Source organism: Chiloscyllium punctatum, chromosome 19 (genome assembly GCF_047496795.1).
Source record: "Chiloscyllium punctatum isolate Juve2018m chromosome 19, sChiPun1.3, whole genome shotgun sequence".
NCBI classification, from domain to species: domain Eukaryota; kingdom Metazoa; phylum Chordata; class Chondrichthyes; order Orectolobiformes; family Hemiscylliidae; genus Chiloscyllium; species Chiloscyllium punctatum.
This window is the reverse complement of record NC_092757.1, coordinates 92902184-93044655: the sequence shown is the minus strand read 5'-3', so window position 1 is coordinate 93044655 and position 142472 is coordinate 92902184. Positions and strand designations below refer to the sequence as shown.

Sequence of the window (142472 nt, the reverse complement as noted above, 5' to 3'; positions counted from 1 at the left end):
CTAGTGGATCTAAAGAAAGGGAATTCATGGAATGCTTACAGGATGGCTTTTTGGAACAGCTAGTCATGGAGCCCACAAGAGAGCAGGCTATTCTGGACCTAGTGCTTTGCAATGAACCAGACTCTATAAAAGATCTTAAAGTAAGGGAACCCTTAGGAAGTAGCGACCATAATATGGTAGAGTTCAGTCTGGAGTTTGAAAGGGAGAAGGCAAAATCGGATGTAATGGTGTTACAGTTGAATAAAGGTAATTATGAGGGCATGAGAGAGGAACTGACTAAAATAGACTGGAAGCAGAGGCTAACCGGGAAGACACTAGAGCAAAAATGGCAGGAGTTTGTAGGTATAATTGAGGACACTGTACAGAGGTTCATTCCCAAGAAAAGAAAGATTAACCGGGGAGGGATTAGACAACCTTGGCTGACAAAGGAAGTCAGGAAATGTATTAAAGAAAAAGAGAGATCCTATAAAGTGGCTAAGAACAGTGGGAAATCAGAAGATTGGGAAGGATACAAAAGCAAACAGAGGATAACAAAGAGTGTAATAAGAAATGAGAGGATCAAATATGAAGGTAGGCTAGCCAGTAATATTAGAAATAATAGTAAAAGTTTCTTTCAGTACATAAGAAACAAACGACAGGCAAAAGTAGACATTGGGCCACTTCAAACTGATGCAGGGAGCCTAGTGATGGGAGATAAGGAAATAGCAGGAGAACTTAACAAGTACTTTGCGTCAGTTTTCACAGTGGAAGACAGGAGTAATATCCCAAAAATTAAAGGGTGTCACCGGGCTGAGTTGAGTATGGTTGCCATTACGAAAGAGATAGTGCTAGAAAAGTTAAAAAGTCTTAAAATTGATAAATCTCCTGGCCCCGATGGGATACACCCTAGAGTTCTGAGAGAGGTTGCTGAGGAAATAGCAGAGGCATTGGTTGAGATCTTTCAAGAGTCACTGGAGTCAGGAAAGGTCCCGGACGATTGGAAGATGGCTGTAGTAACCCCCTTGTTCAAGAAAGGATCAAGGCAAAAGATGGAAAATTATAGGCCAATCAGCTTAACCTCGGTTGTTGGTAAAATTCTAGAATCCATCATTAAGGATGAGGTTTCTAAATTCTTGGAAGAGCAGAGTCTGATTAGAACAAGTCAACATGGATTTAGTAAAGGGAGGTCATGCCTGACAAACCTGTTGGAATTTTTTGAAGAGGTAACAAGTAGGTTAGACCAGGGGAACCCAGTGGATGTGGTCTATCTGGACTTTCAAAAGGCCTTTGATAAGGTGCCACACGGGAGACTGCTGAGCAAGGTGAGGGCCCATGGTGTTCGAGGTGAGCTGCTGGGATGGATTGAGGATTGGCTATCTAACAGAAGGCAGAGAGTTGGGATAAAAGGTTCTTTTTCAGAATGGCAGCCGGTGACGAGCGGTGTCCCGCAGGGTTCGGTGCTGGGGCCACAGCTGTTCGCATTATATATTAATGATTTGGATGAGGGAACCGGGGGCATTCTAGCGAAGTTTGCCGATGATACAAAGTTAGGTAGACAGGCAGGTAGTACTGAGGAAGTGGGGAGACTACAGAAGGATCTAGACAGGTTGGGAGAGTGGTCCAGGAAATGGCTGATGGAATTTAACGTGAGCAAGTGCGAGGTCTTGCACTTCGGCAAAAAGAATATAGGAATGGACTACTTTCTAAATGGTGAGAAACTTAATAAAGCCAAAGCACAAAGGGATCTGGGAGTGCTAGTCGAGGATTCTCTAAAGGTAAACATGCAGGTTGAGTCTGTGATTAAGAAAGCGAATGCAATGTTGTCTCTTATCTCAAGAGGGTTGGAATATAAAAGCAGAGATGTACTACTAAGACTTTATAAAGCTCTGGTTAGGCCCCATTTGGAGTACTGTGTCCAGTTTTGGTCCCCACACCTCAGGAAGGACATACTGGCACTGGAACGTGTCCAGCGGAGATTCACACGGATGATCCCTGGAATGACAGGTCTAGCATATGAGGAACGGCTGAGGATACTGGGGTTGTATTCGTTGGAGTTTAGAAGATTAAGGGGAGATCTAATAGAGACGTACAAAATAATACATGGCTTTGAAAAGGTGGATGCTAGAAAATTGTTTCTGTTAGGCGAGGAGACTAGGACCCGTGGACACAGCCTTAGAATTAGAGGGGGTCATTTCAGAACGGAAATGCGGAGACATTTCTTCAGCCAGAGAGTGGTGGGCCTGTGGAATTCATTGCCACGGAGTGCAGTGGAAGCCGGGACGCTAAATGTCTTCAAGGCCGAGATTGATAGGTTCTTGTTGTCTAGAGGAATTAAGGGCTACGGGGAGAACGCTGGCAAGTGGAGCTGAAATGCGCATCAGCCATGATTGAATGGCGGAGTGGACTCGATGGGCCGAATGGCCTTACTTCCACTCCTATGTCTTATGGTCTTATGGTCTTATCAGGAATGTGGCTTGTGGGCCGGGGGCTGAGAGATAAAAGGGAGTGAGGTGGCATTCGACAGAGATTTTCCTGAACTTCCACAGACGTCATCTACAGTATCCATTGTTGTCTGTGGTCTCCTCTACATTGGGGAGACTGGACGCCTTCCCGCAGAACGTCTCAGAGAACATCTCTGGGACACCCGCACCAATCAACCCCACTGCCCTGTGGTCGAACACTTCAACTCCCCTCCCACTCTGCTGAGGACATGCAGGTCCTGGGCCTCCTCCATCGCCACACTGTTACTATCTGATGCCTGGAGGAAGAACGCCTCATCTTCTGCCGCAGGACCCTAAAACCACACAGGATTAATGTGGATTTCACCAGTTTCCTCATCTCCCCTCCCCCCCCACCTTATTCCAGATCCAACCCTCCAACTCGGCACCGCCCCCTTGACCTGTCCCACCTGTCCATCTTCCTACCCACCTATCTGCTCCACCCTCCTGTCTGACCTCTCACCTTTCCCCCAAACCTTCATCTCCCGATCGCATTCCCAGCTACCTTCCCCCTAACCCCTACCCCCTCCTACTTATCTCCCAGCACCCCCCCCCGGGCCGACAAGCCTCATTCCTGATGAAGGGCTTATACCTGAAACGTCGATTCTCCTGCTCCCCGGATGCTGCCTGACCTGCTGTGCTTTCCCAGCAACACACTCTGCGACTCACTCCATATCACATCAAAAAATTGTTAATGATTTGTGCTGCAGAACCTGCTTCTCCCCTAGCCACACTGTTCCAGTTTGGTTACAACACCGGTATCTGCCCAATAATATGGATAATTACCCAAGTGTGCACTGTATATAAAAAGCAGGACCAATCTAACCCAGCCCATTACTGCCCCATCAGTTTTCTCTCTATCATCAGTAAAGTGAGGGACGGTGTCAGTAACAGTGCTATCAAGCAGCACCTACTCAGTAATAACCTGCTCAGTGACGCCCAGTTTTGGTTCCATCAGAGTCACTCAGCTCCTGACCTCATTCCAGCCTTGGGTCAAACATGGACCAAAGAGCTGAAATCCAGAGGGGAGAGGGACAGCCCTTGACATTAAGGCTGCATTCGACCGAGTGTGGCATCACAGAGCCCTGGCAAAACTGGAATCAATGGGTATCGGGGCAAACTCTCTGCTGGGTAGGGTCATACCTGGCACAGAGGAAGATGGTTGTGGTTGTTGGCGGTCAGTCATCTCAGCTCCAGGACACCTCTGCTGGAGTCCCTCAGGGGAGTGTCCTAGGCCCAACCATCTTCAGCTGCTTCATCAATGACCTTCCCTCCATCACAAGGTCAGAGGTGGGGGATGGTCACTGAAGGTTGCACAATGTTCAGCACCATTCGCCACTCCTCAGGTAATGTTCAATCACATTGGTCCCACACAAATGCCAGCTAATGACCATCTCCAATAAGAAAGACCCTAACCATCACTCCGTTAACATTTTCAGTGGTATTACCATCCCTGAACCACTCAATGAGTGAGCTATTAGACTGCCCCCTACCTGCCAGGCCCAGCTCCTTGGTCAGATGATCCATGTCACTGGTGTCTGGGTCAATGCGAATGGCTCCCTGTAAGTGGCTGACCTCGTATTCATCTGTACTCCGGACATCCTGAAACAACACGGACACTGGGGTCTGTCTGTTTCTCCACAGGGAATACAGCAGCTCCCCCACCCTCCCCCACTTCTGCCTCCCCTTAGCTCCTCACTACCCACTCCCACCCCCCAGCTCCCCCACCCTAGCCCCTCACTCCAGGTTCAAGCATCCTCAATGCAGAGAAAGAAAACATCCGCTCTTGGGCAGTTCTGGAGGTGTTCGGAGTGAGGCTCCTGCAGTGGGTGAGGGTCTGGGGGCTGGGTGAGGGTCCGGGGGTGGGTGAGGATTTGGGGGCTGGGTGAGGGTCTTACAAGATGGACTCAAAATATTTTTCGGTACGATGGCTCAGTGGTTAACATTGCTGCCTCACAACACCAGGGTCCCAGGTTTGATTCCAGCCTCAGGCAATTGTGTGGAGTTTGCACGTTCTCCCCGTGTCTGCGTGGGTTTCCTCCGGATGCTCTGGTTTCCTCCCACAGTCCAAAGATGTGAAGGTCAGGGTGGATTGGCCATGCTAAACTGGTGCATTAGTCAGAATGAAATGGGTCTGGGTGGGTTACTCCTCGTGGGGTTGATGTGGGTTTGTTGGGCTGAAAGGCCTGTTTCCACAACGTAGGGAATCTAATCTAATTAACTCCTGCTTCTCTGCATGGCTGCCAGACAGACCTGCTGAGTTTCTCCAGCAATTTTTGTTTTTGAATTAGAGTAGGCCGGAAGCAGGGGGCTTTCCTGAATGAGCAGGCCAGGGGAATGGCTCACAGTGTGGGGGGAAGCAGTGAGCGTTCAACTAAGGCAGTGAGGGGAAATGGGGAACTGAGGGAGTGGAAGATGGGAATCCTTTAACCCTCCTACCCTGGCCTGGAATTTCCTGCAGGAATTCAGGCAGCTCCAACTTAATCTGGTTCAAACTATGACCTGATGGGAAAGCTGATAGATCCGCAGTGCGTTTATTCCTGCCTCACTAACAGCCCGTTCAAAGTTCCTGTGGTCACAATTACATTCCAGAATGTTCTCTAGGGTTGACGTTCCCCCCTCTCCTCCACCTTCCAGGTGCCCTTTACAAAGTCCTCCCTCAGGACAATCCCTCCCAGCATTCCCAAGGCGCTCCATTCCTTCCCCACCCTCCTCATGTCAAACACCCAGAGCAGAGACCCTCACACAGGGGGTAACAGGAGGTTCACACCACCGTCCACCCCACCACCACTGCCCTCTGTGATTCCCCCTGTAGTTGAATAGTTGCCCAGAGTGGCACTCTCAGCCAGGCCTCACTCACCAGCAGCAGCACCCCCTGCTGGTTCTCCTTCATCAGCTGCTCCAGCTGACCGGGACAGACATTCCCCACCGTGGGGAACCGGTGTCGGATCCACTCAGTCACCGGCTCCATCTCCCAGGCACTGGTTCGATACCCACCACCCTCTCACCCCGGGGACAGACTGGGAAACTCTGGGACAGGAGGGCAAACCTCCCCCCACAGCCTGTTACAGCCTGAGAGTCAGCACAGCCAATCCCTGCTGCCTGGTTAAACAGTAACGGCCTGGTTAACCAGTAACGGCCTGGTTAAACAGTAACAGCCTGGTTAACCAGTAACTGCCTGGTTAGTCATTAACTCGGAGCTCACTCCGTGTGGAGTCTCCCTACACCCATGGGCCCCTGGTCTGACCTGCTCACACTGACTGGGAATCTCAGGGACTCGCTCAGATCCAGTGAAATGGGAAACACTGGCTGGGGGAGGGGGGTCTCTGAGGGGGGGCTCCCATCATTAACACCCCCCCACCCCCCCCCCCGCTCCAACTGAGGGTCCAGGGGACACTGCGCACCAGGACAGGGCTCAGGTCAATAGGAGGCTCATCAGCTCCGAGAGTCTGAAAGAGCTGGGAGACCATGATGGGGAGGGGCTGAAATACAGGCGAGGCTGCAGAGAATCGGTGCACAGCAAGATCCCACCAATGGGTGAGGCACTGTTGGTCATGGAACCAATGACACACAGTGTAGCACTGAGGGAGTGCTGCACTGTCGGGGGTCAGTGCTGAGGGAGAGCTGCACTGTCAGAGGGTCAGTGCTGAGGGAGTGCCGCACTGTCAGAGGGTCATTGCTGAGGGAGTGCCGCACTGTCAGAGGGTCAGTGCTGAGGGAGTGCCGCACTGTCGGAGGGTCAGTGCTGAGGGAGTGCCGCACTGTCGGAGGGTCAGTGGTGAGGGAGTGCCGCACTGTCGGAGGGTTAGTGCTGAGGGAGTGCCGCACTGTTGGAGGGTCAGTGCTGAGGGAATGCCGCACTGTCAGAGGGTCAGTGCTGAGGGAGTGCCACACTGTCAGAGGGTCAGTGCTGAGGGAGTGCCACACTGTCGGAGGGTCAGTGCTGAGGGAGTGCCGCACTGTCGGAGGGTCAGTGCTGAGGGAGTGCCGCACTGTCAGAGGGTCAGTGCTGAGGGAGTGCCACACTGTCGGAGGGTCAGTGCTGAGGGAGTGCCGCACTGTCGGAGGGTCAGTACTGAGGGAGTGCCGCACTGTCGGAGGGTCAGTGCTGAGGGAGTGCCGCACTGTCAGAGGGTCAGTGCTGAGGGAGCGCCGCACTGTCGGAGGGTCAGTGCTGAGGGAGTGCCACACTGTCAGAGGATCACTGCTGAGGGAGTGCTGCACTGTCGGAGGGTCAGTACTGAGGGAGTGCCGTGCTGTCGGAGGGTCAGTGCTGAGGGAGTGCCGCACTGTCGGAGGGTCAGTGCTGAGGGAGTGCTGCACTGTCGGAGGGTCAGTACTGAGGGAGTGCGTGCTGTCGGAGGGTCAGTGCTGAGGGAGTGCCGTACTGTCAGAGGGTCAGTGCTGAGGGAGTGCTGCACTGTCGGAGGGTCAGTACTGAGGGAGTGCCGTGCTGTCGGAGGGTCAGTGCTGAGGGAGCGCTGCACTGTCGGAGGGTCAGTGCTGAGGGAGTACTGCACTGTCGGAGGGTCAGTGCTGTGGGAGTGCCACACTGTCAGAGGGTCAGTGCTGAGGGAGTGGGCACTGTCAGAGGGTCAGTGCTGAGGGAGTGCTGCATTGTCGGAGGGTCAGTACTGAGGGAGTGCTGCAATGTCAGAGAGTCAGTGCTGAGGGAGTGCCGCACTGTCGGAGGGTCAGTGCTGAGGGAGTGCTGCAATGTCAGAGGGTCAGTGCTGAGGGAGTGCCGCACTGTCGGAGGGTCAGTACTGAGGGAGTGCCACACTGTCAGAGGGTCAGTGCTGAGGGAGTGCTGCAATGTCAGAGGGTCAGTACTGAGGGAGTGCCACACTGTCAGAGGATCACTGCTGAGGGAGCGCCGCACTGTCGGAGGGTCAGTGCTGAGGGAGTGCCGCACTGTCGGAGGGTCAGTGCTGAGGGAGTGCCGCACTGTCGGAGGGTCAGTGCTGAGGGAGTGCCGCACTGTCGGAGGGTCAGTGCTGAGGGAGTGCCGCACTGTCGGAGGGTCAGTGCTGAGGGAGCGCTGCAATGTCAGAGGGTCAGTGCTGAGGGAGTGCCGCACTGTCGGAGGGTCAGTGCTGAGGGAGTGCCGCACTGTCGGAGGGTCAGTGCTGAGGGAGTGCCGCACTGTCAGAGGGTCAGTGCTGAGGGAGTGCAGCAATATCGGAGGGTCAGTGCTGAGGGAGTGCCACACTGTCAGAGGATCACTGCTGAGGGAGTGCTGCACTGTCGGAGGGTCAGTACTGAGGGAGTGCCGTGCTGTCGGAGGGTCAGTGCTGAGGGAGTGCCGCACTGTCGGAGGGTCAGTGCTGAGGGAGTGCTGCACTGTCGGAGGGTCAGTACTGAGGGAGTGCGTGCTGTCGGAGGGTCAGTGCTGAGGGAGTGCTGCACTGTCGGAGGGTCAGTACTGAGGGAGTGCCGTGCTGTCGGAGGGTCAGTGCTGAGGGAGCGCTGCACTGTCGGAGGGTCAGTGCTGAGGGAGTACTGCACTGTCGGAGGGTCAGTACTGAGGGAGTGCTGCAATGTCAGAGAGTCAGTGCTGAGGGAGTGCCGCACTGTCGGAGGGTCAGTGCTGAGGGAGTGCTGCAATGTCAGAGGGTCAGTGCTGAGGGAGTGCCGCACTGTCGGAGGGTCAGTACTGAGGGAGTGCCACACTGTCAGAGGGTCAGTGCTGAGGGAGTGCTGCAATGTCAGAGGGTCAGTACTGAGGGAGTGCCACACTGTCAGAGGATCACTGCTGAGGGAGCGCCGCACTGTCGGAGGGTCAGTGCTGAGGGAGTGCCGCACTGTCGGAGGGTCAGTACTGAGGGAGTGCCACACTGTCAGAGGATCACTGCTGAGGGAGCGCCGCACTGTCAGAGGGTCAGTGCTGAGGGAGCACCGTGCTGTCGGAGGGTCAGTGCTGAGGGAGTGCCGCACTGTCGGAGGGTCAGTGCTGAGCGAGTGCTGCACTGTCGGAGGGTCAGTACTGAGGGAGTGCCGTGCTGTCGGAGGGTCAGTGCTGAAGGAGCGTTGCACTGTCGGAGGGTCAGTGCTGAGGGAGCGCTGCACTGTCGGAGGGTCAGTGCTGAGGGAGCGCTGCACTGTCGGAGGGTCAGTGCTGAGGGAGTGCCGTGCTGTCGGAGGGTCAGTGCTGAGGGAGTGCTGCACTGTCGGAGGGTCAGTGCTTTGGGAGTGCCACACTGTCAGAGGGTCAGTGCTGAGGGAGTGGGCACTGTCAGAGGGTCAGTACTGAGGGAGTGCTGCATTGTCGGAGGGTCAGTACTGAGGGAGTGCTGCACTGTTGGAGGATCAGTGCTGAGGGAGTGCGGCACTGTCGAGGGTCAGTGCTGAGGGAGTGCCGCACTGTCGGAGGCTCAGTACTGAGGGAGTGCCGTGCTGTCGGAGGGTCAGTGCTGAGGGACTGCCGCACTGTCGGAGGGTCAGTGCTGAGGGAGTGCTGCACTGTCGGAGGGTCAGTACTGAGGGAGTGCCGTGCTGTCGGAGGGTCAGTGCTGAGGGAGTGCTGCACTGTCGGAGGGTCAGTACTGAGGGAGTGCCGTGCTGTCGGAGGGTCAGTGCTGAGGGAGCGCCGCACTGTCGGAGGGTCAGTGCTGAGGGAGTGCTGCACTGTCGGAGGGTCAGTACTGAGGGAGTGCCGTGCTGTCGGAGGGTCAGTGCTGAGGGAGTGCTGCACTGTCGGAGGGTCAGTACTGAGGGAGTGCCGTGCTGTCGGTGGGTCAGTGCTGAGGGAGCGCTGCACTGTCGGAGGGTCAGTGCTGAGGGAGTACTGCACTGTCGGAGGGTCAGTGCTGTGGGAGTGCCACACTGTCAGAGGGTCAGTACTGAGGGAGTGCCGCACGGTCAGAGGGTCAGTGCTGAGGGAGTGCTGCAATGTCAGAGGGTCAGTGCTGAGGGAGTGCAGCACTATCGGAGGGTCAGTGCTGAGGGAGTGCCACACTGTCAGAGGATCACTGCTGAGGGAGCGCCGCACTGTCAGAGGGTCAGTGCTGAGGGAGCACCGTGCTGTCGGAGGGTCAGTGCTGAGGGAGTGCCGCACTGTCGGAGGGTCAGTGCTGAGGGAGTGCTGCACTGTCGGAGGGTCAGTACTGAGGGAGTGCCGTGCTGTCGGAGGGTCAGTGCTGAGGGAGCGTTGCACTGTCGGAGGGTCAGTGCTGAGGGAGCGCTGCACTGTCGGAGGGTCAGTGCTGAGGGAGCGCTGCACTGTCGGAGGGTCACTGCTGAGGGAGTGCCGCACTGTCAGAGGATCAATGCTGAGGGAGTGCCGCACTTTCGGAGGGTCAGTGCTGAGGGAGTGAGCACTGTCGAAGGGTCAGTGCTGAGGGAGTGCTGCACTGTTGGAGGGTCAGTACTGAGGGAGTGCCGTGCTGTCGGAGGGTCAGTGCTGTCGGAGGGTCAGTGATGAGGGAGTGCCGCACTGTCAGAGGATCAATGCTGAGGGAGTGCCGCACTTTCGGAGGGTCAGTGCTGAGGGAGCACCGCACTGTCGGAGGGTCAGTGTTGAGGGAGAGGGCACTGTCAGAGGGTCAGTGCTGAGGGAGTGCTGCACTTTCGGATGGTCAGCGCTGAGGGAGTGCCGCACTGTCGGAGGGTCAGTGATGGGGGAGTGCCACACTGTCGGAGGATCAGTGCTGAGGGAGTGCCGCACTGTTGGTGGGTCTGTGCTGAGGGACTGCCACACTGTCATAGGGTCAGTGCTGAGGGAGCACCGCACTGTCATTGATTAAAAATCCATAGCTTGCATTTGAATCGATCTAATGACCCAGCCCACTGTGGTGAAGAAATCCACAGATTCACTCCCCTCTGAGAGAACAAATTCCTCCCTAATTCTGCCTAAAATGGGTGACCGTGTATTCCGAGATAATTCCCTGTGGTCCAAGACTCTCCCACAACGGGAAGCAGCGTCTCCAGGCCTCCCCTGTCAAGGTCCCCCTGAGAATCAACCAAGTCACTGCCATTCTACCAAACTCCAATAAGTCCAGGCCCAACCAATTCCTCCTAATCACAGTGTTCCAGGTGTGGTCTGACTCGTGCCTCGTGCAATCTTAGTGGAACCTCGTGAGATTAATGCTGCATTCCCTTCTGAAATACTGGTCCATTTGCCTTCCCTATGACCCGCTGAATTTAGATACTAGATTGTTGAGATTCATGGACAAGGATACCCAAGTTCCTCTGTTCTATTGCTTTTGCAGTATTTCACCACTTCAGTAATATTCAGCTCCTCTATTCTTCCAGCCAAAGTGCATAACCTTTCATTTCCCTACGTTCTATTCCATTTGTCATGTTTTGCTCACTCGGCCTGTCTGTCCATGTCCCTCTGCAGAGCCTTCACTGCTTTGGTTTCCATCTATTTTTGCTATTGACAAACTTGGTGCAGTGTACCCACATCCCTTACCCAGGTCACTCATATATTTTGTAAATACCTGGCCCCACCTCTGATCTCTATCATACTCAACTGGTTGCCATCAGAAAATGTCTCCTTATCCAACTCTCTGCCTTCTCCGAGTTAGCCAGTTCTCTATCTCTGCAAATATATTTTTGTTTTATAATCAATCCTGTGGAGTGAGTCTCACTGTTATTTATTTGCCCATCCCTAATTGCCCCAAGGGGGGTTAAGAGTCAGCCACATTGCTGTGGGTCTGGAGTCACATGGAGGCCAGACCAGGTAAGGAGGGCAGTTTCCTTCCCGAAGTGGGGTTAGTGAACCAGATGGGGTTTTCCCAACAATCAGAAATGGATTCATGGTCATCTCCTTAGACTCTTAATTCCAGATTTTTGATGAATCCAAATTGCAACACCCGCTGTGGCAGGATTTGAACCCAGGTCCCCAGAATATTACCTGGGTCTCCAGATTAACTGCCTAGTGTTAATACCACTCAGCCATTGCCTCCTCAGCTACCTCCAACACCACAGGCTCTTATTAAGTAGCCTAACATGTTATACCTTATCAAATGCTTTCTGAAAATCCAAATCTATTGCATCTACGTTTTCCCCTTTGTCTTTTTTTCCTGCGAGCTACTTCCTCAAAGAATTCTAGTAAATTTCTCAGGCATGCTTTCCCTTTATGAAGCCACATTGAGTCTGTTTGAATAGACTCTAACATATTCCCAATAACTGAAGCTAACAGGCCTATAGTGACCTGCTTTTTGTCTCCTCCCCTTTCTAACTGAGGGTGTTACTTTGGCAGTTTTCCAAACCTCTGGCTTTTCCAGAATCGAAGAAGATTACTGCCAATGTATGCACTAACTGTGCAGTGACTTCCTTTAATAGCCTTGGATGTATTCCTTCAGGTTCAATCTTGCGTCCCATTAATTTCCCTAGCATACTTTCTCTCATGATTGTTATTATATTTATTTCCTCTCCTCCTTTATCTCTTGAATATTAATCTTTTTTGGAATGCAATTAGTGTCTTCCTCTGTGAGGTTTGATGTAAAATATCTATTCAATTCCACTGCCAGTTCCTGGTTCCAGTTTGGAAGTGCAACTGGAGATACTGAGTGCAGGTCTGTCCCAGATATATCGGAGAGAGTCATAGAGTTACACAGCACGAAAACAGGCCCTTCGGCCCAACACATCCATGCCGACCAGTTATCCCAACCTCACCTAGTCCCATTTGACAGCATTTGGCCCATATCCCTCTAAACCCTTCCTATTCATATACTCATCCAGATGCCTTTTAAATGTTGTAATTGTACCAGCCTCCACCACTTCCTCTGGCAGCTCATTCCACACACGCACCACCCTCTGGGTGAAAACGTTGCCCCTCAGGGCCCTTTCAAATCTTTACCCTCTGACTTTAAACCTATGCCCCTCTAGTTCTCATCTCCCCGTTCCCAGGGAAAAGACTTTGTCTATTTATCCTATCCATGCCCCTCATGATTTTATAAACCTCTATAAGGTCACCCCTCAGCCCAGGGAAAACAGCCCCAGCCTATCCGTCCTCTCCTTATAATTCAAATCTTCCAGTCTCAGGAACATCCTTGTAAATTTTTTTTGCATTCTTTCTAGTTTTATAACATCCTTTTTATTATCAGGGTGACCATAATGGTGACCATTACTCCAAATGGGGCCTTGTCAATGTCTTCTACGCTATAACATGACCTCCCAACTCCTGTACTCAATGCTCTGACTGTTGACGCTAAACATGTCAAACACCTTCTTCACTGCCCTGTCTACCTGTGACAACACTTTCAAGGAACTGTGCACCCGAGCCCTATGTCTCTATTCAACAACACTCCGCACGGCTCTACCATGAACAATGGAAGACCTGCCTTGGTTCATCTTACCAAAATGCAACACCTTACATTTATCTGCATTAACCTTCATCTGCCATTCCTCGGCCCACTGGCCAATCGGATTGAGATCCTGTTTTACTTTTACATAACCTCATCCACTGCCCACCAAACCACCAATTATGGTCTCATCTGCAAACTTACTACATGTCTCCTATATTCTCATTCAAATCATTTATAAAAATGACAAACGACGGTGGACCCAGCACCGATCCTTGTGGCACACCTCTGGTCACAGACCTCCAGTCTGAAAAACAACCCTCTCCCACCACCCTGTGTCTCCTACTGTCAAACCAAATGTGTATCTAATTAGCTAGCTCTCTCTGGATCCCAGGTGATCTGGCCTTACGAACCCCAGTCTACGCTGATACTTTGTCTAAAGTCCATGTGGACAATGTCGATTTTGTCAATTTTTTGTCAACATCAAATTTATGAGATATGGTTTCCCCACACTCAAAGCCATGCTGACTAATCAGTCCTTGCCTTTTCCAAATGCACATAAATCCTGTCTCTCAGAATCCCCTCTAATACCTCTGGTCTCAGGCTCACCGGTCTACAGTTCCCTGGCTTTTCCTTGCAGACTTTAAAAAATATTGACACAATACTAGCCACCTTCCAGTCTTCCAACGTCTCACCTGTGGCTGTTGATGCTAGTGTCCGTAGCTTCCCACAATGTCCTGGTCTACATTTGATCAGGTCCCCAGGATTTATCTGCCTTTGTGCATATTAAGGCTGCCAGCCCCATTTCTTCTGTAATGTCAAGACATCACTATTTATTTCCCCGCGGCTCCCTAACTCCTGATATTTCTTCACAGTAAATACTGAAGAGAAATATTCATTTAGTATCTCACCTATCACCTGTGGTTCCACACATACATGGCCTTATTGATCCTTAAGGGACTTTATTCTGTCCCTAGTTACTCTCTCCCACTTAATATACTTGTAGTCTCTTTGGATTCTCCATAGCCTTATCTGTGAAAGATATCTCATGTTTTTTGCCCTCCTGTTAAGTACAGTCCTCTATACTCCTCAAGGGAGTCACTTCATCCTGGCTGCCTTTACCTGACATGTGCCTCCTTCTTTTTCTTGTCATCCATTGTTTCTTGTTCCGACCCATCTTGCCCTTCACACAAACAGGAACATACTGTCTCTGAACTCTCATGATCTTCCTTTTGAAAACCTCCCACTTGCCAGATGTCCCTTTACCTGTGAATAGCCTCCACAAATTAACTTTCAAAAGTCCCTGTCTAATACCATCAAAATTGGCCTCTGCCTAGTTTAAAACTTCAACTTATGGACCAGGTCTATCCTTTTCCATCACTATTTTAAAACTAATAGAATTATGGTCGCTGGCCCCAAAGTGCTCCCCCACTGACACCTCATTCACCTGCCCTGCCTTATTTCCCAAGAGAAGGTCAAGTTTTGCCCCTTCTCTAATCAGTACATATTGAGCATAGAACATTCCAGTGCAGTACAGAACCTTCAGCCCTCAATGTTGCGCCGACCTGTGAAACCAATCTGAAGCCCATCTAACCATACATTCCTCCCCATCCAAGCTCTTGGCACGATGGCAGTCCCAATCTACGTTTGGAAAATTAAACACTCCTACTATTACAACCCTACTATTCTTACAGCTATCTGCAATCTCCCTTCATATTTGGTCCTCAGTTTCCTGCTCACTATTAGGGACGGGGGCGATAGCACAATCCGATCAAGGTGACCACCCCATTCTTATTTCTCAGTTCCATCCATATAGCTTCATTGGACGATCTCCCAGGAAGATCCTTTATAAGTACAGCCGTGATGTTTTCCCTAATCAAAAATGCCACTCCTCCTCATCCCTTGCCTCCTCTTCTATTGTTCCTGTCTGCTGGAACATTGAGCGGCCAATCCTGTCCCTCCCTCAGCCAAGTTTCTATAATAGCTACGATGCCACATCATTCCTTCTCTTGTTGAAAACATTCGTCAGCAGGTGCTGGAATTTCCAAAGTCCATGATGCAGTCCACAACCCCAGAGAGAAACAGAACCTCAAGGTGAACAGATACAATGACAGTGGGCTCCTTTTACAAAGGCAATGGTTTGGTTACAGCCAAGACACATTATCAGGAGGGTAAAACGTAGAACAAACAAGTCCTGAGATTCCATCACGATGAAAAAGAGAAGATGAGCATGATCAAGCAGAAAAGGGTGACTAGGGTCAGAAAAGGGTCATTCTCAAGTTAAAATTAGGCTGAAAATTTAAAGTTCAGAGAAAAAATGAACAAAGTAGTAGAAGGCAAATCGAGAACATGAGAAGAAACTGTCAGCTCACATAAAAGGGAAACCTAAATTCTCTTATAAAAATTTAAACAGTAAAAATGTGGTAACTTGATGTTAGACTGATAATGGTGATTTACAGAGGGGATGGTAGATATTAATCAAATGTTTTGTGAATATCGTAACCAAACAAAAGATACTGCCACTGTCAAAGTGAAAGAGGAACTGGGTGAGGCACGGTCTGGCTATCAGTTGGTTTTGGGGGAGTGTTACAGACTGACCGGACAGAAAGCTCATCTGACACAGGACACGGAATCTGACAGCATTGAGAAATGTGAGGGGTAGATTGAAGAATTCCAAAGGCCAGAGACAAGCGAACTAATTTACTTTGATGTGGAGGTGCTGGTGTTGGCCTGGCGTGGACAAGGTCAGAAGTCAAATGACACCAAGTTATAGTCCAACAGGTTTACTTGAAAGTACAAGCTTAATCACCATAACCTAGTGTCCTGTGATTTCTGATTTATTTTGATAGGGGGAACACAAGAAATAATATCAAATAAAAAATATAGAGTATAGAAAAGTCCTAAAGGAGATATAGATATAGAGAGCCCTGGGTGTGAGTGTGTGGGGCGGGGGGGGGGGGGGATGTAGGTGGTGGTGGCAGGTACAAGATGCATCCTAGATGACAATATATTGCAAAAATGACAAATGAAGCTTTCAGAATTCTGGGTTTGATCAATAGTGAGATTCCGCTGATTATACAAAGGACACAGCTTTCAGGTTTGGCACTATTGTTTCAGGCAGCTCTGAGCAAAAACATCTTAACAGAATTATTTGCCCCAAAAGACTATGACTTCAATATTTCCGGTTTTACCATCCCATTGTCTGTCTCTCGCAATGTCAGGAACCTTTACCATCAGTGTCTTGCAATACAGCACAATTATTTCATCATACAGCTCTCAGATATCAACACCAAAAACTGCAAAGCTTGAGAAATGTGACACAGAGACACACATCTTACAGAGTGCATTCAGGAATATTATCACAGCTTCCCTTAAAAAACATCTCAATTCACATACTCGACAGCTGACTGCAGCTTATAAACAGAAGAGTTTCAGGCTAAGGGGGTTTAACTAATTTAATTTTAGTAAATATCCGCCAATGTAAGACATAGCTTTCTCCCACTCCTTTTCATATTTTGTCTTTTTCTTTTCTTCGTCTTCCTGGTGTCACGGGGAGGTCGGAGCAGAGTTGGTGGTGACGCCTGGCTAATATACTCAATGTGTGGACTCCAGAGAATGGTGACTGGGCATTGGTTGCCGTGATGGTGGAGCGGGAATTCCAGGCTGTGGGAGGCCCAGTGTGTGAACCTTTCAGGAATCCTGGAGCTGGTGATGACTGAGGGATAGGTAATAAATGCTGGCCAGGCAGCAACACCCACATCCCACAAATGAATTTTAAAAAGGGAACTTTGTTTTAGCAATTTCAATTTATTCCTTTGTACCTCAAGATGGTGCCAGATTGTGGCAACAGACACTTATCACTGTATCTCCCTAGATATATATATGACAATAAATCATTCATTCATTCATTTGTTCATTCTTTAATTTATTCATTTTTTTTCTCAGGATATGTGAAGTGGCATAAACACCTTGTCAGCTGTAAACTGGCATCTTCAAACTGGCATCGTGCTTAATAGCCAAGTCTCAAAGAGAATGGAGGACAAAAACGGGGTGGGGGGTGTTGCTTTTACTAAAACTATACAAGGCATCAATCAGACCACAGCTGGAATAGTGGCAACAGGTTTGGATTCCTATCTAAGGTAGTCCAGAGGAGCTTCACTCAGCTGATACCAGTAGTTGAGGGACTGCCTTATGAGGAGAGGTTGAGTAGATTGGCCTCTATGTACTGGAAACTAGAAGAGTGAGAGGAAACCTTGTTGAAATATACAAGATTCCTTGGTCGATGCAGAAGAGGAATAGGCAAAAAGGAAATGGGGATGGGGTAGCTTTGCTAATAAAGTATGGATTAGTCAGTGGTGAGCGGTGATATATAGGCAATAGATCAAGATGCAGAATCACATTGGGCAGAAATAAGGAATGGCAAGGGAAAGAAATCCCAAGTATCATTTATAGATCCCCAGAGAACCATCTCATTGTACAACAAAATCAGAAAATAATAGAGGCACATATAGAGGTCACGACAATCATCATGGGTGATTTTTTATTGTCTGGACAAATCAGATGGACAAGGGTGATATGGATGATGAATTTCGAGAGTTCATGAGGGGATGATTGCACCAAGGATGAATCCTAGTGCCTCAAATATTCATGAAAATGTAATCACTTTGGGGGGAGAGATTGGTGGCAGTAGTGCAGAGTGTACCGTGGGCTGCACAGTGGCTCAGTGGTTAGCACAGCTGCCTCACAGCACTGGGGTCCCAGGTTCAGTTCCAGCCTCAGGTGACTGTCCGTGTGGAGTTTGCACAATCTCCCCGGGGTTTCCTCCCACAGTCCAAAGGTGTGCAGGTCAGGTGAATTGGCCATGCTAAATTGCCCATAGTGTTAGGTGCTTTCGCCAGAGGGAAATGGGTCTGGGTGGGTTACTCTTCGGAGGGTCGGTGTGGACTGGTTGGGCCGAAGGGTCTGTTTCCACACTGTAAGGAATCAAATATAATCTAATCATATCATATTTGCCAATGATACAGAAATGGTTGTGATGGGGCCATAAGGAATCTGCAAAGGGACATATATATAGGTTGTGAGATTGTGTAAAACCCTTGTTAGATGGGGAAGTGTGAGGGCAAGCATTTTGGAATGAAGAATCAAAAGGCAGACTGTTACTTTACTGGAGAGACACTCCAAAACAGTGCAGCACAGTGGGGTGGGAGTGTTCCTGTGCATGAAACACAAACGGTTACCATACAGGTGCAGCAAGTACCATATACACTCGAGTAATTAGATGCTGTTGCATTGTTTTGGAAGAAATAAAAGTCAAAACAACAGCACTTTTAAAAGGGAGAGGATCAGATAATAGGCAGCACATGGTGAGGTCAGGGATGGAGACAGAGAAAATTAACAAAATGTAAAATTCATAACTGAGCTTGGAGGAACCTGTTTGGGAGAGGCCACAGCACAGAGATAGATAAGTGAATAGTTTTAAGTGTGGCCTTGGGGCCTTGCTGTAAGTCTGTAGTAGTGAGTAGAGTGAGTTCTTCCTTGATTATATATCTTATTGAGATATGTCTCTTTATTAAACTTAAAAATATAAGCCATAAGTATTAAGTTAGCCTGGAGCAGTGTTTTATAGAGGAATGAGACAGTGCTATTTTTGGGTCTGGAGATTGAAAGAAGCAAAAATGGCCTTTAGTAGAGTGATATGATCTTCTTGTCGAATGTGGAGGTTTAGGAAGAGTTTATGAGTTACTGAGGATTATGTCTGCAATAAATGCCGTTGGTTATGAATCCTATCAGATCAAATGGATCGGTTAGAGAGACAGTTCGAGGCAGTGAGGAATTTACAAGAGCAAGAGGGTGTGATGGAAGGCAGTTATAGAAAGGGAGAAAGGTCACAGGTACAGTCACATAGATGGGTTAACTCTAGGAAAGGTAAGAGAGATAGGCATTTCATCCAAGATTCTTTTGTGGCTAACCCCATTTCAAACAGGTATGCTGTTTTGGAAAATATAGGGGGTGATGGATTCTCAGGGTAATGTAGCACGAACAGCCAAGTTTCTGGTATTGAGACTGGCTCTAATGCAATGAGGGGTATATCAGGTTCCAAGAAATCAATTGTGTTAGAGGATTCTCTAGTTAGAGCACAGACAGATGTTTCTGTGGCCAGGAGCAACAAAGGGGAGAGGCTGAATAGGCTGGGACTGTTTTCCCTGGAGCATTGGAGGGGTGACTTTATAGAGGTTTATAAAATCATGAGGGGCATGAATAGGATAAATAGACAAAGTCTCTTCCCTGGGATGGAGGAGTCCAGAGCTAGAGGGGCATAGGTTTAGGGTGAGAGGGGAAAGATTTAAAAGGGACCTAAGGGGCAACATTTTCACGCAGAGGGTGGTACGGGTATGGAATGAGCTGCCAGAGGATGTGGTGGAGGCTGGTACAATTACAACATTTAAGAGGCATTTGGATGGGTACATGAATGGGAAGGGTTTGGAGGGATATAGGCTGGGTGCTGGCAGGTGGACTAGATTGAGTTGGGATATCTGGGTCAGCATGGACAGGTTGGACCGAAGGGTCTTTTTTACATCTCTATGACTTTCTTTTTGACTACTTTTTAAGGTTAAATTTATGGGGTCAACTATTACATGGATAATACTTTTGAGGGACTGAAATTTATACTACAGTCCAAACTACCATACCGTATCATTAACAGAAGCGTAACTGATGTCAAAATAAATGAAAAACCCAAAAAAAAGATGAATGATTGTAATTCTGAAAACCCGGAGTGGAATACAACAGCCAGCGGACTGGAAGACTGGGAGTGAAACGTGACGGCTGGCACATTGACTTATAAACAATGATCTATTATCTCTGGAGAACTAGGGTCGACCTTTACAATAACATATATGGAAAATTCCAGAGTATTTAGCCAAAAATAGCGGTTTTGCTTTTACATGAGATCGACTATTACTCGAGTAAATATGGTAATTAAGAAGGCAATTGGAATAATGGCTTTTATTGCGAAGGGTTTGGAGTTTACAAGCAGGGAAGCCTTAATACAAGTGTCTGGGGGTGTTGGTGATGCTGTACCGTGCAGCTTTGGTCTGCATATTTTTAAAACGAATAGGATAGCATTGGAGACTGTTCAAAAGAGATTCACTCAGCTGATTGCTGGGATGCAGGAGCTGATTTATCAAGAACTGCCAAACAGGTTCAACCTGTACTCACTGGAGTTTTAAAGAATGAGGGTGATGTTATTGAAACGTGTAAGATCCCAAGGGGGCCTGACAGGGGGAGATGTTGAGAAGGGTTTTCTACTAGAGGAGGAATCTCACCAAGATGTGAAGGAATTCCTTGTCCCAGAGAGTATTGAGTACATGGAATTCTCTATCTCAGAGAGTATGCTTCACCCTTTAAGACCAGTCAAAACCCCTGATTCCCCGCTGTGCAAACCTGCTCAATGACTTTTGTTCATGATTCCAATCATTCACAATATTAACCAAGGTGTTGCATTGAGAAGTAAGGAAAATGAATTTATAACTTCTAAACTTCATACTGATCAGCATGGAAACAGACCCTTCAGTCCAACTCGCACACGCTGACCAGATATCCTAAACTATTCTAGTCCCATTTGCCAGCATTTGGCAAATATCCCTCTAAATCCTTCCTATTCATATACCCATCCAGATGCCTTTTCAGTGTTATAATTGTACCAGCCTCCACCACATCCTCTGGCAGCTCATTCCATACACCTACCACCCTCTGTGTGAAAATGTTGCCCCTCAGGTACTTTTTAAATCTTTCCCCTCTCACCCTAAACCTATGCCCTCTAGTTCTGGACTCCCCAACCACAGAGAAAAGACTTTGTCTATTTGCCCTATCCATGCCCCTCATGATTTTATAAACCTCTATAAGGTCACCCCTCAGCCTCCAACACTCCAGGGAAAACAGCTCCAGTCTGTTCAGCCTCTCCCTGTAGCTCAAATCCTCCAACCCTGGCAACATCCTTGTAAATCTTTTCTGAACCCTTTCAAGTTTCACAACGTCTTTCTGATAGGAAGGAGACCAGAATTGCACACAATATTCCAACAGTGGCCTAACCAATGTCCTGTACAGCCGCAACATGACCTCCCAACTCCTGTACTCAATACTCTGACCAATAAAGGAAAGCATACCAAACACCTTCTTCACTATCCTATCTACCTGCAACTCCACTTTCAAGGAGCTATGAACCTGCACTCCAAGGTCTCTTTGTTCAGCAACACTCCCTAGGACCTTAACTTTAAGTGTAAAAGTCCTGCTAAGATTTGCTTTCCCAAAATGCAGCACCTCGCAATTATCTAAACTAAACTCCATCTGCCACTTCTCAGCCCATTGGCCCATCTGACCAAGATCCTGTTGTAATCTGAGGTAACCCTCTTCACTGTCCACTACACCTCCAATTTTGGTGTCATCTACAAACTTACTAACTATACCTCTTCTGTTCAAATCCAAATCATTAAGAGAGTTTAAGGGTTACTGCGGATTTTATCTGCCATAAATGCTGTTGGATGCGAATCTTATCAGATCAAGTGGATCGATTGGAGAGACAGATAGAAGCGATGAGGAATTTGCAACAGCAACAGTTTGTGATGGATGGCAGTTATAGGAAGGGTGGCAAGTCTCAGGTACAGTCACATAGATGGGTTAACTCCAGGAAGTGAGAGAGGTCAGCACCTAGGGCAGGAGTCTTTTGTGGATATACCCATTTCAAATAGGTATGCTGTTTTGGAAAATGTAGGGGGTCATGGATTCTCAGGGGAATGTAGCACGAACAGCCAAGTTTCTGGTATTAAGACTGGCTCTAATGCAACAAGGGGTACGTTGGCTTCCAAGAGATCAATTGTGTCAGGGGATTCTGTAGTCAGAGGTACAGACAGACGTTTCTGTGGCCAGCAGAGAAAAAGCAGAATGGTGTGTTGTTTCCCTGGTGCCAGGATCAAGGATGTCTGAGAGAGGGTGCAGAATGTTCTCACAGGGGAGAGGGGCCAGCAGGAGGTCATTGTCCACATTGGAACCAACGACATTGGAAGGGAAAAGGTTGAGATTCTGAAGGGAGATTACAGAGAGTTAGGCAGAAATTTAAAAAGGAGGTCCTCAAGGGTAGTAATATCTGGATTACTCCCAGTGCTACGAGCTAGTGAGGGCAGGAATAGGAGGATAGAGCAGATGAAGGCATGGCTGAGGAGCTGGTGTATGGCAGAAGGATTCACATTTTTGGATCATTGGAATCTCTTTTGGGGTAGAAGTGACCTGTACAAGAAGGATGGATTGCACCTAAATTGGAAGGGGACTAATATACTGGCAGGGAAATTTGCTAGAGCTGCTTGGGAAGATTTAAACTAGTAAGGTGGGGGGGTGGGGACCCAGGGAGATAGTGAGGAAAGAGATCGATCTGAGACGGGTGCAGCTGAGAACAGAAGTGAGTCAAACAGTCAGGGCAGGCAGGGACAAGGTAGGACTAATAAATTAAACTGCATTTATTTCAATGCAAGGGGCCTAACAGGGAAGGCAGATGAACTCAGGGCATGGTTAGGAACATGGGGCTGAGATATCATAGCAATTACAGAAACATGGCTCAGGGATGGGCAGGACTGGCAGCTTAATGTTCCAGGATACAAATGCTACAGGAAGGATAGAATGGGAGGCAAGAGAGGAGGGGGAGTGGCATTTTTGATAAGGGATAGCATTACAGCTGTGATGGGGGAGGGTATTCCCGAAAATACATCCAGGGAAGTTATTTGGGTGGAACTGAGAAATAAGAAAGGGATGATCACCTTATTGGGATTGTATTATAGACCCCCTAATAGTCAGAGGGAAATTGAAAAACAAATTTGTAAGATCTCAGCTATCTGTAAGAATAATAGGGTAGTAATGGTAGGGGATTTTAACTTTCCAAACATCGACTGGGACTGCCATAGTTTTAAAGGTTTAGATGGAGAAGAATTTGTTAAGTGTGTACAAGACAATTTTCTGATTCAGTGTGTGGGTGTACCTACTAGAGAAGGTGCAAAACTTGACCTACTCTTGGGAAATAAGGCAGGGCAGGTGACTGAGGTGTCAGTGGGAGAGCACTTTGGGGCCAGCCACCATAATTCTATTAGATTTAAAATAGTGATGGAAAAGGATAGACCAGATCTAAAAGTTGAAGTTCTAAATGGAGAAAGGCCAATTTTTACGATATTAGGCAAGAACTTTCAAAAGCTGATTGGAGGCAGATGTTCGCAGGTAAAGGGACAGCTGGAAAATGGGAAGCCTTCAGAAATGAGATAACAAGAATCCAGAGAAAGTATATTCCTGTCAGGGTGAAAGGGAAGGCTGGTAGGTATAGGGAATGCTGGATGACTAAGGAAATTGAGGGTTTGGTTAAGAAAAAGAAGGAAGCATATGTCAGGTATAGACAGGATAGATGAGTGAATCCTTAGAAGAGTATAAAGGAAGTAGGAGTATACTTAAGAGGGAAACCAGGGGGGCAAAACGGGGACATGAGATAGCTTTGGCAAATAGAATTAAGGAGAATCCAAAGGGTTTTTACAAATATATTAAGGACAAAAGGGTAATTCATTGCCGCAGAATGCAGTGGAGGCCGGGACGCTAAATGTCTTCAAGGCAGAGATTGATAGATTCTTGTTGTCTCGGGGAATTAAGGGCTACGGGGAGAATGCGGGTAAGTGGAGTTGAAGTGCCCAGCAGCCATGATCGAATGGCGGAGTGGACTCGATGGGCCGAATGGCCTTACTTCCACTCCTATGTCTTATGGTCTTATGGTCTTATGGTAACTAGGGAGAGAATAAGGGCCCCTCAAAGATCAGCAAGGCGGCCTTTGTGTGGAGCCACAGAAAATGGGGGAGATACTAAATGAATATTTTGCATCCGTATTTACTGTGGAAAAGGATATTGAAGATATAGACTGTAGGGAAATAGATGGTGACATCTTGCAAAATGTCCAGATTACAGAGAAGGAAGTGCTGGATGTCTTGAAACGGTTAAAGGTGGATAAATCCCCAGGACCTGGTCAGGTGTACCCGAGAACTCTGTGGGAAGCTAGAGAAGTGATTGCTGGGCCTCTTGCTGAGATATTTGTATCATCGATAGTCACAGGTGAGGTGCCAGAAGACTGGAGGTTGGCAAATGTGGTGCCACTGTTTAAGAAGGGCAGTAAAGATAAGCCAGGGAACTATAGACCAGTGAGCCTGACCTCGGTGGTGGGCAAGTTGTTGGAGGGAATCCTGAGGGACAGATGTACATGTATTTGGAAAAGCAAGGACTGATTAGGGATAGTCAACATGGCTTTGTGCATGGGAAATCATGTCTCACAAACTTGATTGAGTTTTTTGAAGAAGTAACAAAGAGGTTTGATGAGGGCAGAGCAGTCGATGTGATCTATATGGACTTCAGTAAGGTGTTCGACAAGGTTCCCCATGGGAGACTGATTAGCAAGGTTAGATCTCATGGAATACAGGGAGAACTAGCCATTTGGATACAGAACTGGCTCAAAGGTAGAAGACAGAGGGTGGTGGTGGAGGGTTGTTTTTCAGACTGGAGGCCTGTGACCAGTGGAGTGCCACAAGGATCGGTGCTGGGCCCTCTATTTTTGTCATTTACATAAATGATTTGGATGCGAGCATAGAGGTACAGTTAATAAGTTTGCAGATGACGCCAAAATTGGAGGTGTAGTGGACAGCGAAGAGGGTTACCTCAGATTACAACAGGATCTGGACCAGATGGGCCAATGGGCTGAGAAGTGGCAGATGTAGTTTAATTCAGATAAATGCGAGGTGCTGCATTTTGGGAAAGCAAATCTTAGCAGGACTTATACACTTAATAGTAAGGTCCTAGAGAGTGTAGCTGAACAAAGAGACCTTGGAGTGCAGGTTCATAGCTCCTTGAAAGTGGAGTCGCAGGTAGATAGGATAGTGAAGGCGGCGTTTGGTATGCTTTCCTTTATTGGTCAGAGTATTGAGTACAGGAGTTGGGAGGTCATGTTGCAGCTGTACAGGATATTGGTTAGGCCACTGTCGGAATATTGCGTGCAATTCTGGTCTCCTTCCTATCGGAAAGATGTTGTGAAACTTGAAAGGGTTCAGAAAAGATTTACAAGACGTTGCCAGGGTTGGAGGATCTGAGCTACAGGGAGAGGCTGAACAGGCTGGGGCTGTTTTCTCTGGAGCGTTGGAGACTGAGGGGTGACCTTATAGAGGTTTACAAAATTATGAGGGGCATGGATAGGATAAATAGACAAAGTCTTTTCCCTGGGTTCAGGGAGTCCAGAACTAGAGGGCATAGGTTTAGGGTGAGAGGGGAAAGATATAAAAGAGACCTTAGGGGCAACGTTTTCACGCAGAGGGTGGTATGTGTATGGAATGAGCTGCCAGAGGATGTGGTGGAGGCTGGTACAATTGCAACATTTTAGAGGGATTTGGATGGGTATATGAATAGGAAGGGTTTGGAGGGATATGGGTTGGGTGCTGGGAGGTAGGACTAGATTGAGTTGGGATATCTGGTCGGCATGGACGGGTTGGACTGAAGGGTCTGTTTCCATGATGTACATCTCTATGACTCTATATAAACGACGAAAAGCAGTTTGACCTAGCACCAATCCCTGTGGTATACATAAAGTTAAACCAATCGGTCACAAGAGAGACTGGAAATAAATTAGTAAATGAGTGATCTCGACAGTGTGGTCATGTGGAGATTACATCACTGGGTTAGATTAACCCTAACTTTATCACAGCAGTTGGGACTCCAGTGCTCCTGTCCCAGATGGTGTGCTGCTTCCTGGTGGTGGAATCATAGACTGAGGGGTTCAGCGCGACCTGCAGCCCCACACTCACATTCTCCTGCTCTCCAGATTCCAGTTTATGTCACGTCTCACCCTTCACAAAGGGAATCATCCTTCATTTGTTCAAGGACTGATTGCTGCCTGTGGGTCAGGGAGTTAAGGGTCCACTTGCAGAGGCAGACCAGAGTCCGAGACCTTGGAGTTTAGAGATCAGTTTGGTTGGAATTATAGAGCTGAAGGCAGAGCTAACGTTAATAAATAGGAGTCTGACATAGCTATCCTTGTTACCCAGATGTTCCAGGGATAAGTGTAGGGATATAGTATTTCCCGTGGATCTGTTGTGACGTTAAGGCAAATTGTGCTGATTGCAGGTGTGGTCACCATTGCCTTCCTGCAGGGGAGCTAGGGATGGGCAATAAATAACGCTGCAGCCAGAGATTCCCACCTCCCACACACAAAATACGAGGAGCCCAGTGCAGTTGGATAATTTGCCTTGGCTGTGTAACAGGATGGCAACTGGGAGCACTGTCATAAGGGCAGAAACTAACATGGGGTTAGTTGATGGGGCATTAACTCGGTTTACCCCCACTGGGGTATAGAGAATGCCAGGATTCGTTGCTCCCGATGTGGTCTCCTCTACACTGGGGAGACTGGGCGCCTCCTAGCAGAGCGCTTTAGGGAACATCTCCGAGACACCCGCACCAATCAACCAAACCGCCCCATGGCCCAACATTTCAACTCCCCCTCCCACTCTGCCGAGGACATGGAGGTCCTGGGCCTCCTTCACCGCCGCTCCCTCACCACCAGACGCCTGGAGGAAGAACGCCTCATCTTCCGCCTCGGAACACTTCAACCCCAGGGCATCAATGTGGACTTCAACAGCTTCCTCATTTCCCCTTCCCCCACCTCATCCTAGTTTCAAACTTCCAGCTCAGCACACTCTCCTTGACTTGTTCGGACTTGTCGAACCTGCCTATCTTCTTTTCCACCTATCCACTCCACCCTCTCCTCCCTGACCTATCACCTTCATCTCCTCCCCCACTCACCCATTGTACTCTATGCTACTTTCTCCCCACCCCCACCCTCCTCTAGCTTATCTCTCCACGCTTCAGGCTCACTGCCTTTATTCCTGATGAAGGGCTTTTGCCCGAAACGTTGATTTCGCTGCTCGTCGGATGCTGCCTGAACTGCTGTGCTCTTCCAGCACCACTAATCCTGAATCTGGTTTCCAGCATCTGCAGTCATTGTTTTTAACCTATAGAGAATGCCAGCCTATTGTAGCTGTCAGTCGCAGGAGCTCTCTGGACAGAAACACCTCTGTTTCCTGGAGGGTTTCCAACATACACCAGAATCTTCGGTCCATCTGAGAGTGCGTGTGTGTCCACGATGACTTCACCAAGTCTCTAGGGCAGTGCAGCATCAAATCCCAGCTCTCACAACTCCAGCTGCCCTCAGTAGGGTGTGCATTACAGGTACGGAAGATTGCAGGACGCCCCAGGCTGTGTGAGCTCTGATGAACTCTGCCTCGGGAAAAAGAGAGAACGGGAGGGGCCCCGTACAAACAGCTGCTCAGTCCGGCTGATCGTCAATATTCAAACACTTGCTCAAACAGCTCATTGAGGGGGATGCTGTTACACAGCAGTGCAGCAGCTGGAAATTTAGACATAGACCTCCTGGCCCAGGAGTAAGGACATTACCAGTGCACCACAAATTGTCCTGGCTGCCTGGGGTGAATGGGTGTAAAGGTCCATTGAGATAGCAGGTTCAGAACAGGCAGGAGACAATACCAGCATAAAATAAACAGCCCGTGTTACTGAGGGAAGGGGCAGAGGACAGACAGAGTCCGATTATAGCCAGATCTGACACCCCGCACCCCATCAAATCAGAGTCCCATCATCACCCCCACCATCACCCCCCCACCCAAACTGCTCAGGCCACTCTCACTTCTTGTAACACTGGGGATTTCTCTGTTGTGAAACAGTGAGCTGTCACCCAGTGGGGGGGAGGGGAGCTGTGTCATCTCCACGTTCCAGGGCACCCGAGTGTGTCTGTCCCCAGCCCCTGGGAGGGAGAACAGTGACAGGAGGGAGGGACAGGGGGTGGGGACTCCGGGTTTAATAAAACTCAGAGCAGCAGAACCTATTCAATCAGTGGGAGAGTCAGTCAGTGAGGGGGTGGGGGGGTGAGTGAGGAGAGAGGGAGGGAGAGAGGGAGGGGGAGGAAGGGAGAGAGGAGGGAGGGAGAGGAGAGAGGGAAGGAGAGGGAGGGAGAGAGAGGGAAGGAGGGAGAGAGAGGGAGAGGGAGGGAGAGAGGAGGGAGGGAGAGGGAGAGAGAGGGAGGGAGAGAGAGAGAGGAGAGAGGGAAGGAGAGAGGGAGGGAGGGAGAGAGGGAAGGAGAGAGGGAGAGAGAGGGAGGGAGAGGGAAGGAGGGAGGGAGAGAGAGGGAGAGAGAGGGAGGGAGGGAGAGAGAGGGAGAGGGAGGGAGAGAGAGGGAGAGGGAGGGAGAGAGAGGGAGAGAGGAGGGAGGGAGAGGAGAGAGGGAGGGAGAGGGAGAGAGAGGGAGGGAGGGAGAGAGAGAGGAGAGAGGGAAGGAGAGAGGGAGGGAGGGAGAGAGGGAAGGAGAGAGGGAGGGAGAGGGAAGGAGGGAGAGAGGGAAAGGGAGAGGGAGGAAGGGTCCCGGGGGGAGAGGGTCCCGGGGGGAGAGGGTCCGGGTAACGGGCGGGGGGGGGGGGGGGAAGATGCCCGCCGCCTGTAGCAGAGCCACCTTCCTCTGGGGCAGGAGTACGCTGCTTCTTGTGGGCCCCATCTGCCTCCTGCTGCCTTTAGCTATCGCCGGGCACAGCCCCGTAAGTTCCTGATCCCACCTGCGACCCACTGGATCCCAGCTCGATCCCCGCGGCGGGGGGAGGGGGGGGTTACTGGATCCCAGAGTGTTTCCGGAGCTGCGATTGGACAGGGGCAGGATCAGGGGGATCTCTGTCTGATCCCAGTGGATCTGGACAATAGTCACTTCCCGCAGCAGATCACTGGATCCCGAGATCTCTCCAAAACTCCACTGTTATCTGTCTTTTCCCAGGGATTCCCCCAGAACCTCCGTGATCTCTCCCAGTGATCACTCGCTCTCTCTGGGATCTCCCTCTCTGTGATCATTCCTCTTCCCGCGATCTCCCTCTCTCCGGGATCTCCCTCTTCCCACGATCTCCGAGATCTCCCTCTTCCCGCGATCTCCGAGATCTCCCTCTTCCCGCGATCTCCCTCTTCCCGGGATCTCCCTCTTCTTGGGATCTCCCTCTTTCCGGGATCTCCCTCTTCCCGGGATCTCCCTCTCTCTGGGATCTCCATCTTCCTGGGATCTCCCTCTCTCTGGGATCTCCCTCTTTCCAGGATCTCCCTCTCTCTGGGATCTCCATCTTCCCGGGTTCTCCCCTCTCCCCGGGATCTCCCTCTTCCCGGGACCTCCCTCTCTCTGGGATTTCCCTCTTTCCGGGATCTCCTTCTCTCCGGGATCTCCATCTTCCCGGAATCTCCCTCTCTCTGGGATCTCCCTCTCTCTGGGATCTCCATCTTCCCGGGATCTCCCTCTCTCTGGGATCTCCCTCTTTCCGGGATCTCCTTCTCTCCGGGATCTCCATCTTCCTGGAATCTCCCTCTTCCCGGGATCTCCCTCTCTCTGGGATCTCCCTCTCCCCGGGATCTCCCTCTCTCTGGGATCTCCCTCTTTCCGGGATCTCCCTCTCTCTGGGATCTCCCTCTCTCTGGGATCTCCCTCTTTCCGGGATCTCCCTCTCTCTGGGATCTCCATCTTCCCGGAATCTCCCTCTTCCCGGAACCTCCCTCCTGTTTGTGATCCCTTGGTCCCTTCAATCTTCCCGATTCCTGTGAAGTGATTCCCTCTGATTTTGATGGATCTGTCCCCCCCCCCAGTCTGGATTGGGTCGGTGTTTCAGGGAGAGATCGCTCTGAGGAACAGTTTCCTTCGCGATTCCCATCGATCCAGCCAGTGTGACTTGGATCTTTCAGAGAGCGATCTTTTGGGATCCTGGAGAGCTGAAGGGTGATCTCGGGGAATCCTGCGGAGAGGCTGGGTTTGGATCAGTTTCCTGGAGCTCTCCCCCAGGTCCACTCTGATCACCTGTGATTGGGAGTGATCACTGGGATTGGTCAACCACTGCCTGATCGTATTCTCCAGCTGGTCGCTCGGGGCTGATGGTCTGGGATCTTGCTGTGCACTTCCCATCTTCTCTCTAACCCTCCACAGATTCTCCTCCATATCCTGCTCTGTCTGTTCAGGCGCAGTGGCCATTCTGCCCTATGACCCCACTTGTGACTAGCCCCTGTCAAGGGAGCATTTGCTGCCCTCTCTGTTTGAGGGGTTGGGGGCTGATGCTGCTTTGGGACTGGAGTCACTTGGAGTCAGAGCACCAGCTGGTTGCTCTCTTTCTGAAGGGACATCCATGCCCCCCTCTACCACACCCACACCTCCCCACACTCCTCTCCCACTTACCCCCTCCATGACACCCCTCCCCCACTTACCCCCCTGCCTTGCACCCACACCTCCACTCCCACACCCCTTTGTCCAGACCCCTCCCCATTTCCCCTTCCCCCACACTTCCACTCACACACACCCCTCCCCACCTACACCCTCCCCACACCCACATCCCCTCCCCCACATCCCTCCACCATATCCACTCCCCCATTCCCCCTCCCTCACACTCCCGCCACCTACTTACACTTTCCCCACTGCCACTCCCCACACCCCCTCTCCGCCACCCCTCACACCTCTCCCCCATACAAACTCACCCCACACACCCACACTCCTGCCACCTTACACCTTCCCCCACATCACCACTCCCACACCCACTCCCCCACATCCCACACCCCATCCCCCATACCCCACAGTCCCTATCCCACACACCCTACCCCTCACCCCTCCCCCACACCCCACAGACCCTATCTCACACACCTTCCCCCTCACTCCTCCCCAACACCCCACAGTCCCTATCCCACATCCCTCCCTCACACCCTACAGTCCCTATCCCACACCCCTCCCCATACCCCACACCCCCTCCCCCATACCCCTCCCCCACACCCCTCCCCCCACACCCCACAGTCCCTCCCCATACCCCTCCCCCCACACCCCATCCCTCACACCCCCACACCCCCTCCCTCACACGCCCACCTCCACGCCCCACAGTCCCTCCCCCATACCCCTCCCCCCACACACCCACCCCCACCCCCCCACCTCCACACCCCACAGTCCCTCCCCCATACCCCTCCCCCCACACACCCACCCCACACCCCCTCCCTCACACCCCCTCCCTCACACCCCCACCTCCACGGTCCACAGTCCCTCCCCATACCCCTCCCCCCACACACCCACCCCCCACACCCCCTCCCTCACACTCCATACAACACACCCCACACTCCTCCCCCTTACCCATCCCCCCATCCCCATCCCCCACAGTCCCTCCCCCATACCCCTCCCCCCACACACCCACCCCCACACCCCCACCCTCACACCCCCACCTCCATGCTCCACAGTCCCTCCCCCATACCCGTCCCCCCACCCCCCACAGTCCCTCCCCCATATCCCTCCCCCCACACACCCACCCTCACACCCCCACCTCCACGATCCACAGTCCCTCCCCCATACCCACCCCCCCACCCCCCACAGTCCCTCCCCCATATCCCTACCCCCACCCTCACACCCCCACCTCCAGCCCCACAGTCCCTCCCCCATATCCCTCCCCCCACACACCCTCCCTCACACCCCCTCCCTCACACTCCATACAACACACCCACACTCCTCTCCCATACCCATCACCCCATCCCCACCCCCCACAGTCCCTCCCTCATACCCCTTCCCCCACACCCCCACCCTCACACCCCCACCTCCACACTCCACAGTCCCTCCCCCATATCCCTCCCCTCACACCCCCAGCTTTGAGTTTTCCCAATAGCTGTCATCGGGATCAGGACGCCATCCTTGTGTTTGAAGATTCCCTCCCAGTGGGTGTGTGCTGTGACTAATGGGATCTACACTGACAGTCTCTGACCTGCTCCAGGGGCAGAGGCAGCAAGTACCTGGACCCTGACAGTGACCTCCAACAGTCACACTGACTCTGATTGGCTCCAGCCCAGACTGTCACCCCTCCCCTCCCCTCCCCTATGCGGCAAGAGGGACTGGGGGGGGGGGGGGGTGCAATAGACCTACCTCGGATTTCTTCTCAATATCTCCTGATCTGATTTGGTGTCAGCCTTTATTGGATGAACGTGCCATGAAGCTCCATTCCATTGCAGTGAGAGGTGCTGTGTAATTGCAAGTTGTTGTTGTTCTCAGTACCGGGGGTGATGTGAATTTTCTTTCCCACTCTGACAGGAAGCCTATTGTGGATTTATCGTGATCTTGATGGCTGTATATTGGTGCACTGAAGTCATCCCATTGGCTGTCACTGCCCTCCTTCCCATCTTACTCTTCCCACTATTTGGAATCATGCCGTCGAAACAAGTAAGTGGCAGCATTCCCCCACCCTCACACCCCCCCCCACCCCCCCCCGACCCCACAGTCACCTCCCCTACATGGACAACCACCAGGTTACAAAAAGACGCACAAACAAACCAATCAGGGACAGGGAGAGTCAAGATTAGAGTGATGCTGGAAAAGCTTAAAAATGTGGTGCTGGAAAAACGCAGCAGGTCAGGCAGCATCCAAGGAGCAGGAGAATCCTTCAGCCCTAAAGAAGGGCTTATGCCCGAAACGTCGATTCTCCTGTTCCTTGGATGCTGCCTGACCTGCTGCGCTTTTCCAGCAACACATTTTCAGCTCTGATCTCCAGACTCTGCAGTCCTCACTTTCTCCTAATTGATGCTAGAAAAGCACAGCAAGTCAGGCAGCATCCGAGAAGCAGGAAAATCAACGTTCGGGCAAAAGCCTGTCATCAGGATTGAGGCCGGGAGCCTCCGGGGTGGAGAGATAAATGGGAGGGGAGATGGGGAGGGGGAGGGAAGTTAAGGTAGTTGAGAGAGCAATGGATGGATGGAGGTGGGGGTAAAGGTGATAGGTCAGAATGGAGGGTGGAGCAGATAGATGGGAAGGGAGATTGGCAGGTGGGCCAGGTCATGAGGATGGTGCTGAGCTGGAATTCTGGAGCTGGGGTAAGCTGGGGGAAGGGGAAATGAGGAAAATAAGGAAGTCCACATTAATGCTCTGGGGTTGAAAGTTCCTGAGGGCAGAAGATGAGGCGTTCTTCCTCCAGGCTTCGGGTGGTGAGGGAGCGGCGGTGAAGGAGGCCCAGGACCTCCATGTCCTCGGCAGAGTGGGAGGGGGAGTTGAAATGTTGGGCCACAGGGCGGTTTGGTTGATTGGTGCGGGTGTCTCGGAGATGTTCCCTAAAGCGCTCTGCTCGGAGGCGCCAGTCTCCCCAATGTAGAGGAGACCGCATCGGGAGCAACGGATACAATAAATGATATTAGTGGATGTGCAGGTAAAACTTTGATGGATGTGGAAGGCTCCTTTAGGGCCTTGGATAGAGGTGAGGGAGGAGGTGTGGGCACAGGTTTTACAGTTCCTGCGGTGGCAGGGGAAAGTACCAGGATGGGGAGGGTGGGTTGTCGGGGGGGGCGTGGACCTGACCAGGTAGTCACAGAGGGAACGGTCTTTGCGGAAGGCGGAAAGGGGTGGGGAGGGAAATATATCCCTGGTGGTGGGGTCTGTTTGGAGGTGGCGGAAATGTCGGTGGATGATTTGGTTTATGCGAAGGTTGGTAGGATGGAAGGTGAGGACCAGGGGGGTTCTGTCCTTGTTACGGTTGGAGGGGTGGGGTCTAAGGGCGGAGGTGCGGGATGTAGGCGAGATGCGTTGGAGGGCAACTTTAACCATGTAGGAAGAGGAAATTGCAGTCTCTAAAGAAGGAGGCCATCTGGTGTGTTCTATGATGGAACTGGTCCTCCTGGGAGCAGATATGGCGGAGGCGGAGGAATTGGGAATACGGGATGGCATTTTTACAGGAGGTAGGGTGGGAAGAGGTGTAATCCAGGTAGCTGTGGGAGTCGGTGGGTTTGTAAAAAATATTAGTGTGAGTTGGTCATCTTGGATGGAGATGGAGAGATCCAGGAAGGGGAGGGAGGTGTCAGAGATGGTCCAGGTAAATTTTAAGGTCAGGGTGGAATGTGTTGACAAAGTTGATGAATTGCTCAACCTCCTCTCGGGAGCACGAGGTGGCGCCAATGCAGTCATCAATGTAGTGGAGGAAGAGGTGGGGAGTGGTGCTGGTGTAATTACGGAAGATCAACTGTTCTACATAGCCATCAAAGAGACAGGCATAGCTGAGGCCCATACGGGTGCCCATGGCTACCCCTTTGGTCTGGAGGAAGTGGGAGGATTCAAAGGAGAAATTGTTAAGGGTGAGGACCAGTTCGGCCAAACAAGTGTTGGTGGAAGGATACTGTTGGGGATGTCGGGAGAGGAAGAAACAGAGGGCTTGGAGGGCCCTGGTCATGGCGGATGGAGGTGTAGAGGGATTGGATGTCCATGGTGAAGATGAGGCATTGGGGGCCGGGGAAAAAGACTAGAAGAGGCCATTCAGGCCCATCAAGACTGCTGTACTGTTCCGTGAGACTGTGGCTGATCTGACTGGGTTCTGAATTTCACTGCAAAGAGAGATGAGACAGCATCACTATTTAATTGCTATCCTTCCCTTGAATATTGGTGACCATGTGGTTGGCCTGTCTGATTGGTTAATTTCAAGCCCATTATCACCTTTAATACAAGACTGGACTGTCCAAGTCATCATCAGGAGCTGGGAATATTCCCAAATTCTCTGACACAGGGGTCACAGTCAATCGGCCGCATTACCCCAGGGGACTGCTGAACCACAATGTCCTCACAGCTGGAGCCTCCCAGACCCCAGTGTGAATGGACAGCACTGACCATGACCCCTGACCCCAGTGTGAATACACAGCACTGACCACGACCCCTGACCCCAGTGTGAATGGACAGCACTGACTGTGACCCCCTGACCCCAGTGTGAATGGACAGCACTGACCTTGATCCCCTGACCCCAGTGTGAATGGACAGCACTGACCATGACCCCTGACCCCAGTGTGATTGGATAGCACTGACTGTGACCCCCTGACCCCAATGTGAATGGACAGCACTGATCATGTCCCCTGTCCCCTGACCCCTGACCCCAGTGTGAATGGACAGCACTGACCATGACCTGTGACCCCAGTATGAATGGACAGCACTGACCATGACCCCTTGGCAACAGTGTGAATGGACAGCATTGACAATGACCCTCTGACCCCAGTGTGAATATACAGCACTGACTATGACCCCCGACCCCAGTGTGAATGGACTGTACTGCCCAGAACCCGTTGTGTTATCGTATTTGACAATGTGAACGGTCATTGCCCCTGTGTGACCTCACAGTAATGTTTTCTGTTCCAGGTGTGTATGCAGTACCTGCAGGATACCAGCGCCTTCTTCATTGGAGGGTTAATGGTGGCCATAGCGATTGAACACTGGCATCTTCACAAACGGATCGCCCTGAGAACCCTCATGCTTCTGGGTGTTAAACCAGCTCTGTAAGAGTTTCTCCACCATTGTCCTGTTGTGTTCAGTCCAGTACATGGTCAAGATCCATGCTTTATTTTAGAGAACAGGGTCAGTGGAGAGGAAGTGGGTCACTCTGCATGATATTCAAGTACAAGGTCTGGTCCAGTAAATGTCAAATATTTAAGGGTTGTGTCAGCTGGCGGGGGGGGGGGGGGGTGGGGGGGGTGAGGTGAGGGCGAGGGCGGGGGAGTGAGAGAAGGAGGGGTAAGTTTCAGTTTCAGATTAGCTTCAAGTGACTTCCAGTCTGCTTGGAGCCCAGGCCTACAGCCCAGCTGCCCACATGGTGAAGACTGTTCTGTGTGTTTGGAGAACATCCAAGAGAAACCCCTTTGGAGTGTTCCTGTCCAAGAAGAGGGTCTTCAATGGGTTCATATTGAGCAGGAGCAGCCTGATTGGCTGGATGTCATGTGACCGTTGCTAACTGGTTTGTTTTTTGTGTTGGTTCCAGGTTAATGTTGGGGTTCATGGCTGTGACATCATTCCTATCGATGTGGATCAGTAACACAGCCACAACAGCGATGATGATCCCCATCATAGAGGCAGTGCTGGAGCAGCTCAGCAGCACTGATGTGGAGGCAGAACAAACCACTTTGGAAAGTGGAGGGCCAAACAATGACTTGGAACTGGAGACAAAGAGCTCCAAAAATGAACTGGATTCTTCAGGTCTCTGATACATTCACTCTCCCAATGGGGTCTCTTTAGCCACATCTCAGAGGTTACTTGATTCCAGGCCCCAGGCCATGTTAGAGTTGTTCCTGAAGTGAACATGACCCCTCAGAGAGCCGTCCCCCACGGTTTCAGCCCCTGAAGATGGGGTGGGGTTAGTGGGTGTGGGCATCTGGCTGTTGTCCGTGGAGTTACTGGGCAGAGATACTGGCAGTTCCTCTCCACAGTTCCTGCCAGACTTGCAGAGTTTCTCCAGCAGTTTCTGTTTAAGTTTCAGATTTCCAGCACCCCGCAGTTCTGTGTTTCTGTGCACCTCTGAAGAGAAATGTATGTAACAAAGTGGTTGCTATCCCTTTCTGAAAATATAACAGAGTGACTATAATATGATAGAATGCTTCATTCAGGTGGAGAGTGACAGAATTAATTCTGAGGCTAAATGAAGGAAATTATGATGGAATGAGATACGAGCTGGCTATGATAAATTGGGGAATGTCACTTAAAAGGGATGACAGTGGTCAGGCAATGACAATGACAATGATAGAATGGAGGAACTGCAGCCATTGTTCATTCCTGTCTGACACAAAACTAAAACAGGAAAGGTGACGTGACCATGGCTAACCAGAGATATTCAGGACAATGTTAGGTCCACCGATTCAAGAGACCTGAGGACTGGGAGCAGTTCAGATTTCAACAAAAGAGGATGAAGAGATTGATTAAGAAAGGGAGAGAGTAAACTGGCAAAGAACAAATGTACCAATTACAAACACGTCTGTTGGTACATGAAGAGAAAAAGTTTAGTGAAGACAAATGTAGAGCCTTTCCAATCAAAAACAGATTATGTTATAATGGGGAACAAAGAGATGACAGATCAATTAAATACGTACTTCGGTTCTACCTTTACAAAGCAGGATATAAATAATGTTCCCAAAGTGAGGGGGAACACAGGGAGAGGCACTAAAGGAAATCAGTATTAGTAGGGAAATGGTGTTGAGAAAATTGATGAGATTGAAGACTAAAGAATCCCCAGCGTTTAATAATCTACATCCCAGAGTCATAGAGACATACAGCATAGAAAGAGACCCTTCGGCCCACCATATATATGCTGACCAACCAAGACTAAACTCAAATAACTGAGCAGTTGGAAAACAATGGCAGGATCAGACAGTCAGCATGGATTTACACAAAGGGTTGGCACTGGTTCCAACTTGGTGCTCAAGGGACAAGGCTATTAGGTTCACAAATTGATTTGGATTCTTTGAGGATTTACCTCTTGGAATTGATGAAAGGGAGCCAGTAGATGTGGTTTATTTGGACTTTCAACAAATCCCCACAGAAGAGATTAGCATGTAAAATTAAAGTGCATGGGGTTAGGGTGGTGTCGTGAGATGGATAATGAACTGGTTTGCAGATAGAGTGGGAATAAGTGGATCTTTTTCTGACTGACAGACATTGACGAGTGGATCAGCAAAGGGGTTCGTGCTAGAACACCAGTTATCCAGTATTTATATGGATGATTTGGATGAGGGACCTAAATGTAATATCTCCAAGTTTGCAGATGACACAAAGCTGGATGTGAGGGTGATCTGTGAGGAGGATGCAGAGATGTTTCAGTGTGATTTGGGCAAGTTGACAAATATGGGCAAATGCATGGCCAATGAGCCACAATGTGGATAAATGGGAGGCTATTTACTTGGGAAGCAAAAACAGGAAGGATGATTATCTGAATGGCAATAGGTTGGGAACAGGAGGCCGACTGTTGACATACACCAGTCACTGAGGGTCAGCATGCAGGGCAGCAGGTGGAGAAGGCAAATGATACATCAGCTTTCATAACGAGATGGTTCAGGTACAGGAGCACGGAGGGCTTGCTATGGATGTACAAGATCTTGGTGAGATCACCACTGGAGTATTGTGTGCAGTTTTGGTCTCCTGGTCTGAGGAAGGTGATAGGAGGCGTGCAACAAAGATTTATCAGACTGAGTTTTGATGTGGCAGGGTTGATGGATGAGGACAGATTGGATTGAATAGGACAATCTTCACTAGAATTCAATAGAATGAGAGGCTGATTCTCACAGAAACCAATGAACTTATAACAGAATGAGTCAGGTTAGATGTTGGAAGGATGTTTTAGATGGCAGGGAGTGCAGAATTTAAAGACATGATATAGGCTTCTCCAGGACTGAGAGAAGGGGAATTATTTCTACCCAGAGTGGGGAGCCTGTGGAACTCTCTTCCACAAAAAGCGAATGAGCTCAAAACATTGAATGCTTTCAAGAAAGAATGAGATTGAGTTCATTGTGTGAAAGGGATAAAAGAGTCTGGCAGGAACACGAGACTGATTTGAATGATCAGCGGTTACCATGCTGAATGGTGGAGCACCCTCAAAGGGTTAGATGGCCTCCTTGTGTTCCTATTTTTGATGTTTCTAAGAGAGCCTGTCCCACAGGCTGACAGGAATGTCCCTGTGATGTGTTTCTGCTTGTACCCTTCAGATCCGACGTTTTCATCGTTCAAGGAGGGAAATGATCCTGTTCGGAATGGAAATGTACCCACAATGTCCAGACATCCCAAGGTCAAGAGCGAGCAAATGAGTATATATAAAGCTCTGACGCTGTGTGTCTGCTATGCAGCCAGTATAGGGGGCACAGGCACTCTAACTGGCACCGCTGCCAACATGGTGCTGAAGGGACAGGTCAACCAGTGAGTCCATGTCTCATATTGATAATACATCTCAACAACTGTCTTAACCCAGAACCGGATATTATTGATTAAACTAATTTTTTTGGACTAGATTCCCGACAGTGTGGAAACAGGCCCTTCAATCCAACAGGTCCACACTGACCCTCCAAGGGGTAGCCCACCCAGACCCACTTCCCTTTGACTAATGTACCTAACAATACGGGCAATTTAGCATGGCCAATTCACCCGACCTGCACATCTTTGTGACTGTGGGAGGAAACCGGAGCACCCGAAGGAAACCCATGCAGACACGGGGAGAATGTACAAACTCCACACAGACAGTCACCCTGAGGCTGGAATCAAACCTGGGACCCTGGTGCTGTGAGGCAGCAGTGCTAACCACTGAACCACCCTGCCACCCTAATCCTTCAGCTCTTTCAGTCCAACCTCATGTTGGTCACCTCCAAATGAATTTTCCCAAAGGTATGGTTCAATGATTGTGAGGACGCTGGTCAGTGACAACTTCCTGTTTCCACACTGTAGGGAATCTAATCCTCATGGTTCAAAGTGGATTCAAACACCAAACAGTGACATGAACACACAATACAGCATTCCCTCAGCACTGACCCTCTGACAGTGCGGCACTGGCCTGAGGGAATGCTGCACGGCCAGAGGGTCAGTGATGAAGAAGCGCCACACTGTCAGAGGGTCGGTGCTGAGGGACTGCCGCACTGTCGGAGGATCAGTGCTGAGGGAGTGCCGCACGGTCAGAGGGTCGGTGCTGAGGGACTGCCGCACTGTCGGAGGATCAGTGCTGAGGGAGTGCCACACTGTCAGAGGGTCGGTGCTGAGGGAGTGCCACACTGTCAGAGGGTCGGTGCTGAGGGACTGCTGCACTGTCGGAGGATCAGTGATGAGGGAGTGCTGCACTGTCAGAGGGTCAGTGCTGAGGGCGTGCCGCACTGTCAGAGGGTCAGTGCTGAGGGAGTGTTGAACTGTCAGAGGGTCAGTGCTGAGGGAGTGCCGCACTGTCAGAGGGTCAGTGCTGAGGGAGTGCTGCACTGTCAGAGGGTCCGTGCTGAGGGAGCACCGCACTGTCGGAGGGTCAGTGCTGAGGGAGTGCCGCACTGTCGGAGGGTCAGTGCTGAGGGAGTGCGGCACTGTCGGAGGGTCAGTGCTGGGGGAGCGCCGCACTGTCGGAGGGTCAGTGCTGAGGGAGCGCCGCACTGTCGGAGGGTCAGTGATGAGGGAGTGCCGCACTGTCGGAGGGTCAGTGCTGAGGGAGTGCCGCACTGTCGGAGGGTCAGTGATGAGGGAGTGCCGCACTGTCAGAGGGTCAGTGCTGAGGGCGTGCCGCACTGTCGGAGGGTCAGTGGTGAGGGAGTGCCGCACTGTCAGAGGGTCAGTGCTGAGGGAGTGCCACACTGTCGGAGGGTCAGTACTGAGGGAGTGCCACACTGTCAGAGGGTCAGTGTTGAGGGAGAGCTGCACTGTCCAGGGGTCAGTGCTGAGGGAGAGCCGCACTGTCCAGGGGTCAGTGCTGAGGGAGTGCTGCACTGTCGGAGGGTCAGTGTTGAGGGAGAGCCGCACTGTCGGAGGGTCAGTGCTGAGGGAGTGCCGCACTGTCGGAGGGTCAGTGCTGAGGGAGAGCCGCACTGTCGGAGGGTCAGTGCTGAGGGAGAGCCGCACTGTCGGAGGGTCAGTGCTGAGGGAAAGCCGCACTGTCCAGGGGTCAGTGCTGAGGGAGTGCTGCACTATCTGGGGGTCAGTGCTGAGGGAGAGCCGCACTGTCGGAGGGTCAGTGCTGAGGGAGAGCCGCACTGTCCAGGGGTCAGTGCTGAGGGAGTGCTGCACTGTCCAGGGGTCAGTGCTGAGGGAGTGCTGCACTGTCGGAGGGTCAGTGTTGAGGGAGAGCCGCACTGTCGGAGGGTCAGTGCTGAGGGAGAGCCGCACTGTCCAGGGGTCAGTGCTGAGGGAGTGCTGCACTGTCGGAGGGTCAGTGTTGAGGGAGAGCCGCACTGTCGGAGGGTCAGTGCTGAGGGAGTGCCGCACTGTCGGAGGGTCAGTGCTGAGGGAGAGCCGCACTGTCGGAGGGTCAGTGCTGAGGGAGAGCCGCACTGTCGGAGGGTCAGTGCTGAGGGAAAGCCGCACTGTCCAGGGGTCAGTGCTGAGGGAGTGCTGCACTATCTGGGGGTCAGTGCTGAGGGAGAGCCGCACTGTCGGAGGGTCAGTGCTGAGGGAGAGCCGCACTGTCCAGGGGTCAGTGCTGAGGGAGTGCTGCACTGTCAGAGGGTCAGTGCTGAGGGAGTGCTGCACTGTCGGAGGGTCAGTGCTGAGGGAGTGCAGCACTGTCGGAGGGTCAGTGCTGAGGGAGAGCCGCACTGTCGGAGGGTCAGTGCTGAGGGAGTGCCGCACTGTCGGAGGGTCAGTGCTGAGGGAGAGCCGCACTGTCGGAGGGTCAGTGCTGAGGGAGAGCCGCACTGTCGGAGGGTCAGTGCTGAGGGAGAGCCGCACTGTCGGAGGGTCAGTGCTGAGGGAGAGCCGCACTGTCGGAGGGTCAGTGCTGAGGGAGAGCCGCACTGTCCAGGGGTCAGTGCTGAGGGAGTGCTGCACTGTCCAGGGGTCAGTGCTGAGGGAGTGCTGCACTGTCACAGGGTCAGTGCTGAGGGAGTGCTGCACTGTCAGTGGGTCAGTGCTGAGGGAGTGCCGCACTGTCGGAGGGTCAGTGCTGAGGGAGTGTCGCACTGTCGGAGGGTCAGTGCTGAGGGAGAGCCGCACTGTCCAGGGGTCAGTGCTGAGGGAGTGCTGCACTGTCACAGGGTCAGTGCTGAGGGAGTGCTGCACTGTCAGTGGGTCAGTGCTGAGGGAGTGCTGCACTGTCGGAGGGTCAGTGCTGAGGGAGTGCTGCACTGTCGGAGGGTCAGTGCTGAGGGAGTGCCGCACTGTCGGAGGGTCAGTGCTGAGGGAGTGCTGCACTGTCAGAGGGTCAGTGCTGAGGGAGTGCCGCACTGTCGGAGGGTCAGTGCTGAGGGAGTGCCGCACTGTCGGAGGGTCAGTGCTGAGGGAGTGCCGCACTGTCGGAGGGTCAGTGCTGAGGGAGTGCCGCACTGTCGGAGGGTCAGTGCTGTTAGTCATATCATGAATCATTGATGTAAAGCATTGCAGATGCTGGAAAACTGAAATAACAGCCCAAATTTTGAAGAGACTCAGCAGTTTGGCACCGTCTGTGTCGAGGGAAACAGAGTACATGTTTCGAATTTCGGTCATTCTTCCTCGGAACTGAAACTAAAACCTTGCCTTTTTGTTCTGTCGAAAGTTAACCCTTTGTGCCCAGACCCTGACCACTGTTCCTTCTCCTTGTAAAATAGGAGAAGTGAGGCTTTTGGTGGTTTCATTTTCCGTGACCTTCTTTTCCAGGAAGGCTGTGGTCTGTGTTACCCAAATCCTGTTTGTCATGAGACAGCCAACATTAATTCATCCAGTGGACTACACTCTGAAATGCTTTTGGGTGATGTGGAGGTGCTGGTGTGGGACTGGGGCGGACAAAGTTAAAACTTGCTCAACGCCAGGTTATAGTCCAACAGGTTTAATGGGAAACAATAGCTTTCAGAGCAACGCTCCTTTATCAGGCAGGTAGTGGGGCAGGATCTCTGTGTCCTCTGATCTACCAACCTGATGAGCTAGTGCTTCCAAATAAACCTGTTTGACTATAACCTGGTGTTGTGTGATTTTTAACTTTGGATAAAGATGATGTTTTGAAATGAAAAACAATATGCTGTCAATGGCCGTCTCTATCGAGGGGTAAATGAGATGTATCAGGAGGTGTTGAGGTGGACTATGTGGATACAGGAATGTCTCTCAGATACCCTCCCCCCCACATGCTGCCTGCTCGAGATCACAGGGCTATTCAGGGACCATCTCTGCAAAGTGCAGCTGGGAAGGTGGACAGGGGTCAACCATCCTCCACCCCAGACCCCATCATGGCTACAAATAGCTGCTGGGCTCACTGGGATTGGTCTTTCAAAGCCTCAGCAGGGAGTGTAGGGGAACAGCAGTGAGAAGGGGCTGAGACACTATTGAAATGTCAGACTGGACACCAGTGGCTCACATTGACGTGAGACGGGATAGGGACAGAGGACATAGTGTCAAAGAGTCATAGAGATGTACAGTATGGAAACAGACCCTTCAGTTCAACCTGTCCATGCCGACCAGATATCCCAACCCAATCTAGTCCCACCTGCCAGGACCCCAGCCCACAGCCCTCCAACCCCTTCCTATTCATATACCCATGCCTTTTAAATGCTATAATTGTACCAGCCTCCACCACTTCCTCTGGCAGCTCATTCCATACACGTACCAACCTCTGCATGAACATGTTGCCCCTTACGCCCCTTTTGTATCTTTCCCCTCTTACCCTAAACCTATGCCCTCTAGTTCTGCACTCCCCGACCCCAGGGAAAAGACTTTGTCTATTTACCCCATCCAAGCCCTCATGATTTTGTAAACCTCTATAAGGTCACCCCTCAGCCTCCAACGCTCCAGGGAAAACAGCCCCAGCCTGTTCAGCCTCTCCCTGTAGCTCAAATCCTCCAGCCCTGGCAACATTCTTGGAAATCTTTTCTGAACCCTTTCAAGTTTTATAACATCTTTCCGATAGTAAGGAGACCAGAATTGCACGCAATATTCCAACAGTGGCCTAACCAATGTCCTGTACAGCCGCAACATGACCTCCCAACTCCTGTACTCAATACTCTGACCAATAAAGGAAAGCATACCAAATGCCTTCTTCACTATCCTATCTACCTGCGATTCCACTTTCAAGGAGCTATGAACCTGCACTCCAAGGTCTCTTTGTTCAGCAACAATCTCTAGGACCTTACCATTAAGTGTAGAAGTCCTGCTAAGATTTCCTTTCCCAAAATGCAGTACCTCGCATTTATCTGAATTAAACTCCATCTGCCACTTCTCAGCCCATTGGCCCATCTGATCCAGATCCTGTTGTAATCTGAGGTAACCCTCTTCGCTGTCCACTACACCTCCAATTTTGGTCATTGCATACGAAAATGTTGGTGTGATTGAACAAAGTTATGGCTGCAAAGAAGGTAGATAAAGAGCAAGATCAACTTTAGAAAAGTCAGTCATATTGCTGTGAGTCTGGAGTCACATGTAGGCCAGACAGGTAAAGATGACTAATTGTCTTCCCTGAGTGAACCAGGTGGGTTTGTATTACTGGAGATACTAGTTTCAGAGTCACTATTAGTGATTTCAATTCCAGATTCTTATTAGCTGAAGTTAAATTCCACCAGTTGCTGTGGTGGGATTTGAACCCACATTCTGAGAGCATTGCCTGGCTCTCAGGATAACTAGCCAGTGATTTAATCCCAGTCACCCCCCACCACAGGGAGCAGAGGGACCAGGAAATGTGAAAGCGCCTGAGCTCCCTTCCAGGGGCGAAGCGCAGATATCCAATCAGGTCTGTCCCTTGCCTGGGATGGTGGGGATGGTGGGGATAGTGGAGGAGGGGGTGGAGATTTTAGTCCCTTGTGTTGCCAGAGCACCAGGAAATCCTTTGTTTGTGTTTTTTGGGGAAATTATGAGCTCACTGTACACTTCTGGTTATGAGTGAAGTTACAATTAGAGAAACCTTCCCACTGATCCTGCAGTGTCATCGGCAACTGAGAGATCCTCCCTCATCGTGATTCGACACCACCTCCCATTGAAAGGCAGTAATTACATCATAACGCAGCGCAGGGTAGAGAGCACACACAGCACTGTCAGAGCTGTCACCTTACCACTGTCAGCTCAGACCTGGAGTCTCCAACCGTCATGGCTGCCCTCAACCAAGACCACTGCTTCGAATGAGGGGTGAGGGGGAGCTCTCTCGTTTCCTGTGCATCCCTCATCCAGCGAAGAATGGCAGCCCGGGGTGTGTCTGGATATTCACAGAGCTGCTGCTCCTGGATCTTGGTCAATGGATGTGAAGCTGGAAAAGCACAGCAGGTCAGACAGCATCTGAGGCTCTGCTTTTCCAGCTTCATATCTACTGACTCTGACTTCCAGCATCTGCAGTCCTTACTAGCGCTTGAGATCTTGCTGTGCACCAGTCAGGCTGCCACGTTTCCCTGGGTTATCAACAGTGAAAGGTCACCCATGAGCGGTGAAGCCCCTCTGGAATGTCAGGTGGCTGTGAGAAGTGTTAGACAAACACACACAGGCTCTTCCCTCCAACCCTCGTTCCCTCCCCCTGCCCACTAGTGAGAGCAGAGCACTGGACATGATCTACATGGACTTCAGTAAGGCATTCGACAAGGTTCCCCATGGGAGACTGGTGAGCAAGATTATATCTCATGGAATACAGGGAGAACTAGCCATTTGGATACAGAACTGGCTCAAAGGTAGAAGACAGAGGGTGGTGGTGGAGGGTTGTTTTTCAGACTGGAGGTGTGTGACCAGTGGAGTGCCACAAGGATAGGTGCTGGATCCACTACTTTTTATCATTAATATAAATGGTTTGGATGCGAGCGTAAGAGGTACAGTTAGTAAGTTTGCAGAGGACACCAAAATTGGAGGTGTAGTGGACAGCGAAGAAGGTTACCTCAGATTACAACAGGATCTGGACCAGATGGGCCAATGGGCTGAGAAGTGGCAGATGGAGTTTAATTCAGATAAATGCGAGGTGCTGTATTTTGGGAAAGTAAATCTTGGTAGGATTTATACACTTAATGGTAAGGTCCTAGGGAGTGTTGCTGAACAAAGAGACCTTGGAGTGCAGGTTCATAGCTCCTTGAAAGCGGAGTCGCAGGTAGATAGGACAGTGAAGAAGGCATTTGGTATGCTTTCCTTTATTGGTCAGAGTATTGAGTACAGGAGTTGGGAGGTCATGTTGCGGCTGTACAGGACATTGCTTAGGCCACTGTTGGAATATTGCATGCAATTCTGGTCTCCTTCCTATCGGAAAGATGTTGTGAAACTTGAAAGAGGCTGAGGAGTGACCTTATAGAGGTTTACAAAATTATGAGGGGTATGGATAGGATAAATAGACAAGGTCTTTTCCCGGGGGTCGGGGAAGTCCAGAGGGGCTTCACCGCCATGAGTGTCCTTTCACTAGAGGTTTAGGGTGAGAGGGAAAGGATATAAAAGAGACCTAAGGGTAACTTTTTCACACAGAGTGTGGTATGTGTATGGAATGAGCTGCCAGAGGAAGTGGTGGAGGCTGGTACAATTACTGCATTTTAAAGGCATCTGGATGGGTATATGAATAGGAAGGGTTTGGAGGGATATGGGCTGGGTGTTGGCAAATTGGACTAGATTAAGCTGGGATATCTGGTCGGCATGGATGGGTTGGACCAAAGGGTTTGTTTCCGTGCTGTACATCTTTATGACTCTGATGTCCCCTATAATGGAGCTTCCAGCCAAACTGTCCATCCTCTGACACCATATAATCATCACCAATTTCTTTCCTTGTCAGAACCTCTGTCTTTCTCCCTCATTTCGTCTCACTTGTGCTCTCTCTGTCATTCACCCTCTCTTTTCTCTCTCTTTATTATTGCCACCTTGTCTATTTTCCATTACATTCTCTCTCTTGTCTGTCTCTCTCACTCTCTCTGGATTTCTCAACCTGATTCTTTCTCCCCAGGTGTATCCATGCCTTTCATGTGTAACTTTTGGGTGTTTGAGGTTTAGAATCGAGTCCAGAAATGTAGTCTGTCAGCCTGTAGGGTACCACGGTCTCTGACTGTGTCCCTGACCCTCAGTGAAAGCTTGATGGACTGGCAGTGGCTTGTTTCTCTTTTACAGTAATAGAGAGTGTCAGATTGCTTTGGGAGTGGGGTGGAGGGAGACATGGGCAGGTTTAAGAATAAAATATAGGGTCCGTGTCTCCCTCCCCTGTCAATCTCCTCTGCAGTAATTGGGACTGGTAATCTGTATTGTGAAACTATCCTCCACTCACTGTATATTACTGAAGGATTCAGCCTGCTATTACCAAGAGACTTTGGTGTATGTTTTATCATGGGTTTGGTTTTGATTTGATTTGATGTAAGGTTTATTGTCATGTGTACTCAAGTACAAAAGTACAAGTGTGTAATGTCACCACACACGGCACCATCTCAGGTATGAAGATACTGAGGTACAAAACGTAAAAACAACTGGTAACATTGAGAAACAAAGTTCAAAGTATTGTTGTTGTTTCTAGTACAGGCTGTTTCTTCCAGAACGTGATAGTTGCGTTCCTGTGTGACCCCACGCTGGACAAAAATCATACAATACAAACAGCACTTAAAGAGTTGGTGATATAATCGTGTTATAGCCAACACACACCTTAAACGTTCACGCTATCGAAACAGCCAATCATGTTACAGTCAATTCGTGTAAACGAAAGACGCGCTATAGCAGAACTGCCTGAATAAGGAGAGTAATAAAGAAATATTCTGTCGGCATTTTAAGCCGATTATCCTGACTAATGTCGTGGTGATCGGGAAAGTAGGCTGCTAGAACAGTGATGTAAATCTGGAGAGGTTTACCTCTTTCCCCTCTTTTCACAATTGCTGCACAGTTTCTGGCATGTTTGTTGGGTAAAGGTTATCGAAGATTTGGAACCAAGTGACTGAAATGAAAACACAGACTAACCACTGATGGCGGTGAGATAGGCTGACTGTTGTAATTCTGTTCCTCACTGTATCCTCATCTCCTCAGTATCAGGTTGCAATTGGGTGGGGGGGGGGGGGGGGGGGGAGATGTGGTGACAGGACACTGGTTATGTTCATAATCCAGAGGCCTATTCACATAACCAAGGGCCATAAATACAAATCCTACCACGAGAGTCTAGGAATTAAAGTTAAATTAATTCACTAAAATCCTGATTTTAAAGCTAGTCTCAGTCATAGAATCATAATGATGTTTAGCACAAAAACAGAGCATTCCTGAGCACTCTGTATACCCTTGCTTACTATAATCTACCTGTACTGCTCACAAACACATCTTTTCACTGTACTTTGGTACACGTGACCACAATAAATAAATCAAATCAAACCAAAATTCTAAATTAATCTTGCCCCACTGGACCCATATCTCTCTAAACTCTTCCTATTCAGGTGACTTGAGACATATAAGATAATCAGAGGGTTAGATCGGGTGGACAGGGAGAGCCTTTTCCCTCGGATGGTGATGGCTAGCACAAGGGAACATAGCTTTAAATTGAGGTGTGATAGATATAGGAGAGATATCAGAGGGTTTTTTTTTACTTAGAGAGTAGTGGGGTGTGGAATGCCCTGCCTGCAACAGTCATAGACTCACCAACGTTATGGGCATTTGAATGGTCATTGGATATGCATATGGACAAGAATGGAATAGTGTAGGAAAGATGGGCTTCAGATTGGTTCCACAGGTTGGTGCAACATCAAGGGCCAAAGGGCCTGTACTGTAATGTTCTCTGTTCTATGTCCTGTTCACATACCCAGGGCTGTGAAGCCTATTTGAGGAAGGGAAATCTGTCATCCTTACCCTGTCTGGCCTACCCATGACTCTGAGTCACAGCATCATAGTTGGCTGTTCACTGTGTTTGGAAATGGCTGAGGGGGTCACTCAATTGTGTCCAAGGAAGTAGCTCACCACCACCTCCCTGAGGGTAATTAGGGACGGGCACTTGAGAGGGAGCTTTCTGGGGACTCACTATCTTTTCAGGACAGAAACGTCTCCTCATCTCAATCTTAAATTACCTCCTCATCTCCTCAAGGGCAACTAGGGATGGGCAACAATTGGTGGTAACAAATGAGACACTCACACCCTGAGAGTCACTGGGGTAGCTGACAGCAACGGTGTTATATCAGACCATGTTTTAAGACTTCTTTGTGATTTTGTGGTTTTGAAGGATTTTCCCAGAAAGCGGAGAAGTGGTTACTTTCGCCTCGTGGTTTGCATTCTCGTTTCCCAACATGCTGATTATGTTCATTCTCTGCTGGATATGGCTGCAGGCGTTATTCCTGGGACTCAAGTAAGTGACTGCCTAGAAGCTCAGTGCCTGGTTCAGGGCTGCTGTGGGCTTTATGTCTTGGACACAGACAGTAGCAGCCAAAACCCAGTTAATCGCTTACTTATAATCGGAGAAATGTCTGAACAAATCAAAACGTACCCCTGGCTGCAACAATAACCTGCATTTATATAACACCTTTCACATTGGAAACCAGTCCAAGATGCATTAGGTGTGAGTATCAGTGAAAGTCTGGCACCCAATCACTCTCGGAGAAATGTTGGCACAGGTGACCCATAGCTTTGTCCAAGTTGTAGGATTTAAGGAGTTTCTGAAGGAGGATGGAGAGAAGGAAACAGAGGTTGAGGATGGAAATGCCAGGGCTGGGGCTGAACACAAGGCCAGTGGGACCCACTCTGCAGTGACTATGATCAGGGGATGTACAAGAGGCAGGAATCACGAGGGGCACAATGGTCCCTGTGGGCTGGACGGGAGGAGAAGGGCACAGAGATTTCTAGACAGTCCCGGGAGGGTGGGGCATGGTCATGGAACACACAGCTGCTGCCTTCTAAGTCAGGGTTCCATGCTGTCCATTTAACCTTGGTAACAGATCCACATTCTGACAGCAACAGGACCCTGGAAACCCACCCTGATGGAGATCTCCCATTGCTGCTGCAAAGACCCTGGATGTAGGTTCTGTCAGCGGATTCCCAGCTGGGCCGTTACACCATTGGGCTAAATGGTGATGACAAGCGAGTAACTCCAGAACAGCCTGAACTGAAGTTGATTGTGAGACCACTTTGATACCATAAGTTTAGAATGTTGAGGTAAATGATAGCAATGACCTGAGGTCCTGATACCCAGTGTAACCTGGCTGCTTACTGACCAGATGGGCAGGGAGCTCTGACACTTTCTCATTTTGGTCTTCAGCTCTTTTTCTCTTTCTTTTCACCCCCTCTATCTCACACTCTCTTTCACTGTCTCACTCACTCTCTTTCTCTATCTCACTCAGTCTCTCACATTCTCTCATCTCACACACTCTCACATTCTTTCTCTCATTCTCTTTTTCTCATACTTACTTTCACTCACTCTCTACCTCACTCATTCTATCTCACATTCTCTCTAACTCACAATCTATTTCACTCTCGCTCATTCAATCTCACAGTCTTTCTTTCACTCCATCTCACTTTGTTACTCTCTTTCACTCTCTGTCTCATTCTTTAACTCTATCTCACTCTCACACACAGTTTGTATCTCACTCTTTCTTTCAATTTCAGTCTCTCAATCTCTCTAATCTTACTTTTTCTCTATCTCATAATCTCTTCTCTCACTCACTCTCTGACTCTCTCTTTGTCTCACAGTCTCACAATCTCACTATCTTACTTATTCTTTGACATCCATCTCTCCAACTCACTCTCTCATACTGTCTCTTTTTCACTCTCAGTTCCTCTCTCTCTCTCTGTCTGTCAATCTCTCTAATTCATGCTTTCGGTATCTCACATTCTCTCTAACTCACTCTCTCCCTCACTGTCTCCCAATCCCCGTATCTCACTCACTCTCTTATTTTTCCAGTTTCTCATTTAATATGGGGGGTGGGGGAAAGGGGGAGGGGGTGGGGAGGTGTCCCTATTATCCAGATTCTTATCTGCTTATCCCTCCCATGTGCTCGGCCTAGTGTACATCAGCAATGTTAGTTCTGTGATTTTCTGTGTCCATTGTTGCTCTATTCCCTTTTTATACCAAGGCTGTAGATTGTGGTGCACCTCATCATTCACAAGGAACCTCTATATGAGCATCTCAAGCTGCTGCACTGATCCTTGTAGCTTTTACAAATTGACATAAACTCCGAGAGTCCCTCCATCTTGCTAACAATCTATACTCTACAATATTTATAAGATTTCTCATTCTATAATGGGACAGAGAAGGATCTCTGATAAACTTAAACATCAAAACCTTTCACTAATCTAATGATTTTATAAACTCCCCCAGTTATAGTCATAAAGTCATACCAGCATGAAAACAGACCCTTCAGCCCAACTAGTCCATGCTGACAATGTTCCCAAACTAAACTGGTCCCACCTACCTGTGTTTCACCCATATCCCTTCAAACGTTTCCTATCCATGTGTTGATCCAAATGTCTTTTAAACATTGTAACTGTACTTGCATGAACCACTTCCTCTGGCAGGTCATTCCACACACGAACCACTTTCTGCGTGAAAATGTTGCTCCTTGTGTCCATTTGAAGTCTTTCTCCTCTGACCTTAAAAATACACCCCCTAGTCTTAAACACCCCCACCCTAGGGAAAAAAAACTCTCGTCTCTCACCCTATCCATACCCCTCATGATTTTATGAACCTCTATAAGGTCACCCCTCAATCTTCTGCGTTCCAGTGAAAAATGTGCAGTGTCTCCAGCCTCTCCTTAGAATTCAAACCCTCCATTCCCGATAACATCCTGTAAATCATTTCTGAGCCCTCTCCTGTTTAATAATATCCTTACTGTAGCAGGGCGACCAGAACTGCACACAGTATTCCAGAAATGACCTCACCAACATCCTGTACAATCTCAAGCTGATGCCCCAACCCCCAAACCCAATAGTCTGAGCAATGAAGGCAGGCATGCTAAACGCTTTCTTAACCATCGTGAATAAGTGTGACGCAAATTTCAAAGCATTATCTACCTGAACCCTTAGGTCTCTCTGTTCTACAACATTACTCAGGGCCTTATCATTGTGTACGAGTCCTACTCTGACTTGTTTTACCAAAATGCAGCACCTCGCATTTATCCAAATTAAACTCCATCAGCCACTCCTCAGCCCATTGACCCAATTGATCAAGATCCTGTTGTAATCTGAGATAACCTTCTTCACTGTCCACTGTGCCATCAATTTTGGTGTTATCCACAAACTTACTAACCATGTCTCCTACATTCTGATCCAAATCGCTTACATAGATGACAATCAGCGCTGAGCCCTGTGGAACACTGCTGGTCACAGGCCTCATAGTTGTGCTGCCTAGATGACAAATTATTTTGATTTTATTATTTCTTTAGCTTTTCTAATTTGTTTTCCCAAAGAATTTGTATTTAAGAATCAGTACTTAAGTATCTTTGTCCTGAAGGTAAGGGGTGCCTTGTAAACTTTCCACATGAAAATAAAGCTAATTCTAATTCTAGTTCCGAAACATGGGGAGGTGAGGGCGATGAGGAATTGGTTAGAAACAGGAGCTGAGACCTGAGGGAGTCCACCATGTAATGGCAGGAAGAGCTCCAGACACCATACAGCCTATCTTCTTGCAGTTATATGTACCAGCAAACAGCGATACTTGTGAATTCACTGAATTACCCAAACTCAAGGCACAACCCTTCCCAACGTTAGGGAGATATCACAAAGTAGAATCATAGTATTAAACTGAGTCAAGGCAATTAAGGAAAGCAGCACGAACTTTATCAGTGATTGGTCTGAGGGCGAGGATGAAGCAACACCCTTACATTCCACAGATTGAGAACATGCTTTGGAAAACATAGCAGTCTTACCACGAGCAGAACAATAGGATTTGTGGCTTCTTAGACTTTGTTGAAAAATGTCCATATTACAAAGATATTTGTTGAAAAATGTCCATATTACAGAGGAGAAAGTGCTGGATGTCTTAAATACATAAAGGTGGATAAATCCCCAGGACCTGACCAGTACCCTAGAACTCTGTGGGAAGCTAGGGAAGTGATTGCTGGGCCTCTTACTGAGATACTTGTATCATCGATAGTCACAGGTGAGGTGCTGGAAGAGTGGAGGTTGGCTAACGTGGTACCACTGTTTAAGAAAGGTGGTAAGGACTAGCCAGGGAACTATAGACCAGTGAGGCTGACATTGGTGGTGGGCAAGTTTTTGGAGGGAATCCTGAGGGATACGATGGACATGTATTTGGAAAGGCAAGGACTGATTAGGGATAGTCAACATGGCTTTGTGTATGGGAAATCATGTCTCACAAACTTGATTGAGTTTTTTGAAGTAACAAAAAGGATTGATGAGGGCAGAGCGGTAGATGAGATCTATATGAACTTCAGTAAGGCATGTGACAAGATTCCCCATGGGAGACTGATTAGCAAGATTAGATCTCATGGAATACAGGGAGAACTAGCCATTTGGTACAGAACTGGCTCAAAGGTAGAAGACAGAGGGTGGTGGTGGAGGGTTGTTTTTCAGACTGGAGGCCTGTGACCAGTGGAGTGCCACAAGGATCGGTGCTAGGTCCGCTACTTTTCATCATTAATGTAAATGATTTGGATGCGAGCATGAGAGGTATAATTAGTACGTTTGCAGATGACACCAAAATTGGAGATGTAGTGGACAGCGAAGAGGGTTACCTCAGATTACAACAGGATCTTGATCAGATGGGCCAATGGACTAACGAGTGGCATAGAGTCATAAAGTAATAGAGATGTACAGCATGGAAACAGACTTCCATTTTCAATTTAGATAAATGTGAGGTGCTGCATTTTGGAAAGGCAAATCAGGGCAGGACTTATACACTTAATGGTAAGGTCCTAGGGAGTGTTGCTGAACAAAGTGGAGTTGCAGGTCGATAGGATAGTGAAGAAGGCGTTTGGTATGCTTTCCTTTATTGGTCAGAGTATTGAGTACAGGAGTTGGGAGGTTATCTTGCAGCTGTACAGGACATTGGTTAGGCCACTGTTGGAATATTGTGTGCAATTCTGGTCTCTTTCCTATCGGAAAGATGTTGTGAAACTTGAAAGGGTTCAGAAAAGATTTACAAGGATGTTGCCAGGGTTGGAGGATTTGAGCTACAGCGAGAGGCTGAACAGGCTGGGGCTGTTTTCCCTGGAGTGTCGGAGGCTGAGGGGTGACCTTATAGAGGTTTACAAAATCAAGAGGGGCATGGATAGGATAAATAGGCAAGATCTTTTCCCTGGCGTTGGGGAATCTAGAACTAGAGGGCATAGGCTTAGGGTGAGAGGGGAAAGATATAAAAGAGACCTAAGGGGCAAATGTTTCACGCAGAGAGAGTGGTGTGTGTATGGAATGAGCTGTCAGAGGATGTGGTGGAGGCTGGTACAATTATAGCATTTAAGAGGCATCTGGATGGGTATATGAATAGGAAGGGTTTGGAGGGATCTGGGCCGGGTGCTGGCAGGTGGGACTAGATTGGGTTGGGATATCTGGTTGTCACGGACAAGCTGGACAAGTTAGAAGGTCAGCTCTTTCAGTGTGTCTCAGAGGTGCCCAGCAACTTCAAATGATTTGGATGCAAATAATTTAGACACAAATCAGGCAACAGGTGGTAAGATTGTAAGAAATAGGAGTGAGGTCCATAAAACAACTCAGAATGTTGGACAGAAAACTACAGCTGAAGGTGGCATCAAGAAGTCATGAATTTAAAATATTCTCCTATGATTTGTTTGGGACTTGTCAGTGGTTCATACAATCTGACACCACCAGGGGATGGAGCCTGCTCTGACTTCATTGTGTTTTTCGCTAACTCGGAGCTGAACATTGATGTAGATCATTCCCAAACCAGGAAAAAGGCTAAAACCCATGAAACCTCCAAACATACAATGTAGTGTTAACACACAGCACCAATCCAAGAGTGTACTTTAGATCAAACCCCGTGCTGTCCCTGTCCTGGGAGTGATTCAGGGGGACAGTGTAGAGGGAGCTTTACTCTGTATCTAACCCCGTGCTGTCTCTGTCCTGGGAATGTTTCAGGGGGACAGTGTAGAGGGAGCTTTACTCTGTATCTAACCCCGTGCTGTCCCTGTCCTGGGAGTGTTTCAGGGGGACAGTGTAGAAGGAGCTTTACTCTGTATCTAACCCCGTGCTGACCCTGCCCTGGGAGTGTTTTGATGGAGAACAGTATAGAGGGAGCTTTACTCTGTATCTAACTCCGTGCTGACCCTGTCCTGGGAGTGTTTTGATGGAGAACAGTGTAGAGGGAGCTTTACTTTGTATCTAACTCCGTGCTGACCCTGTCCTGGGAGTGGTTGATGGAGGAGTGTAGAGAGAGCTTTACTTGTATTTGAAAAGAATATAAGGAGCTTTACGCTAGATGCTGGAGGCAGAAGCTCCAGGGGTTGAAGGTCTCTTTCTGCCTCCTTTCAGGGTAATTGCCCTGAGATCCCTAAAGGATCCCTTTGATCTCTCCCATATCCCATTCCGCTGTCCAGACAGATCCTCGTGAGGAGAGGCCTCTCCAACACAAAGCACATAATGAGATTGGCCGATCTAGAAGTGTTGGGGGATTCAGTCCTAAGAAAAGATCTATGAGGGAGAGGTGATCAGTTTCTCCAGATCGCTCACCGAGTCCTGATGGGGATCATCCCCCATAGGGTCTATTGCTTCTCAGTGCTGTGTCTGTGAAAATGCTTGCTCCAAGATATTTGTGACTAGGTCACCCCGGGTTTATGGAGCTGGGAAATGGCTGGAATATGTTCTTGTTTTTCCCAACAGTTTTCGGAAGCTGTGGGGCTGGCGAATCCCAGTTACCCCAAAGGAGAAGAGAGCTAATGATGTCATTGTGAGAGAGTACAAGAAGCTGGGGCCAATGTCCTTCGCAGAGAAAGCTGTACTCATCCTCTTCATCCTGGTGGTACTGCTCTGGTTCACACGGGAGCCTGGCTTCGTCCGAGGCTGGGGATACCTCTTCTTCAAGGGCAACGGCAAAGGGTGAGTATTGGAAACAAGGCAACACACCCCGACCCTGGGTTATTACCCGAGAGGTGGCAGCTACAACACTGACCCTCTGACAGTGCGGCACTCCCTCAGCACTGACCCTCCGACAGTGCCCACTCCCTCAGTACTGACCCTCCGACAGTGCAGCACTCCCTCAGCACTGACCCTCTGACAGGGCGGCGCTCCCTCAGCACTGACCCTCCGACAGTGCCCACTCCCTCAGCACTGACCCTTCGACAGTGTGACACTCCCTCAGCACTGACCCTGTGATAGTGCGGTGCTCCCTCAGCACTGACCCTCTGACAGTGCGGCTCTCCCTCAGCACTGACCCTCCAACAGTGCGACACTCCCTCAGCACTGACCCTCCGACAGTGCGACACTCCCTCAGCACTGACCCTGTGACAGTGAAGCACTCCCTCAGCACTGACCCTGTGACAGTGAAGCACTCCCTCAGCACTGACCCTGTGACAGTGCGGCACTCCCTCAGCCCTGACCCTCTGACAGTGCGGCGCTCCCTCAGCACTGACCCTCTAACAGTGCGGCACTCCCTCAGCACTGACCCTCTGACAGTGAGGCACTCCCTCAGCACTGACCCTCCGACAGTGCGGCGCTCCCTCAGCACTGACCCTCCGACAGTGCGGCGCTCCCTCAGCACTGACCCTATGACAGTGCGGCACTCCCTCAGCACTGACCCTCCGACAGTGCGGCACTCCCTCAGCACTGACCCTGTGACAGTGCGGCGCTCCCTCAGCACTGACCCTGTGACAGTGCGGCACTCCCTCAGCACTGACCCTCCGACAGTGCGGCGCTCCCTCAGCACTGACCCTCTGACAGTGCGGCGCTCCCTCAGCACTGACCCTCTGACAGTGCGGAACTCCTTCAGCACTGACCCTGTGACAGTGCGGCACTCCCTCAGCACTGACCCTGTGACAGTGCGGCACTCCCTCAGCACTGACCCTCCGACAGTGCCCACTCCCTCAGCACTGACCCTCCGACAGTGCAGCACTCCCTCAGAACTGAAGGAAGTCATTCAGCTCATTGATTGTGTTCTGCCATTCAATCATGGCTGATCTGGTAATCCTCAACTTCACTTCATTGCCTTCTCCTGAGGATCCTTGACTCTTTTGATACTGATTCCAAACCTGCCTTGGTCACTCTGCCCCCAGTCTCCCATCCTGCCTGCAGGTCCCTGTTGACCTTCCAGTCTCCCTGCTCTGTCTTGCTTTTCCAGCACCCTCTCTGCTCTTCCAGCTGATAGTGAGGAGATAGTTTTGTGTTTCAGGTGAGTGTGTACTGATGTTAGGGGTGGGGGAGGTGTGGGTGCTTGTGGTATGAATGTACCCCTGGGTTTTGGCTGGCATTTGGCACTTCCTGCCAGTCATCAGAACAATCGATCATCGGCATTGATCAGTTGGTTCCCATGACCCAGCCAATCCTCAGGGAATGTATTCTACCAGCATGGAAATTTGTTGTTAAGCGTGTGAATATGGCAAAGTGTGATTAGTATCTAATTATAACCGACTGTTCAATCCAAACGTGCTCCTTCCCAGAAACGCAGAAGCTCCACGGATGAATTTGATCAAAGTTTTGGAGGTATTAATGGGAACAGTTATTGTGGATCATGGGAAATGGTTCCAGCTGCTCAGGGAGGGAAGGACTCTGGGTCAGAGTCTATAATTGAGAGCGAGAATGTCTGGAGTGGAATTAGGAAAGAGTCCCCACCTGCAAATGGCAACGGACTTTAGACTTACGGCGTAGTTTAGATTTTGTTGAGTAAAGGGAGAAGGGTGGTGAGGAACAGGAAGGTGAATAGAGCTGGGGCACAAGGCAGTTGAAGATTGCGGCGCTGGAACTTGCGGAGCGTTCCAGAGAACATCTCTGGGACACCCACACTAACCCCACCGCCCTGTGGCCGAACACTTCAACTCCCCCTCCCACTCCCCCCAAGGACATGCAGGTCCTGGGCCTCCTCCATCACCAACCCCGAACCACCCACCACCTGGAGGAAAAACGTCTCACCTTCCACCTTGGATCCTCCAACCACACGGGAAAAATGTGGATTTCACCAGTTTCCTCATCTCCCCTCCCCCCCACCTTATCCCAAACCCAACCCTCCAACTTGGCACCGCCCACTTGACCTGTCCTACCTGTCCATCTTCCTTCCCAACTATTCGCTCCACCCCCCTCTCCGACCGATCACCATCACCCCCCCACCTTCATCTACCAATCGCATTCCCAGATACCTTCCTCCCTGCCACACTCCCCTCCCATTTATCTCTCAGCCCCCTTTCATCACCTCATTCCTGATGAAGACGTGATGCTTGAAACATCGACTCTCCTGCTCCTCGGATTCTGTCCTTTTTGCAGCAACACACTCTTCAACTCTGATCTCTAGCATCTGCATCACCACTCTCTCCTCACTCTCTCCTCACTCTCTCCCAGCCTCGCTCACCACTCTCTCCTCACTCTCTCCTCACTCTCTCCTCACTCTCTCCCCACTCTCCTCACTCTCTCCTCACTCTCTCCCAGCCTCGCTCCTCACTCTCTCCTCACTCTCTCCCAGCCTCGCTCCTCACTCTCTCCTCACTCTCTCCCAGCCTCTCTCCTCACTCTCTCCCAGCCTCTCTCATAGCCTCGCTCCTCACTCTCTCCCAGCCTCACTCCTCACTCTCTCCTCACTCTCTCCCAGCCTCTCTCCTCACTCTCTCCCAGCCTCGCTCCTCACTCTCTCCTCACTCTCTCCCAGCCTCTCTCCTCACTCTCTCCTCACTCTCTCCCAGCCTCTCTCATAGCCTCGCTCCTCACTCTCTCCCAGCCTCACTCCTCACTCTCTCCTCCCTCTCTCTCCTCACTCTCTCCCAGCCTCGCTCCCCACTCTCCCCTCACTCTCTCCCAGCCTCTCTCCTCACTCTCTCCTCACTCTCTCCCAGCCTCGCTCACCACTCTCTCCCAGCCTCGCTCCCCACTCTCTCCTCACTCTCTCCCAGCCTCGCTCCTCACTCTCTCCCCTCACTCTCTCACAGTCTCCTCCTTCTCTCCTCACTCTCTCCCAGCCTCTCTCATAGCCTCGCTCCTCACTCTCTCCCAGCCTCACTCCTCACTCGCTCCTCACTCTCTCCCAGCCTCTCTCCTCACTCTCTCCCAGCCTCGCTCCCCACTCTATCCTCACTCTCTCCCAGCCTCGCTCCTCACTCTCTCCCCTCACTCTCTCACAGTCTCCTCCTTCTCCCCTCACTCTCTCCCAGTCTCGCTCCTCACTCTCTCCCAGCCTCTCTCCTCACTCTCTCCCAGCCTCGCTCCCCACTCTCTCCTCACTCTCTCCCAGCCTCGCTCCTCACTCTCTCCCCTCACTCTCTCACAGTCTCCTCCTTCTCTCCTCACTCTCTCCCAGCCTCTCTCATAGCCTCGCTCCTCACTCTCTCCCAGCCTCACTCCTCACTCGCTCCTCACTCTCTCCCAGCCTCTCTCCTCACTCTCTCCCAGCCTCGCTCCTCACTCTCTCTCCTCACTCTCTCCCAGCCTCGCTCCTCACTCTCTCCCCTCACTCTCTCCCAGTCTCTCTCCTCACTCTCTCCCAGCCTCTCTCCTCACTTTCTCCCAGCCTCTCTCCTCACTCTCTCCCAGCCTCGCTCCTCACTCTCTCCTCACTCTCTCCTCACTCTCTCCCAGCCTCACTCCTCACTCTCTCCCAGTCTCGCTCCTCACTCTCTCCTCACTCTCTCCCAGCCTCTCTCCTCACTCTCTCCCAGCCTCTCTCCTCACTCTCTCTCCTCACTCTCTCCCAGCCTCTCTCCTCACTCTCTCCCAGCCTCGCTCCTCACTCTCTCCTCACTCTCTCCTCACTCTCTCCCAGCCTCACTCCTCACTCGCTCCTCACTCGCTCCTCACTCTCTCCCAGCCTCTCTCCTCACTCTCTCCCAGCCTCTCTCCTCACTCTCTCCCAGCCTCGCTCCTCACTCTCTCCTCACTCTCTCCTCACTCTCTCCCAGCCTCTCTCCTCACTCTCTCCCAGCCTCGCTCCTCACTCTCTCCCAGCCTCGCTCCTCACTCGCTCCTCACTCTCTCCTCACTCTCTCCCAGTCTCGCTCCTCACTCTCTCCCAGCCTCTCTCCTCACTCTCTCCCAGTCTCGCTCCTCACTCTCTCCCAGTCTCGCTCCTCACTCTCTCCCAGCCTCGCTCCTCACTCTCTCCCAGCCTCTCTCCTCACTCTCTCCCAGCCTCTCTCCTCACTCTCTCCTCACTCTCTCCCAGCCTCGCTCCTCACTCTCTCCCAGTCTCTCTCCTCACTCTCTCCCAGTCTCTCTCCTCACTCTCTCCCAGTCTCTCTCCTCACTCTCTCCCAGCTTCTCTTCTCACTCTCTCACAGTCTCTCTCCTCCATCTCTCCTCACTCTCTCCTTCCTCTCTCCTCCCTCTCTCTCCTCACTCTCTCACAGTCTCTCTCCTCCCTCTCTCCCCTCACTCTCTCCCAGCCTCTCTCCTCCCTCTCTCCCCTCACTCTCTCACAGTCTCTCTCCTCACTCTCTCCCAGCTGGAGATAGTGTCTGGGAAGAGGGAATGATATCCTCACTCTCTCTCAGTGACTGGCACAACTATCTGAAGGAGATGGTTTTGTTCTGGCGCTGTTTTTGGAATCAGTGCAATGTGACAGCGCTGGGGTCAGGGACAGTGTCTGCTTCACAGCCAGACACACTTGCTATTACACACTTCACTGTTTCAGATACGTCAGTGATGCCACTGTGGCTATTCTCATCGCAATCCTCATGTTCATCATCCCATCGAAGAAACCAAACTTCACACCGTGGAATCGGATGCAGCAGAGCTCAAAGGAGGATATCTCAGGTATATGTCCAGGACAGGGTCAGCACGGGGTTAGATACAGGGTAAAGCTCCCTCTACACTGTCCCCATCAAACACTCCCAGGGGAGGGACAGCACGGGGTGAGATACAGAGTAAAGCTCTCTCTACACTGTCCCCATCAAACGCTCCCAGGACAGGGACAGCACGGGGTTAGATACAGAGTAAAGCTCCCTCTACACTGTCCCCCATCAAACACTCCCAGGACAGGGACAGCACGGGGTTAGATACAGGGTAAAGCTCCCTCTACACTGTCCCCATCAAACACTCCCAGGACAGGGACAGCACGGGGTTAGATACAGAGTAAAGATCCCTCTACACTGTCCCCATCAAACACTCCCAGGACAGGGACAGCACGGGGTTAGATACAGAGTAAAGCTCCCTCTACACTGTCCCCATCAAACGCTCCCAGGACAGGGACAGCACGGGGTTAGATACAGAGTAAAGCTCCCTCTACACTGTCCCCATCAAACACTCCCAGGACAGGGACAGCACGGGGTTAGATATAGAGTAAAGATCTCTCTACATTGCCCCCATCAAACACTCCCAGGACAGGGACAGCACGGGGTTAGATACAGAGTAAAGCTCCCTCTACACTGTCCCCATCAAACACTCCCAGGACAGGGACAGCACGGGGTTAGATACAGAGTAAAGCTCCCTCTACACTGTTCCCATCAAACCATCCTGGGACAGGGACAGTTCAGAGTTAGATACAGAGTAAAGCTCCCTCTACACTGTCCCCATCAAACACTCCCAGGACAGGGACAGCACGGGATTAGATACGGAGTAAAGCTCCCTTTACACTGTCCCCATCAAACCCTCCCAGGAGAGGGACAGCACGGGGTTAGATACAGAGTAAAGCTCTCTCTACACTGTCCCCATCAAACACTCCCAGGACAGGGACAGCACGGGGTTAGATACAGAGTAAAGCACCCGCTACACTGTCCCCATCAAACACTCCCAGGACAGGGACAGCACAGGGTTAGATACAGAGTAAAGCTCCCTCTACACTGCCCCCATCAAACACTCCCAGGAGAGGGACAGCACGGGGTGAGATACAGAGTAAAGATCCCTCTACACTGTCCCCATCAAACGCTCCCAGGACAGGGACAGCACGGGGTTAGATACAGAATAAAGCACCCTCTACACTTCCCACCAACGTGTCTCCAGCCCAGTCAGAGAAGACCAGCCAATATAATAACCAGAATGGCCAGACTGAGTCAGAATCTCAGTCAGTTCTGTGGCACGGTCCTTTCAGAGTTTGTGTCAAACCACAATTGCTTTGACCCTGAGAGCAGTCAGAGACTGGGCAGTGTTTGACTGTGACCCTCTGCTGTATTGGGACACTCACTGCTGAGGGAAGCCAGTCTCCCTCTATCGGCCTTTCCCCATTCAGACTGGGCTCCCAACTCTCACATGTCTGTTACTGACTCAGTGCCAAACACATTTCAGCCAATGAGAATGCGGGAGTGATTGGAACGGAGGAGAGGATGATTGTGAGATTGTTTGTTTGTGTTTTATAAATGCCGTCCAGCAGAACAGGAGGGAGCGAGCCCGAGACTCCTGAGTTGGGATGTTGTTCACCATAAGCTGCCCTGGAATGTGGTATTCCTGTTGGGAGGAGGCTTCGCACTGGCTAAAGGCTGTGAGGTAAGCACTCCGACTATCCCCACACCCCCACCCCCTCACTCCCTGCTCAGGTACAGACACTGTGGGGGCAACAGGGAGAGGGCAGAATTGTGGCTGAACTGACCGTGTATATGACCAATTCAACTGGGCCTAGTAGATACTGTTCTGGGATGTTGTTCTTGCACAGGACACAGAGAAAGTTCATGATGTGTCGGATGGAATAGGTTCACTCAGTGCAGGAGGAAGCCACTCAGTCCCTCGCACTGTACTAGCCCCTAAAAGAGCAATCTAACTGGTCCACAATCTCATGCTATTTCCTGGGAGCATTACAAAATGTTTCCTTGTCAAAATTCACAAAATAAGATTTTAAAATCATTTTAATCAAATCATCTTTAAAAATCTAATATCCTTTTGAAAGTTCCTTTTGAACCTCTCTCCTTGTGTCAGTTCAATCTCCTGAACTCCAGGAAGTACAAGGTCAGGTCAAACCTCCACTTCCTGACAGTGCGGTTGGTGAGCTGTGTACAGGCCCTATGATGGTGAATACCAAGACCAGGCTTTGTATCTCAAACTGCATTGCAATAGTACAGGGGACCGAGAGTGGGGAGGTCAGTCACCCCTAACTGGGACAGAACACTGGAAATCGGTAGAACGCTAAAATTCTGGAATCATTTAGGGGATGAGGTCATCACTGGGTATGCCAGCATTTGGAACATCAAACATAGAACATTGAACAGTACAGGCCCTTCGGCCATCAATGTTGTGCTGGCCTTTTATCCTACTCTAAGATCAGACTAACCCACATCCCCTTCATTGTACTATCATCCATGTGCCTATCCAAGAGTCGCTTAAATGTCCCCAATGTCTCTGACTCCACTACCACCGCTGGCAGTGCATTCCACACACCCATCACTCTCTGTGTAAAGAACCTACCTCTGACATCTCCCCTGAACCTTTCTCCAATCACCTTAAAATTATGCCCCCTCGTGATGGCCATTTCCACCCTTGGAAAACGTCTTTGGCTATCCACTCTATCTCTGCCTCTCGTCATCTTGTACACCTCGATCAAGTCACCTCTCATCCTTCTTCACTCCAATGAGAAAAGACCTAGTTCCCTCAACCTTTCTTCATATACATACCCTCCAGTCCAGGCAGCATCCTGGGATATGGGCCAGGTGCTGGCAGGTGGGACTAGATTGGGCTGGAATATCTGATGGACGAGTTAGACTGAAGGGTCTATTTCCGTGCTATACATCTCTCTGACTCTATGATCAGAACTGAACACAACATTCCAAGTGTGGTCTAATCAGGTCTTTATAGAGCTGCAGCATAACCTCGCGGCTCTTAAACTCAATACCCTTGCTGATGAAACACCATACAGCTTCTTAACAACCCTATCAACTTGGGTGGCAATTTTGAGGGTCCTCAAGATCCCTCTGTTCCTCCACACTGCCAAGAATCCTGCCTTTAACCATGTATTCTGCATTCATATTCAACCTTCCAAAGTGAATCACTTCACACTTTTCCAGGTTGAACTCCATCTGCCACTTATCAGCCCAGCTCTGCATCCTGTCAGTGTTCCATTGCACCTCACAACAGCCTTCCACACTATCCACAACTCCACCAACCTTCCTGTCATCAGCAAACTTACTAACCCACCCTTCCACTCCCTCATCCAAGTCATTTATAAAAATCACAAAGAGCAGAGGTCCCAGAACCGATCCCTGCGGAACACCACTGGTCACCGAGCTCCAGGCTGAATACTTTCCATTTACGATGACCCTCTGTCTTCTATGGGCCAGCCAATTCTGTATCCAGACAGACAGGTTTCCCTGTATCCCATGCCCCTTTACTTTCTGAATGAGCCTACCACGGGGAACTTTATCAAAGGCCTTGCTGAAATTTATTGCCCATCCCTAATTGCCCCGAGGGCAGTTAAGAGTCAACCACATTGCTGTAGGGCTGGAGTCACATGTAGGCCAGACCAGGTAAGGATGGCAGCTTCCTTCTCTAAAGGGCATTAGTGAACCAGATGGGTTTTTTCCTACAATCGACAGATTTACCATTAGACTCTTAATTCCAGATTTTTATTGAATTTAAATACCACTGTCTGTAGTGGCGGGATTTGAACCTAGATTTCCCGAACATTATCTGGGTCGGTACTCTGGCGATAATACCACTAGGCCATCGCGTTCCCTAATTGTCACAAAAGTTAAAGATTTTATCGAGCTATGCAAAGTTCCCCAATTTTACCCATCTTTTAGACACAGTTTGACAGAAAGCACACACCAGAGTTCCTGTACTTAATAGGAATTACTATCTATGGATTGATGAGGGCAGAGTGGTAGATGTGATCTATATGGACTTCACTAAGGCACTCGACAAGGTTCCCCATGGGAGACTGATTAGCAAGGTTAGATCTCATGGAATACAGGGAGAACTAGCCATTTGGATACAGAACTGGCTCAAAGGTAGAAGACAGAGGGTGGTGGTGGAGGGTTGTTTTTCAGGCTAGAGGCTTGTAATCAGTGGAGTGCCACAAGGATCGGTGCTGGGCCCTCTACTTTTCATCATTTATATAAATTATTTGAATGTGAGCATAAGAGGGATAGTTGTAAGGTTGCAGATGACACCAAAATTGGAGGTGTAGTGGACAGCGAAGAGGGTTACCTCAGAGTACAATGGGATCTTGATCAGATAGGCCACTGGGCCAAGAAGTGGCAGATGGAGTTTAATTTAGATAAATGTGAGATGCTGCATTTTAGAAAAGCAAATCATGGCAGGACTTATACACTTAATGGTAAGGTCCTGGGGAGTGTTGCTGAACAAAGAGACCTTGGAGTGTCGGCTCATAGTTCCTTAAAAGAGGAGTCGCAGGTCGATAGGATAGTGAAGAAGGCATTTGGTATGCTTTCCTTTATTGGTCAGAGCATTGAGTACAGGAGTTGGGTGGATGTGGTGAAACTTGAAAGGGTTCAGAAAAGATTTACAAGGATGTTGCCAGGGTTGGAGGATTTGAGCTATAGGGAGAGGCTGAACAGGCTGGGGCTGTTTTCCCTGGAGCGTCGCAGGCTGAAGGGTGACCTAATGGAGTTGTACAAAATCATGAGGGGCATGGATAGGGTAAATAGACAAAGTCTTTTCTCTGGGGTGGGAGAGTCCAGAACTAAAGGTCTTAGGTTCAGTGTGAGAGGGGAAAGATATAAAATGGAACCTAAGGGGTAACTTTTTCACACAGAGGGTGGTACGTGTATGGAATGAGCTGCCAGAGGATGTGGTGGAGGCTGGTACAATTGCAGCATTTAAAAGGCATTTGGATGGGTATATGAATAGGAAGGGTTTGGAGGGATATGGGCCGGGTGCTGGCAAATGGGACTACATTAGGTTGGGATATCTGGTCAGCATGGATGGATTGGACCGAAGGGTCTGTTTACATGCTGGTACATCTCTATGACTCTATTACAAAGAGATTCTAACCACGTGTCTCACACACACACACACACACACACACACACACACAGACACATGCGCGCGCACACACACATACATACACACACAGACAAACACATTGAAGGGAGGGAAAGATCAGAGAGTCACGGTCCAATGGCACCAGATCGCAGGGTTTGCTGGGATGATGTTTTTGCTTACCATGACTTGCTGTCCTTCAATCTCTCTTCTCCAGGTTCTTTTCAATTCCCCACAAGGGGCACCAACAGTTAGTTCATCACTGCAAAATCTTTAGTTACCAGTTACAAGCCACAGCTGCCAGCAACTGGTGAGAGAAAGCAAACTGGCTCTTTTCAGGCTTTAGGGGTTTACGTTACCATGGAGAGACAGACCACCTCCTCTTCTGGAGGTCTGAGAGCTTCTGCCAGTATCGTTCAGACCCACAAGCTGTTCAACTGCTTGGGAGCCAATCAGAGAGCTGTCGTTAGGCTGCTCAGTCTTTGGCATCCACAGCTGGTCACAACTCCACAAACCAATCAGCTGCTTGTGGCCACTGCTGTGTCTCTGGGCTCAGCTGAACAACACCCAGCCACACCTAGTGCTTAAACAAAGCAGCTCTGTAAACACAACTTATAATTTGTTTTGGTCGATTGCTTTTAAAAGTGCACCCATTCCTTCAGTGCACCTTGGGTTTTTGAACACTCCTTTTCCCAGTTCAGTTCACAATTTAAAAAATCAGAAAAATGAAAAATACTGGTCTTTAGATGTTACATTGGAAATGGGATGAATTGAACTGGACTGGAAGCTCTGGATCACATTTACAGACTGGACGTTAACAGAAATACTGTCCGAGTTAAAATGCTCAATGTTTTTCCTTCCCCCCAGGTTTCTGGCCTTTCCAGGTGGTTGGGGAATCAGTTAGTGCCCCTCCAGACCATTCCCCCATGGGCCATTGTGATTATCTTGTGTCTGATAGTTGCTATCTTCACAGAGTGCACCACCAATGTTGCTACAGCTACCCTCTTCCTTCCTGTCCTGGCTTCAATGGTATGTGCTTTCCAGTTTTTGCATTGTTCTGTTACTCTGGGGTGAAATGTGGGGCTGGGGGATGTGGGAGGGTTGGGGGGGGGGGTTGGTGGTAAGGTTTTCTTGGGGTTCCGACACTGTGGGTTCCACTCCCAGCAAGGGAGTGCTGCATTGTCCAATACACAGTCCTTTAGACCAGGCCAGGTCAGCCTGGGGTCAAACAGAGGTTGATCTCTAGTAACAGGAATCAGTCAGGTTACTGCTCAGGAAGGAGGAGAACAAATGGGAAAGGTCCCCAATTAATCTAAACCCATTACAAATATGAATCCATTCAAACCTCCGATCTAATTTTCTGTTTCATTTTTGGAATGGGAGTGTGGCTGGCTGGACCCCAGTATTTATTACCCCGTCCCTAGTTGCCCCCTTGAGAAGGTGGGGGTGAGCTGCCTTCTTGAACCACTGCAGCCCATGTGCTGTAGGTTGACCCACAATGTCCCTTAGGGAGGGAATTCCAGGATTTTGACCCAGTGACATTGAAAGGACAGCGATATATTTCCAAGTCAGGATGGGGAGGGGCTCGGAGAGGAACTTGCAGGGGGTGGTGTTCCCATGTATCTGCTGCCCTTGTCCTTGTAGATGGAAGTGGTCATGGGTTTGGAAGGTGCTGTCTGAGGAACTTTGGTGAATTTCTGCAGCACATCTTGTAGAGGGTACACACTGCTGCTACTGAGCGTCGGTGGGGGAGGGAGTGGGTGTTTGTGGATGTGGGGCCAATCAAGCGGCTGCTTTGTCCTGGATGGTGTCAAGCTTCTTGAGTGTTGTTGGGGCTGCCCCATCCAGGGCAAGTGGGGAGTATTCCATCACACCGAGGAAATGAAATATGTCACAATGAGATAAAGAGTGGAAGTTGTGCTGTGACTGGGGGAATGACGCAAAGGAGGATAGGGGAATTGAACAGGACAGGAAGTGAAGTTTCGAATTGCTGCTGTTGGGATAGAAGTGACAGATGTCCCAGACAGTGCTGCCAGCAGCTGAATGACAGCTCACTGGAATAAATATCAATGAACCATCATTCAAACGAGTCTTTACAATTAGTGTTTCATGTTGCCCAGTACAGCACAGAGGGAGTCATTCAGCTTCATGTTGTTTACCCACGGAGTAAATCAATCAGTCCCACTCCCCCTCAAAGGGCCCGTGTACATCCCATTCCTACACCAGCACTGAGTCAAAATCCCAGAGCTCCCTCCCTATTGTGCAGAGATGATGTTACACACCTCTGGAGCAGGTGGGACTTGAACCTGTTCCTCTACAGCCCAGAGGCAGGGACACTACCACTGTGTCACAAAGATCCTTGCTGTTCTGTGTGGGATTACGGGCAGTAGGATTGTTGTTTAATGAAAGACAATTGAACCCAAGTTAACTTGGTGTAATCATTCCATGCTGGTGTTAATAGTTCACTCGTGTGATCTTCAATAAATCGGCTGAAGGTGATATCAAAATATTCAACCCAACAGATGAGAAGCCCCATGATGAACAGGATTTGGGACTGAGATTCTGTGGGTGTTTATTCTGAACGTACAGGGCCTTGATGTGATCAATGAGATATGAAACCCCCTGCTTGTTCTTTTCGGTGGATGGAAGAGATCCCATGATTTTGAAGGAGATCAGGGCAGTTAATCCCAGTGTCCCAGCCAATAATTCAGCAGCAAAACACATGATCTGATCATTTCTCACATTGCTGTCTGGGGGAGCTCGCTGTGAGCAAATTGGCTCTAACTTTGTAACAGTGACCATATTTCAGAGCACCTCATTGGCTGTGACCAGCTTTGGGATAGACTGCGATAGAAATGTGGATCTTTTAATCTTGTATCCCAGAGGCACCACATTGATTACTTCAGCAGCAGCGAGACACATGGAGGGAGGGAGGGAGTGGGGGGGTGGGGGTTGGGAGGGGGGTGGGGGGGTTAGGAGGGGGGAGGGAGGGGTGTGGGGGGTTGGGAGGGGGGAGGGGGTGGGGGAGTGAGGGAGGGGGGTGGGGGTTGGGAGGAGGGAGGGGGCGTGGGGGGTTGGGAGGGGACGAGGGGGTGGGGGAGTGAGGGAGGGGGGTGGGGGTTGGGAGGGGGGGAGGGAGGGAGGAAGTGTGGGGGGGGAGGGAGGGAGGAGGTGTGGGGGGGGAGGGAGGGGGGCGGGGTGTCAGTGAGTGTCATTTGGCTGGTCACAGCAGCAGCTTTTTCCCACCCACGATCCCACCAATGACATAGAACATTGAACAGTACAGGCCCTTCGGCCATCGAGGTTGTGCTGGCCTTTTATCCTACTCTAAGATCAGACTAACCCACATACCCTTCATTGTACTAGCTTCCATGTGCCTATCCAAGAGTCGCTTAAATGACCCTAGTGTATCTGACTACTCCCACTGCTGGCATTGCATTCCAAGCACCCACCACTCTCTGTGTAAAGAACCTACCACTGACATCTCCCCTAAACCCTCCTCCAATCACCTTAAAATTATGCCCCCTCATGATAGACATTTCCGCCCTGGGGAAAAATCTCTGTCTATCCACCCTATCTCTGCCTCTCACCATCCTGTACACCTCCATTAAGTCACCTCTCATCCTTCCTCACTCCAATGAGAAAAGCCCTAGCTCCCTCAATCTTTCTTCATAAGACATGCCCTCCAGTTCAGGCAGCATCCCGGGAAATCTCCTCTGCACCCTCTCTAAAGCTTCCACATCCTTCCTACAATGAGGCGATCAGAACAGAACACAATATTCCAAGTGTGGGTCTAACTAGGGCTCTATAGAGCTACAGCATAACCTCATGGCTCTTAAACTCAATCCCACTGCTAATGAAAGCCAGCACACCACACACCTTCTTAACAACCCGATCAACTTGGGTGGCAACTTTGAGGGATCTTTGGACATGGATCCCAAGATCCCTCTGTTCCTCCACACTGCCAAGAATCCTGCCTTTAACCCTGTAATCTGTATTCAAATTTGACCTTCCAAAATGAATGATTTCACACTTTTCCAGGTTGAACTCCATCTGCCACTTATCAGCTCAATTCTGCATCCTGTTAATTTCCCGTTGAAATCTATAACAGCCCTCCACACTATTCACCACTCCACCAACCTTCGTGTCATTGGTAAACTTTACTAACTCACTGTTCCACTTCCTTCTCCAAGTCATTTATAAAAATCACAAAGAGTAGAGGTCCTGTAACCAATCCCTGCGGAACACCACTGGTCACCGAGCTCCAGGCTGAATACTTTCCATCTACTGCCACCCTCTGTCTTCTACAGGTCAGTCAATTCTGTATCCCATGCCTCCTTACTTTCTGAATGAGCCTACCATGAGGAACCTTATCAAATGCCTTGCTAAAATCCATGTACACCACATCCACTGCTCTACCTTCATCAACATGTTTTGTTACATCATCAAAGAATTCATTAAGGTTTGTGAGGCATGACCTGCCCCTCTCAAAGCCATGCTGACTATCTGCTAATCGAACTACGGTTTTCCAAGTAATCGTAAATCTTATCTCTCAGAATCCTCTCCAATACTTTGTCCACCTTCGATATAAGACTGACTGTTCTATAATTCTGAGGATTATCCCTATTCCCTTTCTTGAACAAGGGAATAACATTTTCCACCCTCCAATCATCCGGCACTACTCCAGTGGACAGTGAGGATGCAAAGATCATCGCCAAAGGCACAGCAATCTCTTCCCTCACTTCCTGGAGTAACCTTGGGTATATCCCATCTGGCCCAGGGGGACTGATCTATCCTTATGTTTTTCAAAATTTTCAGCACATTCTCCTTCTTAACATCAGCCTGGTCTAGCCCATCCGTCTGTTTCACGCTGTCTGCAGAATCGTCAAGGTCCCTCCCAGTAGTGAAAACTGAAGCAATGTATTAATTAAGGACTTCCCCTACCTCCTCCGCCTCCAGGCAGATGTTGCCTCCGCTATCCCTGATTGGCCCTCCCCTCACTCTGGCCATCCTCTTGTTCCTCACATAAGTGTAGAATGCCTTAGGGATTTCCTCAATCCTACCTGCTAAAGCTTTTTCATGCCCCCTTCTAGGTCTAAGTCCATTCTTCAGTTCCTTCCCGTCTATCTTGTAACCTTCTAGAGTCCTGTCTGATCCTTGCCTCCTCAACCTTAAGTAAACTTCCTTCTTCCTCTTGACTAGATGTTCTACATCCCTTGTCAGGCAAGGTTCCTTCACCCTACCATCCTTCCTTGCATCAGTGGGACAACCCTATCCAGCACAATCGACACGTGCTCCCCGAAACAACCTCCACATTTCTGTCCTGCATTTTCCTGAGAACATTTGTTCCTAATTTCGGCACCCCAGTTCCTGCCTAATACTATTGTAATTCCCCCTTCTCCAATTAAATATTTTGCCATACCGTCTGCTCCTGTCAATCTCCATGACAATAGTAAAGGTCAGGGAGTTGTGATCACTATCACCGAAATGCTCTCCCATTGAGAGATTGGACTCCTGGCCTGGTTCGTTGCCAAGCACCAAGTCCAGTATGGCCTCCCCTGTTAGTCAGCTTATCTACATATTGAGTCAGGAATCCTTCCTGGACACACCTGACAAAAACTGCTCCATCCAAACTATTTGAACTAAATAGGTTCCAATCAATATGAGGGAAATTAAAGTCCCTCGTGACAATGACCCTGTTATCTCTGCACCATTCCAAAATCTGCCTCCCAATCTGCTCCTCTGTGCCTCTGTTGCTATTGGGGAGCCAGTAGAAAACGCCTAAATAAAGAGACTGCCCCTTTCCTGTTTCTGACTTCCACCCATACTGATTCTGTAGGACGATCTCCCTTTCTGCAAGCTGAGATGCTATCCCTGATTAGCAATGTCACTCCTCCACCTCTTTTACCTCCGTTCCCCACCCTAACAATTCCTTGTGTAACATCCGAACCCCAGAACATCCAACAGCCATTTCTGTCCCTCTGATATCTATGGCCACAACATCATAGTTCCAAGTACTCTTATTCCTGATTCTCCTTGCATTAAAATATACACACTTCAACCCATCACACTTGACTGTACCTTTGTCCTATCAAGTGCCTATCCCTCCTCACAGACTCTCTGCAGGCTGTATCTGGCAGTTTACTGCCTACTCCATCATCTGATTTGCAGCTCATATTCCCACCCCCCGCCAATCTAGTTTAAACCTTCCTCAAAGCTCTTGCAAACCTCCCGTCTGTGATATTGGTGCCCCTCCAGTTCTTGTACAGGTCCCACCCTCCCCAGGAGGTATCCCAACGATCCACATATCTGAAACGCCATCCGACACCAACCCCTGCAGCCATGTGTTCATCTGCACTCGCTCTCCAGTCCTAGCCTCACTGGCACATGGCACCGATAGCATTCCTGAGATCACTACTCTGCTCGTCCTGCCTTCTAGCTTCCAACCTAACTCCTTATATTCTCTTTTCAGGTCCCTCATCCCTTTCCCTACCTATGTCATTGATGCCGATGTGTACCACAACCTCTGGCTGCTCTCCCTCCCCCTTAAGAATCCTGTATACTTGATCCAAGACATCCCTGACCCTAGCATCCAGGAGGCAACACACCATCTGGGCATCTTGCTCACGACGACAGAATCTTCTGTTTGTTCCTCTCACCTTTGAATCTCCTATCACTATTGCACTTCTCTTCTTCCCCCCCTTCCCTTCTGAGCCACAGAGCCAGGCTCAGTGCCACAAACCTGGCCACTGTGGCTTTCCCCTGGTAGGTCGTTGCCGCCAACATCATCCAAAATGGTATACTATACTTCTTATTGAGGGGACAGTGGGACAAATGTTGCGATTCATTTGATTTGAGCTGTTTCAGATTGAGGGAGGGATCACTGACCAACATCATTCTTCCTCATTAAAGGGAGCCAGTGGATCCTTAGAGAGACTTCAGCTTCATCCAAAGGCCATTCAGCCCCTCGAGCCTTCTCCATCATTCAGAGCCGGTTAAATTTGATATACTAATTCATGGTGAAGATTTATTTTTTAGAATAGTCATGTTTTTCATTAGAATGTCAGCATTACTGACTCGAACAGCTGGTATGTTACTAACCTCTGTTTAGCCTTGAGTAAATGGTGAGCCCCATCCTTGGCCCATTGCAGGATATGTACTGTAGATGGACACACAATGCTATTCGGGAAGCAGCCCTGGGGTTTTTTGGGATTCAGTGCTGGTTTAGGATTGGCAATATATACGGGGACTTCAAATGGGAGTGGAACGGATTGATTTGCTCCATGGGTACACAGCATAAAGCTGATTGGCTCCCTCTGTGCTGTGCATGATAACATGAAACGCTGAGTCTAATAAAAACTGATTTTAATGACTGTTCACCAAAATGTATTCCAGTGCGCTGTCATCCGAAAAAACAAACACAGACCAGATGTGTCAGTGCTTCCTCCTTGCTAACTTGTCCCTCTCTCTCAATCTTTCCAATTCAGGCCACCACCATCCGGATGAATCCTCTGTACGTGATGATCCCGACCACTTTAAGCACTTCCTTTGCCTTCATGTTGCCTGTTGCTACACCCTCCAATGCCATAGTGTTCTCCTACGGTCACCTCAGGGTCTTCGATATGGTGAGTATTTTGATTGGCAGAGAAGTGGAGGGCGATGGGAAACAGCCAGGAAAGTGAAAGTAATTTCTGATCTGAATAAGCATGTGCACTCGATGGGCTGAATGGCCTGCTTCCACAGTGTGGGGATTCTATGATTGTACTGAGTGGTGGAGCAGGCTTGAGGGCCAAATGGCCTAAGCTTGTTTCTGTTCTGAGAGAACAGATAGAGACAAAGGCTGGAGACATCTTGCTGTTCAACACTGAAGCCATTGAGAACAGTTGAATAGTTTGAAGTTGCTGCCTTAGTTTATAAGTTCCTGCAGCCTCTGGATTGGTTGTGTAATCAGAGATAATCACTGACACGTGCTCAGCCACATTGGCTGCTTGGACTGTCCAGTGTCCAACCCACTGACATTTATAGGACAGGTAGCCATTCAGCACATCCTGTCTGTACTGGCTCGAAACCATAGAGGTCTAAACACAGAAAAAGACTCTTTGGCCCATCGAGTCTGGTGCAATTCAACCCCCTGACTACAAGGGTGTACTAATCCCATTTGCCAGCACTTGACTGTAAGCAAAGAAAACAAATGCCGCTATCCTCCTTTTTGTGAGAATTTTGTCAGATACTTAGCCACATTCCCCTGAAGGCTTGCTATTGATCTCCAACTCAAGTACTCTAACATTCCACAATCCAAAATCCCTTTCAGAAAGACATTTGAGCTAATGTCCCCTCTTACTGTCCAAGTGACAATTTTAAATTGTTGACCCCTCGTTACTGACTCTCCAATGCCAACAAACAGGAAGATGTTCACAGATTTCTGAAGAACATAGACTGGTGAAATGGGCATATTCATAGCAGATTCAATTTAACAAAAAGTACTGATAAATATTAGTAATGGAACCACATAAGTAGACTTTCCCAATTCCTGTGCACAATGACTATCCATTTTGGTCAGGCAGTGCCATGTTGGTTTTGTCCCAGGGACCATTGGCTGTTGGGATTCAGCACCTCTGGAGGTGGCTAAAATTGTCAGTTCAAAGTGTTAGGCCCGTTTCTGATGAGCCAATACCTTCAGACGGTTACCTGGTACCACGTTGGAGTAACATAACTTCTGCAAAAGTGAGAGAAAGACCATTGAATTCTATCAACAGGACAAAGAACAATGCAGCACAGGAACAGGCCCTTCGGCCCATCAAGCCTGCGCCAATAACTAATGCTTACTTAGACCCACTACTTATTGCCCATACATGATATCTATCCCTCTGTTCACCTCCTGTTCACATGTCTATAACAATACACCTTAACTGTGTTGACATTCTTGCTTCCACCACCTCCACTGCCAAACTGTTCTAAGCACCCACCATCCTCTGTGTGAAACATTTTCCCTCTCTCACCTTGAACCTCTGCCCCCTTGGAATTGACCTTTCCACCCTGGGGAAAAGCCTTTGACTATCCACCCTATCTATGCCTCTCATAATTTTGTAGACCTCTATCAACTGGCCCCTCAGCCTCCATTTTCCAGTGAAAATAATCCGAGTTTATCCAACCTGTCCTCATAACCAAAACCCTCCAGACCAAACAACATTCTGGTAAACCTTCTTTGCACCTTTCCAAAGCATCCAGGTCCTTCTGGTAGTGTGGCAACTCGAACTGCATGCAGTTTTCCAAATGTGACCTCACTAAAGTTTTGTACAGCTCTACCATAACTGGCCAACTTTTATATTCGACGTCCTGGCCAATGAAGGCAATCGTGCTGTATGCCTTCCTGACCACCTTAGTCACCTGTATTGCCACTTTCAGGGGTCTGTTGACCTGTATGCCCAGATCCCTCTGTATGTCAGTGCTCCTCAGGGTTCTGGGATAGTGATGTTTTAGACAAGACGGAGGAGGAAGCAGACAAGGTGGGGGAATTGCATTACTGATTAGGGAGCATATCACAGCTGTGTTGGGGGGAGGACATACTGAAGGGATCTTGCAGCGATACATTATGGGTAAGCTTAGGAATAGGACGAGTATAATCACAGTATTGGGACTGTACTACAGACCTTCCAGCTGCTAGTGGGAGATAAAGGAAGAGGTATGTAGTCCGATTCTGGAAAGATGTGAAAATAACAGGACTGTTGTGGTGGGTGAATTTAACTTCTCTCATATTGACTGGGATTTCATTACTCCCAGAGGTTTTGATGGGGAGCAATTATTTAGATGGGTCCAGGAGGGTTTTTTGAAACAGTGTGTGTATAGTCCAACGAAGGAAGGGGCCATGTTGGACTGGCATTTGGGAATCAACCTCTTCAAATCATAAAGGAAGGGAAGATATAGAGAAACGATTTTGTCTGGTGGGGATCCTGAACCTGGACAGAGTCTGATAACAGGACCCAAACCATTCAGGGGTGAAATCAGCAGGAACCATTGACAGGAAAGGGAGTGCTCACTATCCGAGAGAGCTGGAGATGTGGAGGATCAATTGAAATTTCCACACTGTGACCAATGAATGATTTTTTTGGGTTAAGTGCCTTTATAGATAATGGAGGTAGACAAGCAGGAGGCTGGAAGAACACAACAAGCCAAGCAGCGTTAGGAGGCGGAGAAGTCAACAGAGAGAGGTCCTGAGTCCTGAAGAAGGGTTACACCCGCAACATTGACTTCTCCATCTCCTGATGCTGCCTGGCCCGCTGTGTTCCTCCAGCCTCCTGGAAGAGGGATATACGTGGCAAGGACTTTACACAGAGGGTGGCAGGTGCTTAGAATGTGTTGCCAGCAGAGGTGAGAGAGGCAGGCACGGTAGATTCATTTAAGATGTGTCTGGACAGATGCATGGGTAGGTGGGAAGCAGAGGGATACAGATGGTTAGGGATTGGGCGACAGGTTTAGACAGTGGACTTGGATCGGCTTAGACTTGGAGGGCCGGAGGGTCTGTTCCTGGGCTGTAAATTTTCTTTGTTCTTTGTTGTCCTGCCTGTCTACCTTGGATTCCAGCATCTGCAGTTTTTTTTTGTCTCTATATAGGTGTGGAGCCAAAATGGGGAAATGGGGTTTAACAACAGACCGACCAATAAAGTGGGAGAAAAAGAATTAGTACTTGGAAAGCATGAGCTCATTAATGAAAGTCATGATTTTGTTGAAGTTAATTTATAATCAAATAAATTGATTGAGTTCTATATTGAACTCAGGCTGTTGAGGGTAATGAGATGCATGTTACGTATATTGACTTTCATAAGGCATTTGAAAAGGTTCCATGGGATAGGCTTCTTGGTGAAGGACAGGCCCTTGGGGTAAAAGGTGCTGCGGCCAGATGTGTAATGGCTCTGCACAAATTAACATGGAGTGATGAACAGCTGTGTGTCAGGCTGGAGGGAGTACACGTTGGTCTGTCTGGGAGTCACAAGCACTGCTCTTTCTGCAGAATGTTCATGATCTAGCCTTTGGTGCACATTACTGCGTATAACCCCCCCCCCCATTGAAAGTACATCCCACCCTGATTTGGAAATATCTCCTCCTTCCTTCACCGTTACTGGGTCAACATCCTGGAATTGCCTTCCTAACAGCACAATGGGTTATACCCAGACCACATGGCCTGCAGCAGATCAGCACCGGCTACTCACAGGGGAGTTAGCAACAGGCAACAAAAACTGCTCTTGTACACAGTGCCCAACTCGTGTGGAAATACCAAAATTGCCAGGCACAGTTTCAAAATGTGTCGATGATACGGAACAAGGAAATAATATGGAGGAGAATCGCAGTCTTTGAAAGGACACAGACGATTGGAATGGGCAGATTCATGGCTGATACAGGATAACACAGAGAAGTGTGAAGTGTTATATTTTTGGAGGGAGGAGGAGATGAGGGAACCAAAACTAAATGGTACGAGACACCGGGGGGAGGGGTGTACCTTCCAAAGTGACAGGACAGGTTAGGAAGCTGTTAAAAAGCAGACAGAACATCAGCTTAATCAAAACAGGCAAAGAGTACAAGAGCAATGAAGCACTAAATGGCAAGCTTTATTTATAAACCTCTGGTTAGTGCCCGTGTATTGTGCCCAGACTGATACCAGGTACTGGTAGAGATGTCAAGGCTTTAGTGAGGGCACTCAGCCTTATTAAAATGTTTCTGGGGATGAGGGTTCACAGTTACATGGAGAGATGGGGGAAGTTGAGGTTGTTCTCTGAAAAATAAAGAAGCTCAAGAGGGGCTTGTTGGAATAACACTGAGAGCTTCCACAGGAAGGGACTGTGTCTGGAGCACGAGGCTCAGTAATGGGAGTTCAGAGGTTTGACAAAGGCTCCTAAAGTAAGGTGAGGAATGGATTTCTGTCACAGTGAGTTGTGATCCCAAACAGGCTGCTTGGAAGTTCTGGTCAAAGCAGATTTAATAGGAACTTTCAAAACCAGAATGAGATAAACTGTAGGAATGAATCACAGAATAATCAATGTATCAGGAGACATTGAGCTCCTTGGGCTCCATCCAGCCCCAGTGTGCACTCGCTCCCATCGACCCTGCAATGTTTGCACCTTCAAACCCCTCTCCCCGTTTGGATCTTCAGCCAATCACCTTCAATCTGTGTCCTTCTGTTATTGAACATTCAGTGATTGGAAATATTATTGATTTATATCCCAGTGAATACTCCGGGAAAGATATTGCAGGGTAATGGGGAAAGTGTGGAGAGGTGGGAGTAATCTACAAGAGCTAGCACAGTTATAATGGTGAAACAAAGTCTGTCTATGCTACATCATTCCAACAGATTGAAGGGGCTGAATGGCCTCCACCTTTTCTTGTATAACAGACAGTGAGGGGCTGAATGGCCTCATTCTATTTCCTGTGTAAAAGACTTGAGTGGCTATGCAGGTGGGTCCTCTGCTGTAGACAGTGAGGGGCTGAATGGCCTCTATCTGTTCCAGTGCATTGTGATCTTCTTTCAGACTCCAGCTGTTGCACTAATCTCCACGAGCTCCCTCCCTCCCAACATCAGGAATGTTTTTTTTAAGGTAGCCAGCTTCCTGAGAGTAAATTTAAACCAATGTGACGGAATCGATGTTTTCCCTTTCCACAGGTCAAGGCTGGGGTCGTGCTGAACATCATCGGAGTGGCCAGTGTCACTCTCGCCATCAACACCTGGGGTCGACTTATGTTCAATCTGGACAGCTTCCCCGACTGGGCTAATGTCACCCAGAGAGAGTGAGACCGGGAGCATTTTTATTCCATCATGTGGGAGCCAGAGGGTATTGAAGTGGGAAATGGGGAGAGCGGAGCATTAGACGCTGTGACTTACACACAGTGAATCCTAGAGAGATGTGACTGGGCCAAGTATGATGTATGGGGCATAGATCACTTGACTGAGTGGAATTATAAGTGTGTTGATGAAAAGCCTGAATTATCTCCAATAGCTGTAGCCTTTAGATGGGTCCCTTGGTTTCCAATTCTTCCACAGCCTTGTCCCTCCGTCACTCTGTAACGGAGTCTAGCCCCACTAATCGTCCAAGATCTCTGCACTGTGCACTTTTGGCCCCTTGGTCACTGACGTTACTAACTCCATTGCCTGTAGCCATTCCATCAGCTGCTTGGGCTCTGAGCTCTGACATACCCTCCCTCAGCCTTCCCGCGTTTCTCGCAAATTCTGTTCCCCACCCCCCCCCCCCCCCCGCCCCCCGCCCCCCACCCCAACCCACTGAAAAGATGCCTTTTTGTCCAAACTACTGTCCCAAGCTCATTATAGCTGCATGTGAGTATTTGCCAAACAATACGCCTGTGAATCGTGTGGAATGTTTTACTATCTCAAAGGCGTTATACAAATGCAAGTAGTGTTTGCTCAGTTCTGGATGAAACTGAATGAGGTGACCAGTCGGAATACCTGGATCTGTCACCTGGTATCAGCCTGGAATTGAGAATTGTTCCTCACTGTTTATACTGCTCAGTTCAACAAAACAGAAAAGATCATCAAATCCAGTGAAAATACAAGAGGGTGTCAGTGTCACATTCTGTCTAATGTTTGTTTTGTGTTCAATCAGCTCATTCTTTTAGAGCCTGTCTCCTCCATTTCTCCTGTTTTAGATCAAAACCTTTTCAATAAAGTGGCCTTTGAAAATCAGCCAATGTTAATCCTGAATCGTGGTTTGAAAATTTGTTTTCTCTTTTCTGTTCAAGTATCCTTGGGTTGTTCTGTAGTTACAGAGAAACCTTCAACCCATCTAACCCACCTATCCCATGTAACTCCTTACGGTAGGGTCGCTAACTTTGATTGGGTGTATTGCAGGACAGTTCATTACATGACCTTCCACCCTGAGCTATATTCTCTTCACATTTTCAGTTAAAGGTTTTGCCTCTGAGTCCACTTGTGGCTCTCTATGAATTCACCGGTAACCTCAGCTGACCTTGACTGGATGAAACAATAACTTCTCTTCTTCAGATTTTATTCCAAACAACCACCTATTCCTGTTGAACATTTACTAACAGTGAGAGAGATCATAACCAGCCCAAAAGAAACATAACAACAGCAGAACATCCTGACAGAGCTGCCTGGGCCACATGACATTCTCAGACCAACAACAAACACCGAAGGTTAAAGTGACACCACAGTGCAGAAAAACAAAGAGGCAGTCACAACATCGGTCAGCTAAAGATTAATCTGCAAGGCAACAGGGAGGACGATTGAAAAGTAATTCATTTGTCGTCTGGATGGAACCTTGGGAGCTACCTTGTCACAAGCCCCAGTGCTCTCCCACCATTCGCCATCACCCTCCCCCACACTCCAGGTATCCTCACCCTTGGCTTCAGGTTCAAAGCACTTTTGGGGTTGAGACTAGGATCAGTGCCCGGGGTTCAGAGATAATGCTTGGGGTTTGGGGTTAATGTTCAGGCTCTGGGTTGGATGTGATAGGGTTAGGGTTAGTATATGGGGTTGGTGTGATAGGGTTAGGGTTAGTATATGGGGTTTGGGTGATAGGGTTAGGGTTAGTATATGGGGTTTGGGTGATAGGGTTAGGGTTAGTATATGGGGATGGTGTGATAGGGTTAGGGTTAGTATATGGGGTTTGGGTGATAGGGTTAGGGTTAGTATATGGGGTTTGGGTGATAGGGTGAGGGTTAGTATATGGGGTTTGGGTGATAGGGTTAGGGTTAGTATATGGGGTTTGGGTGATAGGGTTAGGGTTAGTATATGGGGTTTGGGTGATAGGGTTAGGGTTAGGGTTAGTGTATGGGGTTTGGGTGATAGGGTTAGGGTTAGGGTTAGTATATGGGGTTTGGGTGATAGGGTTAGGGTTAGGGTTAGTATATGGGGTTTGGGTGATAGGGTTAGGGTTAGTATATGGGGTTTGGGTGATAGGGTTAGGGTTAGGGTTAGTGTATGGGGTTTGGGTGATAGGGTTAGGGTTAGGGTTAGTATATGGGGTTTGGGTGATAGGGTTAGGGTTAGGGTTAGTATATGGGGTTTGGGTGATAGGGTTAGGGTTAGGGTTAGTATATGGGGTTGGTGTGATAGGGTTAGGGTTAGTATATGGGGTTGGTGTGATAGGGTGAGGGCTAGTATATGGGGTTGGTGTGATAGGATTAGGGTTAGTATATGGGGTTGGTGTGATAGGGTTAGGGTTAGTATATGGGGTTTGGTGTGATAGGGTTAGGGTTAGTATATAGGGATGGTGTGATAGGGTTAGTATATGGGGTAGGGTGATAGGGTTAGGGTTAGTATATGGGATTTGGGTGATAGGGTTAGGGTTAGTATATGGGGTTTGGGTGATAGGGTTAGGGTTAGTATATGGGGATGGTGTGATAGGGTTAGGGTTAGTATATGGGGATGGTGTGATAGGGTTAGGGTTAGTATATGGGGTTTGGGTGATAGGGTTAGGGTTAGTATATGGGTTTGGTGTGATAGGGTTAGGGTTAGTATATGGGGATGGTGTGATAGGGTTAGGGTTAGTATATGGGGTTGGTGTGATAGGGTTAGGGTTAGTATATGGGGATGGTGTGATAGGGTTAGGGTTAGTATATGGGGATGGTGTGATAGGGTTAGGGTTAGTATATGGGATTGGTGTGATAGGGTTAGGGTTAGTATATGGGGTTTGGGTGATAGGGTTAGGGTTAGGGTTAGTATATGGGGGTGGTGTGATAGGGTTAGGGTTAGTATATGGGGATGGTGTGATAGGGTTAGGGTTAGTATATGGGTTTGGTGTGATAGGGTTAGGGTTAGTATATGGGGTTTGGGTGATAGGGTTAGGGTTAGTATATGGGGGTGGTGTGATAGGGCTAGGGTTAGTATATGGGGATGGTGTGATAGGGTTAGGGTTAGTATATGGGTTTGGTGTGATAGGGTTAGGGTTAGTATATGGGGGTGGTGTGATAGGGTTAGGGTTAGTATATGGGGGTGGTGTGATAGGGTTAGGGTTAGTATATGGGGATGGTGTGACAGGGTTAGGGTTAGTATATGGGGTTGGTGTGATAGGGTTAGGGTTAGTATATGGGGTTTGGGTGATAGGGTTAGGGTTATTATATGGGGTTTGGGTGATAGGGTTAGGGTTAGGGTTAGTATATGGGGTTTGGGTGATAGGGTTAGGGTTAGGGTTAGTATATGGGGTTTGGGTGATAGGGTTAGGTTTAGTGTGATAGGGTTAGGGTTAGTATATGGGGATGGTGTGATAGGGTTAGGGTTAGTATATGGGGTTGGTGTGATAGGGTTAGGGTTAGTATATGGGGTTGGTGAGATAGGATTAGGGTTAGTATATGGGGATGATGTGATAGGGTTAGAGTTAGTATATGGGGATGATGTGATAGGGTTAGTATATGGGTTTGGATGTAATATGGTTAGGGTTATTATATGGGATTGGTGTGATAGGGTTAGAGTTACTATATGGAATTGGTGTGATAGGGTTAGGGTTAGTATATAGGGATGGTGTGATAGGGTTAGGGTTAGTATTTGGGGTTTGGGTGATAGGGTTAGGGTTAGTATTTGGGGTTTGGGTGATAGGGTTAGGGTTAGTATTTGGGGGTGGTGTGATAGGGTTAGGGTTAGTATATGGGTTTGGTGTGATAGGGTTAGGGTTAGTAATTGGGGGTGGTGTGATAGGGTTAGGGTTAGTATATGGGTTTGGTGTGATAGGGTTAGGGTTAGTATATGGGGGTGGTGCGATAGGGTTAGGGTTAGTATATGGGGGTGGTGCGATAGGGTTAGTATATGGGGGTGGTGCGATAGGGTTAGGGTTAGTATATGGGGGTGGTGCGATAGGGTTAGGGTTAGTATATGGGGGTGGTGTGATAGGGTTAGGGTTAGTATATGGGGGTGGTGTGATAGGGTTAGTGTATGGGGGTTAGGGTTGGCTTTCAGGGTTCAGGTTTAGTGGTTGTGATTAGAATTAAAGCCAGTTCCCAGGGGTTAATGGTCAGGGTTCAGCATTTGTGCTGGGGGTCCGGGATTAACCGTCAGGGTTTAGGATTAGTGCCTGGGGTCAGGGGTTAATGGTTAGGGTTTGGGATGAGTGCCTGGGGTCGGGGGTTAATGGTCAGGGTTCAGGATTAGTGCCTGGGGTCGTGAGTTAATGGCCAGGGTTCAGGATTAGTTCCTGGGGTCGGGAGTTACTGGTCAGGGTTCAGGATTAGTGTTTGGGGCCGTGTGTTAATGGTCAGGGTTCACGATTAGTGCCTGGGGTCAGGGGTTAATGGTCAGGGTTGGGATTAGTGTCTGGGGTCGGAGGCTAATGGCCAGGGTTGTGATTAGTGTCTGGGGTCGGGTGTTAATGGTCAGGGTTCAGGATTAGTGCCTGGGGTCGGGGGTTAATGGTCAGGGTTCAGGATTAGTGCCTGGGGTCGGGTGTTAATGATCAGGGTTCAGGATTAGTGCCTGGGGTCGGGTGTTAATGATCAGGGTTCAGGATTAGAGCCTGGGGTCGGGGGTTAATGGTCAGGGTTCAGGATTAGTGCCTGGGGTCGGGTGTTAATGATCAGGGTTCAGGATTAGAGCCTGGGGTCGGGGGTTAATGATCAGGGTTCAGGATTAGAGCCTGGGGTCAGGGGTTAATGGTTAGGGTTCAGGATTAGAGCCTGGGGTCGTGGGGTTAATGGTCAGGGTTCGGGATTAGTGCCTGCGGTCGGGGGTTAATGGTCAGGGTTCAGGATTAGTGCCTGGGGTCGGGGGTTAATGGTCAGGGTTCGGGATTAGTGCCTGGGGTCGGGGGGTTAATGGTCAGGGTTCGGGATTAGTGCCTGGGGTCGGGTGTTAATGATCAGGGTTCAGGATTAGAGCCTGGGGTCGGGGGTTAATGGTCAGGGTTCAGGATTAGTGCCTGGGGTCGTGGGGTTAATGGTCAGGGTTCAGGATTAGTGCCTGTGGTCGTGGGGTTAATGGTTAGGGTTCGGGATTAGAGCCTGGGGTCGTGGGGTTAATGGTTAGGGTTCAGGATTAGTGCCTGTGGTCGTGGGGTTAATGGTCAGGGTTCAGGATTAGTGCCTGGGGTCGTGGGGTTAATGGTTAGGGTTCGGGATTAGTGCCTGGGGTCGTGGGTTAATGGTCAGGGTTCAGGATTAGAGCCTGGGGTCGTGGGTTAATGGTCAGGGTTCGGGATTAGTGCCTGTGGTCGTGGGGTTAATGGTTAGGGTTCGGGATTAGTGCCTGGGGTCGTGGGTTAATGGTCAGGGTTCGGGATTAGAGCCTGGGGTCGTGGGGTTAATGGTTAGGGTTCGGGATTAGTGCCTGGGGTCGGGGGGTTAATGGTTAGGGTTCGGGATTAGTGCCTGGGGTCGGGGGGTTAATGGTTAGGGTTCAGGATTAGAGCCTGGGGTCGGGGGTTAATGGTTAGGGTTCAGGATTAGAGCCTGGGGTCGTGGGGTTAATGGTTAGGGTTCAGGATTAGAGCCTGGGGTCGGGGGTTAATGGTTAGGGTTCGGGATTAGAGCCTGGGGTCGTGGGGTTAATGGTCAGGGTTCAGGATTAGAGCCTGGGGTCGGGGGGTTAATGGTCAGGGTTCGGGATTAGAGCCTGGGGTCGGGGGGTTAATGGTTAGGGTTCGGGATTAGAGCCTGGGGTCGTGGGGTTAATGGTTAGGGTTCAGGATTAGAGCCTGGGGTCGGGGGTTAATGGTCAGGGTTCAGGATTAGAGCCTGGGGTCGGGGGGTAAATGGTCAGGGTTCGGGATTAGAGCCTGGGGTCGGGGGTTAATGGTCAGGGTTCAGGATTAGTGCCTGGGGTCGTGGGGTTAATGGTTAGGGTTCAGGATTAGAGCCTGGGGTCGGGGGTTAATGATCAGGGTTCAGGATTAGAGCCTGGGGTCGGGGGTTAATGGTCAGGGTTCAGGATTAGAGCCTGGGGTCGGGGGGTTAATGGTTAGGGTTCAGGATTAGAGCCTGGGGTCGTGGGGTTAATGGTTAGGGTTCAGGATTAGAGCCTGGGGTCGTGGGGTTAATGGTTAGGGTTCAGGATTAGAGCCTGGGGTTGGGGGTTAATGGTCAGGGTTCAGGATTAGTGCCTGGGGTCGTGGGGTTAATGGTTAGGGTTCAGGATTAGAGCCTGGGGTCGTGGGGTTAATGGTTAGGGTTCAGGATTAGAGCCTGGGGTCGGGGGTTAATGGTCAGGGTTCAGGATTAGTGCCTGGGGTCGTGGGGTTAATGGTCAGGGTTCAGGATTAGAGCCTGGGGTCGGGGGGTTAATGATCAGGGTTCAGGATTAGAGCCTGGGGTCGGGGGTTAATGGTCAGGGTTCAGGATTAGTGCCTGGGGTCGGGGGTTAATGGTCAGGGTTCAGGATTAGAGCCTGGGGTCGTGGGGTTAATGGTCAGGGTTCAGGATTAGAGCCTGGGGTCGGGGGTTAATGGTTAGGGTTCAGGATTAGTGCCTGGGGTCGTGGGGTTAATGGTTAGGGTTCGGGATTAGTGCCTGGGGTCGTGGGGTTAATGGTTAGGGTTCGGGATTAGTGCCTGGGGTCGTGGGTTAATGGTCAGGGTTCAGGATTAGTGCCTGGGGTCGTGGGGTTAATGGTTAGGGTTCAGGATTAGTGCCTGGGGTCGTGGGGTTAATGGTCAGGGTTCGGGATTAGAGCCTGGGGTCGTGGGGTTAATGGTTAGGGTTCGGGATTAGTGCCTGGGGTCGAGGGTTAATGGTCAGGGTTCAGGATTAGTGCCTGGGGTCGTGGGTTAATGGTCAGGGTTCAGGGTTAGTGCCTGGGGTCGTGGGGTTAATGGTTAGGGTTCGGGATTAGTGCCTGGGGTCGTGGGTTAATGGTCAGGGTTCGGGATTAGAGCCTGGGGTCGTGGGGTTAATGGTTAGGGTTCGGGATTAGTGCCTGGGGTCGGGGGGTTAATGGTTAGGGTTCGGGATTAGTGCCTGGGGTCGTGGGGTTAATGGTTAGGGTTCGGGATTAGTGCCTGGGGTCGTGGGTTAATGGTCAGGGTTCGGGATTAGAGCCTGGGGTCGTGGGGTTAATGGTCAGGGTTCAGGATTAGAGCCTGGGGTCGGGGGTTAATGGTTAGGGTTCGGGATTAGAGCCTGGGGTCGTGGGGTTAATGGTTAGGGTTCGGGATTAGTGCCTGGGGTCGTGGGTTAATGGTCAGGGTTCGGGATTAGAGCCTGGGTTCGTGGGGTTAATGGTTAGGGTTCAGGATTAGGGCCTGGGGTCGTGGGGTTAATGGTTAGGGTTCAGGAGTAGAGCCTGGGGTCGTGGGGTTAATGGTTAGGGTTCAGGATTAGAGCCTGGGGTCGGGGGGTTAATGGTCAGGGTTCGGGATTAGAGCCTGGGGTCGTGGGGTTAATGGTTAGGGTTCGGGATTAGAGCCTGGGGTCGTGGGGTTAATGGTCAGGGTTCAGGATTAGAGCCTGGGGTCGGGGGGTTAATGGTTAGGGTTCAGGATTAGTGCCTGGGGTCGTGGGGTTAATGGTCAGGGTTCGGGATTAGAGCCTGGGGTCGGGGGGTTAATGGTTAGGGTTCAGGATTAGTGCCTGGGGTCGTGGGGTTAATGGTCAGGGTTCGGGATTAGAGCCTGGGGTCGTGGGGTTAATGGTTAGGGTTCAGGATTAGAGCCTGGGGTCGGGGGGTTAATGGTTAGGGTTCAGGATTAGTGCCTGGGGTCGTGGGGTTAATGGTCAGGGTTCGGGATTAGAGCCTGGGGTCGGGGGGTTAATGGTTAGGGTTCAGGATTAGTGCCTGGGGTCGTGGGGTTAATGGTCAGGGTTCGGGATTAGAGCCTGGGGTCGTGGGGTTAATGGTTAGGGTTCAGGATTAGAGCCTGGGGTCGGGGGGTTAATGGTCAGGGTTCGGGATTAGTGCCTGGGGTCGTGGGGTTAATGGTCAGGGTTCAGGATTAGAGCCTGGGGTCGGGGGTTAATGATCAGGGTTCAGGATTAGTGCCTGGGGTCGGGGGTTAATGGTCAGGGTTCGGGATTAGTGCCTGGGGTCGTGGGTTAATGGTCAGGGTTCGGGATTAGTGCCTGGGGTCGTGGGGTTAATGGTTAGGGTTCGGGATTAGTGCCTGGGGTCGTGGGGTTAATGGTTAGGGTTCGGGATTAGAGCCTGGGGTCGTGGGGTTAATGGTCAGGGTTCAGGATTAGAGCCTGGGGTCGGGGGTTAATGGTCAGGGTTCAGGATTAGAGCCTGGGGTCGTGGGGTTAATGGTCAGGGTTCAGGATTAGAGCCTGGGGTCGTGGGGTTAATGGTCAGGGTTCAGGATTAGAGCCTGGGGACGGGGGTTAATGGTTAGGGTTCAGGATTAGTGCCTGGGGTCGTGGGGTTAATGATCAGGGTTCAGGATTAGAGCCTGGGGTCGTGGGTTAATGGTCAGGGTTCGGGATTAGTGCCTGGGGTCGTGGGGTTAATGGTCAGGGTTCAGGATTAGAGCCTGGGGTCGTGGGGTTAATGGTTAGGGTTCAGGATTAGAGCCTGGGGTCGTGGGGTTAATGGTTAGGGTTCAGGATTAGAGCCTGGGGTCGGGGGTTAATGGTCAGGGTTCAGGATTAGAGCCTGGGGTCGTGGGGTTAATGGTTAGGGTTCAGGATTAGAGCCTGGGGTCGAGGGTTAATGGTCAGGGTTCGGGATTAGTGCCTGGGGTCGGGGGTTAATGGTCAGGGTTCGGGATTAGTGCCTGGGGTCGTGGGGTTAATGGTTAGGGTTCAGGATTAGAGCCTGGGGTCGGGGGTTAATGGTCAGGGTTCAGGATTAGTGCCTGGGGTCGTGGGGTTAATGGTTAGGGTTCGGGATTAGTGCCTGGGGTCGTGGGGTTAATGGTCAGGGTTCAGGATTAGAGCCTGGGGTCGGGGGGTTAATGGTCAGGGTTCAGGATTAGTGCCTGGGGTCAGGGGTTAATGATCAGGGTTCAGGATTAGTGCCTGTGGTCGTGGGGTTAATGGTCAGGGTTCGGGATTAGTGCCTGGGGTCGGGGGTTAATGGTCAGGGTTCAGGATTAGTGCCTGGGGTCAGGGGGTAAATGGTCAAGATTCAGGATTAGTGCCTGGGATTGGATGTTAATGATCAGGGTTCGGGATTAGTGCCTGGGGTCGCGGTTGGAGTTTATGTTAAGAGCTGCAGTCAGGTTCTGAGTTTATCTAAAACCTTTCTGCAGCCAATCAGAAAGAGAACACACTTTTGATGATCTGGTTGTTTAATTCCCTCCTCTTACATGAACAGTAACTCCCCTCCCCTCACACCAATACTTCCATACTTGAGGGGCAAACACTATGGGAAAGCCTTCTCTTCTTCCGTTTTCCTTGTTGGTTCACAGTATTCCCACTGGGATTTCTCATTCATTCCTGGAGATTCCTGTCTAATCCTGCACTTCTGGTGCCCCCCTGGTCTCCTCACAGACACTGAGTCCTATCAGCCAAGTCCCTCCAGATTGGAATCTTTGCCAACAACAACAATTTGCATTTGTATAGCAAAAACTTTAAGCTGGCAAAAACAGCCCCTTGTTTTCTCCAAGAAAGGGGACAGGCCGGTGTGCCAATCAGTGACACGTAATGGTTCACCTCCACAATTTAGCCTAGAAAGGAGTTTGGATCTAAACATCTTTGGTGAATACAAACCAGAATTTGTATTCAACATCTACAAAAGGACATTACTGTGGATTAAACATTGTATGAAACCAGCAGAGAGTGCAGTACATGACACAGCCCTGAGTTTACACAGAAGGTTTCCCCAGCCCCTGATAAACACTGACTGGGTCAACACACAGGAGTAACACTGTCACAGCTCATTAAACAATCAGCAGCGGGTCCTGATACACTCCCCCACCCCGAAAGGTTCAGATTGTACATGGGGGAGGTTCTGAGCATGCTCACTGTGAAACACTCTGCCATTAAAAAACATGGCAGTGCCCAAATAGGCACAATAATGGAGAATACAGGACAATTCTAGCAATGCTGGCAGGAGCACTGTGTATTGATTGTGTTTTCAGGCTGTGAGCAGAAATCCTCTAAATCAGGATTACCAGAGTCCATCAATTCCTCAAAGAGACACGAGAGACTATCGTCAACAGGAACAGATATTTAATACCACTGCCCCCATAGCAACTGACTGCTCTCAGTACAGCTCACTATCAAAGGAAAATCTATTGCTAACGTCCCTCACTGGAAACAACTGGAATCTATACATTCAGATTGACTACAACTGACCAATAGTGACAGACCTACTCCACCACGACTGTTTTCAAATCTTTATCACCCTTTGTGTGTCAAAGTGGTTCCTAACAAATCTCCTGAACAGTCTGGCCATAATTCTCAGACCATGCCCCTTGTTCTAGAATCCCCAACCAGGGGAAATAGGCAATCTTTACCTTCCCTGTCTTTTCCTGTTCATATCTTGACAATTTGGATCAGATTATCCTTACACCGAGAGAAAACAGGCCTAATTTGTATAATCTCTCCTCAAACCTTAACCCCTGAACCCCAGGGATCATTCTTGTAAACCCATGTTGTACACCCTCCAAGGCCAATGTAGGCTCCCTGAGGTGTGGTACCCAGATCTGCTCCCAGTGAGATCTAACCAGGGTTCTGTATAACCATAGCGTAACATCTGTGTCCTTATACTCCAGTCCTCTCGATAGAAATACCAGAATTCTATTGGTTTTCTGTAATATTTTCTGTGCCTGTCTTTGGATATCCGCTGTATTTAACCTCATACCATCTCGAAAGTTCCCTGATCTGTCCTTTCTCAGTCCAAAGTGGATGACCTCACGCCTACAGTGAATTCCATCTGCCAGTTTTTCCCAATTCACTTAGTCTATCAATATCCCTGTGTAATTTGGTGCGATCATCCACACTGTCTACAGCAAATATGTTGCTTTTGATGCCATTATCCAAATCATTTAAAAATGTGAATAATTGGGAGCTGAACACAAATCCTTGTGGGACGCCACTAGTCACATCCTGCTAATCTGATTACCTGCCCATTATCCCTACTTTGTGACATCTGCCACTCAACCCATTTCCCAACCATCAGAAACTTGTTCTCAAGTCCATAGGCTTCTACCTTTAGATAACAGTGTCTTAGGTTTGATTTATTCCTGTCACATGTACCGTGCTACAGTGAAACAGGCTTTACAGGTGAACTATACTACACAAGTGCATCAGGGTAACAAAACAGAGTGCAGAATACAGTGTTCCTGCTGCAGGGAAGGTGCAGAGACAGATCACATTAACATTAAAGATGTCCATTCATGTCTAACAACTGGGGGCTAAAAGTTGTCCTTAAATCTGTTTGTTCAAGTATTCAAACTTTTATATCTTCTGCCCAATGGAGTATACTGAGATGCAAGGGGTCTTTGATGCTATTCGCTACCTTCCTGAGGCAGTGGGAAATGTAGACGGAGTCAGTGGATGGAAAGCTGGCCTGGGTGATACATTGGGCTGTGTTCACAACTGTCCGTAGTTTCTTATGGTCCTGGACAGAGCAGTTGTCATACCAAGCTGTGATACATCCACATAAGATACTTTCTATGTTGCATTTGTAAAAATAAGTGCCTTTATGGACACGCTGAATTTCCTTACCCTGCTGAGGAAGTTATGGAGTTGCTGTGCTTTCCTGACTGTCGTGTCAGTGTGGGTGGAGCAGGACAGATTGTTGGTGATTGGCACTCCCAGGATGCTTGACCATGTCCACCTCAGCACCACTGACACAGACAAGGGCTTGTCCTCCACTCTGCTTCCTGAAATCGCTGACTAGTCCCCTCGCTTTGCTGACACTGATGGAGATTGTTGTCTCCACGCCATGCTGGTAAGCACTCTATCTTTTTCCTGTACTCCATCCTATTATTGTTGGAGATCCAACCTACAACGCTGGTGTCACTCATAAACTTGTAAATGGAGTTGGTGTGGAATTCAGCCCCAGGCATCTGTGTATATGGTGTACATTAGGGGCCTGCATACTGAGGCATCGGGATTGAGGATTCTTGTGGAGGCGTTGTCTGACTGCGGTCTATGGATCAGGACGTCAAGGATCCTGTTAGAGGAGGGAGCAGAGTCCTAGGTCTCGGAGTTTGTTATAGTGTGAAAGCGGAACTTAGTCAATTTGGGACTTTATCAAGTGCTTTCTGGAATTTCACATAGTAAATGTCCATAAACATTCCCATATCCACTCCTTTAATCACCTCTTGGAAAACTCAATGAGGTTGGTCAGGTATGGCCTACCTGTCATAAAGCTAGGCTGGCTCTCTGATGAACTGAAAATTTTCAATATTCAGTGACCCCCCACCCTGAAAACAAACTCCAACAATTTCCCCAGCACAGATGTGAGGCAAATTGGTCTGGAATTCCCCAGATTTCCTCTTTCAGCCTTCTCAAAAAGCAGAGTGATATATACAATGTTCCAATTCAGAGGGAGGACCCCTGCACGAGGGAACTCTGAAAAATTATACAGACAATAGACAATAGATGCAGGAGTAGGCCATTCTGCCCTTCGAGCCTGCACCGCCATTCAATATGATCATGGCTGATCATTCCTAATCAGTATCCTGTTCCAGCCTATCTCCATAACCCTTGACTCCACTATCTTTAAGAGCTCTATCCAATTCTTTCTTAAATGAATCCAGAGACTGGGCCTCCACTGCCCTCTGGGGCAGAGCATTCCACACAGCCACCACTCTCTGGGTGAAGTATATAGTTATATAGTTATGAGATCTACAATGTCCTCCCCTCCTCCCTCTAACACCCTCAGATGCAAACCATCAGCTCAGTACTGTATCCGTGTTATACAGCGACAGAACCGTCCCCACCGGTACTGTACCCCAGTGCTATACAGTGACAGACCTGTCCCCACCAGTACTGTACCCCAGTGCTATACAGCGACAGACCTGTCCCCACCAGTACTGTACCCCAGTGCTATACAGCGACAGACCTGTCCCCACCAGTACTGACCCCCAGTGTTATACAGTGACAGACCTGTCCCCACCAGTACTGACCCCCAGTGTTATGCAGTGACAGACCCGTCCCCACCGGTACTGTACCCCAGTGTTATACAGTGACAGACCCGTCCCCACTAGTACTGTAGCCCAGTGTTATACAGTGACAGACCCGTCCCCACTAGTACTGTAGCCCAGTGTTATACAGTGACAGACCTGTCCCCACCTGAACTGTACCCCAGTGCTTTACAGCGATAGAACCGTCCCCACCGGTACTGTACCCCAGTGTTATACAGTGACAGACCTGTCCCCACCAGTACTGTACCCCAGTGTTATACAGTGACAGACCTGTCCCCACCAGTACTGTACCCCAGTGTTATACAGTGACAGACCTGTCCCCACTAGTACTGTAGCCCAGTGTTATACAGGGACAGACCTGTCCCCACCAGTACTGTACCCCAGTGTTATACAGTGACAGACCTGTCCCCACCGGTACTGTACCCCAGTGTTATGCAGTGACAGACCCGTCCCCACCGGTACTGTACCCCAGTGTTATACAGTGACAGACCCGTCCCCACTAGTACTGTAGCCCAGTGTTATACAGTGACAGACCTGTCCCCACCTGAACTGTACCCCAGTGTTATACAGTGACAGACCTGTCCCCACCTGAACTGTACCCCAGTGTTATACAGCGACAGACCCGTCCCCACCGGTACTGTACCCCAGTGTTATACAGTGACAGACCTGTCCCCACCAGTACTGTCCCCCAGTGTTATACAGTGACATACCTGTCCCAACCAGTACTCTCTTTGCAAATTTAATACAGTCACAGAGACATTGTAGTAACCACTGCGTTTATTATTTCACAAACAACTCTAACACACGTGAATCCTTGTGACATCACACTATCTATTCACATATTAAAAACTAACATTGCCAATGCAGCTGTGATCTGCTCTGTGCCATCTAAGTTATCTGTCCAGAATTAATCTTTATGAATTTAGCTTCTTCAATCCAAGACGCAACTACATTACTGCTTCACATACAACATTCAGTCCAGGCCTGAACAGGAGACTCACAGCTCAATCCTGTCTGTTAATCTGTGCTCCATGTAAGAGAGATACAGAGGGGAGGATTGTCCTTGCATCTCCCTAGGACCTCCTCAATGCCACTGCATTAAATGTCTGTATATTATCACCTCAGGATCAGGCTTCCTCACACTTCCTGTCAGGGTTCTCTCACCCCCACGGTGCAATCCTCTCACTTGCTGGGTGTGATGTTCTGCTGTTGTTGCTCAGCTAGTGCTTGCTGCAGCCTCACTCGTTTCCGGGAATAATGCTGCCAGTGCAGTAGTTGCTGCTCATCGATGAACTTGGCACACTGCGCGTTGACCAGCTCCTTGCGGAAGTGCTCATACTGCAGCAGCTCCAGCATGTGGAGGCACTGGGGATACCTGTCACACAGGCACAGACAGTGAGACACAGACTGGAGGTGTGGATTGTATGGAGGGCTGGTGTAGGTTGCAAAGGGACATTGACAGGATGCAGAATTGGACTAATAAGTGACAGATGGAGTTCCACCTGCAAAAGTGTGAAGTCATTCACTTTGGAAGGTCAAATTTGAATACACAATACAGTGTTAAAAGCAGGATTCTTGGCTGTATGGAGGAACAGAAAGATCTTGGGATCCATGTCCATAGATCCCTCAAAGTTGCCACCCAAATTGATAGGGTTGTTAAGAAGGCATATAGTGTGTTGGCTCTCATTAGCAGCGGGATTGAGTTTAAAAGCCGCGAGGTTATGCTGCAGCTCTATAGAGCCCTGGTTAGACCACACTTGGAATATTGTGTTCAGTTCTGGTCACCTCATCATGGGAAGGATGTGAAAGCTTTAGAGAGGGTGCAGAGGGGATTTACCAGGATGCTGCCTGGGCTGGAGGACATGTCTGAGGAAGAAAGGTGGAGGGAGCTAGGGCTTTTCTCACTGGAGCGAAGAAGGATGAGAGGTGACTTGATAGAGGTGTACAAGAAGAGGACAGGTATAGAGTGGATAGACAGAGGCTTTTTCCCAGGGTGGGAATGACTATCACAGGGGGCATAATAGGTGACTGGAGGAAGATTATGGGAAGATGTCAGAGGGAGGGTCTTTACACAGAGTGGGGGGGGTGTGGAATGCACTGCCAGCAGCGATATTAGAGTCAGATACATTGGGGACCTTTAAGCGAGTCTTGGATAGGCACATGAAAGTTAGTACAATGAAGGGGATGTGGGTTAGTCTGATCTTAGAGTTGGATAAAAGGCCAGCACAACATCGATGGCCGAAGGGCCTGTACTGTTCTATGTTCTGATAGAGAGGTCTCGACAGGGACAAGAGGAAAGCGTGGAGTAAGAGCGGGATAGAGAGTAGGGAAGGGAAAGGATCTTCAGGAAACACTGGGGAAAACTTGCACAAATACACTGTATCTAACCCCGTGCTGTCCCTGCCCTGGGAGTGTTCGATGGGGACAGTGTAGAGAGAGCTTTACTCTGTATCTAACCCCATGCTGGCCCTGTCCTGGGAGTGTTTGATGGGGGACAGTGTTGAGGGAGCTTTACTCTGCATCTAATCCCGTACTGTCCCTGTCCTGGGAGTGTTTGATGGGGGACAGTGTAGAGGGAGCTTTACTCTGTATCTAACCCCGTACTGTCCCTGTCCTGGGAGTGTTTGATGGGGGACAGTGTTGAGGGAGCTTTACTCTGTATCTAATCCCGTGCTGTCCATGCCCTGGGAGTGTTCGATGGGGATGGTGTAGAGAGAGCTTCACTCTGTATCTAACCCCATGTTGTCCATGTCCTGGGAGTGTTTGATGGGGGTGCTGTTGCTCTCATTTCTGACAGGTCGTGTTGGATAATTTGACTGAATGCATTTTACTCGAGTGAAGAGCCCTCAGGAGTGGAACGGATGGCAGTTGGGGTTATCCTGGATAATAATCTTGTGACACAGATCAAGGTGAAAAGCTATCCAATCCCCTCCCTGGCAGAGGCATCACCTGGGGTGGATACTTACTTCAGGTACTTGGCATATTCCGGCTCCTTCCAGTACAGCAGATACTTGAAGTAATTGACAAATGTTCGGTCTCTGAAGTACCCTCGCTGTGCCAAAACTGCCACATCAAAAAAACAAAAAATGATTGTATTGTCACTAACACCACAGTAGTGTTAAAGAAAGAATGATACTGTTAACCAGGGAGGACCACCCCAGGACACAAGGGGAGGTGGTCCCTGTCACCATGGACATCACTTCACCAAGGTGAGTGGAACTATTATAGTCTTCAAGTACATTGCACCTGGTGCTGGGTTACACCTCACTGAAGCAGCCAGGTCTCTGTCTGCAACACTTTGGTGCTCAGTGTCTCCTGCACTTCCCCTTCTCCACCCAGGGCTCCTATACCAGGGGAGACTCACTTCCCTCTCAGTCAGTCTCCATCCATGGGCCCAACTCTGTTTTGATCACAGACAATTTTTAAGAGACTGACAATGACATTGATCTGTTAACTGAGGCACAGAGGAGAGATACTCCTGTTGGGAGGTGAAATGAAGGTCAGTGATTTCAACATTTTTGCTGCAAACAGCAACTTTACAATTACCCAGGAGGATCCCCCGACACTTACAGTTCAGGTAGTTTGGGTTCGCCAGACACTGCACAAACTCCAGCTCCACCTGAAATCGCAGTTTTGCCTGTTCCTCTGATATAATGAGGGAGAGAGAGAGAAAAAGGACACGTTACTTGTCACCTGATGGCACAATTTCAACCCAAGTCAATACATATAAAATATAAAGTAAAATAATTTTTGATTGAGAATTGGGGTCATAGGCTGAAGTCAGATGGACAAGTCGAGTTGAGACCTCAGTCAGATCAGCCACGGTCTTATTGAATGGCAGAGTATGCTTGAGCGGTCAAATGACCTCTTTCTACAGCTACGATCTGGGAGAGGATTGTTTGGTGATGGGAGATGAGGTCAGGGTTAAGGGGGCATCGGGAGGAGGTGTCTGCAAGTTGGCGCTTGTCTTCATCAGTGTAGAGGTCGGTGTGCCAAACTACCACTGCACCCCCTTGTCTGTTGGTTTGATGATGATGTTTGGGTTGGAGCAGAGGGACTGAGGGGCTGCGCATTGCAAGGATGAGGGATTGGAGTGGGTGAGGGAGGTTGACAGGTTGAGGCGGTCTATGTCACAGCAGCAGTTGGAAATGAAGAGATCAAGGGTGGGTAACAGACCAGCACAAGGTGTCCAGGTAGATGGGTTGTGCTGGAGGTGGGAGAAGGATTCCTTAAGGGAGGTGGGAGTCTGGATGGAAAAAGTGGGCGTGGAGGTGGAGGAAGAAATGTTCAAGGACTCAATGTCACAGTCCTCACTTTCTCCACAGTCTCAATTAATACCAAAACAAACCCATCGAATCTACACAGCCAATCACTCGAGAGGTTGAATCTCCTCTTTTCGACATTATTACCTTTAGCCAATTAGCAGCAAAATCTCCTTTTTCCCAGTATCAAGACCCTCACTTCCGCCCCGCTCAGCCACAGGGTCACACACTTCCGCCCCGCTCAGCCACAGGGTCACACACTTCCGCCCCGCTCAGCCACAGGGTCACACACTTCCGCCCCGCTCAGCCACAGGGTCACACACTTCCGCCCCGCTCAGCCACAGGGTCACACACTTCCGCCCCGCTCGCAAGCCACTGACTTCCGCTCCTTACCTGTCTCCATGGCGGTTGCTGCGGCCGCCATTGTTTGTTTCGTTTCTCCACTTCCCGCTCAAACAGATTCGGTGTTAACAGCAACTTCAATTAACCAGATCCGACTCTTCTCTTTATCGGTACTAGTTACAGCACTTTCTCGTCAATTCAATCACCAGATAGAACTAACCAGCTGCACGCAAACCTCTCGCTTCTCCCGGCGCCCGCTTCCAAATGAAGAGCATCAGGAAGAGGTGATGCTGCCCCCTGGGCTGGAGGACCATCAGGACGAGGTGGTGCTGCCCCCTAGGCTGGAGGACCATCAGGACGAGGTGGTGCTGCCCCCTGGGCTGGAGGACCATCAGGACAAGGTGGTGCTGCCCCCTGGGCTGGAGGACCATCAGGACAAGGTGGTGCTGCCCCTCTGGGCTGGAGGGCCATCAGGACAAGGTGGTGCTGCCCCCCTGGGCTGGAGGACCATCAGGACGAGGTGGTGCTTCCCCCCTGGGCTGGAGGACCATCAGGACGAGGTGGTGCTGCCCCCTGGGCTGGAGGACCATCAGGAGGAGGTTGTGCTGCCCCCTGGGCTGGAGGATCATCAGGAGGTGGTGGTGCTGCCCCCTGGCCAGGAGGACCATCAGGAGTAGGTCGTGCTGCCCCCCCCACCCCACCACTCACACACCCCCTGGGCTGGAGGACCATCAGGAGTAGATTGTACTGCCCTCTGGGATGTAGGATCATCAGGAGGAGGTGGTGCTGCCCCCTGGCCAGGAGGACCATCAGAAGGAGGTTGTGCTGCCCCCTGGCCAGGAGGACCACCAGGAGTAGGTTGTGCTGCCCCCTGGGCTGGAGGATCATCAGGAGGATGTTGTGCAGGCACCAGGCAGGAGGACCATCAAGAGGCGTTGGTGCTGCCCCCTGGGCAGGAGGACCATCAAGACGCAGTGCTGCTGCCCCCTGGGTTGGGGGACCATCAGGAGGCGGTGGTACTGTCCCCTTCGTCAGGAGGAGCTAGTGCTGCCCCCTGGGCTGGAGGATCACTAAAATGAGGTGTAGCTGCCCCCTAGGCTGGAGGTCCAACAGGCGGAGGTGGTGTTGCCCCCTGGACTGGAGGATCATTAGGAGCAGGTAGTGCTGCCCCCTGGGTAGGAGGATCATCAGGAGGCGGTGGTGCTGCCACCTTGGCTGAAGGACCATCAGGAAGAGGTGGTGCTGCCCCCTGGGCTGGAGGATCATTATGAGGCGGAACTGCTGCCCTCTAGGATGGAGGATCACTAGGAGGAGGTGGTGCTGCCTCCTGGGCTAGAGGACCAGCAGGAGGAGGTGGTGCTGCCGTTTTGGATGGAAGACTATCATGAGCAGGTGGTGCTGCCCCCTGGGTTGGAGGACTATCAGGAGGAGGTGGTGCTGCCCCCTGGGTTGGAGGACTATCAGGAGGAGGTGGTGCTGCCCCTTGAGTAGTGGAGTAGACTTGATGGGTTGAATGGCCTCCTTCTGCTCCAATTCCCATATGATCCAAAATAGGATAGGGATAATTCCAGATGCTGTTGTGTTTGAGGTGTGTGAAGCTCTGAAACTGAGCCTGAATGCCAAACATTTACCCCTTGTAGTGATTGGAACCACGTGGATCTTGTTGATTATGAGATCCTTGATTGGCCCAAGTTAACAACCCCAATCAGGAACCCATGGCTGACCAATATAATCAGGATTTAGAATCTTCTCAACAGGGGACTGACTCTGATCTAGCTAGTTACAGTCAGTGTACAAGTAAATCAAGAGTGACTTGGTGATGGGATACTGGCTTCTGTGCAGTTATTTCGAACCCCCACTACCCCCACTACCCCCCCCCCCCCCCCCCCCAGCCCCAACCTCTCCCTCTCCACAGAAGTTGTCAGAATGTTTGCTACATTTTCACCTTCTACCTTTGGAATCCACGCCCTTCCCATATCTTAAATCCCACCTCTTTGGATTTTATTATCGTCTCCTGCTCTGCGTTGAAGTTTTCGATTAGGCCTTGGGAAGTTTTCTGACATTGAAGGTACTTGCTTTAATAAATTGTGGCAAATGTTTTATGGCTTGTCTGGTTTTGAGGCATTAGTATTTTGGATGTGACTCAGGCACCTCAAGTTCTCATGTCAAGGGAGCTGATCGCTGACACAGTGACTTACTGAGACATTTTGAAAACCCAGAACCTACTGGGTTCAGATTGGAATTAATCTAATCTACTGAAACACACCCACCAAGTATGTGAGCAGCAACTGACACAGGACAGTCATATCACAGGGTGTTTAGTATTTTTGCCTTCATTGCTCAGACTATTGAGTATGGGAGTTGGGACGTCATATTGAAGTTATACAGCATGTAGGTTGAGACCTCTTCTGGAATACTGTATACAGTTCTGGTTGCCCTGTTGTAAGAAGGACATTATTAAAGTAAAGAGGGTTCAGAAAAGAGTTAAAAGCAAAGGCTGGGACTTTTTTCCCTGGGGGTTTGGAGGTTCAGAGTGACCTTATAGAGGTTTATAAGATCATGAGGGGCATAGACAAAGTGTCTTTTTCCTAGGGTGGGGGTGTTCAAAACTAGGGGGCATATTTTTGAGGTGAGAGGAGAAAGGTTTAAAAGGGACCTGAGGGGCACCTTTTTCACACAGAGGGCAGTTCATTGTGAAATGTGTATACTGCCCCCCCCCCCCCCCCCCCCCCCCCAACATACTGTCATAGAGATATACAGCAGAGAAACAGACCCTTCGGTCCAACTCATTCACACCGACCAGATATTCTAAATCAATCTAGTCCCATTTGCCAACACCTGGGCCATTTCCTTTCCTATTCATATACCCATCCAGATGCCTTTTAAATGTTGTAATTGTACCAGCCTCCACCACTTCCTCTGGCAGCTCATTCCGTACATGTACCACCCTTTGTGCGAAAAAGTTACCCCTTAGGTCCCTTTTAAATCTTTCCCCTTTCAACTTAAACCTATGCCCTCTAGTTCTGGACTGCCCCACCCTATCCATGTCCCTCATTATTTTATAAACCTCTATAAGGTCACTCCTCAACATCCAATGCTCCAGGGAAAACAGCCCTATCCTATTCAACCTCTCCCCATAGCTCAAACCCTCCAACCCTGGCAACATCCTTGTAAATCTTTTCTGAACCCTTTCAAGTTTCACAACATCCTTCCGATAGGAAGGAGACCAGAATTGCACATAATATTCCAACAGTGGCCTAACCAATGTTCTGTACAGCCGCAACATGACCTCCCAACTCCTGTACTCAATACTCTGACCAATAAAGAAAAGCCTTCTTCACTATCACCACTTTCCTGCCTGTTGCCGATTAACCCTACACATTGTTGTTTTCACATACAGAAGAAGCATTAAGGTGCAGGAGGAGGCCATTTGGCACATCATGTCAGCACTGTCTCCTCAAATGAACAGTTATACCAGTCTCAAATTAACCTGCCTTCTGTACATTCTCAGACAGTGTGTTTGTAGAATCCCTGCAGTGTGGAAGTAGGCCATTCACCCATCACGTCCACATGAACCCTCTGAAGAGCATCCTAAACAGATCCATCCACTACTCTAATCCTGCACTCCCCACAGCCAATCCACCCTGACCTGCACCTCCCTGGGCACGGCCAATCCACCCTGACCTGCACCTCCCTGGGCACGGCCAATCCACCCTGACCTGCACACCCCTGGGCACGGCCAATCCACCCTGACCTACACACCCCTGGGCACGGCCAATCCACCCTGACCTGCACATCCCTGGGCACGACCAATCCACCCTGACCTGCACACCCCTGGGCACGGCCAATCCACCCTGACCTGCACATCCCTGGGCACGGCCAATCCACCCTGACCTGCACACCCCTGGGCACGGCCAATCCACCCTGACCTGCACCTCCCTGGGCATGGCCAATCCACCCTGACCTGCACACCCCTGGGCACGGCCAGTCCACCCTGACCTGCACCTCCCTGGGCACGGCCAATCCACCCTGACCTACACACCCCTGGGCACGGCCAATCCACCCTGACCTGCACATCCCTGGGCACGGCCAATCCACCCTGACCTGCACATCCCTGGGCACGGCCAATCCACCCTGATATGCACATCCCTGGGGACAGCCAATCCACCCTGACCTGCACATCCCTGGGCACGGCCAATCCACCCTGACCTGCACACCCCTGGGCACGACCAATCCACCCTGACCTGCACACCCCTGGGCACGGCCAATCCACCCTGACCTGCACACCCCTGGGCACGACCAATCCACCCTGACCTGCACACCCCTGGGCACGACCAATCCACCCTGACCTGCACACCCCTGGGCACGGCCAATCCACCCTGACCTGCACACCCCTGGGCACGACCAATCCACCCTGACCTGCACACCCCTGGGCACGGCCAATCCACCCTGACCTGCACACCCCTGGGCACGGCCAATCCACCCTGACCTGCACACCCCTGGGCACGGCCAATCCACCCTGACCTGCACATCCCTGGGCACGGCCAATCCACCCTAACCTGCACATCCCTGGGCACGACCAATCCACCCTGACCTGCACATCCCTGGGCACTACGGGACAATTTTCCATGGCCAATCCACCCTAACCTGCACATCCCTGGGCACTACGGGACAATTTCCCATGGCCAATCCACCCTGACCTGCACATCCCTGGGCACTATGGGGACAATTTAGCATGGCCAATCCACCCTGACCTGCACATCCCTGGGCACTATGGGGACAATTTAGCATGGCCAATCCACCCTGACCTGCACGTCCCTGGGCACTACGGGGACAATTTAGCATGGCCAGCCCACCCTGACCTGCACGTCCCTGGGCACTACGGGGACAATTTAGCATGGCCAGCCCACCCTGACCTGCACATCCCTGGGTACTATGGGACAATTTAGCATGGCCAGCCCACCCTGACCTGCACATCCCTGGGTACTATGGGACAATTTAGCACGGCCAATCCACCCTAACCTGCACATCCCTGGGCACTACGGGGACAATTTATCATGGCCAATCCACCATGACCTGCCCATCCCTGGGCACTATGGGACAATTTCTCATGGCCAATCCACCCTGACCTGCACATCTTTGGACTGTGGGAGGAAACCAGAGCACCCGGAGGAAATCCACACAAACACGGGGAGAACATGCAAACTCCACACAGACAGTCGCCTGAGGGTGGAATCGAACCCGGGACCCTGGTGTTGGGAGGCAGCAGTACTAACCACTGAACCACCGTGCTGCCCATTAGGTGCGTGAAAGCATTCCGCCTTGCATTACTTTTGTTTCTTTCACTAATTACTTGGAGAATCCCTGCGATTAAATATGACTTAGCGTCTTGCTCTTGCACGCAATCAGCTGCAGCTATTTACAGGGTGCAGTTTAATGTGTATTTATGCTTTGAGCCTGCAATTTGGACAGAAATTACCCTGTGTTTTATTTTAAATAATGTACTCTGCTGAGCACATACCTCACCACCCTATCTGACCCTGAGTTGAACCTCTGCCCTCACGCCCTGTCTGTTATTGATTTCTGCTCCTGAAACCTTGCCCCCCCCCCACCCCGGGGTTCCCTATCTGCTGCTGAACCCCTCATCTGTGCCGTACCCACCTCTAACCTTAACTATCCCGTGAATTCTCCTCACCAGCCTCCATCTTCCTCAACTTATCTGCCTACACTGCTGCCCACACCTAACTCTCACTGCTCCCTGTCCTTGCTGTCCTACATTAGCTCCCAGTTCATAAATTCTAAACATTCACATCCTTGTTTTCAAACCCTTCAGTGGTCTCACCTCTGGTTATCTGCGTGACGGCCTGCATTAGCGTCAGAGTGCTCCTCCTGTGCTGATTTTAATTGTTCCAGCACTGGTGGCCTTGTCAAGGGCCCCGAGCTCCATACCACCCCTTTCCCAAACCATTCCGATTTCCGATCCTGTAAGATATCCTGTTCAAAGATACTGCTTGGTCTTCAGTCAGCTATCCTGACATCTCAGGCTGTTTGCTGAATCATTCCTGTAAGGTTCTCTGGGGAGGTTTATCTGATGGGGACCCACAGGACAATAGCAGAGTGTTGTTTGGCTCAGTGTGTGTCTCTGACTTTGCTTTGTGTCTGGATATTTCTCTCTTTCTCTTGCTCTCTTTCTGTCATTCTCTCAACCTCACTCTCTCTCCCTTCCTCTCTCTCTTTCTCTCTTTTTCTACTTTTTTGTTTCTCTATCTCGCTCTCTCTTTCTCACTCTCTTTTTCTCTCTTACTGTCTTTCTCTAGCTCGCTCTATTTCTGGCTCTCTCTCTCTCCTCTCTATCTTTTTCTCCCTCTCTCTCTCTCTCTCTCTGCAGATCACCAACATTCCTCATGTGCTTTTCTGTATCCTGGACTGGTCCCTGTAGATTCCTGCAGTGAGTGTTAACATGTTTCTCCTCACCAATCCCTTCTGACACAATGTTACGGTCCTGTTCCCCCCTCAGTTCCACGTGGAAGTCCTCGCTGCTGAGAGAATGGAGCTTGTGATCCTGTGGATTCGAAAGAGCTTTAACTTAGTGCAAGACCGGAGTTCAGACAGCACTGAGCAGCAGATGGCAGAGAATCGGAACCAGATCCTGTTGCTGGTAATAAGCACTGAGTGATTCTTTTATATAAAGTTTATAAGTTGGAAGGATGGTTTATATATATCTAAAACATTAATTTGATCAACAATCCATGGTATTGCTGAACAGAGAGAGAGAGAGACACGTGGATGAAATCTCTTGTGTTGCTCCCATCAGGACACACACACAAGAGTGCTACATTTCAAGCAATCACTGTAATTTGCTGATTGGCAGGAAGGTTGATTCTGATTGGCTGAGGCATGGTGATGAAGAAAGCAAAAAGCAACTGGTCACTCCCCCAAACCCCTGAATGGGGCAAGTTCCCTTAAGTTTACAGACAATAGGTCCCTGCAATTAAGTGTATATCACTTCTGGCATATGAGAATGAGCCACATAACAATCAACTGGTTATCTTAAAGTGTAATGGTTAGCTCACTCAGAATTGTTTGGTTAGTGCTATCTCATTACAGAAGCATATCGAACAGCAGATTTGTTTGTAATGTCCTGTCAGTGCAGGCTGGTCGAGCCCCAGTCTCTGTCTAATACAAAGAGCTGAAGGAGCAGGCTGTATAATCTGGTTAACCCCATTGCTGGGTTAAGGCTGGGGTTAGGGACCCTCTCTAACTGTCTCTGGCTTTTCAGTGAGGATCAGGTTGCCATTACCAGTCACTGCATGTTTGCAAAGCAACCTGAGAAAGTGGGAGCTGCACCCACAGGGAATGGTCCACGTAGATCCTGCTGATATACTGAAAGGGGATAAACACGAGGAAGAAAATATTAAAAGGAAATGGTGAGAGGGTGGGAGACGGGGGGTGGGGGTTTGTGTATAGCAGGAACACCATCAAGGAGCAGATGGGCTGAATGGTCTGTTTCTGTGTTGTAGAAAGTCAGAAGTCCCATGCCCCCAGGTTATAGTCCAACAGACACTGCAGCTGATGAAGGGGCAGCACTCTGAAAGCTTGTGATTTCGATAAACCTTTGGACTATAACCTAGTGTCATGTGACTTCTGACCTTGTCCACCCCAGTCCAACACTGACCCCTCGACACCTCCACATCTGTGTTGTAGATACATCATGAATTTGCATATACGTATTAAGCAGCGTTCATAAACATCCATGTATGGTTTAGTGCATCTGTAATGTTTTATAACCCCCTTTCAGAACTTTTATATCTCTCTTCACATCAGTGTTTTCATTTCTTCAGTCCTACTGAGTAATTGTGACACCCTTGTCTTCACTCTGACTCTGCTCTGTGATAGCACACTGTGCCTACACTGTCGTTCAGCTCATTAATCTGCCCTGAGCCTGGGACCAGGCGTTCCCCCGTGACCCAGTTTGTATTCAGTTCAGCAAACTGGTCTGCGAGAGTGTTGTGACCAATGGTGGTGCAGCCTGGATTGAATGTGTCCTGTCTAAAGAGCTGAAGATGAGATATGAGCCTTTGTCTGTGTCTGTGTGTGTGGGAGACACTGGCTTTCATCTCGGAGATGTTCCCACACTCCCTGACCCTTTTCCTTGCTGGCTGTTTCCACCACATGACGTGTGTCGATGACAAAACCTGGCATCAATCTACAGCAAATACGTTGGTCAAGTACAGAGTGGCTATTTATAATTAGACACTGAGGTGGGATTAGCTGTCTCTCAGTGTTTGCCCAGTAATTACAATGCAATCATTGTACAAACACCCACAGATCACACTGAGAGGGGAAATTACCATTCCAAACAGAACCACACCATGAAAGGGTTCAATCTGGATCTTTCAGAAAGCAGCAGTGACTTCAAACAACAAAGGACCAGCTCCTCATTCCTCACAGCTTTCACTTCAGCACTGCACTCCTGTTCCCTTCCAGAGTTACCCTCCTACAAACACATTAACCATGATCGTGGGCTCATCAGAATAGATACAGAGTAAAGCTCCTTCAACTCTTAAACTCAAAGTATAGCCCCTTGAAACTGTCCCCACTCCCAGGATAGGGTCAGCATTGGGGTTAGATACAGAGTAAAGCTCCCTCTACACTGTTCCCCCATCAAACACTCCCGGGACATGAACTGAGTTGGAGCCAGAGTGGTACAGATGAGCTGGAGCTCACCTTCCTGTCTTTGCCCTAACAATGTCTCTGTGCTGTTTCAGGATGTCCGGAGTATGGCTGAATACGAGGTCAGCCACTTACAGGGAGCCATTCGCATTGACCCAGACACCAGTGACATGAATCATCTGACCAAGGAGCTGGGCCTGGCAGGTAAGGGGCAGTCTAACTCCCATCCCGGGGCTCCTGTCCCCTCTGGCTCTCTGCTTTGTAGACAGGCCTCCAGCCTGGGAGAGTGCATGGGGTTAGAGTGCACACTATCTGCAACAGAGCAGATGGGGTCCCAGCTCAGAGTCTGAAGAGGATGTCCTGAGTTCCTCATGACACTATGTTGTGCTGCCCCTTTCCAATTCTGACTGTCCTTCCCTTCTCCAGCCTGAGTTCTCGTACCTTCCCCTCTTTCTCTCTCTCACTCTCTCCATGTCTTCTGTCTCCCTGTTCCTTTCTTTCATTTGTTTCCCAGTTGAATAGGGTGTTTTGCCTTGGAGAGAGAGCTCGTGTGTTTATCGAAACGGGATCTCTGTTTCTCCCGGATAACTCCTTTCTTTAAGAGTTACAGTAACAGACAGAGTTCTGTGATAATATCCAGGACATTATCTGTCCTCACGGTGGTCAACAAAGGCTTTTCTGCTCAGTGTCTCCTCGGGATTTACAAAATCTCTCTGACCTCTCTTTTTTCCAATCTCTTCCCCATTGTCTCTGTTGGGAAATAAGGAGGGAGACCTAGGGGTTCAGGTACATAATTCTTTTCAAGTTCATCACAGGTATGCTGGATGGTTAAGAAGGCACTTTGGAATGCTTGCTCAGACCGTTGAGTGTAGGAGTTGGGGTGTCATGTTGAGGTTGTACAGGACGTTGGTGAGACCACTCCTGATGTACAGTGTGCAGTTCTGGTCGCTCTGCTATAGGAAGGATATGATTAAACTGGGGAGGGATCAGAAAAGATGTACCAGAATGTTGCCAGGACTGGAGGGTATGAGTTATAGGGAGAGGCTGGAGTTGTTTCACTGGAGTGTAGGAGGTTTAGAAATGACCTTATTGTGGTTTTGTAAAATCCCGAGGGGCATGGTTAAATTGAACAACAAAGGTATTTTCCCGAGGGTGGGGGATTTCAAAACTAGAGGGCATATGTTTAAAGTGAGAGGAGAAAGATTTAAAAGGGACCTGAGGGGCAACCTTTTCACACAGAGGGTGGTTCATGTGTGGAATAAACTGCCAGAGGAAGTGGTAGATACAACATTTAAGAGATTTGGTCAGGTACATAAATAGGAAAGGTTTAGAGGGATATGGGCCAAACGCAGGCAAGTGGGACTAGTTTAGTTTAGAAAACTTTTACGTCATGCACTAACACTCTATGACACATTCCTCACCTCTCTCTCCTTCTCCTCACATCTCTCCCATCCCTTTCTCCCTTCCTCTTGCTCACTCCCTTCATTCGCTCCCCATCCACTTTCATTTCCTCAGTCCCTTCTTTCTCACACCTAATTTTCTCCTTTGTCTCTTCTTTGTCTGTCCATCAAACTGCACAATCTCACCCGCGTTCACCCCCCTTGTCTGCTCACCCTCCTGTCCTCCATCTTGCTCTGCTTTTGACTCCTTCCTCCTCCCTCTCACTAACTCCTAATGATCTTCCTCCCTTGTGATTCCCCTCCAAGCTCACTCCCTCCCCTTTCCTCTGACTCCCTGACATTCCCCTCCTCCTCTTCTGCTGCTACCTCTTCCTTTCCCCGGCTGAGTGGAGAGACACTCTGAGGTCAAACAGCAACTGGTTCTGGGCAGATTGGGATCATGGAGGAGACTGTAGGTGTGAGCATTAAGGACTGGGGAACCAGTCAGATTTGGGATCCAGGGTGGGTGGGTTTGGTAGCTCCAGTGGGATTAGAGATCCAGAGGAGACAGTGCCTTTAGGAATCCATAGAGACAGTGGGTTTGAAGATTCTGTAAGATTGAGCATCCAGGAAAACAGTAGGATTAAGATCTGGAAGAACAGTGGGTTTAAGGGATCCAGTAGGATTGGGGATCCATGGAGGCAGTGGAATTGAGGATCCAGTTGGATTGGAAGATCCAAGAATACAGTGGGTTTTGGGGATCCATGGAGGCAGTGGAGTTGAGAATCCAGTGGGATTGGAAGATCCAAGAATACAGTCGGTTTGGGGCCTCCAATGGGATTGAGGATCCAGGGACGGAGTGGGATTGAAGGGCACGTTAGGCGTGATTGATTGGAAGGGAACCTGGTGGTTTTCCACAGGGCTATTTGAGCTTGCTGCCAACGCTGGTATTTTCTTGGAGTCTACAGCCGTCCCGATAATGGCTTTACTCGTCATCCTACACCGGGGTTTCTTTGGTTTTTTCTGTCGTTTGCAGATTGTAACGAGGAGAGGGAGGTGATCTGTTATTGCACTGTGGGATATCGCTCGTCCAAAGTGGCACAGAAGCTGGTGGAGTTTCTGGCGAGTAATACTGGGCAGACCCTGCGCAGGTCACTGAGAGTCTACAACCTGGAGGGAGGGCTGGTGAAATGGGCCAATGAAGGGAAGCCCATGGTGGACTGCAAGGAGCAGCCAACGAGTCTTGTCCATCCGTACAGTAGCATGTGGGCCTACCTGGTAAAGCCAGAGTTCCGGGCCAAGATCTGAGCCAGTTTCACAGAGCTCCAGCTGTGTGGTTCATCAGGAAATTGCACCAGACACTCCACGGCAACAAATGAGAATGTTAACGTGGCGTTAATCGGACTTTATTAGACTCTGCTAATGTTGTACTGTGATTCATTTCTTCTGATTATTAAAATTAACTGTTGCTTGTTAACTGACTCTCAGTTTAAAAGAGAAAGGAGAGTATTACTTTGAGGCAGGCTGTTTATTTTACAGGAAAAAGTGAGGCAGATGCTGGAGATTAGAGTCAAGATTAGAGTGGTGCTGGGAAAACACAGCAGGGCAGGCAGCATCTGAGGAGCAGGAAGATCGACATTTCAGGCATAAGCCCTTCATCAGGAACGGGCTTGATGAAACCCTCCTGATGAAGAGCCTTTGCCCGGAACGTCGATTTTCCTGCTCCTCAGATGCTGCCTGCCCTGCTGTGTTTTCCCAGCACCACTCTAATCTTGTTTATTTTAAAGCTGAGTTTTAATGTGATGGCAGCTGAACGAAGCAAGAGCTTTCTGCAATGATCAGTTTGAACCACAAACCTGATTTAAAGATATTGCAACCCAGTCAGTGTCAGGGAATTGGATTTAACCAATACCAGCTCGCTCATTACCGGGGCAACAAAGCCTATCCCGTGGGGGCTGCTGGGCTCGGACGGACCAGGATCCATTGGAGTTGAGAAGGATGGGAGATGATGGCTTTGAAACCTGTCTGATTCCAAGGGGGCTTCACAGGGCACAGACTGAGTGTTCATTAGCCCTTCACCAGAGGTGGGGGGGGGGTTAGCTAAAACAAAGAGCACACTCTCCGAATAAGGGGTCTGCCATTTAAAACCAGGGCTGAGGAATTTCTTCTCTCAGGGCATTGTTAATGTGAACAATGGAAGCGTACCGATATTTAAACAATGTGTTCAGGTTTGTTCTAACACAGCCAGCAGCTGGGACTGGTATCCCAGAGACAGGGACGTGAGCACAGTACCACAACCATTAATTATATTCAGGGTGGTTATTGGTAAGGCTGGAAGAGCCAGTTGAAAGGGTTCCGAAAGATTTACAAGGATGTTGCCAGGGCTGGAGGATCTGATCTATAGGGTGAGGCTGGGGCTGTTTTCCCTGGATCGTTGGAGGCTGAGGGGTGACCTTATAGAGGTTTATAAAATCATGAGGGGCATGGATAGGGTAAATAGGCAAGGTCTTTTCCCTGAGGTGGGGGAGTCCAGAACTAGAGGGCATAGGTTTAGGGTGAGAGGGGAAAGAATTAAAAGGGTCCTAAAGGGCAATGTTTTCACGCAGAGGGTGGTGCGTGAATAGAATGAGTTGCCAGAGGATGTGGTGGAATAGACGGGTAGGAGGCTGGAAGAACACAGCAAGCCAGGCAGCATCGGGAGGTGGAGAAGTTGACATTTTGTGTGTAACCCTTCTTCAGGACTGGGGGTGGATGTGGGGGAACTGCAGATAAAGGGGGTGGCAGGGGCAGGGTGGTGAAGTGGGGATAGGTGAAGACAGGTAGAGGGTACAACCTGGGAAGAATGAATCCGGTTGGTGGCAGGGAGTATAGGGAGAGAGGGGGAGGGCCTGGGAAGGGAGACAGGGAATGGGAAGGGAGCTTATTTGAAATTGGAGAACGCAATGTTGAGCCCTCTGGTTTGGAGGCTGTCCAGGCGGAAGATGAGGTGTTGTTCCTCCAATTTGTGGTTTGATTCGTTGTGGCAATGGAGGAGGCCAAAGATGGTCAGGTTGGAAAGGGAGTGGGATGGGGAATTAAAATGGGCGGTGACTGGGAGGTCCAGTCAACCCTTGCAGGCCCGACTGAGATACACTGTTGTTAAAATACAACACAAGAAAGAAGAACTTAGAACACCTTAACTCCATTGGCAACCTTAAGTGTATAATAGATATAGTAATACTAACATCCCATAAATACACCCTTTGGCAAAAAGGCAAATTCAGAAAGAGAGATTTTGTTTCATTTTACAATCTAACTGTCAAGGAAGAACGCTCCCAGTTAATCGAGGGAAAAGGAGCTTCCGCTGCTTCATGCCAACAACAGCAACTGCTTAAAACTAACTCTAAATACAACAACAAAAAAAGGGAAATCATGGTCTGTGAGAACTGGCCGCACCCAGCCATGCTGCCTCTATTGTTGCAACTTTAAAAAAAAACCAAGCCCTCACAAGCTGTTTACCGGCTCTCCGAGTACTTGCACCTCTGTCTTAGAACCTCTCTTCAAAAAATCAGGACAAAATAACCTCTTAAAGCGACAGCCTCGCCTCATGTTCCATATGCCACTTAACACCTCTATTAACCTGTGCTGCCACCTTCAGGGGTCAGTGGGCAAGCTTCCCAAGATCCCTCTGTTCCTCTGAGCTTCCTTGTGTCCCGCTATTCTTTGAGTATGTCCTTGTTCCTTCTTCCAACATGTATCACCACTAATTTATCAGGGTTAAATGCCATCTCCCACTGATCTGCCATCTACCACATCCATCCATGTCCTCCTGTAATCTAACACCTTCCTCCTCTGTCACCCACCTGGCCAATCTTTGTATCATCCACAAACTTATCACCGTCCCTCCCACATTCCCATCTCCATCATTTATGGAGATCACAAACAATAAGGGACCCAGCACTGATCCCTGTGGTACAAGACTGCACACCCGCGCTCCAGTCACACAAACCGCCTTCTCCCACCACCCTCTGCCTCCTGTTACTAAATGCAGTAATATCCTTCCTATAGTGCGGTGACAATTATTTAACATCAGGTTTTATCCAAAATGTTTATTAGCCTGAGGATGGAATTAATCTCAGTATTTATTAACATGTGGATGCGTGTGTGGATTGTGATGTGAGGTAGCCATTGTAAGGTGGGGGTGGTGACCTGAGCACTTTTTATTTCCATTTATGTCAATTAGGTTCTAACATTGTATTGCTTCAAGTCGAAATCTAGGGATAAAATGAGGCCATTCAGCCCCTCAAGCCTGTTCTACCACTCACTGAGATAATGGCTGATCTCTGACCTAACTGTAGTTACCCAGGCGATAGCTCTTCATATTTTCAGCTTCCAGAAACCTCTGATTTAAAATTAACACTTTACCCAATATCGATTGCTATTGGAGAAATGTGCACCAAACTCCCATCATGCCTTGTGTGTGGACATATCTCCCAAGTTTGCTCTGGTTTGTAAACTCTATCCTTTGCCTTAGGGGCTGCAAATGATGCAAGTTGTCCCTCCCTAGCAACCACATCAGGTCCCTGATAGATCTTGAGGAAAGCTAAGCCCTGGCCTGACACAGTACTTCCAGGAGTCATCTCATCAGCACTTGTTGTACTGAGGAATATTTTACTTATCAGGTGCTCTTAAATCTAAAAACCAGGATTCCATCTGTGTTGCTGATTATTTCTGTCAACCTCAGAACAGCTGGCCAGAGGAAATGTCTTTCAGTGAGAAAATATATTTCCCAGCTGTATCCAGGGCGGACACCAAGGGAATATTGGAAACAAAAACAGAAATTGCTGGAGAAACTCAGTCAGTCTGGCAGCATCTGTGTAGAGAAAGCAGAGTTAATGTTCTGAATCTAGTGACCCTTCCTCGGGCCTCCAATTTCTGTTTTTGTTTCGGATTTCTAGCATCCCACAATTCTTTGTTCTATTTAAGTGAAAATTACGGTTCCATCAGTCATACTTCTGAGAGTGTCACTGCCTGTCCTTCATTTTGGAGTGATTTAAATGTGTCCGACATTAATGCAGTTATGAATTGAGATTTTTATTTATTTTGAGAGCAGATCACTCGCTCCTGTTCTGACAGCGGCATAGTCATTGAGAAGTTCTTGGGAAGAAACTGTAAGGTGTTTGACTCATTCAGAATCAGAACGTCACAGGGCTATTAGAACATGGATTCCTTTAAGCTCTTTGTCATTGGCTCAACCATCTTCAGCTGCTTCATCAATGACCTTCCCTCCATCATAGGGTCAGAAATGGGGATGTTTGCTGATGTTTATATCATGTTCAGCACCATTCACCACTCCTCAGATACTGAAGCAGGCCGTGTTCAAATGCAATAAGATCTGGAGAATATCCAACCATGGGCTGACAAGTGGCAAGTCACATTCACACCACACCACTGCCAGACAATTACCACTTCCAATAAGAGACAATTTTCCAATCAGCCCTTGAGATGCAATGGTATTACCATCACTGGATCCCCCTCTATGAACATTCTGGGGAGGTACCATTGACTAGAAACTGAACTGGCTTTGCTGTATAAACACAAGAGCAGGTCAGAGACCAGGAATACTGCAGTGAGTGACTCCCCTCCTGACTCCCCAAAGCCTGTCCCACCAACTAAAAGGCACAGGTCAGGAGTGTGATGGAATATTCCCCACTTGCCCTGGATGGGGGCAGCTCCAACAACACTCAAGAAGCTCAACACCATCCAGGACAAAGCAGCCCACTTTATTGGCACCACATCCACAAACACCCACTCCCTCCCCCACCGACGCTCAGTAGCAGCAGTGTGTACCATCTACAAGATGTGCTGCAGAAATTCACCAAAGACCCTCAGACAGTATCTTCCAAACCCATGACCACTTCCATCTCAGGACAAGGGCAGAGGTACATGGGAACACCACCCCCTGCAAGTTCCCCTCCAAGCCCCTCCCCATCCTGACTTGGAAATATATCACTGTTCCTTCACTGTCACTGGGTCCAAATCCTGGAATTCCCTCCCTAAGGACATTGTCGGTCAACCCACAGCACATGGACTGCAGCGGTTCAAGAAGGCAGCTCACCCCCACCTTCTCCAGGGGCAACTAGGGACAGGCAATAAGGGGAGACAAAGGCCAAATGGTATTATTGCTGGATTGTCCATTCAATAACCCAGGTAATGTCCTGTGGACCTGGGTTCAAATCCCACCACGGTAGATGGTGAATTTGAATTCAATAAAAATCTGGAATTAAGAGTTTAATGATGACCATGAATCCATTGTCAAATGTTGGAAAAGCCCATTGGGTTCACTAATGTCCATTAGGGAAAGAATCTACCATCCCTACCTGGTCTGGTCTAGACTTGAGTCCAGACCCACAGCAATGTGGTTGACTCTTAACTGCCCTCTGGGCAAATTAGAGGTGGACAATGAATGCTGGCCCAGTCAGAGATGCTCATATCCTGGGAATGAATTTTAAAAACTCTCCTTTGAGACTCCCTCTGTTGATGGATGGTAACCCCTCAGTGGACAATGTACACCGTATGCACGATACACATCCAAGTGGTGCATCGACAGTGCTCCTGCCAGCATTGCTAGAATTGTCCTGTATTCTCCATTATTGTGCCTATTTGGGCACTGCCATGTTTTTTAATGGCAGAGTGTTTCACAGTGAGCATGCTCAGAACCTCCCCCATGTATAATCTGAACCTTTCGGGGTGGGGGAGTGTATCAGGACCCACTGCTGATTGTTTAATGAGCTGTGACAGTGTTACTCCTGTGTGTTGACCCAGTCAGTGTTTATCAGGGGCTGGGGAAACCTTCTGTGTAAACTCAGGGCTGTGTCATGTACTGCACTCTCTGCTGGTTTCATACAATGTTTAATCCACAGTAATGTCCTTTTGTAGATGTTGAATACAAATTCTGGTTTGTATTCACCAAAGCTGTTTAGATCCAAACTCCTTTCTAGGCTAAATTGTGGAGGTGAACCATTACGTGTCACTGATTGGCACACCGGCCTGTCCCCTTTCTTGGAGAAAACAAGGGGCTGTTTTTGCTAGCTTAAAGTTTTTGCTATACAAATGCAAATTGTTGTTGTTGGCAAAGATTACAATCTGGAGGGACTTGGCTGATAGGACTCAGTGTCTGTGAGGAGACGAGGGGGGCACCAGAAGTGCAGGATTAGACAGGAATCTCCAGGAATGAATGAGAAATCCCAGTGGGAATACTGTGAACCAACAAGGAAGAGAACTACCATCAGGAAAACGGAAGAAGAGAAGGCTTTCCCATAGTGTTTGCCCCTCAAGTATGGAAGTATTGGTGTGAGGGGAGGGGAGTTACTGTTCATGTAAGAGGAGGGAATTAAACAATCAGATCATCAAAAGTGTGTTCTCTTTCTGATTGGCTGCAGAAAGACCCTAAATCTGAACTCAATCTGAAGCAATGAGCCTAAATCTAATCCTGACCCAAATCCTAAACCTCAGTCTAGCCCTTAATCAAACTGAACCCCTGATCCGAACCTTGACCCCAAATCATGGGCACTAACCCTGAACCACAGGTACTAACCCAGGGCACAAACCCTTGGATAGCAATGGTAGTGCAGTTTAGTTTGTAGACAATGATGCCCCCCAGGATGTTGGCAGTCAGGTTCATGTCAATGAAAATATCAATGAGTGATGGTTAGCTCCCCCATTGTTGGAGATGGTCATTGCCTGGTACCTGTGTTGGGTGAACATTACTTTGCCTTATCAGGGCAGACCCAACCAACTCTCAAATCTACCAGAGAGCGGCCACAGTGGGGAGGAGTCATCTGGTAATTTTGTGTTACCGTGATGATAGAAGACTCCAACATCCTGCAGCCACAGCTGATTGGTCACCTCTCCACGTGAAGATGATCAAAAGACAGAGCAGGCCTGAGGGACCCAATGGTCTACTCCTACACCTGGCTTGTTTATTGCTACCATCGTCGTTGAACTGATTTGCCGGGCACCCATTATCTCATTGAGATGCCTAACTGCACTGGCTTAGCGATGAGGGGTGGGGTAGATTGGGCACACTCGGGAAAGGGGTTCTCACCAAGATATAGAAACATGTGAGAGACTCAGGTGGAGTCGATGCTGAGAGTCTGATCTGACTGCGGAAATGACAGCATGGCCAACAGGCCAAGATGGGACGGCCATTTCAGACTGAGATCAGCAATCTCTTCTCATTGTTTGTAATTCTTTATCCCCAGAAAGCTGTTAACACGAAGCCTTTGAGTCAAGTCAAGACAGAGTTGGATGGATTTTTTGGACATGAATGAATTAGAGGGGATGGATTGGGAGGTGGGAGTGAGGTATCACAGCCATCAAATAATGAGGATTCAAACACAATCCTCGGGAACCCACTTTGGATCTTGTCAAGTATTGAAAGTGGGAAAAGGTATCAGCTCAGGGTGGAAGGTCATGTAATGAACTGTCCTGCAATACACCCAATCAAAGTTAGCGACCCTGCCGTAAGGAGTTACATGGGATAGGTGGGTTCGATGGGTTGAAGGTTTCTCTGTAACTACAGAACAACCCAAGGATACTTGAACAGAAAAGAGAAAACAAATTTTCAAACCACGATTCAGGATTAACATTGGCTGATTTTCAAAGGCCACTTTATTAAAAAGGTTTTGATCTAAAACAGGAGAAATGGAGGAGACAGGCTCTAAAAGAATGAGCTGATTGAACACAAAACAAACATTAGACAGAATGTGACACTGACACCCTCTTGTATTTTCACTGGATTTGATGATCTTTTCTGTTTTGTTGAACTGAGCAGTATAAACAGTGAGGAACAATTCTCAATTCCAGGCTGATACCAGGTGACAGATCCAGGTATTCCGACTGGTCACCTCATTCAGTTTCATCCAGAACTGAGCAAACACTACTTGCATTTGTATAACGCCTTTGAGATAGTAAAACATTCCACACGATTCACAGGCGTATTGTTCGGCAAATACTCACACGCAGCTATAATGAGCTTGGGGACCAGTAGTTTGGACAAAAAGGCATCTTTTCAGTGGGTTGGGGTGGGGAGGGGAAACAGAATTTGCGAGAAACGCGGGAAGGCTGAGGGAGGGTATGTCAGAGCTCAGAGCCCAAGCAGCTGATGGAATGGCTACAGGCAATGGAGTCAGTAACGTCAGTGACCGAGGGGCCAAAAGTGCACAGTGCAGAGATCTTGGACGATTAGTGGGGCTAGACTCCGTTACAGAGGGACAAGGCTGTGGAAGAATTGGAAACCAAGGGACCCATCTAAAGGCTACAGCTATTGGAGATAATTCAGACTTTTCATCAACACACTTATAATTCCACTCAGTCAAGTGATCTATGCCCCATACATCATACTTGGCCCAGTCACATCTCTCTAGGATTCACTGTGTGTAAGTCACAGCGTCTAATGCTCCGCTCTCCCCATTTCCCACTTCAATACCCTCTGGCTCCCACATGATGGAATAAAAATGCTCCCGGTCTCACTCTCTCTGGGTGACATTAGCCCAGTCGGGGAAGCTGTCCAGATTGAACATAAGTCGACCCCAGGTGTTGATGGCGAGAGTGACACTGGCCACTCCGATGATGTTCAGCACGACCCCAGCCTTGACCTGTGGAAAGGGAAAACATCGATTCCGTCACATTGGTTTAAATCTACTCTCAGGAAGCTGGCTACCTTAAAAAAAAAATTCCTGATGTTGGGAGGGAGGGAGCTCGCGGAGATTAGTGCAACAGCTGGAGTCTGAAAGAAGATCACAATGCACTGGAACAGATAGAGGCCATTCAGCCCCTCACTGTCTACAGCAGAGGACCCACCTGCATAGCCACTCAAGTCTTTTACACAGGAAATAGAATGAGGCCATTCAGCCCCTCACTGTCTGTTATACAAGAAAAGGTGGAGGCCATTCAGCCCCTTCAATCTGTTGGAATGATGTAGCGCAGACAGACTTTGTTTCACCATTATAGCTGTGCTAGCTCTTGTAGATTACTCCCACCTCTCCACACTTTCCCCATTACCCTGCAATATCTTTCCCGGAGTATTCACTGGGATATAAATCAATAATATTTCCAATCACTGAATGTTCAATAACAGAAGGACACAGATTGAAGGTGATTGGCTGAAGATCCAAACGGGGAGAGGGGTTTGAAGGTGCAAACATTGCAGGGTCGATGGGAACGAGTGCACACTGGGGCTGGATGGAGCCCAAGGAGCTCAATGTCTCCTGATACATTGATTATTCTGTGATTCATTCCTACAGTTTATCTCATTCTGGTTTTGAAAGTTCCTATTAAATCTGCTTTGACCAGAACTTCCAAGCAGCCTGTTCGGAATCACAACTCACTGTGACAGAAATCCATTCCTCACCTTACTTTAGGAGCCTTTGTCAAACCTCTGAACTCCCATTACTGAGCCTCGTGCTCCAGACACAGTCCCTTCCTGTGGAAGCTCTCAGTGTTATTCCAACAAGCCCCTCTTGAGCTTCTTTATTTTTCAGAGAACAACCTCAACTTCCCCCAATCTCTCCATGTAACTGTGAACCCTCATCCCCAGAAACATTTTAATAAGGCTGAGTGCCCACGCTAAAGCCTTGACATCTCTACCAGTACCTGGTATCAGTCTGGGCACAATACACGGGCACTAACCAGAGGTTTATAAATAAAGCTTGCCATTAATTGCTTCATTGCTCTTGTACTCTTTGCCTGTTTTGATTAAGCTGATGTTCTGTCTGCTTTTTAACAGCTTCCTAACCTGTCCTGTCACTTTGGAAGGTACACCCCTCCCCCCCGGTGTCTCGTACCATTTAGTTTTGGTTCCCTCATCTCCTCCTCCCTCCAAAAATATAACACTTCACACTTCTCTGTGTTATCCTGTATCAGCCATGAATCTGCCCATTCCAATCGTCTGTGTCCTTTCAAAGACTGTGATTCTCCTCCATATTATTTCCTTGTTCCATATCATCGACACATTTTGAAACTGTGCCTGGCAATTTTGGTATTTCCACACGAGGTGGGCACTGTGTACAAGAGCAGTTTTTGTTGCCTGTTGCTAACTCCCCTGTGAGTAGCCGGTGCTGATCTGCTGCAGGCCATGTGGTCTGGGTATAACCCATTGTGCTGTTAGGAAGGCAATTCCAGGATGTTGACCCAGTAACGGTGAAGGAAGGAGGAGATATTTCCAAATCAGGGTGGGATGTACTTTCAATGGGGGGGGTGGTTATACGCAGTAATGTGCACCAAAGGCTAGATCATGAACATTCTGCAGAAAGAGCAGTGCTTGTGACTCCCAGACAGACCAACGTGTACTCCCTCCAGCCTGACACACAGCTGTTCATCACTCCCTCCTGCTTTTGCCATTTTAAATATGCCATTGCAAGATATCTCCAACTTCCATCTCTATCTCCATCTGAGAACATCACCAACAGGAACCAGATTAGGCCATTTGACCTGCTCCATCATTCAGTGCCATCATAGAATCCTGCTGTGTGGAAGCAGGCCATTCAGCCCATCGATTGCACATGCTTATTCAGATTGGGAATTCGCTTTACTTTCCTGTTTCCCATCATTCCCCTTCCAAACCCCCCACCCCTCTGCCAATCAAAGTACTCACCATATCAAAGACCAGGAGGTGACCGTAGGAGAACACTATGGCGTTGGGGGGTGTAGCAACAGGCAACATGAAGGCAAAGGAAGTGCTTAAAGTGGTCGGGATCATCACGTACAGAGGATTCATCCGGATGGTGGTGGCCTGGATTGGAAAGATTGAGAGAGAGGGACAAGTTAGCAAGGAGGAAGCGCTGACACATCTGGTCTGTGTTTATTATCTGGGATTATGGGCAGTAGGATTGTTGTTTAATGAAAGATAATTGAACCCAAGTTAACTTGGTGTAATCATTCCATGCTGGTGTTAATAGTTCACTCGTGTGATCTTCAATAAATCGGCTGAAGGTGATATCAAAATATTCAACCCAACAGATGAGAAGCGCCATGATGAACAGGATTTGGGACTGAGATTCTGTGGGTGTTTATTCTGAACGTACAGGGCCTTGATGTGATTAATGAGATATGAAACCCCCTGCTTGTTCTTTTCGGTGGATGGAAGAGATCCCATGATTTTGAAGGAGATCAGGGCAGTTAATCCCAGTGTCCCAGCCAATAATTCAGCAGCAAAACACATGATCTGATCATTTCTCACATTGCTGTCTGGGGGAGCTCGCTGTGAGCAAATTGGCTCTAACTTTGTAACAGTGACCATATTTCAGAGCACCTCATTGGCTGTGACTGGCTTTGGGATAGACTGCGATAGAAATGTGGATCTTTTAATCTTGTATCCCAGAGGCACCACATTGATTACTTCAGCAGCAGCGAGACACATGGAGGGAGGGGGGAGTGGGGGTTGGGGGGGGGGGGGAGGTGTTGGGAGGAAGTGGGGGTGGGGGGTGGAGGGTGCGGGGGAGGGAGGGAGGGGGGGGTGGAGGGGAGGGAGGAGGTGTGGGGGGTCAGTGAGTGTCATTTGGCTGGTCACAGCAGCAACTCTTTCCCACCCACGTTCCCACCAATGACCATGAGACAAATGTTGCGAACTATTTGATTTGAGCATCTTGAGATTGAGGGAGGGATTGGGGTCAGGTCACTGACCAACATCATTCTCCCTCATTAAAGGGAGCCAGTGAATCCTTAGAGAGACTTCAGCTTCATCCAAAAGGCCATTCGGACTCTCCAGTCTACTCTGATGGTTTATTCCCCAATTTGAAGTTGAGGATTCCTTCTTAACAATCAGTAACTTTAGGGATCTGAAAGTAGTTCCCCTGCCCAACATGGTGCAGAAGCAATATACATTGCTCACCATCCTCTTTCCTGTTGAGACCTACAGGGATCACTTGGATGAGTGTGACAGAGGAAATCCACTTGGTCATTTAAAGAGAAAGGGGTCTATACTTAAATAAGATGTAGGTCATTACATAATAGCATCTAGCTGTGAGTTAGGATAGACAATGTTTCAGGGTTATGAGGAAGGTGCACATTGTTGGTGTCTCTCCTCTAAGATGTGAGACTGCTCTCCCACCCAGTCTGTGAGACAGTCTTCTTACTGGTGCTTAAGGCCCTCCCCAGCATTAACCCCTTCAGCCCCTGAAACCCTGATATAACAGGGAACATCACTGACATTTCTTGCTCATCCCTAGTTGCCCCTTGAGAAGGTGGGGGGTGAGCTGCCTTCTGGAACCGCTGCAGTCCAAGTGCTGTAGATTGATCCACAATGTCCTTAAGGAGGGAATTCCAGGACTTTGACCCAGCAAATGGTGATATATTTCCAAGTCAGGATAGTGAGTGGTTTGGAGGGGAATTTGCAGGGGATGGTGTTCCCATGTATCTGCTGCCCTTGCCCTTCTAGATGGAATTGGTCGTGGATTTGGAAAGTGCTTGGATTGCTTAGAGAGAGTGAAGACTGCAGATGCTGGACGTTTTGGGTCAGGACCCTTCATATTGGATTGTTTTACAATGTGAACCACATTGGCATTTGGATGGGTATATGGACCGAAAGGGTTTGGAGGGATATGGGCCGGGTGCTGGCAGGTGGGACTAGATTGGGTTGGGATACCTGGTCAGCATGGACGGGTTGGACCGAAGGGTCTGTTTCCATGGCTGTACATCTCTATGACTCTATGAGTCTCCCCTTCCCCCAACCCCTCCCCAACCTCTCCCCCACCCCTCAACCCCTTCCCAACCTCTCCCCCTCCCCAACCTTTCCCCCTCCCCGAACCCCTCCCCAACCTTTCCCCTGCCCCAACCTCTACCTCTCCCCAACCTTTCCCCCTTCCCCAACCTCTCCCCCTCCCCATCCTCTCCGCTCCCCAACCTCTCCCCAATCTCACCCCCTCCCCCTCTTCTTCCCCTCCCCTACCTCTCCCCCTCCCCAACCTCTCCCCCTTCCCAACATCTACCCCTCCCTCAAGCCCTCCCCCTCCCAACCCCTACCCTCCCCAACTTCCTCCCTCCCCCCAACCACCCCGCCCACCCCAAACTCTCCACCTCCCCAATGTCCCCAGCCTCTCCCCCTCCCCAACCCCTCCCCCACCTCCCCCTCCCCTTCCCCACCTCCCCCTCCCCTTCCCCCATCCTCTCCCCCTCCCCCAATCTCTCCCCCTTCCCAACATCTCCCCCTCCATAACTTCTCCCCTCCCCCGAACACTCCCCTTCCCCAATTTCTCCCCCCTACCCCACCCTTCCCCCATCTGCTTGTCCTCATTGATCACCCACCCTCATTCCAAAAATGAAACTGAAAATGGATTAGAACTTTAATGGCTCAATGTTTGTGATTGGTGTAGGTTAAAAGTGTGACTTAGCCCATTTTAAAATTCATTCATGGGATATGGTCATCACTGGTTGGGCCCACATTACCCCCGCTCATGCCTCCCCCCCTATTCCCCCCACCATCACACCCACTCCAGGTACTGGCTCCGACCCCACTCCCAGCTCCACACCCACACCAGATCCCAGCTCCCGGCCCTGCCGGGTTTTCACCATCCCCCCAGACCTCCCCCTCACTGAGGACGAACGATCAGTCCTCAGCAAAGGACTCACCTTCATCCCCCTCCGTCCACGCATCAATGAATTTAATACACGCCGTGACGTCGAACAATTCTTCCGTCGCCTCCGCCTCCGAGCTTACTTTCACAATCAGGACTCCCGCCCACCTTCCGAGGACCCCTTCGCCCACCTCCAACACACTGCATCCACCTGGACATCCCGCGCTGGCCTATTACCTGCCCTCGACCTCTTCATTTCCAACTGCCGCAGGGACATTAACCGCCTCAACCTGTCTACCCCCCCCTCCCCCACTTCAACCTCTCACCCTCAACGCGCAGCCCTCCAATCCCTCTGCTCCAATCTCAACCTCACCATTAAGCCAGCGGATAAAGGGGGCGCAGTGGTAGTCTGGCGCATTGACCTCTACACTGCTGAAGCCAAACGCCAACTCGAGGACACCTCTTCCTACTGCCCCCTCGACCATGACCCTACCCCCCATCACCAAACCATCATCTCCCAGACCATACAGAACCTCATCACCTCAGGAGATCTCCCACCCACTGCTTCCAACCTCATTGTCCGGGAACCCCGCACTGCCCGGTTCTACCTCCTTCCCAAGATCCACAAGCCTGACCATCCTGGCTGACCCATTGTCTCAGCATGCTCCTGCCCCACTGAACTCCTCTCTGCCTACCTCAACATTATCCTATCCCCTCTAGTCCAGGAACTCCCCACATACGTCCGAGACACCACCCACGCCCTCCACCTCCTCCAAGAGCTCCGTTTCCCCGGCCCCCAACGCCTTATCTTCACCATGGATATCTAATCCCTCTACACCTCCATCTGCCATGACCAGGGCCTCCAAACCCTCCGTTTTTTCCTCTCCAGACGTCCCCAACAGTACCTTCCACCGATACTCTCATTTGTTTGGCCGAACTGGTCCTCACCCTTAATAATTTCTCCTTTGAATCCTCCCACTTCCTCCAGACCAAAGGGGTAGCCATGGGCACACATATGGGCCCCAGCTATGCCTGTCTCTTTGTTGGCTACGTAGAACAATTGATCTTCCGTAATTACACCAGCACCACTCCCCACCTCTTCCTCCGCTACATTGATGACTGCATTGGCGCCACCTCGTGCTCCCGCGAGGAGGTTGAGCAATTCATCAACTTCACCAACACATTCCACCCTGACCTTAAGTTTACCTGGACCATCTCTGACACCTCCCTCCCCTTCCTGGACCTCTCCATCTCCATTAGTGACGACCGACTTGACACTGACATTTTTTACAAACCCACCGACTCCCACAGCTACCTGGATTACATCTCTTCCGACCCTACCTCCGACAAAAATGCCATCCCATATTCCCAATTTCTCCGCCTCCGCCGTATCTGCTCCCAGGAGGACCAGTTCCACCACAGAACACACCAGATGGCCTCCTTCTTTAGAGACTGCAATTTCCCTTCCCACTTGGTTAAAGATGCCCTCCAACGCATCTCGTCTACATCCCGCACCTCCGCCCTCAGACCCCACCCCTCCAACCGTAACAAGGACAGAACGCCCCTGGTGCTCACCTTCCACCCTAAAAACCTTCGCATAAACCAAATCATCCGTCGACATTTCCACCATCCCCAAAAAGACCCCACCACCAGGGATATATTTCCCTCCCCACTCCTTTCCGCCTTCCGCAAAGACCGTTCCCTCCGTGACTACCTGGTCAGGTCCACACCCCCCTACAACCCACCCACCCATCCTGGCACCTTCCCCTGCCACCGCAGGAACTGTAAAACCTGTGCCCACACCTCCTCCCTCACCTCTATCCAAGGCCCTAAAGGAGCCTTCCACATCCATCAAAGTTTTACCTGGCCTGGTCTAAAGGACTGTGTATTGAACAATGCAGCACTCCCTTGCTGGGAGTGGAACCCACAGTGTCGGAACCCCAAGAAATCCTTACCACCAACCCCCCACCCCCCCCAACCCTCCCACATCCCCCAGCCCCACATTTCACTCCAGAGTAACAGAACAATGCAATAACTGGAAAGCACATACCATTGAAGCCAGGACAGGAAGGAAGAGGGTAGCTGTAGCAACATTGCTGGTGCACTCTGTGAAGATAGCAACTATCAGACACAAGATAATCACAATGGCCCATGGGGGAATGGTCTGGAGGGGCACTAACTGATTCCCCAACCACCTGGAAAGGCCAGAAACCTGGGGGGAAGGAAAAACATTGAGCATTTTAACTCGGACAGTATTTCTGTTCACGTCTGTAAATGAAATATAGAACCTTAAAAGCTAATAACCTTAGGATTATTACGTGAGCCACCCACACAGATTGGTTTAGGTAAAGAAGTGGGTGGGTGAGACTTAGTTTGTGGATGCCTGGTATGAGCTCTGAGGAAATTAGGAACTCGATCGTTTAGACTACCTTCACCAGAACTATCCTGGGACTAGGACTCTGTTAAGTCATAATTAGGGGTCCTCTAAATGAAACAATGGTTGGGGAGGGGGGGAATGTTAGAGTTAGGGGACGCAGTGGAGGGGTCAAGTGAGGGAAGATGTGAGGAGGATAGTGTAGAATACCAGAGGGATATAAATGTGGAATGGGTGTAAAGGGAAAGATAATGTGGAGTGATTCTTTTTTGCCAGGAAAAATCTAGAGAGAGAGCAGAAATGGAGGCAGCGCAGGAGCAGAGAGAGCTGGGTGTGTATGGGTATAAATCATTGAAGGTGGCAGGATGGGGGAGAGCCAGATTAATAAAGTACACAGTGTCCCCAGCTTCATTAATAAGGCCATATAGCACAAGAGCCAGGAGATGATATCAATCCTGTATAAGATACTGCAGCCACCATCTCTCAAGAGAATTGTGCAAAAGGAGCGGTGAAGCTATCAAGGCATTTAAAACTCCAGACCTTTAAACAAATTGAAATAAACTGTCTACAGTGTTTAAAAAATGAAATAGTCTCACTCTATTGACATAAACCTAAGGGTCATTATTCCAGGATTAGTTGTGCATAACTGATTTGATTTGATATATAATTGTCACATATACTGAGATACAGTGAAAAGTATGTTTTGCATGCCAACCAGACAAATCATACCTTACATAAGTACATCAGGGTAACAGAGCAGAATGCACAATCTCGTGTTATAGCTTCAGAGAGGGGGCAGAGAAAGATCAATTCTAATACATAAGAGGTCCGTTCATAAGACTAAAGAGCGGGAAAGAAGCTGTTCTTGAATCTGTTGGGATGTGATTTTGCAATCTCCCATTTTCAAATTGAGGTGTGTCTCATTTCGGGTTGGTTAACAACTCCAAATTATGAGAAACCATTTAAATGGAACTAAGAATTCCAGGGCTTTGTAGGACCCTGGGGGTGGGACCCACCAGCAGTGAGAGTCAGGGGGGGCAGAGGTGAGTGATGTGGCCTTCAGTGGAGAGAAGGTGCCGGAGAAGCTGAAAAGGTCTGAAGGTGGATTAATCACCCAAACCAAATCTCCTGAACCCCTCAGGGTTCAGGAGATTGTGAAGGCACTGGTAGTGATCTTTCAGGAATCACTGGAACAAGGGAGGCTCCTAGACTACTGGAAAATGGTGAATGTAACACCTCAGTTTAAGAACAGAGGAAGGCAGAAGACAGAAAACTACAGGCTGATTAGCCGACATTGGTTGTGATAAGAGTCTAGATTCCAATATTAAGGATGGGATTGCAGAGCATTTGGAAGTGCACGGTAAAATAGGGCAGAGTCAGCACAGCTTGGGAGATTGCGCCTGACAAACCTGTTAGAATTCTTTGAGGAAGTAATGAGCAAGTTAGACAAAGCAGGGCCAGTGGATGGGATCTGTTTGGATTTCCAGAAGGCCTTTGACAAGGTGCCACACCGGATGCTGCAAAATAAGAGCCCATGTTGTCAGGGGCAAGGTACTGGTATGGAGAGATGATCAGCTGACTGGCAAAAGACAGGGATTGAGGATTACATTAGATTCCCTACAGTATGGAAACAGGTCCTTCGGCCCGACAAGTCCACACCGACCCTCCGAACAGCAACCAGGATATAGGGGTCTTTGTCAGGGTGGCAGCCGGTGACTAGTGGAGGTCCACAGGGGTCAGTGTTGGGGCCACAACTATTCACGATGTACATTAACGAGCTGGACAATGATACTGAGGAGTTTGCAGATGATACAAAGATAGGGGCAGGTGTGGTGAGGAAGGGTGAGGCTGCAAAAGGAAACAGGCAGGCTAGGAAAGTGAGCAAAGAAGTGGCAGTCTGGGTATAATGTGGGCAAGTGTGAGATTATACACATTGGTAGGAAGAGTAGAGATATAGGCCACGGGTATCCCCCACTTTTCAAAAGTCCACTTTACACCACTTTGCTTTTATGGAAGACCTACATTAGTGCCTGTTTTCGCTAACTGAAAGAAATCCAAAGAGGATTTTTGCTTTTTTGAGAAAAGGTGAAAATTTTCCCATGTGAGTTAATGCTTCTTTGCTTTACGCCATCTTGGCTAACACAAGGTTTCATAGGAACACTCGACTTTTGGATAGCGGAAGATCCCTGTATTTTATAAACGGGGAAAGGTTTTGGAAATCTGAAGCACAAAGGATCTTGGGAGTCGTAATTCAATGTTATCTTAAGGTTAACATCAGGTTCCGCTGGCAGTTAGGAAGGCAAATGGAATGTTAGCATTCATTTCAAGAGGGCTAGAATACAAGAGCAGGGATGTCCTGCTGAGGCTGTACAAGGCTTTGGTTAGATTGTATTTGAAATATTGTGAGCAGTTTTGGGTCCCCTATCTAAGAAAGGATATGCTGGCAATGGAGAGGGTTCAGAGGAGATTTACAAGAAGGATTCCAGGGATGTCTTATGAGGAATGGTTCAGCACTCTGGATCTGTACTCAATGGAGTTTAGAAGGATGAGGGGGGGATCCTGATTGAAAATCGAGAGGCCTGGATAGAGTGGATATGGAGAAGATGTTAGGCAAAGGTGAGGACTGCAGATGCTGGAGATTAGAGTGAAAAGTGTGTTGCTGGAAAAGCACAGCCAGTCAGGCAGCATCCAAGGAGCAGGAAAATCGACGTTTCGGGTAAAAGCCCTTCATCGGGAAGATGTTTCTAACATTAGGAGAGAATAGGACCTGAGGGCACAGCCTCAGAGTGAAGGGACAACCTTTTAGAACAGAGAGGAGGAGAGATTTCTCTAACCAGAGGGTGGTTAAACTGTGGCACTCATTGCTGCAGAAGGCTGTGGAGAACAAGTCACTGAGTGTTATTTAAAACAGAGATCGACAGATTCCTGATTAGTAAGGGGACCAAAGGTAACAGGGAGAAGGCAGGAGAATGAGGTTGAGAAACGTATTAGCCATGATGGAATGGCAGAGCTGATTGGATGGACTGAATGGTCTATTTCTGTCCCTAATCAATATGTAACCCCAGCCTGTAAGTGTGATCCTGAGCTGCCAGTCACTGGAGCAGTCCCTTCTCATTCCCAGTCTCCACTCTCAGTCCCCTGTACTGTTACAATACAGTCTGAGTTACAAAGCCTTGTCTTTATACTCCCCACTGATCATCCTAGGGCTCATGCAAAAACTGCACCGTCGGGAAGTACATGTTTAGTCTCAACTTATACTTTCTGTAGTTCAGGAGGTGAGGCAATGAACAATTGAGATATGTAAAATATTGAAGAGAATAAATAGAATCAAACTATTTGCTCTGGCTAAGGGATTCCCAAGTGAAGGACAGGAATGATTAGATTGCCTATAGTGTGGAAACAGGCCCTTCAGCCCAACCAGTCCACACTGACCCTGCGAAGAGTAACCCACCCAGACCCATTTCCCTCTGACTAGCGCACCTAACACTATGGGCAATTTAGCATGGCCAATTCACCTGACCGGCACATCTTTGGACTGTGGGAGGAAACCAGAGCACCCGGAGGGAACCCACACAGACACAGGGAGAATGTACAAACTCCACACAGACAGTCACCAGGGGCTGGAATTGAACCTAGGACTCTGGTGCTGTGAGGCTGCAGTGCTAACCACTGAGTCACCGTGCCATGCCACCCCAATCTGAAGGATTCTGCAGAAAGTAGCCAAAGGGGAAAACTGGAGCCCTCTCCCTCCAAAACGCTGTTGGGATTGTGGGAGGAGGTCAGCTGGAATTTTCAGGAGTGAGATGGATAGATTTTTGGAAGGCAAGTGTATCAAGGGATATGGAGAAAAGCAATATCGAACAGTCAACTGGACAGCAGTGTATGCTTAATGGGCTGAATGTCCTCCTCCTGTTCCTAATGAGACTAGAGACAGTTCCTGCTCCTACAAAATCAGGCTTACAGGATAATGACAGTGAGTTGTGATCTGGTCAGTGCTGTCTGTCAGGGCTGGGGAATTAGGCTCTTTCAATTGGATATTCGAAACAGAGGGAAAAAACGTTGATAGAAATGATTTTAATTTTTATTCAGTGACACTTTGAAAAGAAACATCTATAGGAAAGAACATGGGAGTGGGAACCAGTTAGATTGCTCTTTTAGGGGCTAGTACAGTGTGAGGGACTGAGTGGCTTCCTCCTGCACTGAGTGAACCTATTCCATCAGACACATCATGAACGTTCCCTGTGTCCTGTGCAAGAACAACATCCCAGAACAGTATCTACTAGGCCCAGTTGAATTGGTCATGTACACGGTCAGTTCAGCCACAATTCTGCCCTCTCCCTGTTGCCCCCACAGTGTCTGTACCAAAGCAGGGAGTGGGGGGGTGGGGGGGTGGGGGTGTGGGGATAGTCGGAGTGCTTACCTCACAGCCTTTAGCCAGTGCGAAGCCTCCTCCCAACAGGAATACCACATTCCAGGGCAGCTTATGGTGAACAACATCCCAACTCAGGAGTCTCGGGCTCGCTCCCTCCTGTTCTGCTGGACGGCATTTATAAAACACGAACAAACAATCTCACAATCATCCTCTCCTCCGTTCCAATCACTCCCGCATTCTCATTGGCTGAAATGTGTTTGGCACTGGGTTAGTAACAGAGATGTGAGAGTTGGGAGCCCAGTCTGAATGGGGAAAGGCCGATAGAGGGAGACTGGCTTCCCTCAGCAGTGAGTGTCCCAATACAGCAGAGGGTCACAGTCAAACACCGCCCAGTCTCTGACTGCTCTCAGGGTCAAAGCAATTGTGGTTTGACACAAACTCTGAAAGGACCGTGCCACAGAACTGACTGAGATTCTGACTCAGTCTGGCCATTCTGGTTATTATATTGGCTGGTCTTCTCTGACTGGGCTGGAGACACGTTGGTGGGAAGTGTAGAGGGCGCTTTACTCTGTATCTAACCCCGTGTTGTCCCTGTCCTGGGAGTGTTTGATGGGGACAGTGTAGAGGGAGCTTTACTCTGTACTTAACCCTGTGCTGACCCTGTCCTGGGGGTGTTTGATGGGGACAGTGTAGAGGGAGCTTTACTCTGTATCTAACCCCATGCTGTCCCTGTCCTGGGAGTGTTGGATGGGGGGGCCGTATAGAGGGAGCTTTACTCTGTATCTAACCCCGTGCTGTCCCTGTCCTGGGAATGTTTGATAGGGTCAGTGTAGAAGGAGCTTTACTCTGTATCTAACCCCGTGCTGTCCCTGTCCTGGGAGTGTTTGATGGGGACAGTGTAGAGGGATCTTTACTCTATATCTAACCCCGTGCTGTCCCTGTCCTGGGAGTGTTTGATGGGGACAGTGTAGAGAGATCTTTACTCTGTATCTCACCCCGTGCTGTCCCTTTCCTGGGAGTGTTTGATGTGGACAGTGTAGAGGGAGCTTTACTCTGTATCTAACCCCGTGCTGTCCCTGTCCTGGGAGTGTTTGATGAGGGGCAGTGTAGAGAGAGCTTTACTCTGTATCTAACCCTGTGCTGACCCTGTCCTGGGAGTGTTTGATGGGGACAGTGTAGAGAGAGCTTTACTCTGTATCTAACCCCATGCTGTCCCTGTCCTGGGAGTGTTTGATGAGGGACAGTGTAGAGAGAGCTTTACTCTGTATCTAACCCCGTGCTGTCCCTGTCCTGGGAGTGTTTGATGGGGACAGTGTAGAGGGATCTTTACTCTGTATCTAACCCCATGCTGTCCCTGTCCTGGGAGTGTTTGATGAGGGGCAGTGTAGAGAGAGCTTTACTCTGTATCTAACCCCATGCTGTCCCTGTCCTGGGAGTGTTTGATGGGGGACAGTGTAGAGGGATCTTTACTCTGTATCTAACCCCGTGCTGTCCCTGTCCTGGGAGTGTTTGATGAGGGACAGTGTAGAGGGATCTTTACTCTGTATCTAACCCCGTGCTGTCCCTGTCCTGGGAGTGTTTGATGGGGACAGTGTAGAGGGATCTTTACTCTGTATCTAACCCCGTGCTGTCCCTGTCCTGGGAGTGTTTGATGGGGACAGTGTAGAGGGATCTTTACTCTGTATCTAACCCCGTGCTGTCCCTGTCCTGGGAGTGTTTGATGGGGACAGTGTAGAGGGATCTTTACTCTGTATCTAACCGCGTGCTGTCCCTGTCCTGGACATATACCTGAGATATCCTCCTTTGAGCTCTGCTGCATCCGATTCCACGGTGTGAAGTTTGGTTTCTTCGATGGGATGATGAACATGAGGACTGCGATGGTCAGGACCACAGTGGCATCATTGATGTATCTGAAACAAAGCAGTTGGTGGGCAGGGTGCGGTTGGTGGGAATTTGCTGGGAACACACTTGGGAATGAGATACAACTAGTGCCAGTGTCACAGAATGTCATACAGTGGAGCCAAGATGGAGAAAGGCCCCCCACTGACGACACCTCCAACTGACCATTCCCCAATGACCTCTAAAAGGACAAGGGCAGCAGATACATGGGACCACCACCTCCTGCAAGTTCCCCTCTGAGCCCCTCCCCATCCTGACTTGGAAATATATCCCCATTCCTTCACTGTCACTGGGTCAGAATCCTGGGATTCCCTCCCTAAGGGACATTGTGGGTCAACCCACAGCACATGGACTGCAGCGGTTCAAGAAGGCAGCTCACCCCCACCTTCTCAAGGGGCAACTAGGGACGGGCAATAAATACTGGACCCAGTCAGTGACCCCCAAGTCCCACAAGTGAATAAAGAAAAATGAATTGCGGAAGGGGGATGTGGTGGATGATGTTGATGGGAGTTGAGCTGGCTGTTTCCTTGCTCGGTTGGATCAGAAATTCCAGTATTAACAGCATGGTCCCATTCTGCAACCCCCTCACTCCAACAGACCATCTCTCACCTCCTCCCTAACACGCAATTCCTCCACACCCCCCACTGGGGGAAAGGAGAAAGGGAGGGAGCTGGGGGGGATAAGGGAGGGAGCTGGGGGTAGTAAGGGAGGGAACTGGGGGGGATAAGGGAGGGAGCTGGGGGGGTAAGGGAGGGAGCTGGGGGGGGTAAGGGAGCTAGGGGGCTAAGGGAGAGAGCTGGGGGGCTAAGGGAGGGAGCTGGGGCTAAGGGAGGGAGATGGGAGGGTAAGGGAGGGGGCTTGGGGGGCTAAGGGAGAGGGCTGGGGGGCTAAGGAGGGAGCTGGGGGGGATAAGGGAGGGAGCTGGGGGGAGTAAAGGAGGGACCTGGGGGCTAAAGGAGGGAACTGGGGGGGGGGGGGTAAGGGAGGGGGCTGAGGGGGGGTAAGGGAGGGGGCTGGGGGGGCTAAGGGAGGGGGCTGGGGGGCTAAGGGAGGGAGCTGGGGGGTAAGGGAGGGGGCTGGGAGGTAAGGGAGGGGGCTGGGGGTCTAAGGGAGGGGGCTGGGGGTCTAAGGGAGGGGGCTGGGGGACTAAGGAAGGGAGCTGGGGGGGAATGGAGGGGGCTGGGGGGACTAAGGGAGGGAGCTGGGCGGTGAGGGAGGGGGCTGGGGGGACTAAAGGGGATCTGGGAGATTGAGGGAAGGAGCTGGGGGGGCTAAGGGGGGATCTGGGGGGGTTGAGGGAAGGAGCTGGGGGGGGCTAAGGGGGGGATCTGGGGTGGTGAGGGAGGGAGCTGGGGGGGGGCTGAGGGGAGGATCTGGGGGGGGTGAGGGAGGGAGCTGTAGCAGGGAAGGTCAGAATCAGGGCTCTGGGTCAGTGCCAGGTGAAAGGGGTCGGTGCCGGGCCAGGGGTCAGTGCTAGGTGAAGGGGGTCAGTGCTGATTCTGTGGGGTCAGTGCTAGGTCAGGGGACGAATGCCAAGTTGGGGGGTTCGGTGCCAGGTCGTGAGGAGTCAGTTCCGGTCAGGGGGTCAGTGCCAGGTCGTGAGGGGTCAGTGCCAGTGTGGAATTGAGCATCTGGTTGTAATGCTGACGATGTGAGGCAGTGGGTGAGGGGTCCATGCAGTTTGTTAGTTACAATGTTACAGGGACATTACTGAGGCCCATTCTGGAACACGCTGTCCCATTCTGGTCTCCCTCCCTATCAGAAGGATATTGTTAAACTGGGGGGGGGGGTTGCAGAAATGGCTTACCAGGACATTGCCAGGTGTGGAGGGCTCGAATTATAAAAACTGGCTGAACAGGCTGGGGCTGTTTTCCCTGGAGCATCAGGGGCTGAGGGGTGACCTTATAGAGGTTTATAAAATCATGTGGGGCATGGATAGGGTAAATAGACAAATCTTTTCCCTGGGCTAGGGGAGACCAGAACTAGAGGGCATAGGTTTAGGGTGAGAGGGGAAAGATGTAAAAGAGACCTAAGGGGCAACTTTCTCATGCAGAGGGTGGAATGAGCTGCCAGAGGCAGTGGTGTTTGAAGGTGCAGTCACAACATTTAAATGACATTTGGACAAGTACATGAATGGGAAAGGTTTGGAGGGATATGGGCCAGGAGCAGGCAAGGGGGAGCATGGGAACATTTAGATTGGGAACATGGTCACCATGGACTGGTTGGGCCGAAGGGTCTGTCTGAATGCTGTATGACTCCAGTGAGATGAAAATTGATCTTCCCCAACCCTCTTCCTTACTCCCATTCTTTGCAAACACTTTTGGAAGAATATGAGGGCTTTGAAGAGACTGCAGTAAGGATTTACAAAGACACAGCTGCTGAACCAGAGTTCACACCCATTTAATATAACAAGCTTGCTCTTGGACTGTGTATCTCCCTTTTCACTCAATGGTGTTACCATCACTGAATCTCCCACTATCAACATCCTGGGGGTTACTAGGAACACAACTGAACTCCCCACATAAACATAATGGTTGGAAGAGCAAGGTCAGAGACTAGGAATACTGCAGCGAGTAACTCCCCTCCTGACTCCCCAAAGCCTGTCCACCATCTACAAGGTACAAGTCAGGAGTGTGATGGAATATTCCCCACTTGCCCTGGATGGGGGCAGCTCCAACAACACTCAGGAAGCTCGACACCATCCAGGACAAAGTAGCCGCTTGATTGGCCCCACATCCACAAACACCCCCTCCCTCCCCCACCGACGCTCAGAAGCAGCAGTGTGTTCCATCTACAAGATGCACTGCAGGAATTCACCAAAGATCCTCCTTCCAAACCCATGACCACTTCCATCGAGAAGGATAAGGGGCAGCAGATACATGGGAACACCACCCCCTGCAAGTTCCCCTCTGAGCCACTCACCATCCTGACTTGGAAATATGTCATCAGGCAGTGTGGAGGACAGAGGGAGGGGGAGAAGGGAGTGCGGAGGAGGTGATGATGAGTAACATTAATCTCCATCAAATGGAAGCTGGACCAGTCATAAATGCAAGCCCAGGATGGGAGAGAGGTTCCAGGAATTCGACAAGTGTGTTTCCATGCTAAGTGCATGTTTTGGACACGTGTTTCTACACTGCATGTATGTGTCGGACACCCGTGTTCCTTTCTGTGCTGCATGCATGAGTTGGGGAGCTCCCATAACACGGAGTTGTATGCTGCATTCAACCAGGCCCCTCGTGACTGCAGTCTGTTCAATGTTGCATTCACTGAGCCCTCTCCTCACATTCTGGGAACAAATGCATGTAACCCACAGTGACGGCCGTGTTCCAGCTTTATTCATGTAATATGTCCTTGGCTGCATTTCCAGCTGGACAATGAACGGTTTGTTCCTCAGCAAACACTCGGAAACAATTATAATAGCAAGTTTGCGACAGCACTCGGTCCTTCCTGATCATCACTGTCTCCTGCTTTACTCAGGAGCAACAGTTCCATCAGCCTGGGGCCTACACGCTTTCTAAAAAGGGAGGAAAGATTCTAAGAGAGGGATAAACCAACCAAGGAAATTGAGGAAACTATTAAGTTGAAAGAAAAAGCACAAAAGGAGGTGAAAGTTAGTGACACCCCCAAAGAGTGGGCTAAACTCAGAATCCAGCAAAAGAGGACTAAAAAGACAATAAAGACAGAGGAAATAAACTCCAGGGGTAAAATAGTGAGAAATAGTTTAAAAAAAAGACATTAAGAGCTACTTTAAATATATAAAGATTATGACAGAGATCAAAATGTACTCAGGCCCCTTAGTAAATGAATCTGGGAAGGGGGGTTTGGGGAACAAGGACTTGCCAGAGGAGTTAAACATACTTCACATCAAGTTTTACAGAGGAAGGTACTTCAAACAGCCCACAATCACGAGAGAAGCAATAGGAGCCAAACTAATAGGGCTAAAGGCAGATAAATCCCCTGGCCCTGATGACTTGTGGCCTAGGATCCAAGGTGGCACAGTGGCTCAGTGGTTAGCACTGCTACCTCACAGTACCAGAGACCTGGGTTCAATTCCTGCCTGCAGACTGTGTGGAGTTTGCATATTCTCCCCGTGTCTGTGTGGGTTTCCTCCCACAGTCCAAAAATGTGCAGGTTAGGTGAATTGGCCATGCTGAATTGCCCGTAGTGTTAGGTGTATGGGAATGGGTCGGGGTGGGTGGCGGGTCGGTGTGGAGTTGTTGGGCCTGCTTCCACACTGTAAGTAACCACAGAGATAGTGGCTGTAGATTTCCAAAAACCATAGAGTTATATAGCACGCAAACAGACCCTTCATTCCAACTCGACCAGAAATCCCAAACTAATCTAGTCCCATTTGCCAGCACTTGACCCATTCCCCCCAAACCCTTCCTATTCATATACCCATCCAGATGCCTTTTAAATGTTGCAATTGTACCAGTCTCCACCACTTCCTCTGGCAGCTCATTCCATACACGTACCACCCTCTGTGTGAAACATTTGCCCCTTAGGCCCCTTTTAAATCTTTCCCCTCTCACCCTAAACCTATGCCCTCTAGTTCTGGACTCCCCCATTCCAGGGAAAAGACTTTGTCTATTTATCCTATTCATGCCCCTCATAATTTTGTAAATCTCTATAAGGTCACCCCTCAGCCTCCGACACTCCAGGGAAAACAGCCCCAGCCTGTTCAGCCTCTCCCTGTAGCTCAGATCCTCCAACCCTGGCAACATCCTTGTCAATCTTTTCTGAACCCTTTCAAGTTTCACCACATCTTTCCGATAGGAAGGAGACCAGAATTGCACGCAATATTCCAACAGTGGCCTAACCAATGTTCTGTACAGCCGCAACATGACCTCCCAACTCCTGTACTCAATACTCTGACCAATAAAGGAAAGCATACCAAATGCCTTCTTCACTATCCTATCTACCTGCGATTCTACTTACAAGGAGCTATGAACCTGCACTCCAAGGTCTCTTTGTTCAGCAAAGCTCCCCCGGATTCTACCATTAAGTGTATAAGTCCTGCCCTGATTTGTCTTTTCAAAATGCAGCATCTCACATTTATCTAAATTAAACTCTCTCTGCCACTCCTCAGCCCATTGGCCCATCTGATCAAGATCCCATGGTACTCTGAGGTAACCTTCTTCACTGTCCACTACACCTCCAATTTTGGTGTCATCTGCAAATTTACTAACTATACCTCCTACGTTCGCATCCAGATCATTTATATAAATGATGAAAAGCAGTAGACTCAGCACGGATTATATGGGTGCATTTCAAACAAAGCAGTCCTAATTCCCATAAGATTACCCCTTATCAAATTTGTTGGCTAACAGTCTTTTGCCATGGTTTACAATGTGTGAGGTGCCACAGCAATGCTCCTTGTTATTGTTACAGGCCCAGTGTAAATTATCCTGCAATGGACTGTGTCCAATAACGGTCAAAGTCTCAAATTTAACCATCAAAGGAAACCACTCTTCACAAGATTCAGACAATCACAAATTCCAAACCCACTCCAGAATCCAAAGTGACTCTCCACAACAGTACTGAGGGAGCGCCGCACTGTCGGAGGGTCAGTGCTGAGGGAGTGCCGTACTGTTGGAGGGTCAGTGCAGAGGGAGCGCCGCACTGTCAGAGGGTCAGTGCTGAGGGAGTGCCGCACTTTCAGAGGGTCAGTGCTGAGGGAGTGCCGCACTGTCGGAGGGTCAGTGCTGAGGGAGTGTAGCACTGTCGGAGGGTCAGTGCTGAGGGAGAACCGCACTGTCGGGGGGTCAGTGCTGAGGGAGCACCGCACTATCACAGGGTCAGTGCTGAGGGAGTGTCGCACTGTCAGAGGGTCAGTGCTGAGGGAGTGCAGCACTGTCGGAGGGCCAGTACTGAGGGAGAGCCGCACTGTTAGAGGGTTAGAACTGAGGGAGTGCCGCACTGTCGGAGGGTCAGTGCTGAGGGAGCGCCGCACTGTCGGAGGGTCAGTGCTGAGGGAGAGCCGCACTGTCAGAGGGTCAGTGTTGTAGCTGCCATCTCTCGGGTAATAACCCAGGGTCGGGGTGTGTTGCCTTGTTTCCAATACTCACCCTTTGCCGTTGCCCTTGAAGAAGAGGTATCCCCAGCCTCGGACGAAGCCAGGCTCCCGTGTGAACCAGAGCAGTACCACCAGGATGAAGAGGATGAGCACAGCTTTCTCTGCGAAGGACACTGGCCCCAGCTTCTTGTACTCTCTCACAATGACATCATTAGCTCTCTTCTCCTTTGGGGTAACTGGGATTCGCCAGCCCCACAGCTTCCGAAAACTGTCGGGAAAACAAGAACATATTCCAGCTATTTCCCAGCTCCATAAACCCGGGGTGACCCAGTCACAAATATCTTGGAGCAAGCATTTTCACAGACACAGCACTGAGAAGCAATAGACCCTATGGGGGATGATCCCCATCAGGACTCGGTGAGCGATCTGGAGAAACTGATCACCTCTCCTTCATAGATCTTTTCTTAGGACTGAATCCCCCAACACTTCTAGATCGGCCAATCTCATTATGTGCTTTGTGTTGGAGAGGCCTCTCCTCACGAGGATCTGTCTGGACAGCGGAATGGGATATGGGAGAGATCAAAGGGATCCTTTAGGGATCTCAGGGCAATTACCCTGAAGGGAGGCAGAAAGAGACCTTCAACCCCTGGAGCTTCTGCCTCCAGCATCTAGCGTAAAGCTCCTTATATTCTTTTCAACTACAAGTAAAGCTCTCTCTACACTCCTCCATCAACCACTCCCAGGACAGGGATGGCACGGGTTAGATACAGAGTAAAGCTCCCTCTACACTGTCCCCCTGAAACACTCCCAGGACAGGGACAGTATGGGGTTAGAGACAGAGTAACCAGCAGTGAAACGTGTGCCTATCATTGTGATAGCAGCTTTCAGAGAATCATTTGACAGAAACCCATGGGTTTGCCTTGGGCCCCTGCATGAAACCAGGAGTTTCAACAAGATTTCCTGAAGCAGCCTCTTTGGAAAAGATCACTGAAAACAATATCAATAGGAAAGTTGGTCATATTCAATTACAAGGTATGGATTATCCACAATTATTATGGGAGTGTAGAGGTCATTCAGCCCATTGTGCCTGCACTGACTGTCTAATGGGAATCAGTACCTCATGCCAATCTCCTGTACACCATTTCTATCCAAAGAACCATCCAGTGCCCTCTTCAACGTCTCCATTGAACCTGCCTCCACCACATTTCCAGGCAGTGTATTCCTTACCCTGACTAGTCTCTGTGGGAGAACCCTGTTCTCACATTGCCCTTGCTTCATTCACACATCAGTTTAAACTTATGCCCTCTCATTCTGGCTTTTTCTATCAATGGGAACAATTGCTCTCTATGTATTCTCTCCAGCAGAGGTTGGGTTTAGCACAGTTGGCTGGATGGCTGGTTTGTGAAGCACAGCAACACCAACAGTGTGGCTTCAATTCACCAGCTGAGATGACTATGAAGGACTCTCCTTCTCAAACACTCCCCTTACCTGAGATATTGTGGCCCATAGGTTAACCCATCACCAGTCATCTCTCCCTAATCAGAGAGCAGCTTTATGGTCTAGTAAGAGTGTGTGACTTGACTTAATTCTATCCAGCCTGCTCATGATTTTGAAAACCTTCTGTCAAATCACCTCTCACCCTCTTGTAAAAGTTCAACCTCACCTCCTTGCTCTGATGCCCCTATTAATAAAGCTGAGGAAACTGTATTTTATCAACTGCTTTCTCCACCCTGAATTTCTCCTCAGAGGTCAATCTGAAAGGTCAGTGAGTTAACCTGTATATTTTGGGAGGAGATAGGGAGATTGTCATTTGGTGTCTGAGCAATTAGAGAAGGAATTAAAGAGAAAAAAAGGAGTGATATACACTGGGATGGAGTGTCTGTGAAAGATATTGCAGGAAAAAAAATGAATCTTTCTTTTCACTGTTTATGAGAAAATGTTTCCAAATTGTGTATTTTTAACTTCTTCTGCATAATAAACTTATGTTCTTTTGGTCAAAGTATATTGACAGCCTCATGTGAAAGTATTCAATGACTGACCATCATGGTAGTCAGAATGTAAAGATATAACTTATGGTCTATCAAGCCAAGTCTCACTCTGGGCTCAGACCTGTCCATTATTACCATCAGCCAGGACCATTACTGTCTCTGTGTCCAAGACATAAAGCCCATAGCAGCCCTGAACCAGGCACTGAGCTTCCAGGCAGTCACTTACTTGAGTCCCAGGAATAACGCCTGCAGCCATATCCAGCAGAGAATGAACATAATCAGCATGTTGGGAAACGAGAATGCAAACCACGAGGCGAAATTAACCACTTCTCCGCTTTCTGGGAAAATCCTTCAAAACCACAAAATCACAAAGAAGTCTTAAAACATACCCTAATGGTCAGATATAACACCGTCGCTGTCAGCTACCCCAGTCACTCTCAGGGTGTGAGTGTCCTGTTTGTTACCAACAATTGTTGCCCATTCCTAATTGCCCTTGAGGAGATGAGGAGGTAATTTAAGATTGAGGTGAGAAGACATTTCTGCACCGAAAAGATAGTGAGTTTCCAGAAAGCTCCCTCTCAGGGCACTATGGAGGGTCAGTCATTTAGAGTGTTCAAGACAGAGATTGATTCTGACCCAGCGACAGTGAAGGATTGGCAATATATGTACAAGTCAGGATGGGGAGTGGCTTGGAGGGGAACTGGAAAATGATGGTGTCAATCATGAGAGGCATGTATAGGGTGAAGAGCCAAGGACTTTTCCCCGGGGGGAGTCCAAAACTAAAGGGCATAAGTTTAGGGTGAGGGGGAAAGATTTAAAAGGGACCCATGGGGCAACTGTTTCAAACAGAGGGCAGTACACGTGTGCAATGAGCTGCCAGAGGAAGTGGTGGAGGCTGGTACAACATTTAAAAGGCATCTGGATGAGTATATGAATGGAAAGGGTTTAGAGGGATATGGGCCAAGTGCTGGCAAATGGGACTAGAATAATTTAGGATATCTGATCAGCATGGACAAGTTGGACCAAAGGGTCTGTTTCCATGCTGTACATCTCTATGACTCCATCTGTTGCCCTTGTCCTTCTGGGTGGAAGCGGTCATGGGTTTGGAAGGTGTTGTCTGAGGATCTTTAGTGAATTTCTGCAGTGCATCTTGTAGATGGTACACGCTGCTGCTACTGAGCGTCGGTGATGGAGGAAGTGGATGTTTGTTGAATGTGGTGCCAGTCAAGCGGCTGCTTTGTCCTGGATGGTGTCAAGCTTCCTGAGTGTTGTTGGAGCTGGCCCCATCCAGGGCAAGTGGGGAGTATTCCATCACACTCCTGACTTGTGCCTTGTAGATGGTGGACAGGCTTTGGGGAGTCAGGAGGTGAGTCCAGCACAGGGAGGGGGTGGGGAGGGGAGAGTCCAGCACAGGAGGTGGCGGGGGTGGGGCGAGGGAGGGGGGGCTGGGGGGGTGGTGGGTGTCCAGTTGGAAAGGACTGTAATCTTTGACCTAAGCTTTCTTTATTATTCTTCTTAGTATAAAAGTGATAAAGGAAAGGCCATAATGCAGAACATTTTTAACTGATCTCTTCATAAGATTCTGCCAGTCCTGCTGCGTTTTTCCAGCAATTTCTATAAATAATATGATGTTGGATTGAAGCAATTCAAGGAACTTTTTGTTACATTTTTCAAACACGGCCTTCCCTTAACAAATCCATGCTGACTATCTCTTTCTGAATTCTCTCTCTCCAAGTCTCTCCCTCAGAATTCTTTCCAACAAATTCCTCATCCCCGACACTAGACTGACGGCCTGTCATTTCCTGGTCTTTCTCCCTTTTGTAAATAACAGGACAAAGAGATCAGTTCTCCCACCCTCTGTGACCGATGTGGGGGGGGGGGGGGGATCGCTCCTGAACACCTCCTCCCTTCCCTCCCTCAGGAACCTGGTGCACTGCTCACCCAGAGCTGCAGATTCATCCGCTATTGAAGCTGCTAAATCCTCCACTTTCTCCTCTCTCGATGTTTATGTCTGATACTTCATAGCCTCCACCGTGAGATCTAAACCTGCACTGTCCTTTTCCATTGTGAAGACCAAAACAGAGTATTTATTGAGGAACGTACCCACACCTTCCACACATCCACTACCAACATGTTCCCTCAGGGACTCTACTCTTTCACTTGTTAACCCATCGCTCTTTATAGATTTAAACACCCCTTTGGGTTTTCCATTATTCTACCCACTGACATTTTCTCATGTGCTCTTTCTAATCTCCCCTGCCATATTCAGCCCTCAATACCTGCCATAAGCTTCTGTTTGTTTAAACCCTGACCTTTAGTGTCCCTCCTTAGCCAGGGATCCCCCCCCCCCCGCCGTGTTCTCAGATTGGGATTCCCCCCCCCTCCCCCCATCTTGGTCCCACCCCTGGTCTTGTAGGAACAGATTTTCCCCAAACGCTCACTAAATGCCTCCCACTACTCGGGTACAGTTTAATCAGCAAGTAACCAGTCCCAGTCCCCCTGTGTCAAATCGTGCCTTATGTAAATTAGAATAGTCTTTACCCAGATTAGAAATTTTATTCCTGACCCATCCTTATCCTACTTCAGAAACATCCTAAATCGAACTGCCATTGTGGTCACTATCCCTCCTGATAGGCCCTGCACCTGCCTGGGCTCAGTTTGGAATATTGAGTCTAGAACCACTCCCTCCCTTGGTGGGCTAAGAACTCCATGCTAAAGTTCCCGGAGATGCAATTTCAGAGTTTGGTTTCCTCTCTACCTTGAATATTAAAGCTATCCCTGTTCATATTGTGTGGCATAGTGGTTCAGTGGTTAGCACTGCTGCCTCACAGTGCCAGGGACCCAGATTCAATCCCTGCCTCGGGTAACTGTCTGTGTGGAGTTTGCACATTCTCCCCGTGTCTGTGTGGGTTCCCTCCGGGTTCTCCGGTTTCCTCCCACAATCCAAAGATGTGCAGGTCAGGGTGGATTGGTTCTGCTAAATTGCCTATAGTTGGGATTGACTATGGGGAATGGGTCTGGGTGTGATACTCTTTGGAGGGTTGGTATGGACTTGTTGGGCCGAAGGGTCTGTTTCCATACTGTAGGGAATCTAATCTAATCATATTCAGTAGTTAAAATCCCCAACTATTACATGCCTCCTTGTTGTTACATTTCCCTGGCATGTGATGAGATATTTGATCCTCTGTCTCTCCGTGGCCCTATGGGGTCATGTACCACACACCCAGCAGTGTGCTTGCCCCGTTTGTGTTTTTTTGGTTCTACCCACTTGGTCTCATTTTATGATCCTGCCAAGACATTGTCCCTTGATCAACATTGCAACACCTCCCCTTCATCTTCTATCCCCTTCCTACTGAGTCCCCTCTAACCAGCAATGTTGAACTGCCAATCCTGCCCAACATCCAGCTAACTCTCAGTCACAGCCATATCATACTCCCATGGACCTACTGTTCCCTCAATGTGTCCAGCTTATTCCTCAGGCTCCTTGCTTTAAAATAGATTCCATTGGCCTTGTCAAACTCTCTTCTTCCTTACCTAGTGGATGACTTTTGTGACTTTTAGAATCACATTTTAACTTCTAATTCCAATCAGGATCCCATCCCTGGCCAATTGAGTTTAAATTCACCGCAAAAGCTTTAGCAAAATCCAGACAACCCTTCACCACACCACTGTCATTCCCCGTTCCACTGCTCTTAGCCCTGTCACATTCAATAAAGACAGAGTCCCTCTGGTCCTCACCTATCATCCCACCAGTCTCTGCATCCAACACATCATCCTCAAACACTTCAGTCAACTCCAACCAGACCCCACCACCGATAACATCTTCCCCTCCCCACCCCTCTCTGTCTCCTGCAAGGACCGTTCCCTTCGACAGTCCTTGGTTTGTGCTACTCTCCCCACTGACCCCCACCCCCCCTGAACCCCCAGGTATCTTCTCCTGCAACTGGAAAAGATGCAAATCCTGCCAGTACACCACCCCCTCACCTCCATCCAGGGCCCCAAACAGTCCTTCCAGGTGAGACAGAGGTTCACCTGCCTCTCTTCCACCCTACTTTACTGCATCAGGTGCTCCCGATGTGGTCTTCTCTATACAGGGGAGACCGAACGTAAACTTAGGGAACAGTTCTCCGAGCATCTCAGCCGTGCCCACAGGGACCGACCAGACCTCCCAGTTACCGCCCATTTTAAATTCCCCTTCCCTCTCCCTTTCCAACATGACCTCCTTGGCCTCCTCTATTACCAAAACGAACTTTATCACACTGCCAGCATCATCTACAGCCTGAAGGACTTAACATTGAGTTCTCCAATTTGAAATAACCCCCCCTTCCCATCCCCGACTCCCTTCCCAGCTCCTGTCCCTCCCTTCCACTCCTCCCTGCCATCAACCAGATTCATTCCTCTCACTGACCAACCAGATCGTACCTGTATTCACCTATCCCCACTTCACTACCCTGGCCCCGCCACCCACTTTATCTGCAGCTTTCCCCCCCCCCACCCAAACCCAGTCCTGAAGAAGGGTCACACCCAAAACGTCAACTTCTCCACCTCCTGATGTTGCCTGGCTTGCTGTGTTCATCCAGCCTCCTGCCCGTCAACCTTGGATTCCAGCATTTGCAGATCTTTTGCAGCTTAGCAAACCTCCCTGCAAGTACATCACTCAGTTGTTATGTAACGCAATAATACCACATTCCACATGAGGGTAACTTAAGTTCCAAGCAATTGTTTCACCAATCTGAGAACACGGACTCACTGGATGAGTTGTCCCTTCAGCACCAAATTGGGGCCAGTGCCAGTTAGAGTGCTCGTACCCCCTATACTGGCTGCGTAGCAGACACACAGGGTCAGAGCTTTATACATATTCAAATCCTCCCTCTTCATCATGGGTTGTATGGTAACTGGGGGACTGTCTCCATTCTGATCAGGATCATTTCCCTCCTCGAGTGATGGAGAAATCAGATCTACAGGAATCAAGCAGAAACACATCACAGAGACATTCCCGTCAGGTCTGTGGGACAGGCTGAGGGCAGGTACATGATGTAACCACACTCATGTGAAACAGGGAAGCCACGAGGCTTCATAAAACATCAGGAACTGGAGCAGGAGCAGGTCATTTAGCCCGTCAAACCTCCTCCACTACATTGTTCTGGTGTGTTGTTCTATTTTCAGAAAGGTATAGGGATTACATTGTTATGTGCATTTTTCTCCAGAACGCCATATCATTCACTGCTTCCCCTCACTCAGCAACAATAGACAGGGACTGATCAGACAAATATACTCAATGGGGGGAGAGAATTCCAAAAATTAATCCATTCCCGAGAGTCAAAATTACTCCTCAGCTCTGTCTTCAGTGGGAGCCTCCTGTATTTGACTCTGTACCCTGAGATCTACATTCCCCTTCAAGAAGTAAGCTTTCTCTCAATAACCCCCACCTCCACATCAACCCTCTCAACACAACCCCTTCTCATTCTTCTACCAATGGGGACAGGGTCCATTCCACTCCCCCTTTCCTCAGGAGACCAGCCCCTTCATCCCAG

General features: G+C 49.5%; 4 protein-coding genes across 7 annotated transcripts; 2 read left to right on the top strand and 2 right to left on the bottom strand.

Moving 5' to 3' along the window:
* Positions 1 to 28272: 28272 nt before the first annotated feature.
* On the top strand, positions 28273 to 78337 carry LOC140491627 (Na(+)/citrate cotransporter-like). 3 transcript variants are annotated; one of them, XM_072590082.1, is made up of 12 exons: positions 28273 to 28383; positions 31917 to 32045; positions 34986 to 35122; positions 35602 to 35816; positions 38312 to 38519; positions 48367 to 48489; positions 54930 to 55145; positions 59872 to 59993; positions 61546 to 61658; positions 65970 to 66131; positions 72590 to 72727; positions 77755 to 78337. In XM_072590082.1, the coding sequence occupies exons 1-12, from the start codon at positions 28276 to 28278 to the stop codon at positions 77881 to 77883; spliced, it is 1800 nt and encodes a 599-aa protein (XP_072446183.1). In that variant the 5' UTR covers positions 28273 to 28275; the 3' UTR covers positions 77884 to 78337. The 3 variants fall into 3 exon arrangements, with proteins under 3 accessions (XP_072446183.1, XP_072446182.1, XP_072446184.1); XM_072590081.1 differs by having other exon boundaries at positions 61543 to 61658; XM_072590083.1 differs by lacking the exon at positions 65970 to 66131 and having other exon boundaries at positions 61543 to 61658.
* A 13503-nt stretch (positions 78338 to 91840) lies between these two features.
* med31 (mediator complex subunit 31) lies at positions 91841 to 95977 on the bottom strand. The gene is made up of 4 exons (XM_072590089.1): positions 95737 to 95977; positions 94652 to 94726; positions 94048 to 94144; positions 91841 to 92456 (listed from the first exon to the last, which is right to left on the bottom strand). The coding sequence occupies exons 1-4, from the start codon at positions 95765 to 95767 to the stop codon at positions 92264 to 92266; spliced, it is 396 nt and encodes a 131-aa protein (XP_072446190.1). The 5' UTR covers positions 95768 to 95977; the 3' UTR covers positions 91841 to 92263.
* A 56-nt stretch (positions 95978 to 96033) lies between these two features.
* On the top strand, positions 96034 to 107214 carry LOC140491632 (sulfurtransferase Alvin_2599-like). The gene is made up of 4 exons (XM_072590090.1): positions 96034 to 96358; positions 102203 to 102343; positions 104454 to 104562; positions 106774 to 107214. Exons 2-4 carry the CDS (start codon positions 102233 to 102235, stop codon positions 107043 to 107045), a joined length of 492 nt encoding a protein of 163 aa, XP_072446191.1. The 5' UTR covers positions 96034 to 96358; positions 102203 to 102232; the 3' UTR covers positions 107046 to 107214.
* Positions 107215 to 114353: 7139 nt separating this feature from the next.
* LOC140491629 (Na(+)/citrate cotransporter-like) lies at positions 114354 to 141936 on the bottom strand. Of its 2 annotated transcripts, none has more exons than XM_072590086.1 (8): positions 141689 to 141936; positions 137165 to 137287; positions 135003 to 135218; positions 128824 to 128945; positions 127084 to 127199; positions 122340 to 122501; positions 117373 to 117510; positions 114354 to 115375 (listed from the first exon to the last, which is right to left on the bottom strand). In XM_072590086.1, the coding sequence occupies exons 1-8, from the start codon at positions 141919 to 141921 to the stop codon at positions 115247 to 115249; spliced, it is 1239 nt and encodes a 412-aa protein (XP_072446187.1). In that variant the 5' UTR covers positions 141922 to 141936; the 3' UTR covers positions 114354 to 115246. The 2 variants fall into 2 exon arrangements, with proteins under 2 accessions (XP_072446187.1, XP_072446188.1); XM_072590087.1 differs by having other exon boundaries at positions 127084 to 127196; positions 141689 to 141923.
* Positions 141937 to 142472: the final 536 nt, after the last annotated feature.

Excerpts from the sequence above, each read along its gene's own strand:
- LOC140491627 (XM_072590081.1), top strand. The coding sequence starts at position 28,276 with ATGCCCGCCGCCTGTAGCAGAGCCACCTTCCTCTGGGGCAGGAGTACG. Across the intron at positions 38,520-48,366 it reads CTGAAGGGACAGGTCAACCA|GATTTTCCCAGAAAGCGGAG; the intron begins GTGAGTCCATGT and ends GTGGTTTTGAAG. Across the intron at positions 48,490-54,929 it reads GCGTTATTCCTGGGACTCAA|TTTTCGGAAGCTGTGGGGCT; the intron begins GTAAGTGACTGC and ends TTTTCCCAACAG.
- med31 (XM_072590089.1), bottom strand. The coding sequence starts at position 95,767 with ATGGCGGCCGCAGCAACCGCCATGGAGACAG. Across the intron at positions 94,727-95,736 it reads AGCAACCGCCATGGAGACAG|AGGAACAGGCAAAACTGCGA; the intron begins GTAAGGAGCGGA and ends TCATTATATCAG. Across the intron at positions 92,457-94,047 it reads GAATATGCCAAGTACCTGAA|GTATCCCCAGTGCCTCCACA; the intron begins GTAAGTATCCAC and ends CCTGTGTGACAG.
- LOC140491632 (XM_072590090.1), top strand. The coding sequence starts at position 102,233 with ATGGAGCTTGTGATCCTGTGGATTCGAAAGAGCTTTAACTTAGTGCAA. Across the intron at positions 102,344-104,453 it reads GGAACCAGATCCTGTTGCTG|GATGTCCGGAGTATGGCTGA; the intron begins GTAATAAGCACT and ends GTGCTGTTTCAG. Across the intron at positions 104,563-106,773 it reads CAAGGAGCTGGGCCTGGCAG|ATTGTAACGAGGAGAGGGAG; the intron begins GTAAGGGGCAGT and ends TGTCGTTTGCAG.
- LOC140491629 (XM_072590086.1), bottom strand. The coding sequence starts at position 141,921 with ATGTGTTTCTGCTTGATTCCTGTAGATCTGATTTCTCCATCACTCGAG. Across the intron at positions 127,200-128,823 it reads CTCAAAGGAGGATATCTCAG|CAGAACAGGAGGGAGCGAGC; the intron begins GTATATGTCCAG and ends AATGCCGTCCAG. Across the intron at positions 115,376-117,372 it reads ACCTCCTGGTCTTTGATATG|GTCAAGGCTGGGGTCGTGCT; the intron begins GTGAGTACTTTG and ends CCCTTTCCACAG.